Source organism: Hypanus sabinus, chromosome 6 (genome assembly GCF_030144855.1).
Source record: "Hypanus sabinus isolate sHypSab1 chromosome 6, sHypSab1.hap1, whole genome shotgun sequence".
Taxonomy (NCBI): Eukaryota; Metazoa; Chordata; class Chondrichthyes; order Myliobatiformes; family Dasyatidae; genus Hypanus; species Hypanus sabinus.
This window is the reverse complement of record NC_082711.1, coordinates 21,009,920-21,154,098: the sequence shown is the minus strand read 5'-3', so window position 1 is coordinate 21,154,098 and position 144,179 is coordinate 21,009,920. Positions and strand designations below refer to the sequence as shown.

Here is a 144,179-nt window from a genome sequence, read left to right as displayed (position 1 = left end):
AGTTTCACTCTCCATGACAGAGCGATCTCACCCACAATAATCAGGAAGTTTCCCTCTCCATGACAGAGCGATCTCACCAGTGATAAACAGGCAGTTTCCCTCTCCATGACAGAGCGATCTCACCAGTGATAAACAGGCAGTTTCCCTCTCCATGACAGAGCAATCACACCAGTGATAAACAGGCAGTTTCACTCTCCATGACAGAGCGATCTCACCCACAATAATCAGGCAGTTTCCCTCTCCATGACAGAGCGATCTCACCATTGATAAACAGGCAGTTTCACTCTCCATGACAGAGCGATCTCACCAGTGATAAACAGGCAGTTTCACTCTCCATGACAGAGCGATCTCACCCACAATAATCAGGCAGTTTCCCTCTCCATGACAGAGCGATCTCACCATTGATAAACAGGCAGTTTCACTCTCCATGACAGAGCGATCTCACCAGTGATAAACAGGCAGTTTCCCTCTTCATAACAGAGTGATCTCACCAGGAATAAACAGGCAGTTTCCCTCTCCATGACAGAGCGATCTCACCAGCGATAAACAGGCAGTTTCCCTCTCCATGACAGAGCGATCTCACCAGCGATAAACAGGCAGTTTCCCTCTTCATAACAGAGCGATCTCACCCACAATAATCAGGCAGTTTCCCTCTCCATGACAGAGCGATCTCACCAGTGATAAACAGGCAGTTTCCCTCTCCATGACAGAGCAATCTCACCAGTGATAAACAGGCAGTTTCCCTCTCCATGACAGAGCGATCTCACCAGCGATAAACAGGCAGTTTCCCTCTTCATAACAGAGCGATCTCACCAGTGATAAACAGGCAGTTTCCCTCTCCATGACAGAGCGATCTCACCAGTGACAAACAGGCAGTTTCCCTCTCCATGACAGAGCGATCTCACCAGTGATAAACAGGCAGTTTCCCTCTCCATGACAGAGCGATCTCACCAGTGACAAACAGGCAGTTTCCCTCTCCATGACAGAGCGATCTCACCAGCGATAAACAGGCAGTTTCCCTCTTCATAACAGAGCGATCTCACCCACAATAATCAGGCAGTTTCCCTCTCCATGACAGAGCGACCTCACCAGTGATAAACAGGCAGTTTCCCTCTCCATGACAGAGCAATCTCACCAGTGATAAACAGGCAGTTTCCCTCTCCATGACAGAGCGATCTCACCAGCGATAAACAGGCAGTTTCCCTCTTCATAACAGAGCGATCTCACCAGTGATAAACAGGCAGTTTCCCTCTCCATGACAGAGCGATCTCACCAGTGACAAACAGGCAGTTTCCCTCTCCATGACAGAGCGATCTCACCAGTGATAAACAGGCAGTTTCCCTCTCCATGACAGAGCGATCTCACCAGTGACAAACAGGCAGTTTCCCTCTCCATGACAGAGCGATCTCACCAGGGATAAACAGGCAGTTTCCCTCTCCATAGCAGATCGATCTCACCAGTGATAAACAGGCAGTTTCCCTCTCCATAGCAGAGCGGTCTCACCAGTGATAAACAGGCAGTTTCCCTCTTCATAACAGAGCGATCTCACCAGTGATAAACAGGCAGTTTCCCTCTCCATGACAGAGCGATCTCACCAGCGATAAACAGGTAGTTTCCCTCTTCATAATAGTGCAATCTCACCAGCGAGAAACAGGCAGTTTCCCTCTCCGTAGCAGAGCGGTCTTACCAGCGATAAACAGGCAGTTTCCCTCTCCATGACAGAGCGGTCTCACCAGTGATAAACAGGCAGTTTCCCTCTCCATAGCAGATCGATCTCACCAGTGATAAACAGGCAGTTTCCCTCTCCATAGCAGATCGATCTCACCAGTGATAAACAGGCAGTTTCCCTCTCCATGACAGAGCGGTCTCACCAGTGATAAACAGGCAGTTTCCCTCTCCATAGCAGAGCGATCTCTCCAGTGATAAACAGGCAGTTTCCCTCTCCATAGCAGAGCAATCTCACCAGGGATAAACAGGCAGTTTCCCTCTCCATGACAGAGCGATCTCACCAGTGTTAAACAGGCAGTTTCCCTCTCCATAGCAGAGCGATCTCACCAGTGATAAACAGGCAGTTTCCCTCTCCATGACTGAGCGATCTCACCAGTGATAAACAGGCAGTTTCCCTCTCCATGACAGAGCGATCTCACCAGTGATAAACAGGCAGTTTCCCTCTCCATGACAGAGCGATCTCACCAGTGATAAACAGGCAGTTTCCCTTTCCATGACAGAGCGATCTCACCAGCGATAAACAGGCAGTTTCCCTCTCCATGACAGAGCAGTCTCACCAGGGATAAACAGGCAGTTTCCCTCTCCATGACAGAGCGATCTCACCAGTGATAAACAGGCAGTTTCCCTCTCCGTTGCAGAGCGATCTCACCAGGGATAAACAGGCAGTTTCCCTCTCCATGACAGAGCGATCTCACCAGTGATAAACAGGCAGTTTCCCTCTCCATAGCAGAGCGATCTCACCAGCGATAAACAGGCAGTTTCCCTCTCCATGACAGAGCGATGTCACCAGCGATAAACAGGCAGTTTCCTTCTCCATAGCCGAGCGATCTCACCAGCACTAAAGAGGCCGTTTCCCCTCTCCTGCAACAGAGCATTCTCTCAACAATATAAAAGCAGGCTTCCAGCATTTCAATCTCCCTCATCACTTTCTTCAGCAAACAATGGAATCTTTAATCTGCAAAATGGAGTTGAAAATCAGCTCTCAGCCTTCTTGCCATGAGGCTCCCAAACACTGCCTCTTCCTCCCAGAATCCCCTCAGAGACTACAGCGCACTGAAACACCCAATCTCCAAACCGCTAATGCCAGCTCCAGCATTCCAGAATCACATTCAAGATGAAGAACAACTGTAAAGGATAAAAAAGAAGTGAAATGTATGGTTTCATGATCTAAACAGAGGATGTTGACCAAAGGAGCATTATACGCAGCTGCCATATTGACCAGATTCATGGGTTCAATGACCACTCAGAATCAGAATCGGGTTTGTTATCACTGGCAGGTGTCATGAAATTTGTTAACTTTGCAGCAGCAGTTCAATGCGATACATAATATAGAAGAAAAATATAATAAGTAAATAAATCAATAACTGTGTACATATACTGAATAGATTAAAAATCATGCAATGAAACAGTATATATATTATATAAGTGAGGTAGTGTTCACGGGTTCAATGTCCATTTAGGGATCAGATGGCAGAGGGGAAAAAGCTGTTCCTGAATCACTGAGTGTGTGCCTTCAGGCTTCTGTACCTCCTACCTGATAGTAACAGTGAGAAAAGGGCATGCCCTGGGTGCCGGAGGTCCTTAATAATGAACGCTGTCTTTCTGAAACACCGCTCCTTGAAGATGTCCTGGGTACTTTGTAGACTAGTACCCAAAATGGAGTGACGGAATTTTCAACCCTCTGCGGCTTCTTCTGGTCCTGTGCAGTAGCCTGCACCCCCCCCCCCAGCCCCCCATACCAGACAGTGATGCAGCCTGTCAGAATGCTCTTCATGGTACAACTATAGAAGCTTTTGAGCATATTGCCAAACATCTTCAAACTCCTAATGAAGTATAGTCACTGTCTTGCCTTCTTTATAACTACATTGATAATGTTGGGGCCAGGTTAGGTCCTCAGAGATCTTGACACCCAGGAACTAGAAACTGCTCACTCTCTCCACTTCTGATCCCTCTATGAGGATTGGTATGTGTTCCTTTGTCTTACCCTTCCTTAAATCCATAATCAGCTCTTTCATCTCACTGAAGTTGGGTGCACTCCACTAGTTGGCCTATCTCACTCCTGTATGCCCTCTCATCTCCATCTGAGATTCTACCAACAATGGTTGTATCATCAGCAAATTTATAGATGGTGTGTGAGCTATGCTCACACCTCTGAGGTGCATTAGTGTTGACCGTCAGCAAGGAGGAGATGTTTTTTTTTACTTTTTTTATTGCATTTTCAAATGATTACAGAAAGAAAAAAATATATATATATACCCTTCCCCCCTCCCCTAAACCCGCCCCCCTAACATCCCTATAGAAAAAAAGAAAAAGAAAAAGAAGAAAAAAGAAAGAAAGAGAGAGAGCCTGGATATCGGAAGATCCCCACATGCTCCACGGAGTTTGTAATAACTTTAGTAGATATATTTATTTCTTTCCCCAAATAACCAATTATTTTATCTTCAGAGCACCTATATATTTAATCCTGTCTTTTGTAAATAAGGGTGCCAAATTTTCAAAAATGTTTCATATTTATCTCTTAAAATATAAGTAATTTTTTCAAGTGGAATACAGCTGGAAATTTCATTCTTTATGAACGATCTATACTTAAGTATGAATCCAATTTCCAGGTAACTGCAATAGCCTTTTCGGCTACTGCCAGTGCAATTTTTATGAATTCTTTCTGATGTTTATTCAATTTGGGTTTTGATTTTATCCCTTCAATATCACTTAATAAAAATAATATTGGATTATGTGGAAGTTGTGTTCCAATAATTTGTTCCAATAAAACTCTTAAATTTGTCCAAAAAGGTTGAATTTTAGAACAAGACCAAGTAGAATGTAAAAAAGTACCGATTTCTTGGTTACATCAGAAACACTGATCAGATAAATTTGGATTAAATTTAATCCAAAAATTAAGAAGGAGGAGATGTTATCACCAATCTGAACAGATTGTGGTCTTCTGATTTGGAAGTCGAGGATCCAATTGCAAAAGGTGGTACAGAGGCCCAGGTTCTGTAACTGATCAATCAGGATTGTGGGAATGATGGTGCTAAATGCTGAGCTAAAGTCGATGAACAGAATACAAGCCATTCAGCCCAAGATTATGTACTATCCTCTTAATCTACTCTAAGATTAACCAAACCCTGCCCCCTTACATAACCCTCCATTTTCTACCATCCATTGGATTATCTAAGAGTTTCATAAATGTCCCTAATGTATCAGCCTCTACCACCACCCCTGGCAGTGCATCACACCCACCCACCACTTCCTGTGTAAAAAAATTACGTCTGACATTCTGCCCTGATACTTTCCTCCAATCACCTTAAATTTATGCCCTCTTATATTTCTACCCTGGGAAAAAGTATGCCTCTTATCATCTTGTACATTTTTATCAAGACAACAATCTTACATTTGTAACAGTGCAGTAAAATGGTTAAGGAAACCTAATCTTTGCCAGCTGGGTGCATTTTACTGACAACATATAACCAGGCAGAAGCAAATTTCATGTTAGAAGAGAGTTCCCTCTTCTCCCCAGCACTGACTCCAGAGACCAATATTAGACAGGTTTTCTCAAATTTGCCTGGAAAATCAAGACTCACATTGGATTTGTGAATGTGAATCATTGAACGTTTAAAGAACTCAATAAAAATGTAATGCAAAAACAAAGCAACAAGCAATCTGCTGGAAGAACTCCATTAGGCCCCAAGATATAGAAGTCAGGGAATTCAGCCAATTGAGTCTGCTCTGCCATTCCATCATGGCTGATTTATTACCCCCTTCAACACCATTCTCCTGCCTTCTTCCCGTAACCTTTGACACCCTTACTAATCAAGAACCTATCAACCTCTGCTTTAAATATACCCAATGAATTGGCTTCCATAGCTGTCTGTAGCAATGAATTCCACAGATTCACTACCCTTTGGCTAAAGAAATTTCTCCTCAATTCTGTTCTAAAAGGATGTCCTTGTGTTCTGAGGCTGTGCCCTCTGGTCTTAGACTCCCCCACTAGAGGAAACATCCTCACCAAATCCACTCCATCTAGGCCTTTCAATTTCAATAGGTTTCAGTGAGAGCTCCCCTCTTTAGAAGGAGATAGAACTTGGATACCCCCTTCTGAAAAGCACGACAGAACTATCAAAGCAAAAACTTCACACCACCTTAAAATTTCTTCCCCCATATAGTTAATCTGATCAATCATTTTAGTTAGCCGTCCTCACCCCCTCTCCATTTATTACCTCAGTTGCAGCATTGAACTGTAAACAATTAAACCACTTTTTATAATAAATCCTTAAGACCCATTCCCCTGCCTTCTCCTAGCAACCCTTTGACACCCTCACTAATCAGCCGTGGGAGCACAGCACTGGGAAGAGGTTTCTCACAGGTCTGCGACGCTTATTTAAAAAGAGAGCTTCCTGGGCATTTGGCCATCGCAGAGGCCCTATCAGTGATGGGAGCAGAGCACTGCAAACTAAATAGAAGTACAGGAGGGTCAAGCAAAGCGGCCATTGTCGGGAGTAGGCCAGTGGCGAGAGTGGAAGCGTCAGGCTTTGGCTCAAGGGAGGTTCCGGCTCTGAGGGCACATTGGATCTGGGTAGGCTTCAGTTAAGGTTTTCTTTTTGTTTTTCTCTTGCTGTACCTGGTAGAGTAAATGGCGGTTGTGTGTTTTTCATGCTGGATATTGCAATCCTGGGAGACCCAGAGACTCCCAGGGAACTACATCTGTGAGAAGTGCATCCGGCTGCAGCTCCTTGAAGACCTTGTTAGGGATCTGGAACAGCAGCTGGATGACCTTCGGCTTGTACGGGAGAGTGAGGAGATCATCGATCAGAGTTACAGGGAAGTAGTCACCCCAAAGTTGCAGGAGGCGAGTAGCTGGGTGACTGTTAGGAGGAATGGAAATAGGCAGTTAGAGCAGAGCACCCCTGTGGCCATTCCCATCAAAAACAAGTACTGTATACCGCTTTGGACACTTTTGTTGGGGGATAACCTCTGGGGAGAATGCCACGACGACCGGGTTACAGGCACTGAGCGAGGGTCCATGGTGCAGAAGGGAAATTGAGAGTAGAAGGGAGTGGTAGTGATAGAGGACTCGATAGTGAGGGGAACAGGCAGGAGATTCTGTGGATGTGAAATGGACATCTGAATGGTATGTTGTCTCCCAGGTGCCAGGGTCAGGGATGTCTCAGAATGTGTCCACAACATTCTGGAGAGGGAAGGAGAGCCCCCAGATGTCTTGGTGCTTCTTGGTACCAATGACAAAGGAAGGAAAAGCAAAGAGATACAAAGATTGGTGGAGGGGCAGGTAGTGTTGAGGAAACAGGTAGAATACAGAAGGACTTACACAAATTAGGAGAATAGGCAAGGAAGTGGCAAACGAAATACAATGTTGGAAAATGCATGGTCATGTACTTTGGTAGTAGAAATAAATGCATGGGCTATTTTCTAAAAGGGGAGAAAATCCAAAAACTGAGATGCAAAGGAATTTGGAAGTCCTAGTGCAGAACACCCTAAAGTTTAACTTGCAGGTTGAGTTGATGGTGAAGAAGGCAAATGCCATGTTAGCATTAATTTCAAGAGTCTAGAATACAAGAGCAAGGATGTGATGCTGAAGCTTTATAAGGCACTGGTGAGGCCTCAGCTTGAGTATTGTGAACAGTTTTGGGCTCCTCATTTTAGAAGAGATGTTCTGGCATTGAAGAGGGCTCAGAGGAGGTTCACAAGGATGATTCCAGGAATAAAAGGGTTATCATAGAAGGAACATTCGATGTCTCTAGGTCTGGGCTCACTGGAATTTAGAAGGATGAGGGGGTGATCCTATTGAAACCTTTCAAATGTTGAAAGGTCTTATCAAAGTAGATGTGGAAAGGATGTTTCCCATGATGGGGAGTCTAGGACAAGGGGGCACAGCCTCAGGATAGAGGAGTGTCCATTCAAAACAGAGATTCTTTAGCTAGAGGGCAGTGAATTTTTTGGAATTTGTTGCTACACACAGATGTGGAGGCCAGGTTGTTGGATGTACTTAAGGCAGAAATTGACAGGTTCTTAATTGGACATGGCATCAAAGGTTATGGGGAGAAGGCAGGGAAAATAGGATTGAGAAGAAGAAAAAAAAAAGGATCAGCCATGATTGAATGGTGGGCCAGATTGGATGGGCCAGATGACCTAATTCTGCTCCTCTGTCTTATGGTCTAATCTAAAATCTATCAGCCTCAGCTCCAAATATATCAATGATTTGGCCTTCACAGCCATCTGTGATAATGAATCCCACAGATTCACCACACCCTGGCTAAAGAGATTCCTCATCGTCTCTGCTCTAGATGGACGTCTGTCAATTCTGAGGCTGTGCACTCTGGTCCTAGGGCTCCCCCCCCACCCCCAACTACTGAAAATATCCTTTCTATGTCCACTCCATCTAGGCCTCTCAATATTTGATAGGTTTTAATAAGATAACACCCCCCCCCCACCTTATCCTTTGAAACTCCAGTGAGTATAGGCCCAGAACCATCAATCGCTCTTTACACTGTAAATACATGCTGGTATTTATGGACTTAAGCACATTTTATTTCATATCCATACTTTAACCTCTAACTTTTATATAGTTCTTTAGTCTATACAACTGTTGAACATTGCTTTTTGTTGGGAGTGTGTAGGACAAGGGGGCACGGCCTCAGGATAGAGGGGTATCCATTCAAAACAGAGATGCAGAGCAATTTCTTTCGCCAGAGGGTGGCAAAGACCACGGTATAATCTTAACACACGTCAATGGAAATGGCAAATAAAACTGATCTTTGATCCTTTCTTTCAATATTGCAGAAATGCGTCAAATAAATGGCCGAGTGAAACTCATCAACTTTATATGGACATGATCACAAGGCGATCAAGTCTCTGATAGTTTAGCAGAAGTCCGGAGAGCGCAGAGGTGATTTAAAAGAGATTAGCTTTAGTTGTCACAGTTCCTGACCAACTGTCTGAATGTTCACTGAGATCTTCAACCTCTCTCTCCAGCAGCGTGTGGTACCCACCTGCTTCAACCATACCAGTGCCCAGGAAGAGCATGATGACCAGCCTTAATGACTATCACCCAGTGGCACTTATATCTACAATGATGAAATGCATTGAGAGGCTGATGCTGAAGGATATCAGCTCCTGCCTATGAGACAACTTAGATCCACTCCAATTGGCCTGTCAGAGCAGCAGGTCTGCAGCAGATGCCATCTCATTGGCTCTTAACTCAGTCCTGGGAACATCCGAACAGCAAAAATGCATACATCAGCACACTCTTTATCAATCAGAGTTCAGCATTTAATACCATCATCCCCTCAAAACTAATCAATAAGCTCCAAGACCAGGGCCTCAGTACTTCCTTGTGCAACTGGATCCTGGATTTCCTCACTTGTAGACCCCAGTCAGATCAGATTGGCAACAACATCTCCTCCACAATCTCCATCAGCACAAGTTCACCACAGGGCTGCATGCTTAGCACCCTGTTCTACTTGCTTTATACCTATGACTGTGTGGATAAGCTCAGCTCAAATACCATACTCAAGTTTACTGATGACACCAAGGATTAATCAAAGGAGCTGATGTATCAGCATACAGAAGGGAGATTGAAATTTGGCTGAGTGTTATCATAGCAGCAACCTCTCATTCAATGTCAGCAAGACTAAGGAACTGATTGTAGACTTCAAGAGAGGGAAACCAGAGGTCCATGAGCCAGTACTCATTGGAGGATCAGAGTGGAGAAGGTCAGCAACTTTAAATTCCTGGGTGTTACTATTTCAGAGGACCTGTCCTGGACCCAGCACTAGTTGTCTATGAAGAAAGCATGGCAACGCCTCTACGTCCTTAAGTGTTCGCAAAGATACGACATGACATCTAAAACTTTGGCAAACTTCTATAGATATGACTTGGAGAGTGCATTGACCGGATACACAATGGCCTGGAATGGAAACGCCAATGCAGTTGAATGGAAAAATCCTACAAAAGGTAATGGGTTTGGCCCAGTACATCACAGGTAAAACCCTCCCAACCATTGAGCAGATCTACATGAAACACCATCGTAGAAAAGCAGCATCCATCATCAGAGATCCTCAGTACCCAGGCTCTTTTCTCGCTGCTGCCATCAGGTAAACAGTACGGGAGCCTATGGACTCACAACACCAGGTTCAAGAACAGTTATCTTCCCACAACCATCAGGCTCCTGAACAAAGGAGGTAACTACGCTCACTTGCCCATCCATTGAGATGTTCCCACAACCAATGATTTCACTTTAGGGACTTAATCTTGCTACTTCATGTTCTTGTTCTTGTTATTGATTGCTATTTATTTGTATTTCCATTTGCACAGCTTGTTGTCTTCTGCACTCTGGTTGATTTATCTTTGATCCTGGTATGGTCACTATTCTTCAGATTGGCTGAGTATGCCAGCAGGAAAGTGAATCTCTGGGTTGCATGTACTCTGATAATGAATGTACTTTGAGATCTGATTAGCATCGAGAAACAGGTAAATGCATTGTTTTTCATCAATGAGGAGTGTCTGAGGAGTCTGAGGAGTGTCCTGGGGTTGTCCATAATATAGAATACCTACATCTTACTAGCCCTAACCCAGATATTTTTGGAATGTGAGAGGAAACAGGAGCACTCGGAGGAAACATATGTGGTCATGGGGAGTCAGAGGCTCAAGGTGTAGAATCATTATGGTGGAGATGGGAAATAATAAACTAAAAATCCAATGTAGAGATTAAAGTGCAGGCTCTCTAACTGTAGTTCTAGGGCAGAGAATAAATCAAGAATCTCACTCAAGGGATGCATAAGTGATATTGCAATAATGTTAGACAATTTTAAATTATCATCTATATTAGAGAAATCAAATTGGCAATTAGGGTAAGTTCATGGGATGTACTCAAGATGATTTATTACAGGAATATTTTGAGGAACCAAGTAGGAAGCAGACTCTTGGGTAAAACGGTAGATTAGTATTCTCCGAGATTAAAGGAAACGCTTCATAAATTGATATTCTGGTCAGAAGGAGAGACTCTACAAGAAGAATGCAGCATCTGTGGTTAACTGCCAGGTTTGGAGATGATATCACATTGAAAAAGGCAAACAATAATGTGAAGGTTTCTGGGGAGTTGGAAAAAGCTTAGAAACCAATGAAGGATAGCTGAAAAGATAAATAGAGGAAAAAGATTTGAGTATAAATATCTCATAAACATAAAAGCAGACTATAAGGTTTTCCACAAGTAAATAAAAAGATAATAACCTCAGTACATATTAGGGTAAGACTGGAAAATTAATATGGGGACATAGAGAAATGGCAGAGATACTAAATCATTAATTAAGTCTTTTGTTATGGTGGAAACAACCCAATGATAATAAATAATCAAAAAACATATACAGAAAACTGAAAATGATCCCTACCACTATGAAAGGTGTCTGGCAAAGTAATCATGCTGAAATCTCAAACGTTTCTTTCAGATAAGAGATTATATACAGAAAAAAAACATCATTGCTAACTGATTTCTACAGTTCTGACATAGAAAAGAGGGCGTTTCGTTCTAAGGGTGAAGTCTCCATTAGTACTTTTTACAGCATCCTGAGGGAATGTTCTTGTGGAGAGGCTGAGCCCCTGGGAAGGGTCTGGGAGGGTGAGCTGGGAGTAGAAATTACAGCTGAATCATGGGAAGACATCTGTGATAATGCAAAGAAGATTTCAGTTTGTAATAGAGCTGAAGCATTGCAACTCAAAATTCTGCACAGAGCCCATCTGACTCCAGATCATGTCTTGAAATTTAAGACGGGGGTTTCTCCAATGTGTTCTAAACGTAAAGTAAATACTGGAATTTTCACCCACTGTTTTTGGACTCATCCAAAACTTCAGACATACTGAGTGATATTTTGGGTGAAATGGAAAAGATTCTGAAGATGGAGCTTGAACTGGCCCCAGTGTCTTTTCTTTGAGGCTTACCCAGCAGTCGTTTTATTAATGCACATCAGAAAAAACTTCTTAAAATCCTGACTTTTTGTGCGAGGAAGAACATTGTACTTTGTTGGATTATCTGATAAGGCCCCTGGACTTAAATTAATCATGGAATACATTCCTTTGGACATTTTGACGTGTGTGGTACACTCAGAAACTAATAGTTTTCATAAAACATGGCAACCTTTTCTGCAGTATGTAGATGTAAACCTGTCTGCTATACTAATAAGGGCTTTTGTATAGGATGTTGTGGTGCTGTCTATATTTTGATGGAAGTGTTCTGATAGCTGATATCAGTGAGGGGAAGAAATGTAAACATATCTAGATATTGGAAGTTTTGTTATGCTAAGCAAAAAAAAATAAAATTTAAAAAAAAATTAGGGGATGCCCATTTCACAGGTTTAGATTTTCTTCTCTCAGAGGATTATGGAGTTTGAGAATCTCTACATCAGGTTCCGGTGACGTCATCGTCGAGAATGACAGCTTAAGCCACTAGCTCCTCCAGAAAAATGCGTATTAAGCAGTTAACCCATCAAATATAGTATTTTTCGAAAGTATTTGAACTGATAAGAGGGCCAAGAATGGGGAAAAAGAATGGAAATAAAAAAAGCAACACTGTGGAGCCTGCGGCTGAGAGGAGTGCAGCGAGTGGCTCTCCTACCGAACCATGTGCTAGCGAGGCGGACGCTGGGCCTCGTAAAGGCGAAGCGGCAAATATGATCGCAATTTTGAAAGAGATCAAGGAGTTCCAGAAAGATATAAAACAGCAGCTCCGTGACATTAAGTCAGAGCTTGCCAACGTCAATCAAAAAGTAGCGGTGGTAGAGACTCGAATTGAGAAGGTGGAAGATCGTGTTCAAAACGTGGAACGGATACTAAGTAAGACAATAAAAGTATTAAATCAACAAGAAGGTAAACTGCTAGACCTGGAGGGAAGATCACGGCGGAAAAATATCAGAATATACAACATTCCCGAAGGAGCGGAGGGCTTGTCTGTGATGGAGTTTGTCGGAAAGTTGCTGCGGAACGCGCTGGAGCTTCCCTTGAATACGGAGCTGGAAATTGAGAGAACGCATCATGCACTCATCCCGAAGCCTACCCAAGGTAGAGCAGATAAGACACGCTCAATAATAATTAAATTCCTTCGATATAGTACCAAGGCAGAGATTCTACAAAGGGCCTGGGGTAAGAAGAGGGTGTTTTTAGATGATAAATTAATATATTTTGACCAAGATTACCCCCCACCCCTAGCAGTCCTGCAGAAACGTAAAGAATACACTGAAGTAAAGCAAATACTAAAACAAGAAGGGATTAGATTTCAAACTCTGTACCCTGCTAAACTACAAGTGTTTTATGACAACGGGACGCGGTTGTACCAGACAGTGAAAGAGGCAACTACAGATATGAAGGCCAGTAGGTTGCCCGTCAGCGTGATCAAACCGAGGGAAAGCCTGGCTGAGGAATTATCCTTGGGAAATAGTGCGAGAATCGAGAAGGCAGGAGACGGGAGGAGGCCGAGAGAAATATATCAGGAAGAGACAGGGAGTTTTCCAAAGACAGTCCTCACCCCCTCCAGAAGAGCCATAAGGTTTGGCTAACTTTAAAAATGTTTAGAAACTAAATAGAAGCAAAAGTAGACGGTGATATACCTATCTCGAGAAATACTTATTATAATGTGGATTTTATATTCTTTATTCGCTCACTTACTCCTTTTTCCCCACCAAAATGAGAATATATATATATATGTGTGTGTGTGTGTGTGTGTATATATATATATATATATATATATATATAGGAGGAGTACACAGGGAGATCTTTTCTGTGTAATGGATTTGTTCTCTGACTTTTATCAATGGGGGCCCTCAACTCACAGGTAGGAGAGGTTATCCCCCACAGATAGACATTTCCTCTAGCTCAACGCAGGGTCATCTACTAGAGACCTCAGCCTTGGAATCACACATTCGTTATCTTTGTTATTATTTGCATTTCTTGGTTCTTATTTGTTCAGGCAGTAGATCGATTAAGTTTTATTCTGCTAATTTCAATGATACATTGACAGATCAATACAGATAGCTAAGGACAAAGTAAAATTAATTTCTTTTAATGTCAATGGGCAATTAAATCCAATCAAACTTAAGAGAATTTTATCCAAAATGAAAAAAGAACAAGCCCATGTAGTATATTTACAGGAAACTCAGTTAAGTGATAATGAGCATAGAAAAATAAAGAGAATGGGCTTCACTAATTTGTTTTTCTCCTCATATAAATCAGGACATAGGAGAGGAATTGCTATTCTTATCTCAAGTAAGCTAAATTTTGAAAAAGTATTTGAAATGGGAGATAAAGAGGGCAGATATATTATGGTAAGGGGGAATATAGATGGAAATTCAGATACTCTATTGAATATATACGCACCCCCGGGAAGTGATATTGGTTTCTTTCAGAAAATTACTGATATTATGGTAGCGGAAACAGAAGGTCTCCTGATATGTGGAGGTGACTTAAATTTACAATTACAACTAAACTTAGACTCTTCCAATAGACAAACCTATGAAACAAAATCCTTACATAAGAAAGTTAATACACTTTTTGAGGATGTTGGTTTAATTGATATATGGAGGGACCTTTTCCCTGACAGAAGAGATTACACTCATTATTTTGCTCCCTATTCTGTATGTACAAGAAAAGACTATTTCATAACATTTGGAAAAGACAAAGACAAAATAAACACCTGTGGAATTGGGACAATAGATGTAAGTGACCATGCACCTATATATTTATCTGTTGATTTTGACCTACAACCAAAGAATACTATGTGGAAACTAAATTCAATTCTACTCAATGATCTGTACTTTAAGGAACAAATTAAAAAAGAAATTGGTCTCTACTTAGAATTTAATGATAATGGAGAGGTTTCACCTCCCATTTTATGGGATACTCTGAAGGCGGTCTTAAGAGGGAAATTTATAGCGATATCTTTATATAAGAAAAAAATAAGGAATAAAACATTAGAGGAATTACAAAATAGGCTGAAGGAACTAGAGAAAAAATACAAATTGAATTTGGCACAGGATACATTAGGGGAAATTAAAAGAATTAGGAATGAAATTAATACTTTGGCTACACAAGAAATCAGGAAAAATTTAATGCTGCTGAAACAGAGACATTATGAAAGTGAATCAAAATCTATGCAAATACTGACATGGAAACTGAAAAAAAAGATAGCAGGAAATACAATTCATAGAATTAGGGACCCAAGAATGAAAATGATAAAAAAAAATAAGATAAGTGAAATTCAAGAAGCTTTTGAAGTGTTTTACAAAACTTTATATCCAAAGTTCCAGGGGGAAGCAAAACCCAAATTGACACTTTCTTGAATTCCCTCGAGTTACTCATTTTAAGTGAAGAACAAAATAGAACGATGACTGCTAACATCACTGAGGTTGAATTAGCAGCTGTAATTAGTAGGCTTAAATTAAGCAAGTCACCAGGATCAGATGGGTATACAGCAGAGTGGTAGAAAAAATTTTAAAATGAGTTAATTCCTGTTTTACTCCCCACACTGAACTGGGCTCTAAAACAGGCACAAATGCCACCCAGTTGGAAGGAAGCGATAATCTCAGCTATACCGAAAGAAGGCAAGGATAAAATGGAATGTGGGTCATTTAGACCAATATCTGTTCTTAATGTAGATTTAGACAAACAATTAGAGGAGTTTCTACCCATACTGATACGTAACAATCAGACGGGTTTTATACAACAACGCCAAACACAAGACAATATACGAAGGACACTTCACATTATGGATCACATACAAAAAAATAAAATCAAAGCAATAGTGATAAGCGTGGATGCTGAAAAAGCATTTGATTTGGTTAATTGGAATTTTCTTTACAGAGTTTTACATAGATTTGGTTTCCAAGACACAATTATTAAAATTATACAGGCACTATATGACAACCCCACTGCTAGGATTAAAATCAATGGATATTTATCAAATAGTCTTACCCTAGAAAGGGGCATGAGACAGGGTTGTGCATGGTCACCACTACTCTTCGCGCTATATCTGGAACCATTAGCTCAATACATCAGGCAAAATGAAGATATCAGGGGAATTACTATTAAAGGGACAGAGCATAAATTGGCTTGTTATGCTGATGATATTTTGATCTATCTAGGGCAACCAGCACACTCTTTACCCAAATTGATGCGATCCTCTGAACAGTATGGTCAATTATTAGGATACAAGATCATCATAGATGAAACCCAATTACTTTCATATTACTGTAACCCACCAAGAGAAATTGAAAGTCAATACCCCTGGGCATGGCAAACAGAATCTTTCAAATATTTGGGCATTATTATGCCAAAAGATTTGGCAAAATTATCAGCCTTTATATAAAAAAATTAAGGAAGATATGTCAAGATAGAACCTGATTCCTTTTTTCAGTCGTAATTCAAGGATTGAGTCTATTAAACTGAATATATTGCCCAGACTGTTATATCTCTTCCAGACCCTACCAATAGAGATTAATCTAAATCAATTCAATGAATGGAACAAGATGCTATCAAGGTATATTTGGCAGGGTAAAAGGCCTAGAGTTTGTCTCAAAACTTTGCAATTAGCAAAGGAAAAGGGGAGATGGGACTTACCTTCTCTTAGAGATTATTATTTTGCAGCACAGTTGAGAGCTGTGATATGTTGGTGCAACCCATCATATGACGCTCAATGGAAAAACATTGAGGAGCGGGTACTTCCCATCCCCATACAAGCAATGTTGGCTGATAACAACCTGCAAAGGTACATAAATACTATTGATAACTCATGGGTGAAATTGACTCTTAAAATATGGAAAACTACTATAAAAGAATATAATCTAGAGGGAGATATTGCAATTCTTAAATGGTGTGCATATGACTCAGATTTTACACCAAATAAATTGGATGCTGGATTTCAGGACTGGACAACTAAAGGAATAATAGTTCTTTGCAACATAATGAAAGAAGGAACACTGTTCAGTTTAGAAATGTTTAAAGAGAACCACTTATTAGAAAAACAAGATTTTTATCGGTATTTACAGATGTGACAATATGTTAATAAGACACTTAAAAATGCAAATAAGGCAGGTACATGTTTGATAGAGCTCTTTAGAAAAGCATATAATTCAGATAACGGTAGTAGAATCATTTCAAGCATGTATAAGGGGTTGTCAAATCTTAAAACACATTTGACTTCATACAATAAAACAAAATGGGAGAAGGAAGGAGGGATAATTATATCCGAGGAAGAATGGACAACAATATGGAGGTATCAATGGAAGTGTACCAGTTCACAGAAATGGAGGGAGTTTGGATGGAAAAACTTGATAAGATATTTTATTACACCCTCTCAGTAATCCCATTATGATAGTAACCTCCCTGTTTGCTGGAGAAATTGTGGAAATCAAAATGCAAATCATTATCATATTTTTTGGGACTGCCCTGTTGTCAAAGACTATTGGAGGGGGATACACAATGCCCTACAAGACATCTTTAAATGTGAAATACCCTTAGAGAGTAAGACATTTATTTTGGATATATACCTCAAGAATGGTTGAAAAGAGATAAATATTTAATGAATATACTGTTGGTGGCTGGTAAAAACACTCTTACTAGGAAATGTTTATCACAGGAGAGCCCAACTTTAAATGCATGGATGGAAATTACAATGGGCATTTACAAAATGGAGAAGATAACAGCATCTGTTAATCATAAGCTGAAACAATTTGATTCATACTGGGAAACATGGTTTAACTACATAGTGTCTCATAGGCCTGGTTTTATTCTCACAAATCAATGAATCTGTTGTAAAAAAAAAAGATCACTCCCTACTTGTACATAGTTCTTTCCTTTTGCTTGTTTTTTCTCTCCACTCCTTTCTATGTGTATACCTCAGATAAATACTATATGGATATTTGTGACATATATGATTATATGATATATATGTACAATGTCTGAAATACATCTTATGGAAATGTTTGTTTGATGATGAACTTCAATAAAAAAAATAAATTATGAAAAAAAAGAAAATCTCTACATCAGAGAGTTGAGGAACCGGTGATTGAATCAAGGTCCATTGGCAAACTGGATCCAAAATTGGCTAGGAGGCAGGAAGTAATGGTGGAGAGATGTTTTTCTGAATGAAAACCTGTAACAAGTGGTGTACCGCAGGGACCGGTGACAAGACCTTTATTATTTGTAAACATTTGGGATGTCTTGCAGCTCTTTTGGTAGAGACGTATCTCTACCCCACCACTCCAAATTTATACATACTGGTATACATGCATATATAAAAATTTGGTGTGTTGGGATGGACATAGGAGCACCCTTGGGCAAAGTGTAGCACCTCTTAGTTCCCACAATCAGGGTCACGTGAAGCCATGGGAGCAGGTAGTGGATGGTCACGTGAACAGCTGCTGCAAATCACAAGTCCTGGTTATGCGACCACTGACACCAGGCAGAAAATTTTTGAAAAGTATTGATAATGGCTGAGGCCACATGACTTGCAAAGATGCTGCCCAGTAGAAGGCAATGTAGAATAATTTGCTCAGAACAATCATGGTCATAGGCCATGATCACCCGTGTCATACGACATGGCACATAATAATGATGACACATAAATGTATCACTTGGATGGTAATGTAGATGGCAATGTAGCAAGTTTGGAGACAACACTAAAATTAGCAAAGTCATAGTGGAAAACAAGGTTGCGCAAGGATAAAGTGGTACATAGAAACAATGTGAAAGTTGTGCGGAGCAGAGGAAGAGGTAACTTCATCTAGGCATCCAGACAATAATAGTTCATCATGGACTAGATGGGCTGAAAGGCCTGTTTCTGTGCTGGAATCCTCTCTGACTATGACATGCGAAGTAATGTACTGTGGGAGGTCCGATTCTGGAAGAATATATAGAGTAAATGGCAGGGACCTTGGGATCCTGATATGCAAGTTTCTTGCTCTCTGAAAGTGGAAATAGAAGTGGCCAGGGTGCTGAAAAGGGCATTTGGTATGCTTGGCTTCATCGGGTGAAGCACTGAGTACAAGTTGGGACATCACATTGCACTTATACAAAACAGTATTAAGACAGCACTGAGAGTATTGTAAACACAAGAAATTTTGCAGTCCTTGGAGCATAGAAGAATGAGGGGGGGATTTGATAGAGGCTTACAAAATTATGAGGGGTTTAGACAAGGTTAATGCAAGTAGGCTTTTTCCACTTAGATTAGGAGAGTAAATACAAGAAGACATGGCTTTAGGGTGAAAGGGGAAAGGTTTAGGGGGAACATTAGGGGGAACTTCTTCACTCAGAGTGGTGGGAGTGTGGAACGAGCTGCCATCTGATGGGGTAAATGCTGGCTCACTCTTAAGTTTTAAGAATAAGTTGGATAGATACATGGATGGGAGAGGTCTGGAGGTTTATGGACTGGGGACAGGTCAATGGGACTAGCAGAATAAAGTTTTGGCACAGACTAGAAGGGCAGAATGGCCTTTTTTCTGTGCTGTAGTGTTCTATGGTTCTATGGTCTCAAATGGCCAGAAGGGGCCATTTCTCTGCTGTGCATTGCTACAATTCTACACTCAAGGCAGGGATTGACTACATTTAAACTACAAGATAATCAAATGTCATGGGAAAGGACAAGAAAGTGAAGCAAAGGCCAAGAATGGATTCACCACAAATTTATTGTAGGGCAGGGAATGCTCAATGGTCAGCCAGCCCACTCCTGGTCCTGTTTCTTCATTGCAGCTCGATCACAGAAATTAAACTCCATCTGTGGAAAGTAAACAAATAAAACTGTAATACTGAATATTCACTGGAGGGTGATGTTGCTGATATGAATTCTATCAATAGACTTCAAACACAAACGCTAATCTAGATTGTATTATAAATATTCCGTGAACCTATTGTGCATTTTCAGAAACTTTAATTACTGAAGATTAAAAGAGAGGTTTGAAAGTAATTTTGCTTACAACCATTTAGAAAGTATTAATTGCTGGTTCCGGTGATGTCATTGTCGAGAATGACAGCTTAAATCACTAACTCCTCCAGAAAAACGTGTATTAAGCCCCGTTAACCCATCAAATATAATATTTTTCAAAAAATATTTGAACTGAAAAGAGGGGCAAGAATGGGGAAAGGGAATGGAAATAAAAAAAGCGACACTGCGGAGCCTGCGGCCGAGAGGAGTGCAGCGAGCGGCTCTCCTACCCGACCGCGTGCTAGCGAGGCGGACGCCGGGCCTCATTCAGAGGAAGCGGCGAATGTGATCAAAATCCTGAAAGAAATAATGGAGGTCCAGAAAGATATAAAACAGCAGCTCCGTGATATTAAGGCAGAGCTCGCCAGCATCAATCAAAAAATTGTGGTGGCAGAGACTCGAATTGAGAAGGTGGAAGATCGTGTTCAAAACGTGGAACGGATGCTGAGCAAGACAATAAAAATATTACATCACCAAGAAGGTAAACTGCTTGACCTGGAGGGAAGATCACAGCGGAAAAATATCAGAATCTACAATGCTCCCGAAGGAGTGGAGGGCTCGTCTATGACGGAGCTTGTCGAAAAGTTACTGCGGGACGCGCTGGATCTTCCCTCGGCTATGAAGCTGGAAGTCGAAAGAGCCCATTGCACGCTCGTCCCAAAACCTACCCAGGATAGAAAGCCACGCTCAATAATAATTAAATTCCTTCGGTACAGCACCAAGGCGGAGATTCTACGAAGGGCCTGGGGTAAGAAAAGAGTGTTTTTTGATGATAAATTAATATATTTCAACCAAGATTACCCCCCCCCCCGGTGGTCCCGCAGAAACGCAAAGAATACTCTGAAGTAAAGCGAATACTAAAGCAAAAAAAGATTAGATTTCAAACTCTGTACTTCGAGTGTTTTATGACAACGGGACACGGTTGTACCAGACGGTGGAAGAGGTGACTACAGACATGAAGGCCAGAGGGTTGCCCGTTAGTGTCATCAAAACAAGGGAAAGCCTGACTGAGGAATTATCCCACTCCACTTGGGAAATAGTGCGAGAATCAAGAAGGCAGGAGACTGGAGGAGGCTGAGAGAAATATATCAGGAAGAGACCAGGAGTTTCCCAAAGACAGTCCTCACCCCCTTCAGAAGAGCCATAAGGCTTGGCTAACTTTAACAATGTTGAGAAGTTAAACAGAAGCAAAAGTAGACAGTGATATACTTATCTCGAGAAATACTTATTATAATGTGGATATTATATTAATTAGTTGTTATTCTTTATTCGCTCACTTACTCCTTTTTCCCCACCAAAATGAGAATATATATATGTGTGTGTGTGTGTGTGTGTGTGTGTGTGTATGTATATATATATATATATATAAGAGGAGTACACAGGGAAATCTTTTCTGTGTAATGGATTTGTTCACTGACTTTTATGAATACTGCAATGGGGGCCCTCAACTCACAAATAGGAGGGGTTACCCCCACAGCTAGACATTTCCTCTATCTCAACACAGGGTCATCTACTGGAGACCTCAGCCTTGGAATCACACTTTCGTTGCCATTTTTGTCATTTGGGTTTCTTGGTTCTTATTTGTTCAGGGCAAAGATCGATTAAGTTTTATTCTAATTTCAATGATACATTGACAGATAAATACAGATGGCTAAGGACAAGGTAAAATTCATTTCTTTTAATGTCAGTGGGCTACTAAATCCAATCAAATGTAAGAGAACTTTGTCCAATTTAGAACAATTTGATTCATACTGGGAAAATGGTTTAACTACATGATGCCTCATAGGCCTGATTTTATTCTCACAAATCAATGAATCTGTTGTAAAAAAAAGATCACTCCCTACTTATACATAGTTCTTTCCTTTTGCTTGTTTTTTCTTTCCACTCTTTTCTATAAGTGTATACCTCAGATAAATACTCTGTGGAGATTTGTGATATATATGATTATATGATATACATGTACAATGTCTGAAATACATCTTATGGAAATGTTTGTTTGATGATGAACTTCAATAAAAAAAATTACAAAACAAAAGAAAGTATTAATTTCTATGAAACACAAGTGAGATGACACAAGGTTCAAAAGAAAAACAATTATTTGTAAAATAACTTATCCTGGTGCAGATGTTTGTGCATTTTTAAATTATACTGGACAACATAGATTTGTTTCCTGAATACTTTTGGGTGTCTCCTATGGACCTTGAGATGATGATCATGAAAATTGCCATGAAATTTCTGTATTACACACCATTTTTTTTAAATCACCTATAATTGTTATTTCAATTCATAATACAAGTCAATTAAAATGTTGCCCACAATGTGAGCTGAGAAGTTTTCTATCTTGTCCAGGTATGCCTGGGTATGCTTAGGCAGGGAGGATGCTGCATGGCAGGACAGGGTTCAGAGAAACTGGACATGGAGTCTCAGAGGAGGCAGATTAAAATATCACGATGCAGGAGCCAGAAATGGTAAACAACACTGATACCAAGACAGGTTTTGAACCCTTTATGTCAAGTGAGCCTATCCAATAACTCAATCTGAGTTAAATGACTTAGTCAGAGATTTGGGTTTGTCAGAGACAAAAGCAGAACTGCTGGCTTCAAGATTGCAAGGATAGGGTTTGTTACCACTAGGCACGAAGATTTCCATGAAGGATTTCGATATTTGACACAAATGTTTCCCAGAATAACTGCTGTCAATATTAAGGAGGGCATTCTTTGTTGGTCCACAAATCGAAGAACTTCTAGTGGAACCGGAGAAAATCACAGCAGAAGGCATTCAAGGTTGTTGTCGAAAATTTTCTTGGTCACTACAGAACACCAAACGACTTCAAGCATGAAGTGCAACGTGACCCTAGTCATTCTCTGCATTCCCATTTCGATTTCTTCCCTGCAGATCTTGGCGCTGTCAGTATTGAGCTTTGTGAAAGGTTTCACCAGAACATCGTGGTCATGGAGAAATGGGATCAGGGCAACAGGATTCCTGCTCACTTAACTGAAAAGCCTCGGACACTGCGTACAAATGAAAGTCATCAACAAAGCACTTTTAGCTTAGTTGAACTTTTGCAAAGCGTCAACACCATTAAGCAATGAAACACAGTTATACAATAAAAAATAGTTTCTTGTTTCTCCAAGTTCCTATGTGATACAAGTAGACAAAAATTATAATTGTGCTCAGTTTCAAGCAGTATATCACAAATAAATAAATAAAGTGACACTTTCAAAAAAAATTGTCGTCCAGTATAATACAGGAACAAGTTGTAAAGTATGGATTTATTTGTTTTAGAGCAATGACTCCCCTTAGCACTGCATATGACAGACAGACAGACATACTTTATTGATCCCGAGGGAAATTGGGTTTCGTTACAGTCACACCAACCAAGAATAGTGAAGAAATATAGCAATATAAAACCATAAATAATTAAATAATAATAAGTTCGTCATACCAAGTGGGAATAAGTCCAGGACCAGCCTATTGGCTCAGGCTGTCTGACTCTCCGAGGGAGGAGTTGTAAAGTTTGATGACCACAGGCAGGAATGACTTCCTATGATGCTCAGTGTTACATCTCAGTGGAATAAGTCTCTGGCTGAATGTAATCCTGTGCCAAACCAGTACATTATGGAGTAGATGGAAATCATTGTCCAAGATGGCATGCAACTTGGACAGCATCCTCGTTTCAGACACCACCGTCAGAGAGTCCTGTTCCACCCCCACAATATCACTGGCCTTACGAATGAGTTTGTTGATTCTGTTGGTGTCTGCTACCCTCAGCCTGCTGCCCCAGCACACAACAGCAAACATGATAGCACTGGCCACCACAGACTCGTAGAACATCCTCAGCAACATCTGGCAGATGTTAAAGGACCTCAGTCTCCTCAGGAAATAGAGACAGCTCTGACCCTTCTTGTAGACAGCCTCAGTGTTCTTTGACCAGTCCAGTTTATTGTCCATTCGCATCCCCAGGTATTTGTAATCCTCCACCATGTCCACACTGACCTCTTGGATGGAAACAGGGGTCACTGGTGCCTTAGCCCTCCTCAGGTCCACCACCAGCTCCTTAGTCTTTTTCACATTAAGCTGCAGATGATTCTGTTCACACCATGTGACAAAGTTTCCCACCGTAGGAACAAGATGGAACGATAGGATATGGTACCTTAGGATCTGGAACGATATCTTACCTGAGCACATTGATCTGTTGTCTACACATGCACATTGGACTGCTCTCTCTCTCTCTCTCTCTCTCTCTCTCTCTCTCTCTCTCTCTCTCTCTCTCTCTTTCTCTTGCTACAATGTGAATACACCAGTTAAAATTGCCTCTCTGCATAGTGCATTTATTTCAATTGATATGTCGTTGCAGTCTCAGATTGGCGATGAGTACGAGCCAACTGCGCCGACAGTTACGGTATGACAGACTTCAGAGGGAGATAGCAAGAGGAAAGAGTTAAACAGTATGTCATGGACATGAACAAAGGGACGCATGAATAACAGTCACAGTACGCAGTGAAAGACGCTCAACTAGCAAAGTTAAAGAGAAATTAATGAGACAATGGTCTTAGTCAGGAAAGTTGATGAATTTGATCATGCTAGTGAGGACTGGGAATCATTTACAGAGAGGGTTGAACTGTAGTGTAACATGAACAACATGGATTAGGAAAGGAAAGCTGCCACGTTTCTTAGCTAACGGTCACTAAAAAGTACAGGCTTTTACACAACAGTAACTCCTCAAAAGCCAGCAAGTAAGACATTCAATGAAATTGTTGCAATTTTACAAATTCACTTGAGCCTTAAACCGCTGGTAATAGTTGAAAGATTTAGATTTCACAAGAGGAACCCATCAAAGGATGAAAGCATTTCTGAATACATTGCAGAACTGTGCAACTTTCCCAAGACTGTGACTTTGGAGATGGACTTTATGATGCATTAAGGGACGGGTTTGTATGTGACATGCTTAGTCAAAGCACTCCAAAGAGTCTGTCAGAAAGAGACCTAACCTTAGAACAGGCATCAATCATTGCACTATCGTTAGAGACTGCAGCACTACCAAGAAAGAGTTTAGAGTGTGAAATGCACAAAATGTCCCTGAATAGTGCAAAAAGCCTAAAATGTTATTGGTGTGGTAAATCCTCACATGATGCAAATGACTGTTGCTTTGAAGAAAAAGTTTGAAGGAAGTGTCACAGACAAGGTCACACAGAGAGTGTGCAAGTCAGACAAAAAGCACAAGCAAAAAAAGAACAGACTGAGAAGTGTCAAACACAAAACCAAACAACTGCATAAAGCTACTCAATGTGCAACTGAATCAGACAACACAGAATCTGACAAAGGTGAGCTGTCATGCCTACAACTGCATAGTATAACTGAAGCAGATCACAAAATTATACGGATCACAATAGATGTGTCTGGTGTAAAACTGAAAATGAACCTGATACAGGGTCAGCTTTGTCTATAATTTCAGAGGCTGGTGACAACACTGTTTTCTAAGCTACCGTTAGAAAAGACCTCAGTTAGAAAAGACCTGCTAAAGACCTACACAGGCAAAAAAGTGTCTCCCAAAGGCAAACTGAAAGTAAATTTGACATACTGAGGCAAAACACAGCAGTTAGAGCTTATGTGCTGAAAAATGGAGGGCCAGAACTTTCTGGACATAAATGGTTGACAAAAATCCAACCAGACTGCTGCACATTCAAAGCTCTCAATGTGTCATCAACAGACACTAATGGTAGCACTAACCAGAGACTGTTACAGCTGTGTAAAGCTAATTGATTGCAACATACAAGATTGTTAAGGGATTGGACAAGATAGAGGCAGGAAATATGTTCCACATGCTGGGAGAGTCCAGTACCAGAGGGTATGGTTTGAGAATAAGGGGTAGGTAATTTAGGACAGAGTTAAGGAAAAACTTCTCCAAGAGAGTTGTGGGGGTCTGGAATGCACTGCCTCAGAAGGCAGTGGAGGACAATTCTCTGGATGCTTTCAAGAAGGAGCTAGATAGGTATCTGATGGATAGGGGAATCGAGGGATATGGGGACAAGGCAGGAACCGGGTATTGATAGTAGATGATCAGCCATGATCTCAGAATGGCAGTGCAGGTTCGAAGGGCCGAATGGTCTACTTCTGCACCTATTGTCTAATGAGAAGGTGTTTGAGAAGGGTATTGGTAAACTCAAAGTCATGAAGGCTAGAACTGAACTGGACGAAGCAGCAACACCGAGATCCCATAAAGTACATCCAGTGTCTTGCTTACGCACTGCATCCTCGAATGGATGCTTAACTGCAGAGCTTGGAGATGTCTGGCATTCCCTCCAAGGTTGAGTGGATGCCCACGGTCCCAGTGATCAAGGAAGGGAAGATCGGAACTGTTCGCATACGTGGGGACTTCAATGTGAGCACATTGCATTCTGTGCTGTATTCCCTGCCATGAGTAGAAGACATTTTGCATCGTTGACAGGCAGGGAGAGGTTTTCAGAGATTGACTTCTCACAAGCCCATCTGCAAATGGAGATTGGGGAGTCAAGCAGGAAGTTCTGCACAATCAACATTCACAAGGGGCTGTTCCAGTATAATCATCTTGTCTTTGGGTCACATCAGCTCCAGCAATTTGGCAAACAGCATTGGACTAAGTGCTCTGAGATATCCCAGGGACACAGTGTTACCTTGATGACATCATTGTGATGGGCAAGAATGATGAAGAGCACCTCCAGAACATTGGTTAAGTGCTTACCAGGATGAGTGAGTATGGTCTGCGTGCAAAGAGAGAGATATGTGAGGTTTTCTTCAAGAATGAAATTTCGTATTGCGGACATGTCATTGACAAGCATGGCTTGCGGAAGGAATAAGAGAAGAATGAAGCAGTGCTGCAGCTACAGACACCCAAACTGGGAAACATGCCACAACTCCGGTCATACTTGGGCCTTGTGAATTACTGCCATTGATTTCTCCCAAACATTGCGACAGAGCTGCACCCATTGACTGCTCTGTTACAGGCAGGAGCAAAGTGGGAGGAGAGAGAAAGATGTGAAAGAGCACTCAAGGAAGCAAAGAGACTAAAACATCAGATGAACTGATCACCCGTTATGACCCATCTCTGCCCATCAGATTGGCATGTGATGCATCCCCTTCTGGCATTAGAGCCACATACTATGAAAGACGGATCTGAACGTCCAATTGCACTTGCTGCAAAATTACTGGTGAGCGCTGAACACAACTACTCTCAGACTGATCAGAGACCCTTAGTCTAATATGGGAAACAAAGAAGTTCCTCCATTACCTCTACAGACAAAAGTTTACTCTAGTGACAGGCTACCAGCCCCTTGTGTCCATTTTCAATCCCAGGGAGAGAACCTCAGTGATGACTGCTACCCGGTTACAATGTTGGACACTTCTTAAGACACAGAGTTCAAGGGTACCAACCAACATAGCAACACTGACAGCTTGTCACATCTTTCACTCTTGATAACTGAAGAAGAAAGTCTTCGTTCTGTGACCCAGCAGAGGGGTTCCACACCGCAATGGTGGACCAGTTGTTGGTAACAAATTCTGAAACGTAAGGAGAAACAAGTTTTGACCTGACATTGTCAAAAGTCTATGACGTCACCACACAAGGATGGTCAGCTCATGGTAATCCTATGTGTCCAGAGTTCTCAGTGAGGCAAGACCAACTACTGGTATTTCAAAGAACTCTGATGTGTGGATCTTGTGCTGTAGTCCCTCTAAACTGCGCACCAGAGTGTTAGAGAATCTCCAGAAAGGACACCCAGGTACAGTCAAGATGAAGAGTCTCTCCCAGAGCTACGTTTGGTGGCCAGGAACAGATAGACAGATTGAAGATTTGGCCAGAAGTTGTCTGGGATGCCACAAAGTTCAAAATGTACCCCCACAGGCACCGTGGGAGTGGCCGTCATCACCATGGCAAAGTGTACATATTGACTTTGCCGGGCCATTCATGGACTCCAGGTTTCCGATTGCTGTGGATGCTCATTCGAAGTGGCTGGAAATTATACCAATGAAGTCAACTGCCTCAAAAGACTGTTACTGTTCTGAGGACTATCTTCACCAGAAATGGCTACCCGAACAAACTGTGAGTGACAGTGGAGTACAATGTATGTCAGAAGAGTTCAGACTATTCATGAAGAAACGTGGCATCAAACATCAAGTCACCACCTCACCACCTAACCTTCAAGAAGTCCATTAAATCTATGGACAAGTAGGATATTCCTACTGCACAAGGTGGATAATTTCCTTTTTATGTATTGGAACTCTGTTCATGCAATGACAAATCAAACACCTGCAATGCTGTTCATGAGCAGGAATCTGAGATCTCTCATAGACCTCCTGAGACCAGATCTACAGACAGAAGTGCAGAACAAACAGTTCAGACAGTTGCCACGTGAATCAGCAAGGACCTTTGAGGTTGGACAGGACTATCTAGTGCATGATTACCGAGAAGACAAGTAGACAGTCATTAGGATATATTCATGAACTGGACCACTGGTGTACACAGTGCATCTTAGAGATCACTTATGTCACGTGGACCAAATATTGGATGCTCAGCCGAAGAACACAGCTGAGTCGACTGCATCCAACAAGGTGGACACAATACAGCCAACGGACTTACCTCTCAGTGATGATCATGTCATTAATAGCATGTGAAACCTGCAAAGGAGAAAGTTGTCTTTGACAAGATACCTGTCAAACCTGATGCCTCTCCATAGGTCAAAAGATGTTATTCATTCTCATATTCATTCTCTCTCTCTCTCCCCCCCCCCAACATGAATACACCAGTTAAAGCAGCCTCTCCACACATGTGCTTTAATTTTAATTGATATCTAGTCGCACAGACGCAAGACAAGTCATTCATTCCATTAAGCAATCGGTCTTTACACATCTGCACTCTCAAGACTTTAACCATATAATTGTAATTACTGCAAGATTATCTGATTTCACCTCCAAAAACCATTCATTGAAAGTAATGGGACATTAGCCTTTGTCGTTACAGCTTTGATCAGTTTTCCTACCAGGTCCCTGAGGGGGAAGAAATGTTAAGTTCCGAGACAAAATTGGACATCTCAGTCCATGACCTCAAAATCTAACATGTTAGGACCCTCTGTATTGCTCCCACAGCATCCGTCTGTCCATCAGTCTGACAAAACTTTGGCCAGTTTTGGTCTTCATGGAACTAACTACAGGCGACATTCTCTAAAGATGTTAAAAACTCCCCAAAACTAAAAGCGATTTCAGAAAGCATCATGATCAACATCACAGGGCTCTGGTAAGTGGCACGGCACAAGTAACTTCACTGCTGCTACAGCTACACAGGAGTCATCACATTCCACAGGATACTTGATTGTTTGTGTTCCTAATTATCTTTTAGGAGTTACAAACCCATTATTAAGCAGATATTTATCTTCCTCCTTCTAAAAAGGAGTTAACGGAACATAATTGGTTTTGCCCGGTGCCTGTTCCAAACCTTTGTACTACAGAAAGTGGAAATAAAAAATATTATATTCTCCTGTAGTTCAGGCTTGTTAATTTTGGCGTTCCTATTACTTGGCTCTGTAATCAATCCAAATCGTACATTCTAGTTGTATCCACGTCGTCCATACCTCTCTGTACTTTAGATGCTTGAAGTATGTCACCTTACCACCCATTTGGGGTGTATGTGGTGTCCAGGAAGGGGTAATAACTCTGGCGAAGGGGCTGGTCGTGTCCATTCCAGGACAGTTCACTCACCTTTGGTCCCCAGAAGACACTCAGCTCTCACCAGCTGTTTGCATGCGACATCGGCCACAGTCTGGTACAGTGCTTCGACAGGCCGGCTAAACCGGGTGAGGACGGACAGCAGGCCTCATACCCCGGTGGATTAGGGACATGCCTGTCCTAGCAGGCAAAGTCAGCTCCAGTGAACTGGGCAAATGAGATCTACAGTGAGCTCCAACAGCTAGAAATGCTGTATTGCAGCGTCCGTGGAAGCAAAGGGAATGACAAGACGTAGAAGATGTCATAGTTATCCACTGAAACCAAGGAAGACCCTGTTTGTGATGCTTGTTTGTACCACTAGACCCAGACTTCTGAGGTCGAAAGAGTAGAACTACATCAGAGCAACAACTTTTCCATTTCAAAAACTCCCGTACAGGTTTCCTATCACGGTCGTCCATGATGGACAACCATCATCAGCCATTCTAAAAACAAATTTGAAAAGTATCTCAAAGCTTTTCACTGGATCATACTCAAGCAAACACAGATGGGAATCTTTTTCAATTCTTGGAAAGATAGAAATATAGAAAAACCTACATCACAATAATTAATATTATATTGAATAGACTAGATTAGTGCAATGGACTTCTTACTGGCCTTCCAAAGCAATCTATTGACAAACTTTAACTCATTGAGGATGCTACTGCTAGACTTCTAACTAAAGCCGGGATGAGGGTGTATATCACTCCCATTTTCACTACTCTGCATTGGCTTCCATTAGGATTGATTTTAAAGTACTGTTACTTGTTTTTAAAGCTCTCAGTGGTTTGGGAATGGAGTACATCACAGAATCGTGTTTGCTTTATATTCCTGCTGGTGCTCTGAGGCAATGTTCCCTCTTAATTTGTAATGACCAGAGTATGCAAAATTCTTGTGCTGTGCAATTTTTTTGCCCAATGTCAACATTTGCACACTGAATTTTTAAGTGGAAGTAAACCTGAAGCTTTTCCAAGGATAATGAACTACCAAAGTCCAGTGTGTTGTTCATTGTTTAATAGAAATAAAATACCAACTTCAATGAGTCTTACTCCTCATATGCCACATGACAGGCCTGTAGCAGGTAATGAAGGACTTCCTTGCCGGAGCTTTTGCACACCGTCTATATGTGATTCGCTTTCTAAATGACACTTTAAAAAGCCAAGTTTCCAAATATCTCTCCACTTTTTCCCACTTTCAAATTCTCCAGCAACTTTTGCATCACAGCAACACATGCAGGTAGCATCATTTTCTGTATTGTACATAAATTATGTCTCATAGCTGCACATTCCTGACCTCATGAGGTTTGGGTGTAGCAGTTTCTACAGTTACATTAGGCCATTCCACTTTATTTTTTTGTAATTTGTTTTTTATTGAAGTTCATCATCAAACAAACATTTCCACAAGATGTGTTTCAGATACATATACAAAGTATATCATATAGTCATATAGTCATATTTGCCACAAATCTCACATAATATATGAGGTATACACTTATAGTAAAGAGAGGAAAGAAAGAACAAGCAAAAGGAGAAAACTATGTACGAGTAGAGAGTGATCCTTTTTTTAACAAGTTATGCATTGATTTGTGAGAATAAAATCAGGCCTATGAGGTGTTACGTAGTTAAACCATTTTTCCCAGTATGAATCAAATTTTTCCAACTTATGATTAACAGATGCTGTTATCTTCTCCATTTTGTAAATGCCCATTGTAATTTCCATCCATGTATTTAAAGTTGGGCTCTCCTGTGATAACCATTTCCTGATAAGAGTCTTTTTACCAGCCACCAACAGTATATTCATTAAATATTTATCTCTTTTCAACCATTCTTGAGGTATATACCCAAAGTATATGGTCTTAATTTCTAAGGGTATAAGACATTTAAAGATGTCTTATTGAGCATTATGTATCCCACTCCAATAGTCTTTGATAATGAGGCATTCGCAGAAAATATGATAATGGTTTGCATTTTGATTTCCACAATTTCGCCAGCAAATGGGGATGTTACTATCATAATGGGATTTCTGAGAGGGTGTAATAAAATATCTTATCAAGTTTTTCCATCCAAACTCCCTCCACTTCTGTGAACTGGTACACTTCCATTGATATCTCCATATTATTGTCCATTCTTCCTCAGATATAATTATCCCTCCTTCCTTCTCCCATTTTGTTTTAATGTATGAAGTCGAATGTGTTTTAAAATTTGACAAACCCTTATACATGCTTGAAATGATTCTACTACTGTTATCTGAATTACATGCTTTCCTAAATAGCTCTATCAAGCATGTACTTGCCTTGGTTACATTTTTAAGTGTCTTATTAATATATTGTGGCATCTGTAAATACCAATAAAAGTCTTGTTTTTCTAGAAGTGTTTCTCTTTAAGCATTTTAAAACTGAACAGTGTTCCTTCTTTCATTATATTACAAAGAACTGTTATTCCTTTAGCTGTCCAGTCCTTAAATCTAGCATCCAGTTTATTTGGCTTAAAATCTGAGTCATATGCACACCATTTAAGAATTGCAATATCTCCCTCTAGATTATATTCTTTTATAATAGTTTTCCATATTTTAAGAGTCCATTTCACTCATAGGTTATCAATAGTATTTATGTACCTTTGCAGATTGTTATCAGCCAAAATTGTTTGTATGGGGATGGGAAGTACCCGCTCCTCAATGTTTTTCCATTGAGCGTCATATGATGGGTTGCACCAACATATCACAGCTCTTAACTGTGCTGCAAAATAATCTCTAAGAGAAGGCAAGCCCCATCCCCCCTTTTCCTTGGCTAAATGCAAAGGCCATTCCACTTTAAATGAACTAACAGTTCTTTTGCACTTCACACCCTTTGGTTTTTTGGAATTCGACATAGTGAATCAATAATTTCTTCAATAAAAACAGTATAACTAAGCCAGTTTTAAAATCTGTAGTCAAATCATTGCAAACTCCACATTGTCAACATCGTCCGCATCAGAAACAGGAAAAAGGAAGTGTGATTGTGTACAATCATGAAATATGCTTAACATGCCAACAAGGTAGAGAGTGACAACCTTTTGTGCACAGTGTAAATTTCTTTGTGCGCTTGTAGCCAAAGATGTGTACGCGTGCACACCTTACAAGGAACATTGCTCTCAGGTTTTCGTCCACCAGTTTCTTAAATTTAAACCATCTCCCTCAAAAGATTTTTTTAAATTATGCTCCTAAACTGTGGAACTCAATACCTAAAACTTGAAGCAGCTCAGCTGACATTTCTAAATGCAAGCTCAAGCCTATTTATTTAACCTTGCCTTTAGCTAATATCAATTTGACTTTTGTTTCCATGTTCACACTTTATCTCATCGTAAAGCACTTTGAACTCTATTGTTAGTATGAAAAGTGCTCTATAAATAAATTATTACTGTTCACTAATCAAGAACCTATCAATCTTCGCTTTAAATATACTGAATGATTGACCTCCATAGTCATCCGTGGCAATGAATTCCACTGACTCATCACCTTCTGACTGAAAAAATTCCTCCTCATCTCTGTTCTAAATAGATATCTTTCTATTCTGAGGTTGTGTCTTTTGGTCCTAGCCTCTCCTACTATAGGAAGCATCCCCTCCATGTCCACTCTATCTAGGCCTTTCAATATTCAATAGGTTTCATTGAACCCCACCCCACCCCATTCTTCTAAAGCTCAGCAAAACACAATGTAAAAGGGCTATTGGTTCCTGTAAGGGCTGCAAGTTTTCACTTACAGGGTTTGCTCACACAGGAAAGCAGCCATTGCTAGCAAAGATGGCATTTGTTCCCCATCTCTAATTCCCAATGTGGTGTTACTTCATCTTGGTTAACAGTCATCCACCCTAGCAAATTAATGGTGGATGGCTTCAGTAGTCCTGAATGGATCAGGGAGACAGATTTTTAAAGCAACATCTACACCTATATTGGAATGTTTTTAGATATGCACGATCATTATTAATTATCTCAAGGGCTTTAGCTAAATGTGCATTCCGCTACTGTCATGGTGAGATTCAAAATTATTTCTCCAGATTGGAAGACATTAGTCCATGCATGTGGGTTATTAAAACAACAACGTAACTGTTATATATCCACAGGGCAAGAACAACAACAGAGTAGAATAATTAAATGTTTTTAATGAGTTGTGTTAGTAATGATATACTCTGGGCAATTTAGCTCGTGGTGTGACAAACCGGGCCCTCCAAGTCAAAAGACGTGCATTCAAAAGCTCGCGCCCATAGGAAAGTGCCTCTCGCTGATGCTTACTCACCATGTTCTCGCAATCGACCTGATATGTTATGATAATCACCTTTCTACTTCTCCAGTTAACTCTAAATAAGGCAGCTGCTCGACTTTGTCCATCCCCACAATCATCGATACTTCCATCATTTATTGCAGTTCATTGAAGCGGCTAGAATGTTCCTATCATGGCTCCGGCTTGATTTTCCAAGGGATACCTCCTTGCCCTTGGACAATCCCATGATGGAGAATGTAGGAGATAGGTTTGGAGTTTGTCAAACTCCACTCTCAAAGAAAAGGGTGCAGACGTCTTACTCCATTACACTCCCTTCCACCAGCTCCGAACATTGAGGCAATTAACTTCAGCTAATCAAGCATGTGAAAACTGGCAAGGAGATGGTGCTTCTTATCCTTTAGCTTCCAGGAAAGAAAAGGGGAGGCTCGTCATACCTTGGAGTACTCCACCATGTACTGACTGGATTTATCAATGAGGCAGAGGCCAAGCCTTTTAGGATTGCTGGAAACCACAGGAAAACAGCAGAACAGTTCCCTGCCACGGAATGGCCTGGAGAAATAGGACATGGGTATGACAGGCATGGTAGTAGATGAGGTGATCCTGATGTTTTGACTTCCACCAGCAATCTGACCATTGAAGAAATTCTGCTATGACCACCTCTGCAGAGAATCAGAATCAGAATCAGGTTTAACATCACCGGCATGTGTTGTGAAATTTGTTGTCTTTGCGGCAGCAGTACAATGCAATACACAATAATAGAAAAAATGTGAATTACAGTTAAAAAAAAAAAAATATATATATATATATATAAAATTATTAAATTAATCATGCAAGAATAAAAATAAAAAAGTAGTGAGGTAGTGTTCATGGATTCAATGTCTATTCAAAAATTGGATGGCAGAAGGGAAGAAGCTGTTCCTAAATCATTCAGTGTGTGCCTTCAGGCTCCTGTACCTCCTTCCTGATGGTGGCAATAACAGCAAGGCCTGACCTGGGTAACGGAGCTCCCTAATGATGGATGCTGCCTTCCTGAAAGTGTCCTAGGTACTACAGAGGCAGTGTCCATGATGGAGCTAACACAGTTTACAACTCTCTGCAGCTTATTTTGGTCCTGTGCAGTTGCCTCGCACCCCCCCCCCCACCCACCAACCCCAATACCAGGTGGTGATCCAGCCAGTTAGAATGTTCTCCACAGCACATCTGTAGAAATTTGCGTGTCTTTGGTGATGTACCAAATCTCCTCAAGCTCCTAATGAGATATAGGCACTGCCATGCTTTTCTGTGAATCTTTCCTTTCAGACAGACACAATACCACTACAAATCAGTTCTTCTAACTTACCCTATTGAGACCATAAGACATAGGGGAAGAACTTGGCCATTTGGACCATCAAATTGGCTGCGCAATGAGCCTTTAACACCATGAGATCTCCTCTTTAAACCTGTCTTTAACAAACCGTTCTATTTTCCAGGTCCCTCGCATTAACTAAGCTCCTCACCTATGATACAAGTTTCATTTTACGTCTTCAACAACCTTTGGCAACCTCTCTGACACAAGCTGTTTCAACAGCTCACAGCATTCTAATTATTGTCGAATCAAATGACATGCAACAGACTACAACTTGTTCCAAGGATTAATTTTCAGGTGGAATGGATGCTTCAACATTATATTTCATTTATTTTTAGCTGTTGTTTTCTTCAATAAGCTTATTTCCATCAGGTTTTACACAGGAAATGAGGTCACGAGTCAGCTGGGATAATACGGGGAAACTGGAGGGCCTCAGCATACCTCTGGTGGTAATTCCTTTCCCAGTATGTGCAGGATATGAATTTCATGTTTATTACCCTATTTATTTTATAGTTAGAGGACCTTCAACCCACACATCCATGTCATCTCCAGCTCCATCAATCCCATTTACCTGCTTTAGACCCGCTCCCTCTATGCCTTGACTGATTGTGCCTGTATAAATACCTCTTAAACATAGTGTTGTATCTGATTCTACAACATCTGAAAACTCTCCGTGTGACAATTTTTGCAATGGTATTGGGTTTACTGACTGTGAAGTTTTAAACTCAAGTGAAAAGTTTAAGCCCTATTCAACGTAAATGGTCATGATATCCTCACTAAAGGGAGGTTATACTGTAAATACCCAATCTTCAAAGTCTAGTTCACTTCCCTGTTTCTTCTCTACTGCAAGTTTAGCTGCCAATACCCAGTATTTGAGCAATGGATTCCCTCTTCCTACCAAGGAAAAGATACTTCCAGCTAACACCAAACAAGAGAATATCTGCAGATGCTGGAAATCCAAGCAGCACATACACAATGCTGGAGGAATTCAGCGGGCCAGGCAGCATCTATAGAAAAAAGTGCCGTTAACATTTTGGACCGAGACCCTTCGGCAGCACTAGAGAAAAAAGGCTGAGGAGTAGATTTAGGAAGTAGGGGGAGGGGATAGAGAATCACAAGGTGATAGGTGAGACCTGAAGGGGGAGGGGAGGGATGAAGTAAGGAGCTGGTAAATTGATGGGTGAAAGGAGAAGAGGGGAGTCTGATAAAAGAGGACAGAAGGCCATGGAAGAAAGAAAAGTGGGAAGAGCATCAGAGGAGGCAGTGGATGGGCAAGGACATAAGGTGAGAGAGAGAAAAAGGAATAGAGAAATGGTGGGGGGGTGGGTAGAATTACCAGAAATACATAGTTTCCTGACTGGTCAGGGCATCGAAGGTTACGCCGAGGTGGCAGGTGCATGGGGTTGTGAGGGATCCAGGATTAGCCATGATGGAATGGCAGAACAGACTCAATAGACTGAATGGCCTAATTCTGCTTCTATGTCTTATGGTCTCTGTACCAGGAAGCGAATATCCCTCACACTTTACTCTAAACTCTGCTTTAAAAATCCTTCCTCTCACCTTAAACCAATGCCCTCTTGATTTCAATACCCCTACCATGGGAAAAAGATACTATTGTTGGTTAAGTCCATGACCCCTACTGGGTCATAGGCCATCAACAACAGCTCATCAGAATCCTCTGTCCTAGGCCAGTCTTTCAAGTTGTCCCCCAGTGTAGCCCATCTTCAAAGATCCTTTCTCTCCCAGTAATGGTGTAGCATTTCTGTAGTTGTGGGTTTTTTCAGGATAGGGTTGCTAGCCCCATGCCCAAACCTCCTCCTTTCACAGCCAGGCACATCCATAGCTGAGCTTATCGACCTTATCCATGCTTCTTAAAGTGGACTCTTGACCTGCCAATCTACCTCATTATGATCTTGCACTTCATCTCCCTGCACTGCACTTTCTCTGTATCTGTTACGCTTTATTCTGTACTCTTATTGTTTTACCTTGCCCTACCTCAGTGATTTGACTGTATGAACAGTATGCAAGACAAGCTTTTTACAGTATCTCATACATGTGACAACAATAAAAGAACACTAATACCTCAGCCTCCTTCACTCCAGGGAGAACAAGTCCAACCTGAATAATCTCCCCCCACAATCAAAGTTCCCTATGCAAGACAGCCTGGTGATTCTCCTTTACCCTCTCCCTATCATACCATTGATAGTAACTAACTGGGATAGACTGCTTTAAATAGGAATTGGACCACCAGATGATTAATTACATTTTAAATGCTAAACAGTCAGCAACTGGAGTCTTTCAGCAACTTACATTTATTTCTAGAGTCTAATATATGATAAGAGTTCTGGACTAATAAGTGCCATATTAAGACCATGATCTATTACTTCTATGGTGTAGTGCAATGTTCCCATGCATCCCTGAATTATCATTATGAAGATGCAAAATGTTCCACTTACATTGAAATGTATGATTTTCTTTCTGGAGCCTCTATATATCTGGCTTATCATGAGTTAAAGTGAACATGCCCATTCCCCCTCCAAGCTACGGACTCAGGCCCTCCATTAGTAACTTGTATCCCCGGGCCATGACCATCGCTGTGTAAAAGGCCAGAAAACTATACATTAAAAAGAAAATAATATGCTCCTGGAGATTTAACTGGTTTTGCTCTGGGATTGTAGCCTCTCTCAGTACTCTGTGTGAGTAAACGCTTCACATCGGAGGAAACATGAGTGGCATTGATTTGTCGTGAATGCACTGATTTGATGGTAACAACGAACATAAAGAGAAATGTGCACAGATAGCATTTCCTGTGGCTCTTTTCATAAGGTCTATTTCTTCGAAATAATAAAAATAGATTCAAGATACAAGATTGTTGATTATCATTCTTCCATACACAAGAGTAAAGGAGAAAAAAATAATTGTTACTTTAGATCAACTGCTGCATAAAAAGTACACTAAACATAAATAACAGAATAAAAAATACACAATGAATATAGATTCTTAAGATTAGTTTATATACATAGAGTGACGCTAGTACTTGTACATATGGTGAGTGAGAGGAAATGACAAAGTGGTGGTGTGGGTTCGTGGTTGGAGATGTTGATCAGTCTTACTGCTTCAGGAAAGTAACTGTTAATTCAGCCTGGTAGTCCTGATGTGGATGGTACATAGCTCCTCCCTAATGGGAATGGGTCAAACAGTTCATAAGCAGGGTGCGTGGGATCCTTCACGATATTTCTAGCCTTTTCTCTGGCACCTTTCGGTATATATGTCCTTGACAGTGGCTAGGCTGCTGCTGGTGATGCATTGGGCAGTTTTAGCTATCTGCTCTGGAGTCCTCCTCTCCTTCACAGTTCAGAATCGTACCACACAATGATGCAGCATGTTAGGATGCTCTCAACTGTGCATCTATAGAAGGCTGTGAGTATTGATGTGCATGGTCCAGCTCTCCTCAGAAAGTAGAGGCATTGGTGAGCTTCCTTGACTGTAGAGAATGTATTCGCGGACTAAAAGAGGTTGCTCAAGATGTGCACTCCCAGTGGTTTGAAATTGTTCACAGTTTCCACTGCTGGGTCACCAATATGAAGAAGAATGTGAGGGGCACATGTTTTCCTGAAGTTAATTTCCTTTGTCGAAGAGGTTATTTGCCTCGCATCAGGCTGGAGTTCATCAATCTCCTCATTGTAGTCCATCTCATATAAATGGGATACTTACTATGAAACGCCATGATACTGAGTAAAAGATAGTTCAAGGAACTCAGTAGATGGAGCTTGCACTGAATGTCAGCAAGACCAAGGAATTGATTGGAGATTTCAGAAATGGGAAATCAGGAGAAGGCACACCAATCCTCATTGAAGTTCCTGGGCATCAACTTCTCACAAGATTGATCCTGGGGCCACAATATTGTTGCAGCTACAAAGAAGGCACAGCAGTGGCTATACTTCATTAGGAGTTTGAGGAGATTTGGAATATTGCCAAAGGCTTGAGCAAATTTCTGCAGGTACACCATGGAGAATAGTCTGACTGGTTGTGTCACTGTCAGGAATGGAGGCACCAATGCATGGGATCTTAAGAGGCTTCAGAGGATTGTAATTCAGCTAGATCCGTCATGAGTATAAGTCTCCCCACCTCCAAGGATATCATCCAAAGGCAGTGACTCCATCATTAAGGACCCTCACCACCTGGGAAATGGCCTCTTCTCATTACTGCCATCAGGGTGAAGATACAAGAGCCTGAATACCCCACTTAATTTTTTTTATTAAACAGAACAGGCATAACAAATTAATATGAGTTACAATAAATATAAAGAGAAATAGTGAGGTGGTGTTCATCGGTTTATGGTCCATTCAGAAATTTGAAGGCAAAGCTTCTTCCCCTTTGCCATCAGATTTCTGAATGGACCATGAACACCACCTCACTATTCCTCTTTATATTTATTGTAACTCATATTAGTTGGTTATGCCTGTGCTGTACTGCAGCCATAAAACAAGAACTTTCATGACCTATGTTATGTTAGGGGAGCAGAGGGGGCTGGGGGGAGGAATTGTCAATGTTTCAACTTGAGACCCTACATCAGAACTGAGGTCATTTGCCAGCCCCTGTCTCAGCTCCTCCTCCTCCTCTGCTCTTTCTACTGACAGTCTTCCATCTCCACTCTCAGTGGCAAAGTGGAACTAAGGGAAACATGACCATGGTGATTAATTTGTACAATGGTTGTGACAAGTCCAACATCCAGAATAAAGCCTTGGTCGAAGTAGTCCCAAAGTACTGCAGACATGTAGAGTGGCTATTGGAACTGTTCCTGCAAAGCTCGTGCATTGATCCAGATCTTCAGTCCTGGCTGCATGGAGTTTGCATTTTCTGCCTTAGACGATATGGGTTTCCATTGGGTGCCCTGGTTTTCTCTTCAACCCCAAAGATGTGTTGTTAGCTTTAATTGGCTGGTATGAATTATCCCTTACTGTTGAAATTTGAAAGTTCAAAGTAAATTTATTATGAAAATATGTATGTATATCTCACCACACATTACCCTAAGATTCATTTGCTTGCAGGCATCAACCGTAGAACAAGGCAATCCAGTAGAATCAATGAAAAACTAAGCACAAAGAACGGGCAAACAACAAATGTGCAAAAGAAGATTCCCAGTTCAATTACAAAAAATACCAGATAGATGGATAGATAAGACTGACAACATAAGTTGAAAGTGAGTCCATAGGTTGTGGAAGCAGTTCACAATGGAGGTGAGTGAAGTTATCCATGTTGGTTTAGTAGTTTGATGATTGAATAACTAGTCCTGCACATTGTGTCCAACCCAAGGATCCCATACCACCAGGTTCAGTAGTTTTAAATCATCAAAAAGCAGTAGACTTAAACCATTCAGGAATACAACATGTTTATCTTCCATATATTATATTCCTTTAATCTGAAGTTTTCAGTAACTGCAGTGTTTTGAGATATGACTTACATTATCTGATTCACTCCATCCCTCCATCAGATACATGGTCTGGTATGGAGGGGAGAGAGGAGCAGATTTCTCTTTAGCAATGATCTGAAGTACTGCACTCCTATAATGCTCTGCTTGAATTCCTCATTCACTGCTTAAATGAAGCTTGTTACACGACACAATAATAAACTGATTCATCAAGGCATTACAATCTCACAGCGATATAAACCCCACCAATTCCCTCTGCAGCTCCAAGGACTGACATTTATCCTGTATCTGTTCAGTTACTGAAGTGTACATTATTTCTCCAACTATTATTCTTCTCCAAGGATCATCACCTGGTAGCGAAGGAGAGGCTTTGTGAGTTCCTAAAATCCTGAGAGCAATTCCGTCTGGAGTTTAGCCAACAGCACTTAAGGTCACCCATGGTACAAAGGTCAAGGGGGAGATTCCAGACAAAGAGTGATCCAACCAAGACCTCAGCAGTGGAGCTGGCAGAAGATGAAAAATTTCACAATGGCAGTGAAACCGGAGGAAGGCTGCAGCAGTGAAGGGCTCCCAGTCGTCTTGCATTCCAAGCCATTGGACCCTGACCACCAAGCTGTCAAAGACCGTGTGGCTGCTGCCTTTGCATCAGCCTCCCGATGTTAAACAAAGTCACGCACAGGCAATCCCCATTGAGGAAATCCACCCTAACATCCTGGATTATGTCCTGTGGTGATCAGCAAGTGGCAAAGGGTCAGGATTATGTGGATCTTCAACTGGCCTCTACAGCCTCCTGAAGACCCTCCCTTTAGGCAAGCATCATACTGAACTCGAGTGATCGCACTACTACCACATTACTATTCCAACTCACCCGTCTAGCAGTAAGAGAATCATCTACAGTCACAAGAGCACTGAATGTATGTAATTTCACATCCAGAAGGCAGTGAATCTGTGGAATTCATTGCCAGCAACAGCTGTGCCAAGCCATTGGGTATATTTAAAGGGGGGGGGTGATAGATTCTTGATTAGTAAGGGCATCAAAAGTTGCAGGAAGAAGGCAGAATAGGTTAAGATGGGTGATAAACTAGCCATAATGGAATGGCGGAGCAGACTCGATGGACCAAATGGCCTAATTCTGCTTCTATGTCTTATCTGTACCTCATTAATACCATATACACATAAGTTATTTGCCAAAAAAAACTGCTTTTGGTCTTTATTCAATAGATGGAAATTTGCATAATGCAAATCTTGGAAAATTCCTATAATAGTCACTTTTGCTATTGAATATTAAAAATGTATGTATCTTATATATCTTTGCATCTTCTGTGCTCTTGCTCACTGCAGTGCCCTTTATTGCTTTAATACAGTTAGTGGTACTTAGGTAGCTTAATCTTTCCATTGTAGCAGTGGAATTTTATTAAAAACTGGTTGGTAGGGGGTTGACATTTTTTATATAAAAAATTTCTTTTATGATGTATGACCTATCTTTAAATTTTTGATTACAGAGTGGTAAACCTTTATGTGATATGCTATAACATTTTGATCAATTTTATTACAATATATGAATGTACACAAGTTATGTTGAGATGTATCTACGTGTTGCACTGTGTAAATCTTGTTTTTTTTTCTTTTGAATAAAAATATTGCAAAAAGAAAAGAAAAACTGGTCCTGGTAGCTTGGTGAGAGGGTGGAACAAGGTATTAAGGCTATAAAGCCCTTTGTCAATGCGTGTAGACCAGATGAAGTCCACAATACGAGAAAGCCCAAATGGAAGCTATTAAGCGAGGAGACTGCACAGCCACAAGAGGGGTGACAGACATTGTGAGACAGAATTACAGAGTGAGTAGTGCTGTTGCCTTGGAACAATAGAGACCCAAGTTCAGTCCTGGCCTCAGATGCTGGCTGTGTGGAGTTCACACTAGATGGATCTCCTCTGGGTGCTCTGGTTGCAAAGTTCAAAGTAGGTTTAATATCAAAGTACATACATGTCACTATATACAACCCTGAAATTCACTTTCCTACAGGTATACATGTTTCAAATACACGCAAACTGACAGATTAAATAAGCACTGCAAATTGCCCCTTGTGCATAGGTGAGTGATAAATGTGAGGGAAATTGAAGAAGTGTGGTGAAGAAGAGGTGGACTCAGTGTAAGTAGGAGATTGATGCATATTCATTGGATAAAGGCCTGGTCCCATGCTATTTCTCTCTACAAGAGGAGCCAGGTCAGGTAGAGGGAGATGAGGCCAGATGGAGGAAACATAAGGATGACATCATAGAGCAAGACGACCAATAGCTGTAGAAGATCCAAATTTTCTCTGAACACTGGGAAAATAAAGCAAAGTATAGCAGAGCATAGAAAGCCATACAGGCAAAAGAGTCAGTTAAAAGTAAAGAGGATAAAATCATTCAATTCTAAGTGAATGATGTGAAATATTTTGGTAAAGCATGTTTTAAAATAGATCACAATCATAAGACTCTCACAGAAGCACAATCAATAATATCAATTTTCTCAATAAAAGTTCAATTTATCAGCCCAAGTGTGTTAAACAATCCTAATAACATGACACTAGATAAAGTTGGCTGGCTAATATTACTTTTGAATCAAAATCTATCTGATTGCAGTAGACTAAAAGCTCACGGGGATTTCAGTCTTTATTTTCCACTCTGTGCTATTTTCAGACGCGATTTGTATCTTTTCACCCAGCAATGGGTAGGAGCTCTGGTGTACAAAGGGACTGTGGTACAGATGAGTGGGGTAAGATAACAGATGCCACTAGGCAGTGGGGTGGAGATATGTCTCTACCAAAGGAGGTGTAAGGCGCTCCTTCCCTCCGCCAGCCTGCAGGTCCCCCTTGGGGAAGGAGTAGAACCTGCTTAGCACCCCCAATCATGATCATGTGAAGTCATGTTAGAAGGTGGTGGATGGTCATATGAGCAGCTGGTGCATATCACAAGACCTGGATATGTGTGGCACTGGATATGTGCCAGGCAGGCAATTTCTAAAGAGTATTGATAATGGTTGGGATCACCCACTGCCCAGAAGATGACAATGGCAAACCACTTGTGTAGAAAAGTATTGCCTTCGACAATCATGGTCAAAAAACCATGATCACCGATGTCATATGACACGACACATAATGATGATAATAAGCGATCATGCCCAGTTCTTGAAGAGTAACCAGATTGTGAAAGGGGCAAACCTCAGCCAAATGACAGAGCCAAGTGCCGAGGAGTATAGTTGCCCACGGTGGGCAGAAGGATTGATTTTAAGAAGGATGAAAATATACAGATTTTTAAAGAAGAAATAATGTAAAATAAAATAATCAGTCAAAAATAAAACTTACCTGCAGAGAAGGCGGCATGAGACATAAAGAAAAATGACAGCTTGACCTTGGCAAGCTTGTCGAGAGGACTGAGTAGCAGCCATAACTGTGATTCCTATTAGAAATAACAGAGGCAGCTATTACCTCTTGGAGTAAAAAAGAAACAGTCAAAACAGCCTCAAATAGTACAGTTGAATTGATCATTTCTACCAAATAAAAATCAAAATGGTACAGCATGTAAATAAATACCTTTTTTATAGCAGTAACTGTACAAAAATATTAGGCACATATGTATATATGGCTAGGATGCCTAAGAGTTTTGCACAGTACTGCAGAAATTTTATGTATTGCACTGTACTACTGCTGTAGAAAAAACTAAAATTTCATGATGTACGTGAATAATGATAAACCTGATTCTGATACGGGTATTGTGGACTGAGAGTGGGAAGGGGGCAGGGAGAGGGGAGGGAGCAGGAAGCACCAGAGTGACATTCTGTAATGATCAATAAACCATTTGTTTGGAATCAAATGGACGTGCCTGGTGTCTCAAGGCTGGTGTCCCAGCACTCCTTCTCTGCCACTTGTCCCACAGCACTCCACCCTCACCACTCCCAATTACCTTGGCTCCTGCCAGACTTAAAACTTCTTTCTTCGCTCCACGTTAACAAATGCAGTACTGTGCAAAAGTCTTAGGCATCCTAGCTATATAAACTGTGCCTATAAAAAGTATTGCACCCACTTTGGAAGTTTTCATGTTTTTTTTTACAACATTGAATCATAGTGGATATAATTTGGCTTTTTTGACACTGATCAACAGAAACAGACTCTTTCATGTCAAAGTGAAAACAGATCTTAAAAAAAAACCAAGACGTTTGCACCGTAGTGTACAAAATAAATGAAGGGAGCAAAATGGAGTGCAGTGCTGTGCTGCTTACACTGTTCCAGTGCTCAGGGTGTGTGAACCCAAAGTATTCATGCACCCTGTAAGATCTTTATAAAGAACACCTTCCCAACGATGAAGATTACTGAGTTAATACAGAACCCAGAGCAAAGGTAATTGGAAGGCTGTACCAAAACAATCATGTTCTACTTATGGTTTCAGCACCTGAGGTGTCAAAACTGCTGCATGGAAATTGAAGTAATGGTTAAACAACACAAAAACTTCTGGAATTAATATGATTTTCACTTAGTGCGTACTAAGTAACCCAGATAAGTGAGAGGTGGTTCATTATGGTTGGTCAACTATGATGGCAGAATATAGTATTAATGGTAAGACTCTTGGCAGTGTAGAGGATCAGAGGGATCTTGGGGTCCGAGTCCATAGGACACTCAAAGTTCCTGCACAGGTTGACTCTGTGGTTAAGAAGGCATACAGTGCATTGGCCTTCATCAATCAGGGATTGAGTTTAGTATCTGAGAGGTAATGTTGCAGCTACATAGGACCCTGGTCAGACCCCACTTGGAGTACTATGCTCAGTTCTGGTCGCCTCACTACAGGAAGGATGTGGAAACCATAGAAAGGGCGCAGAAGAGAATTACAAGGATGTTGCCTGGATTGGGGAGCATGCCTTATGAGAATAGGTTGAGTGAACTCGGCCTTTTCTCCTTGGAGCGACAAAGGATGAGAGGTGACCTGATAGAGGTGTATAAGATGATGAGAGGCATTGATCGTGTGGATCATCAGAGGCTTTTTCCCAGGGCTGAAATGGCTAGCATAAGAGGGCACAGTTTTAAGGTGCTTGGAAGCAGGTACAGAGGAGATGTCAGAGGTAAGATTTTTCACACAGAGAGTGGTGAGTGTGTGGAATGGGCTGCCGGCGACAGTGGTGGAGGCTGATACAATAGGGTCTTTTAAAATGCTCCTGGATAGGTACATGCAGCTTAGAAAAGTAGAGGGCAATGGGTAACTCTAGGTAATTTCTAAGGTAGGGACATGTTCAGCACAGCTTTCTAGGCCAAAGGGCCTGTATTGTGCTGTAGGGTTTCTATGTTTCTACTAGAGGGGTTAACAAGATGCATTTGATTGCAATAAATTTACCAGGACTAATATTAAAGCTTATATGAATTGTCGGACAGAGCTGTCCGTTAATAGTTTTATGAAGGGGTAGGTTATCTGTCTTTGGAGCCTATAGGGTTCCAGTTCATTAAATACTCCAGTGATGACTGTTGCTTCAACACATTCTTAAAGAAATTGGCACAAGTAGCAAAAGATCCAATTTCTCAATTGTATTTTTGATGAGGTATAATCAATCAACTGAATATTGCAAAGGTTTCATATAAAATTAGAACTGAAAGTGAGGGGGATGAAGAGGGGAAGCCTAAATTATTCATCATCAACAACGGCATGCTTTCTATACTTAATATAAGGGAGGTAACTTGTCAACAGTCCCTGTGGAATGACATGGTGTACCTGCATGGTAAGATAATCCAATACCACAAGATTATTTGCAATTTTACTCCCCAGACGGTACTGATAGTCCTCATTCTGTAACATTATTTTTAAGATACATTTTCAGTGGCTGGTCCAAGGAGCTTTGAAACTTAATTGTTTGCTGCACTAAGAGTCATCCCACTCGAGGATGTATATTTTCACTAAATTGCATTACAATCTCTGAAATGGAAAAGGAATTTGCAATCTGAAAACTGATCAGATTTTTGTGTTTCAAGAGTTTGGTTTTTGAGAGTTGTTTTTTTAAAAGTTACTCACTTGCACTCTCCATTTCTTTTGTAGTTCCTTCATACCTTACTGGGATAAATACACATTTAAATTCCTAAATTGCTTAAGGAAAGAAAGCCAACAATGGGTAGACCAGTCAAACATCAATTGATATCCTTGGTTACACAAGAATAAGTGAAATGATCTGGATATTGATTGTCAAGTTGGCCATGTGTCTACTTTGGGATCAAGATATACAACAAGCTCTTATCTACCCATAAGCAACCTGATTATCAAAGCATGATCCGATAAAATCCAAATGCACGACATTGATCACAGATCCTAAGAGTCAGGCCAGCAAAAAGGTAGGACCAGAAAATCCATTTCCTGCATGTTATGTCCAAACTCCACCCGATGCCTTTGACAGAGCAGCAAGATGCAAGTTTTCAGGATGCTCAAACTAATGAAAAAGTGAAGAATGTTATTTGTAGGCAAAAGTTCAAAGTCAATTTATTTATTATCAATGTACTGTATGTATGTGTCAGCATACACTACCCTAGGCATTTACAGTAAGAATTCCCACTTCTTTCCCCAGGCTGTGAAACTTCTGAACACCCTGCTAGTACCCAGTACACATTACTTCTGACAGGGCCAGTAGCAGTATACAAATATGTTGTATTTGTACTTTATCAACTTGCACATCTACAGAATATTTTTATTATTTTTACGTAGAGTGTGGCGAGTGCATGGAATGGGCTGCCAGCAATGGCAGTGAAGACGGATACGATACGGTCTTTTAAGAAACTTTTGGATAGGTACATGGAGCTTAGAAAAATAGAGGGCCATGGGTAACCCTAGTAATTTTTTCTAAGGTAGGGACATGTTCGGCTCAACTTTGTGGGCCGAAGGGCCTGAATTGTGCTATTGGTTTTCTACATTTCTATGTTTCCACCTGTTAGTATTATGCATGGAGGGAAATGGAAAAAAGACAGAAAGCTGAATGGGAAAATGGATCAGCCATGATGAAATGGCGGCGCAGACACGATGGGCCAAATGGGCTAATTCTGCTCCCATATCTTATGGTTGTGGTCTTATTATTGTGTTAATATTATTTTATGTGCTATATGTGATATATGTACTGTAAGTGATATGTAGGAACATTGTTTCATTTATCTGTACACACATTGAATGTAAATGGCTAAATGTACACTGTACAGTTGAATACCAACAAACTTGAACTAAGCTAGAACAAAGAAAGACAATATAGTCAATGAAAAACCACAAACATTTTCAGTAATCAATGTGCAAAAGAAGGTAAACTGTGCCAATACAAAAAAAATCAAATAAGTAAATAAAAGTTGCTGAGAGCCTGAGTTGTAGAGTCCTTGAAAGTGAGTCCATAGTTTGTGGAGTCAGTTCAGTGTTGAGGTGAGTGAAGTTATCCACGCTAGTTCAGGGACCTGATGGTTGAAGCTAATAACTGCTCCTGGACCTGATTATCAAAGCATGATCCAATAAAATTCATACTTATGACATTGACTACAGGTCAAGTCAGCAAAAAGGAAGAACCAGGAAAACCATTTCTTGCATGGCCCAAACTCCAACTGTTGCTTTTTGAGAGGACAGAGAGATATTTTAAGTTTTCCGGAAGTGCAAACTAATAAAGAGAGAAGTCTGTTATTTTCGAATAAAAAGAAGCTGGGTAAAGAGATAGTTTACAATCTATACTTATTATAAATCAATAATTCAAGTATGAACCGATTCTCATGTGGTTTTATTCAGGCTCCTTAATAAGAACTGTCAATTTTTTTTAAGGTAAAATCACTGTTTTGACAGCAGGGAATGGTAAATAATTACTAAAAGCGTGATCTTATGAATCAATCTGTTTTTCCCAGAGATGAGATCTCTAAAAACAGAGGGCATGCATTTGAGGTGGGAGGGGATTATTTCAAAGGAGATGTGAGGGGTAAGTCTTTTTTTCCACAAAGAGAGTGGTGGGTGGCTGGAATGCCTGCCTGGGTGGTGGTAGAGGCAGCTACATTCGGGACTTTTAAGAGACGTATAGCTAGACACATGGATGCAAGGAAAATGGAAGAATATGGACTTTGTGTAGCCAGATTAGTTTAATAGGCCATTTAATTAGGTCCAGCATAACATCATGGGCCACAGGAGCTGTTCCTGTGAAGTACCATTCTATGTTCTATGAAAGACAAAAGAGCAAACTCCTGGACAATTCGGATATGAATCATCTTTATTAGAGTGGTGCAAAGTAGCATTTCATCCAGCTATCAAAATCTCAAAATAATTAACATTTCTTTCAATATCTTAACTCAAACCAAACAACCCTGAAACACTGGTAAATAAATTATTATACAAGCACTACCAACATATAAGACATGATATACCTAACACTCTCAACTGATAATTTAAGGGCAACTTTATTTCAACAAAGAAAACAAGTCCCAAGAGGGAACTTCTTTTTAAGACAAACTATTGATGCCATCCAAAATGTTCAGTTTGCATATATCAAGACACTCATTAGGATTGTGCTTGGAAACAGTTTCAGTCTTAGAAAACAAACATTATGAAATATAAACATAGCTCTGTCACATGATTTGCAATATATCTTTCTACAAAAGGAAACAAATCCCTTTAATTGAAGCATCTCGTTTCATCAGAAGAAAGGGAGGATTAACACTGCCAGCACTGTTTTACAAAAAAACTAGTATATATACTATATCTCAGATCCAAAAAACACTTTGCATAATAAGCTTAAGTAAAGGGAATAGTTACTGGGACATAAATAGCCAGCACACAGTGAGCTTAATGAAAATGAGTCTAGTCAGTGACCAACTCTACAGCATATGCGTTCCAAGTACAAATGCCCAGATTTCAATTCAGCGGTGCATCAATACGTCAGTTCTTACGCCCATCCTGTTTTGCAGCCGCCCCTTTACTTCCTATGCTGGAAGCTCTCGTTGTTGTTACTATGACATCACACCAAAAACTGGATTGTGCCGACAGATACTAGGACCAAATTCTTCATAGTCTTTTTTTGTGTGGCACACCTGGTAAAACTCAGGCTGTTGAGAAGAAAGATGAAAAATACATCCAAGCATGATAATGTGCATTAAAAATAATGTGGTGTTTTAAATTTCTCATTGGCTATTCCCAATGTTCTCTTAGCCATCCCCTTGTTTTTTTTTGGATCTTCACACTCACTAATCTTACAATCAAGGAATCAAATAATTATTATGGAGGAAGCCATTCAGTTTGTACTGGCCCTTAGGTGAGCAATGCTAGCTGACTACAGTTACAATTTGTTGCTAATGCCCAGAGATGAGTTTGCATCCCTTAATTTCATGCTGGCTTAGCCTACTTTTTTAACGTTAAATTACAGCCTTGCAGCAAGGGTGAGGATATCACAATGAAATCACTACCCACACTGTAAATTAAGTCATCTGTATGTGTTGGGGTTGTTTCGATGTCTGCACCGGTGGTCTCAAGTCAATTGAGCATCAGGGCAGCAGCACAGCATTTAGAACAACAATATCACTGCCCTCCCTATTAAAAATCACATCTTGGAGTTAAATCATTGAGCTTCCCACTCGACAGTGTTATGAAGCTCTCTGCAAGCAGTGGCTTTCTCAAGGGCAGTTATGGATGGGTAACAAATGCTGGCCTTGCCACTCATACCCACATCCTGGAAACCAAACACCGCTGAAGTCAGCTATTGTATCTGATGCTCGCGATGCGGTCTCCTCCACATTGGTGAAACCCATCGTAAATTGGGGTTTGCCTCATTGAGCCCCTCCGCTCCATCCACCTATTCGCATTCCCACTCTGACATGTCTATTCATGGTCTCTTCTTGTGCCACGATGAGGCCACCCTCAAGGTGGAGGAGCAACACCTTACACTCCATCTCGGTAGCCTCCAACATGATGGCATGAATACTGAATTCTCCTTCCGGTAAAATACTTCCTTCCCCACTCTGACCTCGTACCTCTTTTCATCTGCCTAACATCTCCCCCGGTGCCCCTCTTCCTTCTCTTTCTCCGATGGTCCACTCTCCTACCCTGACAGACTCCCTCATCTCCAGCCTTTTCTGCATTCCCACCACCTGGCTTCTCTACTCTTCTTGCCCTCCCTCCACCTTTTTATTCTGGCATCTTCAACCTTCCTTTCCAGTGCAGATGAAGAACCTTAGTCTGAAACACTGACTGTTCGTTCATTTCTATAGATTCTGTCTGACCTGCTGAGTTCTTCCAGCATTCTGTGTGTATTGCTCTGGGTTTCCAGCTTCTGCAGAATTTCTTGTGTTTATTATAGATAGAGTTCAATATAAATCTTATTGGAATTTATGATATGTTTTATGTATTGCACTGTACAGCTATTACAAACCAACAAATTTCACGACAGATTCTGATTCTGAATCAGGGCACCTCCAGCACCCAGGGCATACCCTTTTCTCACTGTTACCATCAGGTAGGAGGTACAGAAGCCTGAAGGTGCACATTCAGCGATTCAGGAATAGCTTCCTCCCCTCTGCCATGCGATTCCTAAGTGAACAATGAATCTTTGGACACTACCTCACATTTTTTAAATATACAGTCTTTTGCACTTTTTTAATGTATTCAATATACGTAATTGATTTACTTGCTATCATTGTTTATTTATTATTTATTATTATTATTTTTATTTTATTTGTTTTTTTTCTCTCTCTCTCTGCTAGATTATGTATTGCATTGAACTGTTGCTGCTAAATTAACAAATTAACAAATTTCACATCACATGCCAGTGATAATAAACCTGATTCTGATTCATAAAAATATGCACTTTCTGAAGGAAACCGAAGGATTTCCCTAGCCGCTTCAATCAGAACTGCACTGTTCACTTACCGTTGATGCCAACATGGAGCCACCAAACCAAACAGCATATCGCTGCATGTGATGTGTTACCGCCTGAACCTCAATTGGCTTCGGCTTATGGGAGAAAACAAAAATGATTAAGCAGTCTTTAAAAGTATATTCTGGATAAGTTGCAAGGTTTTACTGCCATTATTGTGTATAAGCATTTGATTTCACTTCAAGAACATGCTCCTGTTTAATTTTTGGCTTGTGCATTTTATCAGGTTAATTAGTATAATTAAATTTTTGAACATCTTTAAAATGTATTTTTATACGGAAAATAACTTTCTATGTCCCCATTTTTATTAAGGTATGTTTCTGCACAATACAAGTAGTTAATATTATGATTTAGATTAGAAGACCATATCCTGTAGTTAAAGGTATGGCTAAAGCATTTAGTACAGAAAGCAGATAAACTTCTACACATTTAGGAGGCTGTATATATCACTCACAGAGCTAAACATTTAAGCAGAATCCAGATTAACATCTTAGATTAGACTGTCCCCTTATCCATCAGTCATTGATACAAACAGATATTAAAACAGGGTGGATTAATTTAGTCAGATGTTGGGTAAAAGCTGAGGTGGTTGAGTTCAGCTGTAACTTCAATGCAGTATATGTAGTAGAGCTAAGTGAAAATACTGCCAGGTAATACAAATTGGTGATTTTTTTTAAATTACAGCCCAACATATCAAAATGGCTTTTCTCAAAACGGACTGCACACGTTATCATCTTTATGTGCCATGTCATATGACATGGGCGATCATGGTCTTTGACCATGGCTGTCCTTGGCAAATTTTTCTACGCAAGTGGTTTGCCATTGTCTTCTTCTGGGCAGTCCCTTTACAAGACAGATGACCCCAGCCACTCTCAATACTCTTCAGAGATTGTCTGCCTGGCCTCTGTGGTCTCATAACCAGGACTTGTGACATGCATCAGCTCCCATGGCTTACACACACACAATACAATAAAACCATATTGAGGGAAACTCTGAAAGAAAGATGTTCTTTTTAAAACAATTCAAGAATTTTAGGCCAACCCAAATTTACCTTCACTAGGTAACAGTGAGGATTTCCAAACAATCACACAAGTCAAAGTTACTGCTTTAAGTGACATAATTCGACAGTAATTGTATTGTACACTTCTGCTGTGATTCACCATATTCTATCCCCTCTTGAAGCAAAGCATTGAAATACGTCCGGAAGGAGAATTATCTTTATGGTTGTGCTTTCTAAATTAACTAAAAATTAGAGAAAAAGAAAATTGGAAAATATCTCACCTTTATGCGACCAGCACTAAGCTGTTCACTAATTTTTAATCTTGCATCCACTACTCTCTTCAGATCTCTTTGTAGACGACGTCCAAAATCCCTGAACATTGTCGAGCCTCCAGAAAGAACTATATTCTGCAAGAAATAATCAATTAAAAATGACATTCTCATGTACTGTGTGACTAAGTTCAACGTAAGCTGTGCGAAATACCCATGCGTAGAAAGAAAATGCAAATGCTGTACAGCTGGAATGATATCAAGTAAACAAAATTGAAATATAGTGCTCCAGTCAGCCTCTGCTCATCTCACACCCTACTATCAGTCTGATGAAGGGTCTCGGCCTGAAATGTAGACTGCTATTCCCCTCCATAGAAGCTGCCTGATGTGCAGAGTTCCTCCAGCACTTGGAGGAACCCCTCCAAGTGACCAACACAGACTGAAGATGTGCTGGGGACAGCCGGCAAGTGTCGTCACGCTTCTGGCACCAACCAAGCATGTCCACAACCTACTCACCCTAACCCATACATCTTTGTAATTTGGAGAATACCGGAGCACCCGGATGAAACTAACATGGTCATAAGGTAATGTGCCTGAGGGGAAACTTCTTCACCTCAAGAGCAGTCGATATATGGAATGAACTGCCAAAGGAAGGCAGCTACATTAACAAATTTAAAAAGTGGCTTGTACAGATACATGAATAGGAAAGGTTTAGAGGGATATGGGCCAAAAGAGAGCAAATGGGACTAGCTAGGTGAACACCGTGGACAGCATGAACCAGTTTGGCCAAAGGGTCTGTTTTCATAGAAACATAGAAAACCTACAGCATAATACAGGCCCTTCAGCCCACAAGGCTGTGCCGAACATGTCCTGACCTGAGAAACTACCTGGGGTTACCCATAGCCCTCTAACTTTCTGAGCTCCATATGGATGTCCAGGAGTCTCTTTAAGAGACCCTATCATATCTACCTCCACCACCATCGCCAGCAGCCAATTCCACGCACTCACCACTCTCTGAGTAAAAAAAATTACCCCCGACATCTCCTCTGTACCTACTTCCAAGAACCTTAAAACTGTGTCCTCTCGTGCTAGCCATTTCTGCCCTGGGAAAAAGCTTCTGACTATCCACATGATCAAGGAAAAAAGGCCGAGTTCACTCAACACTGGATCGACAGAGGATGAGAGGTGACCTGATAGAGGTATATAAGATGATGAGAGGTATTGATCATGTGGATAGTCAGAGGCATTTTCCCAGGGATGAAATGGCTAGCATGAGAGGGCATAGTTTTAAGGTGCTTGGAAGCAAGTACAGAGGAGATGTCAGGGGTAAGTTTTTTTGCAGAGTGGTGAGTGCGTGGAATGGGCTACAGGCTACGGTGGCGGAGGCAGATATGATAGGGTCTTTTAAGAGACTCCTGGAAATCTATATGGAGCTCACATAAATAGATGGCTATAGGTAACCCTAGGTAATTTCTCAGGTAAGGTCATGTTCGGCTCAGCTTTGTGAGCCGAAGGGCCTGTATTGTGTTGTAGGTTTTCTATGTTTTCTATTCTCATAAGGCATGCTCCCCAATCCAAGCAACATCCTTGTAAATCTCCTCTGCACCCTTTCTATGGCTTCCACATCCTTCCTGTAGTGAGGTGACCAGAACTGAGCACAGTACTCCAAGTGGGGTCTGACCAGGGTCCTATATAACTGCAACATTACTGCACAGCTCTTAAACTCAGTCCCACATTTGATAAAGGCCAATGCACCGCATGCTTTCTTAACCACAGAGTCAGCCTGCGCAGCAGCCTTGAGTGTCCTATGGACTCGGACCCCAAGATCCCTCTGATCCTCCATACTGCCAAGAGTCTTACCATTAATACTATATTCTGTCAACATTTTAATCTCCCAAAATGAACCTCCTCAAACTTATCTGGGTTGAAGTCCATCTGCCACTTCTTAGCCCATTTTTGCACCCTATCAATATTTTCGTGTTGTATGGCTCTATGACCTGCTCTGAATGCCTCACAACACTTTGTCCTCTCTAAGCATATTATCCACTGCACTCCTGATTTATCAGTAGTTATGTCCCTCTGAATCCCATTATACAATTTTTTTACAATATGTTTATAATATAAAGGAAAGACAACCATTTTTAAATGCAATATTCAGTTGAGGAGATCATTACAAGTGCAACAGTGCCACCTAGCCCCTACACCGTCAGCCTGAGAGAGTAAGGAGGGAAAAAACAAACACAGAAGAACATTTTCTGAAAAATAAGCTGTTAGAAGAATCAGAGAAAATGGGATCAATGATAAAAAGAACATAGCAACTGAACACAGTACATGATAGGGGCCTATAATCAAGGGGTTTTGACAATATAAGCAGTCGATATTTTCCTTTAAGATATACCCAAAACTGGGTTCATTAATGCAAGGCAGGCGCCAGGAAATCCTGAACAGAATACAAGACATTGGTTTCATCCCTTGAATGATTACTTTACTCAACTATAGACCATAAGACAACAATACATAAAAGCAGAATTAGACTATTCAGCCCATCAAGTCTGCTGTGCCATTCCATCATGGCTGTTCAATTATCCCTCTTCTTCTTCTTTCTCCCTGTTTTCTATGACACCCTTAGTAACCTGGAACCTATCAACCTTTGCTTTAAATAACTTCTTAACTCAAGGAATGGTTGAGCAAGTAAAATGGATAAAAGTGTAAAAACTGTTTGGATCATAACTAAATTTGGGATGGAGGCTTTTGCATGGCGCATAAATATAGGCTAAGACCAGTTGGGTGAAAACAATTGCATCTGCAGTGCAGGTGCCATCAGTTGCAGAGAGCAGAAGCCTACTATGCCATGGAGTCATACAGCATTGAAACAGGTCCTTTCAACCTACTGTGTCCGCATCAAACGTCAAGGGCAGCACGTAGTATAATGTTAACACAAAATTTTATAGTACAGGTGACTCAGGTTCACTGCCTGTAAGGGATTTGTACATTCTCCCCATAACCACGTGGGCTTCCTCTGGGTGCTCTGGTTTCCACCCACAGTCCAAAGATGTACCAGTTGGTAGGTTAATTGGTCATTGTAAATTGTCCTGCGATTAGGGTAAGATTAAAGCAGAGGATTGCTGGGCAGCATCGCTCAAAGGGCCCACACTATTACACATTGTACCTCAATAAAATAAAACATCAATCCCACTTTCTCTCCTCTCAAACAATTAACTTTCCTCTCCCCTCCCACCGGCAACCCTATTGAATACAAGGGACCATTTACAAGCTGTTGACTTCTGTTGCTTCAAGCTATTTCATCTTGTAGTTTGAGCTATCAACAAAAAGAATGCAGACTTTACTTTGATCTGCAGTATGCCTTTTATTTTAGCAATTTTATTACCTTATACAGTGGCCGCCTTACATCAATTGGACAATTTTGTATTACCTCATCAACCACATCTGAAATCGGCTGCATAAAATCTGGATTTGCAAACTGAAAAAACAATATAAAATTTGAATTTTCACTTTTTTCAATTGCACATACATGGGGAATGTCACCTACATTCACAATAAAGTCCCCAATCAAATAATAGCATCTCGCATTAATACAAGATAAATCTTACTGGGATGCTAAGATTTAAAGGTGAAATAATTAAATAGTTAAAAGGTGATGTTCAACTTTAGCAACTATTTAAATTCACTTCTTTATAATCTACAATATTATAAACCAATGCCCTCAACCTACTATCAGATTACATATGCAGCATATCATGGGATCTAAAATTTGAGCTGGGGGTTACAAAGTTCAAAGTACAAAGAAAATTTATTATCAAAGTATGTATACCTTGAGATTCATTTTACACTCTGCTATGGCAAACCTCATCCACACGGTTATCTTTAATTGTTTCTGATCAGCTTCCTTCACCTTACATTATCTACAATCTCTCCTCTCTAAATCTAAACTATTGTTTCCTAGACCTTGCCTCAATGTTTATTCTGCACCCCAAACAATCACCTCCTTATCCTCCAAAATGTTTCTAACTTTTGTTGCTGCAATGACCCAAATTTCACATGCCACCCCTCTCCTTCCACTAATCCATCCTCTTATTAGGACTTCCATTAAACTATGACCTCACTTTTCACTAACCCTTAACTTACTGCCTATTATGCAACTGGTAGTTCCGGCATCAGCAACGGTCCCCCATCTCTGGCTATGTGCATGGCTTCCTTCATCGTGTCAGTAGTTTCCTCTCGGTTCTCACTACTGTCAGCCATGCAAGTTCCAGGTGGAGTCTCAGGAATACCATCGCACTCAGATGTAGAAGGATTCTTCATTGCTGTTTCTGTAACAATTCCTTTTTACCAATCAGGGTTGTTAGCCTGAGTTGAACTCCCAAACCTAGAGGACTCCAGCCAAAATGGCTCTCCAGATCATTGAGGCACACAAGCCTCCAAACCCAACAATAAGGCCGTTACCCTTTTAGAGGACTAATACTCAAGCCATTCTACAAATCATTAAAATAGAAATGGTCATTGAAAATAATTAACAATATTCATTAAGACTGTCTTTGATCTACTATTTTCCCTCCATTTTTTGGTTGGTTAGACACCATTAAATACTAAACTCCCTGCCACCATTTGATCACATGAGGCTGTCCTCCATGACCGTAGGAATGTGAGATGAAATGCTCTTTGACTAGGTGCAAGGAAGTTATGTCAGCACCAACTTGCAAAAGCACATGTCTTCAGGCTCAAAGACAGCTTATATCCTATGATAAGATGGGCTCTCGACCTCAGAATCTACCTCATTAAGGCCTTGCACTTTATTTTCTACCTGCACTGCATTTTCTCAGTAACTGGAACACTTTATTCTGCATTGTTATTGTTTTCCCTTGCACTATCTCAATGCACCACTATAACGAAATGATCTGTATGGACGGTATGCAAGACAATGTTTTTCACTGACTTCTGACAACAATATACTAATTTACTAGTTTACCAAAGCATTTTCAGACTGGAACAAACTTTTCTTACATCAGTCTCACTTCTCCTTTTGAACCCATTGCATAGACATAACTGCTCCAATTCAAAGTGCATGATAGAGAACAAATAGGGAGGTAATGTAAGAGATTGCAAATTATGAAATTAATTGTTCAATAGTTTTCATTCACAGATAAAATCTTTTGGATTTGGTCTCTATGTTTTTGACCAAGCTGACACAGTATAAGAAACAAGGTACAGAACACACTTTAAAAAAAAGAATCAGAGCATGGTAGATACTTTCACCTCAGGATGGAAGAAAATTTCAGGCCCCAGAAACCTTTCGTAGCCAACATCCACAGCAAATTGCCGCTTGCTAACAGCGTTGATGCCGACATATGGCTTAATCCACTTCCCAGGATCCGAATCATACTTGGTAAATTCTTTAACTATATCTGGGCAGATATAACAGTACCTCTCCTAGAAAAATACAAATTACAAAAGCTGTCATCACAAAAGGTCATAAAAATAAGAAAAATCACAAGGATGTAATGCTGAGTGCTTACAAGACTTTAATCAGACCACGTTTGGAGTACTGTGAGCAGTTCTGGGCCCCTTGACTATGTTGGCATTGGAGAACGTTCAAAAGAAGTTTATGAGAATGATCCAAGAAATGAAAGACTTAATGCTTGAGGAGCATTTGATGGCTCTGGCCCTGTACTTGCTAAAGTTTAAAAGATTAAGCGGTATCTCATTGAAGCTACTGAACATTGAAAGGCCTGGATATATTGCATGGGAAGAGGATGTTTCCAGCAGTGGGGAAGTCTAAGTCTGGAGGCACAGCCTCAGAAAAGAAGTGCATCCCTTTAAAACAGAGGCAATGAGGAATTTCTTTAGCCAAAGGGTGGTGAATCCGTGGAGTTCATTGCCACAAACAGCTGTGCAAGCCAAGTCATTGGGTACATTTAAAGCAAAGGTTTATAGATCATTGACTAGGCAGTACATTAAAGGTTACGGATAGAAAGCAGGAGAATGGGTTTGAGAGGGAAAACAAATCAGCCATGACTGAGTGGTGGAACAGACTCAGTGGGCCAAATGGCCAAATTCAGCTCTGATAATATATGGTCTATGGGTCTGCGGAATGTGTAAGCAAATCGCAGAAAAATACTGACCAAGTTATTTAGATTCTTTGCTGTGAATGATACAATGTAGATGAGATGGCTAATGAAGAGGAAGATTAATCTTGGCCCTAACTAACTGACTGATTACTTGAAGTGTTCAACAAAAGATCATGTTTAAACTCAGAGAGCATTACAGAAAACGAAAAAAGGTCTGAAATTATGAACAAATTAAAACTACTGCCAAAAGAAACTGGAATGGCACAATGGGAAACTGCATGCAATAAACCAGTGAATCTTCAGCAATCAATATCTCCCCTGACTGGTGTAATGTCCCACTAGTGACCCTCCTGAGCACCTGGTTCCAAATCACTTCAATTTCCCTCCCCGTACACTCAGTAACACATCTGTTCTCCACCTTCTCTACATGCAAACTAGAGGAACAGCATCTCATTTCCAGCCTCGGTTACACACCCCATGAACATTGAATTCTCTAATTGCAGGTAACCTGCCGCCATCCCTTCCTCTCTTACTCGCCTCATTCCTTCCAAATCTCTGCACATATCCCTCGGTACCCAGTTCCTTCCCTCTGACCCCTTTGTATTCATCTACCCACCATCCCTAGACTGGTTTCACTCATAACCTTCCTTTCATATCAGATTCTGTAATCCGCAGCTGTTTGTTTCCCCACCAATCACTTCTACAGCTCTGTCACCATCTCCACCAACACCCCCGGTGTCCATTCACCTATCAACCACTCCACACAACTGTCACCATCTCCACCCCCACCCCCCGTGTCTATTCACCCATCAACCACTCCACACCTCTGTCACCATCTCCACCCCCACCCCTGTGTCCATTCACCTATCAACCACTCCACACCTCTGTCACCATCTCCACCCCCACTCCCTGTGTCCATTCACCTATCAACCACTCCACACCTCTGTCACCATCCCCACCCCCACCCGTGTCCATTAACCTATCACCCCACTCCCTGTGTCCATTCACCTATCAACCACTCCACACCTCTGTCACCATCTCCACCCCCACCACCCCGTGTCCATTAACCTATCACCCCACTCCCTGTGTCCATTCACCTATCAACCACTCCACACCTCTGTCACCATCTCCACCCCCACCCCCGTGTCCATTCACCTATCAACCACTCCACACCTCTGTCACCATCCCCACCCCAACCCCCCGTGTCCATTCATCTATCAACCACTCCACACCTCTGTCACCATCCCCACCCCAACCCCCCGTGTCCATTCATCTATCAACCACTCCACACCTCTGTCACCATCCCCACCCCAACCCCCCTGTGTCCATTCACCTATCAACCACTCCACACCTCTGTCACCATCTCCACCCCCACCACCCCGTGTCCATTAACCTATCACCCCACCCCCTGTGTCCATTCACCTATCAACCACTCCACACCTCTGTCACCATCTCCACCCCCACCCCCCGTGTCCACCTATCAACCACTCCATACCTCTGTCACCATCCCCACCCCAACTCCCCGTGTCCACTCACCCATCAACCACTCCACACCTCTGTCACCATCTCCACCCCCACCCCCCGTGTCCATTCACCTATCAACCACTCCACACCTCTGTCACCATCCCCACCCCAACCCCCCGTGTCCACTCACCCATCAACCACTCCACATCTCTGTCACCATCTCCACCCCCACCCCCCCCCCCGTGTCCATTCACCTATCAACCACTCCACACCTCTGTCACCATCTCCACCCCCACCACCCCGTGTCCATTAAGCTATCACCCCACTCCCTGTGTCCATTCACCTATCAACCACTCCACACCTCTGTCACCATCCCCACCCCCACCCCTGTGTCCATTAACCTATCACCCCACTCCCTGTGTCCATTCACCTATCAACCACTCCACACCTCTGTCACCATCTCCACCCCCACCACCCCGTGTCCATTCACCTATCACCCACTCCACACCTCTGTCACCATCCCCACCCCAACCCCCCGTGTCCATTCATCTATCAACCACTCCACACCTCTGTCAGCATCCCCACCCCAACCCCCCTGTGTCCATTCACCCATCAACCACTCCACACCTCTGTCACCATCCCCACCCCAACCCCCCGTGTCCATTCATCTATCAACCACTCCACACCTCTGTCACCATCTCCACCCCCACCCCCCCCCGTGTCCATTCACCTATCAACCACTCCACACCTCTGTCCCCATCTCCACCCCCACCACCCCGTGTCCATTAACCTATCACCCCACTCACTGTGTCCATTCACCTATCAACCACTCCACACCTCTGTCACCATCCCCACCCCCACCCCTGTGTCCATTAACCTATCACCCCACTCCCTGTGTCCATTCACCTATCAACCACTCCACACCTCTGTCACCATCTCCACCCCCACCACCCCGTGTCCATTCACCTATCACCCACTCCACACCTCTGTCACCATCCCCACCCTAACCCCCCGTGTCCATTCATCTATCAACCACTCCACACCTCTGTCAGCATCCCCACCCCAAACCCCCTGTGTCCATTCACCCATCAACCACTCCACACCTCTGTCACCATCCCCACCCCAACCCCCCGTGTCCATTCATCTATCAACCACTCCACACCTCTGTCACCATCTCCACCCCCACCCCCATGTCCATTCACCCATCAACCACTCCACACCTCTGTCACCATCCCCACCCCAACCCCCCGTGTCCATTCATCTATCAACCACTCCACACCTCTGTCACCATCCCCACCCCAACCCCCCGTGTCCATTCATCTATCAACCACTCCACACCTGTCACCATCCCCACCCCCACCCCCGTGTCCATTCACCTATCAACCACTCCACACCTCTGTCACCATCTCCACCCCCACCACCCCGTGTCCATTAACCTATCACCCCACTCCCTGTGTCCATTCACCTATCAACCACTCCACACCTCTGTCACCATCCCCACCCCCACCCCTGTGTCCATTCACCTATCAACCACTCCACACCTCTGTCACCATCTCCACCCCCACCACCCCGTGTCCATTAACCTATCACCCCACTCCCTGTGTCCATTCACCTATCAACCACTCCACACCTCTGTCACCATCCCCACCCCCACCCCTGTGTCTATTCACCTATCAACCACTCCACACCTCTGTCACCATCTCCACCCCCACCACCCCGTGTCCATTAACCTATCACCCCACTCCCTGTGTCCATTCACCTATCAACCACTCCACACCTCTGTCACCATCCCCACCCCCACCCCTGTGTCCATTCACCTATCAACCACTCCACACCTCTGTCACCATCTCCACCCCCACCACCCCGTGTCCATTAACCTATCACCCCACTCCCTGTGTCCATTCACCTATCAACCACTCCACACCTCTGTCACCATCCCCACCCCCACCCCTGTGTCTATTCACCTATCAACCACTCCACACCTCTGTCACCATCTCCACCCCCACCCCCTGAGTCCATTCACCTATCAACCACTCCACACCTCTGTCTCCATCTCCACCCCCACCACCCCGTGTCCATTTACCTATCAACCACTCCACACCTCTGTCACCATCTCCACCCCCACCACCCCGTGTCCATTCACCTATCACCCCACCCCCCATGTCCATTCACCTATCAACCACTCCACATCTGTCACCATCTCCACCCCCACCCCCATGTCCATTCACCCATCAACCACTCCACACCTCTGTCACCATCCCCACCCCAACCCCCCCGTGTCCATTAACCTGTCAACCACTCCACACCTCTGTCACCATCTCCACCCCCACCCCCCATGTCCATTCACCTATCACCCACTCCACACCTCTGTCACCATCTCCACCCCCACCCCCCGTGTCCATTCACCTATCACCCACTCCACACCTCTGTCACCATCTCCACCCCCACCACCCCGTGTCCATTCACCTATCACCCCACCCCCCGTGTCCATTCACCTATCACCCACTCCACACCTCTGTCACCATCTCCATCCCCACCCCACCTGTGTCCACTTGTCTACCGACCACTCCACAGCTCTTTACACTGCCAGCTCCAGCCTCACCCCTCTTTCATATCTCCTTAAAATGTCAGCCTGCCCTTCGCACTCTCAGTCCTGATGCAGGCTCTCAACCCAAAACGTCTTTTATTTCAATTACTTAAAGACACAGTGTGGAACAGGCCGTTCTGGCACTGCTCAGCAACCCACTGATTTAACCCTAGACTAATCACAGGACAATTTACAAAGAGCAATTATCCTATTAGCCAGTACCTGTTGGACTATAGAAGGAAAGCAGAGCAGACAGAGGAAACCCATTTGCACACTGGAAGGAACATAAGAACTTGTTTACAGAAGACACCGGCATTGAACTCCAAACTCCAGTGCCCCGAGCTTTAATAGTGTCGTCCTTAACTGCTACACTACCATGTCGCCCCTTTGATCATCCCTTTGCCTCTACAGATGCTCCATGCCCAGAGAGATCCTCAAACAATTTGCTTTCTCTCTCCATTTCCTTTTATGCTTTACCTATCTACAGTAAGTGTCAATGAAATGACTTTTGAATGTGGTGATGATATGCAACTCCACCACCTCCCTCTGGCAGCAAGTTCCTGATGTCAACCACAATCTGTATATGAAACATCCACTTGAATTTCCCTTCCTCCATCTCCAAAATTTACCCACTCATTTATGATTACCCCTACCAAAAGAATGAGGTTATGATCATCTACCCTATCCACAACTCTTATAATTTTATATCCACCCATTAGGTCACCCTTAACCTGCTTTGTTCCAGTGAAGAGAAGCCTCATCTATCCAGTTCCTCCCCGAAGTGAAGTTCTCCAATCCAGGGAACATCCTGATGAATCTCTGCACTCTCTCCAAACAACCACATCTAATCTATAAGGTGGCAATCAGAGATACACACAATACTCCATGAGGTCTAACCAATGCTTTGCAAAGTTGTAACATAACATCTCAACTTTTACATTCTATGCTATGCTATAAAGGCAAGTCACCACAATGGCTATTTACGTTTCCAGTGCGTATAGCCAGAGAAAAACAGTGTTGTAGAAAAGGAGCAATATGCAAAATCTAAAGATGAGTGTATGGAGATGAAATGACCCAAGGCATGGGTATGGCAATTGAGAATAAGCAAAAATAGTGGCACACTTGATCGCAGCGGTAAACCAAAGGTGTTAGTGTCCTTTTCAAACAGATTTTTTATGATCACAATACCCTACTGGACATTAGGAACTCAAGGTATTTGCAGGTACCCATCAGCCAGTTGCTTGTTCGTGGAGAAACTGAACGAGATGGACTTGATGTAGATCATGCTGCAGCCTGGGTCAGAGAGGCTTTGGAGGAGTCGGTGTGCAAAGGCAGTGTGCAGTGAGTGATCATTGTAGTTGCTTTTCTCGTGACTGCAAGATCCTGTTGGACATTGTTAATGTGGAGTTCTGCAAGTCCAATTCACTAATTTATTGGTGGAGGGTGGGGGAGCTGTGTGGTCTCGGTCGTAGCAAGGACTAGACCTCTAGCAGCGGTGTTACCTGTTTACAGCTCGGAGTCACAGTGCTTCACCGGAATCAGCGTGGCGCAGTTTCCAAGCGGGAGTCGGTGCTGCCCCTTTGAGTTCACTCAGCAGAAGACAAGCTATATTGTGCTCAAATTCAGGCTCTTGCTACATTCATGGACTCCGCATCTTGAACTTTTTTTTTGTCTGACTGCATTTTACTGATATTTTATAAGTACTGTATGTGCAGTGTGCTGTGTATGACTGTTGGTACTGTGTTTTCCACCTTGGCCCCAGAGTAACCTTTCCTTTGGCTGTATTCATGGGTATTCATGTATGGTTGAATGATAATTAAATTTGAATTTGGATTTGAAGAGTGTGTGATCAAGGGAGCAGTGTCTATAATCCAATGCTGTTGAAATCAGTGTTGAGGTTAGAAAGCTATATGCTTCCAGGATTAAAATTAAGGTTAATTACATCGAGACATGCAGTGAAATGCTTTGTTTGCATCAACAACCAACGCAGTCCAAAGATGTGTAACCCGCATATGTTGGTGTGCTTCTGGCCCAGCACAGCATCCACACAACGTACTAACCCTAAGCTTTGGAATGTGAGAGGAAACTGGAGCATCTGGAGGAAACTCACGTGGTCGTGGGGAGAACATGAAGTCCACACAGACTGCAGCAAGAATTGAACCCCGATCACTGATTACTGCTGCTGTAAAGTGGTGCACTAACTGCTCCACTACCGTGCTTCCCTTTTCAGTGGATGAGGGGCTGCTGAACACTGAGCAGTGTGGCTCAAAGAGTTGAAAAATTCAGCACAGGAGTGAACCAGAAAACAAACTCGGCATGCCTGTCAGTTCAGAGCAGCATAGTGGTATAGAAGTTCGCACAATGCTTTACAGTACCAGGTTCAATTCCCGCCACTGTCTGAAAGTAGCTCATAGGTAAGTAGTTCCACCTGGTTGGTGGGTTAATTGGTCATTGTAAACTGTCCCGTGATTAGGCTCGGGTTAAATCCGGGGATTACTAGACGGCATGGCTCGATGGGCCGGAAGGGCCTGTTCCACATGGTATCACAATAAATAAGTAAACATTTGAGTTGAATGTGCTGTGCAAGTAGTCTGCAAGTGTTGCCCGTGAGTGAATACACTTGTTTGCTTGATATTTTGAATTATGTTACTCACTATTTTTGAATGCTTGCTTCCTATTTTGAACATTTTGCATCTTGGCCCCAGAGGAACGCTGTCTCGTTCAGCTGTATCAATATATGTTTCGAATTATAATGAAACTTGATTTGTTTTGACTGAACAGAGGTAATTAGTAGTCAGTTTATCATCTAGTCCCTCTGACTTAGAGAAGACCACATTAACAGCAGCAAATAGTATATTCTGACGAATACAAACTTCTGTTTCACGTGTCTGGCGATTGAATGAGATGTAGTGAAAAGTAAAATTTGAACCTCCAGTGTCCTTGTGGGAAGATAGTAGAGATTTGTATCAGATGTTGGTACACACAGGTAACAACATAAAAATAGGAGGGTTTCTCCTCGATTCCTACCTTGATGGCCTTGGCAGTCTCCAGGGATTGTTCAGGTGGTATTCCTATTTCCCTTTCTCTCAAGAGCTGCTGAATAAAGAAGGTAATATCTCTACCTGCTACAGGGATATGTTTAATACAACTGCCGATGACGTAACCTTCAGCCTGTGGTGATTTGGGAAAAAAACAGAAAGAAGATCAGAGAAATTTGCTTTGAAATGAAAAAGACAATGTTATATCCAAATTTCAATAACACATATCAATGGATCAAACCATAAACACAAGAGATTCTACAGATATATTGTGTGTGCAACCACGCATTTAACCATCTCATATAGCTTAGTCAATGAGTCATAAAACACAGAAACAGGCCCCTCAGCCCACCATTCCAATGCCAACCGTCAAGTACCTTTCCATTTCAACCCCCTTTACCAGAGCTTGTCCAAATGTTTATACATTTTGAGGATCTGCCTCCACCACCATGTTGGAGAGCGTTTTGCAGATCTAATCACACTCTGGGTGAGACAAAACAACCCTCTTAACCTCTTCTCCCTCATTTTATATCTATGCCCTTTGGTCTTATTTACCTGTACCATGAGGAGAAGTTTCTTACCGCCTACTCTATCAATACCTCTCTTAAGTTATGCACGGAATGGTAGCATAGCAGTTAGCATTACACGTCTCAGCACCAGCAATCCAAGTTCAATTCCCACTACCAAATGTAACGAGTTGTAATGTTCACCCCATGACCCTGTGGCTTTCCTCTGGGTCCTCCAACATTCCAAAGATGTACGGATTAGTAGGTTAATGGCCACATGGGTGTAATTGGGAAGCATGGCCGAAAGGGACTGTTAGCATGCTGTATCTCTAAATAAACGATAAAATAAGTTAGAGTACGATTGTCAGGACCCCCTCAATCTCCTCTGTTCCAAGAAGAACAAACCCAGCCTGTGCAGCCTCCCTTCATAACTGAAGCATCTCAAACCCAATCCCTAGTGAATTTCCACTGCACCCTCTCCAGTGCAACTGTGTCCTTCTTGTAAGAAACAAGAACTTCACATACTGTACATTCCAGAAGTCATTAAACCAATGTTTATAAAGCTGTATCAAGACCTTGAAGAGCTAAAGCCTTACTCTCACCACTCTGACTCTGCCCACTCAGCTGATGGCTGCTGCACTTGGCTCCACCATCACCTTCACCTCCACATTTGCTTTTGCTGATTAATTCCAAATGTCGATTGGCTGCTGATCAAAGGTATATTTCACCACCACGAACCACTCCTGCCTTTTACCTTTGGAAGGTGGAACTGATGATGTCCCCTTCTCTCCAAACTATAAAGAGAGACGAGAATGGATATCAGACCACTGGAACATGTTGCTGAAGAGGTAGAAATGGTGGAGAAACTTACTAAGTATTTTGCATCAGTCTTCATTGTGGAAGACACTAACAGTATGACGAAATTGGAGAGTGTCGGAGCAGAAGTGAATGTAGTTGCTATTACTAAGGAGAAGGTTCAAATTTCAAAGTAAATTTATTATCAAACCACATAAATGTCACTATATACAACCCTGAAGAATCCTTGAAAGTGAGTCCAGAGGTTGTGGGAACAATTCAGTGATGGGCCAAGAGGGGTAATGACTGTTTCTGAAGCTGGTGGTGTGGGTTCTGAAGCTCATGTAGCTTCTTCCTGATGGCAGCAGCAAGAAGAGAGCATGACCTCTAGATGGGTAGTGGAGTCCTTGATGACAGATGCTGCTTTCCTATGACAGTGTTCTGTGTAGATGGGCTCAATGGTGGGGAGAGCTTTAGCCATGATGGACTGGACCACATCCACTATTTTTTGTAGGATATTCCTCTCAAGAGCATTGGTGTTACCATGCTGTGATGCAACCAGTCAATATACTCTCCACCACATACCTATCGAAGTTAGTTAAAGTTTCAGAAGTCATGCCAAATCTTTGCAAATTTCTAAGTAAGGAGAAGAAAGTAAGGAAGTAAGTAAGGAAAGCTCTGCTTTCTTTGAAATGGTATTTACTATGTGCTGGAACCACGGCAAATCCTCAGAAATGATAACGCCAAGGAACTTAAAGTTGCTGACCCTCACCATCTCTGATCCCCCAATGAGGGCTGGCTCTTGGACCTCTGGTTTCTCCTCCTGAAGTCAATAATCATCTCTTTGGTCTTGCTGACAGTGAGTCAGAGATTGTCGTCATTGTGGCACCACTCAGCCAGATTTTCAATCTCCCTCCTATATGCTGATTCATCACCACCTTTGATTCGGACATTGACAGTGAATATGGCATTGAAGCTGCGCATAGGTTCACAGTCATAAGTATAATGCGAGTGGAGCAGGGGGATAAGTACACAACCTAGTGGTGTTTGGGTAGCTGAAGGATCTGAAGATGGATAAGTCACCTGGACAGATGGGCACACCCCAGGAATCTGAAGGATGTAGCTGACGAGATTGTGGAGGCATTAGCAATGATCTTTCAAGAATCACCAGATTCTGGAACAGTACTGGAGAACTGAAAAATTGCAAATGATACTCTTTAAGAAGGGAGGAAGGCAGAAAAAAATGGAAATTATGGGCCAGTTAACATGACTTCCAAGGTTGGGAATGTTGGAGTCCATTATTAGGGATGTGGTCCCGGGGTGCTTAGAGGTACATGATAAAATAAGCCAGAGTTTCTTTAAAGGGAAATCTTGCCTAACAAAGCTTGTTGGAATCCGCTGGGAAGAATTTAGAAGGAGAGCATTTTCAATTCAGCAGTTTGATCGAGGCATGACTGGCAGGTGCCTGGACTTCAGTGAGTTAGAACGGCGGGAAGAATTTAAAAGAAAAGCACTTTTTCTTCAGCAGTTTGATCGAGGCAAGACTGCGCAGGCATGTGGATGTCAGCCAGTTAGACCAGTGGGAAGATTTTAAAAGGAAGACAGCTTCACTGAGCGGGTGACAGAGTAGAGGGCTTTGGCTCAATATGGCTTCAGCAGTAACAGGTCAAAGCATGGTAAGTTATTTGTGAGGAACAGTTATACAAAGTATGCCTGCAAGGCTGTTCCATACTGGGTGTTGGATGTGGGATGTCCAGGAGACTCCTAGCCTCCAAGACGGCCACATCTGCGCCAGGTGCATCGAACTGCAACTCCTTAGGGAGCGGGTTAGGGAACTGGAGAGGCAGCTTGATAACCTTCATCTGGTCAAGGAGAGTAATGAGATGATAGATAGGAGTTATAGGCAAGAAGTCATTCCAGGGCCTCGGGAGACAGATAAGTGGGTAACAGTCAGGAGAGGGAAGGGCAGGAGTCAGATACTAGAGAGTAGCCCTGTGGCTGTTCCCCTTAACAATAGGTATTCTTGTTTGAGTACGGTTGGGGGGGGAACAGCCTACCTGGGGGAAGCAACAGAGGCTGTGCCTCTGGTAGAGTCTAGCCCTGTGGCTCAGAAGGGTAGGGAAGGAAATGGGGTGGCAGCAATGAAAGGGAACCCTATAGGGGGTCAGACAGGTGAGTCTGTGGATGCAGGAAAGAAAAGTTTGCCTCCCAGGTGCCAGGTTCCAGGATGTTTCTGATCACGTGGAAAGGTGAACAGCCAGAGGTCATGGTACATATTGGCACCAACAACATAGGTAGGAAAAAGGAACAGGTCCTGAAAACAGACTACGGGGAGTTAGGAAAGCAGGACTGCAAGAGCAGTAATCTCGGGTAAACACAAAGTACACTGCAGATGCTGTGGTCAAATCAAAACATACAAAAATGCTGGATGAACTCAACGTTTCTGGTCGGGGCCCCTCATCTGAACTAAAGAAGGAGGGGGCAGGGGCCCTATAAAGAAGGTGGGGGGAGGGTGAAAAACCAGTCCGAGGAAAGCGAAGAGAGGAGGAGATCACAGAGGGTGAGCAGTGAGAAACGGTCTCGCTGAACTCCCGTCGAAGAGAAGATTTAAACTTCTTCAGGGTAGGCATACCTCGAAGAGACTTCGCAGCAGAGTAACAAATAGTAAACACAAAGTACACTGCAGATGCTGTGGTCAAATCAAGACGTACAAAAAAGCTGGATGAACTCAGCAGGTCGGACAGCAACCGTTGAAAGAATCAGTCAACATTTCGGGTCGGGACCCTTCATCAGGACTAAAGAAGGAGTGGGTAGGGGCCCTATAAAGAAGGTGGGGAGGAATTGCTTCCTGTGCCACGCGACAGTGAGTATAGGAATAGAATAAGGTGGAGGATTAAGGGATTGGAACAGAAGGCAGGGATTCAGATTTCTGGATCATTGGGATCTCTTTTGGGGGAGACGTAACCTGTACAAAAAGGACGGGTTGCACTTGAATCCAAGGGGGACCAATATCTTGGCAGGAGGTTTGCTAAGGCCGTGGGGAGAGTTTAAGCTAGAATCGCTTGGGGGCGGGAATCGAACTGAAGAGACGGAGGAAGGGGCGGTTGGCTCACAGATAAAGAAAGCTTGTAAGCAATGTGAGAGGGAGGATAGACAGGTGGTAGAGAAGGGATGCGTTCAGACTGATGTTTTGAGATGCGTCTATATTAATGCAAGGAGTATCATGAACAAAGTGGATGATCTTAGAGTATGGATCAGTACTTGGAGCTATGATGCTGTGACCATTACAGATACTTGGATGGCTCAGGGGCTGAAATGGCTACATAGAGTGCCAGGCTTAAGATGCAAGGCATTTGATAAGGTACCCCATGCAAGACTTATTAAGAAAGTAAGGAGGCATGGGATCCAAGGAGACATTGTTTTGTGGATCCAAAACTGGCTTTGCCCACAGAAGGCAAGTGGTTGTCGATGGGTCATATTCTGTATGGAGGCTGGTGACTAGTGGTGTGCCTCAGGGATCTGTTCTGGCACCCCTATTCTTTGTATTTTTATAAATGATCTGGATGAATAAGTGCAGGGATGAGTTAGTAAGTTTGCTGATGACACAAAGATTGGGGGTGTTGTGTATAGTGTGGAGGGCTGTCAGAGGTTACAGTGGGACATTGAGAGAATGCAAAACTGGGATGAGAAGTGGCAGATGGACCTCAACCCAAATAAGCGTAAGGTGGTTCATTTTGGTAGGTCAAATATGATGGCAAAATATAGCATTTATATGGGTCTGAGTCCATAGGACACTCAAAGCTGCTATGCAGGTTAACTCTGTGGTTAAGAAGGCATACAGTGCATTGGCCTTAATCAATCATGGGATTGAGTTTAAGAGCCAAGAATTGCAGCTATATAGGACCCTGGGCAGACCCCACTTGGGAGTACTGTGCTCATTTCTGGTTGCCTCACTACAGGAATGACATGGAAACCATAGAAAGGGTGCAGAGGAGATTTACAAGGATGTTGCCTGGATTGGGGAGCATGCCTTATGAGAATAGGTTGAGTGAACTCAGCCTTTTCTCCTTGGAGTGACGGAGGATGAGAGGTGACCTGATAGAGGTGTATAAGATGATGAGAGGCATTGATCATGTGGGTAGTCAGAGGCTTTTTCCCAGGGCTGAAATGACTAGCACGAGAGCTTATAAATAGGTACAGAGGAGATGTCAGGGGTAAGTTTTTTACTCAGGGAGTGGTGTGTGGAATGGGCTGCTGGCGGCGGTGGTGGAGGTGGAAACGATAGGAATGCATGGGTATGCACTTTGGTAGAAGGAATAAAGGCATAGTCTAGTTTCTAAATGGGAAGAAAATTCAAAACTCAGAGGTACAAAGGGACTTGGGAGTCCTTGTATGGGATTCCCTAAACTTGCTGGTTAAGTCAGTGATAAGGAAGGTAAATGCAATGCTGGAATTCATTTTGAGAAGACAAGGGTGTGAGAGCAAGGATGTTGTGCTAAGGCTTTATAAGGCATTGGTCAGACTTCATCACACTCGGAGTATTGTGAGCAGTTTTGGTCCCCTTATCTAAGAAAATATATGCTGGCATTGGAGAGAATCCAAAGGAGGTTCATGAGAATTATTCTGGGAATGAAAGGGTTAACATATGAGGAGTATTTGATGGCTCAGGGCCTGTACTCTCTGGAGTTTAGAAGATGGCAGGGGGATCTCATTGAAACATACCGAATACTGAAAGGTCTAGACAGTGTGGATGTGGAGAGGATGTTTCCTATGGTGAGTGAGTCTAGGACCAGAGGGCACACACTCAGAATAGAGGGATGTCCATTTAGAACAGAGGAGTGGAGGAATTTCTTCCACCAGAGGACGGTGAATCTGTAGAATTCATTGCACAGACGGCTATGGAGACCAAGTGTCATTGGGTATATTTAAAGCAAAGGTTATTAGGTTCTTGATTAGTCAGGGTGTCAAAGGTTACAGGGAGAAGGCAGGAGAATGGGGTTGAAAGGGATATTAAATCAGCCATGATGTAATGGCAGAGCAGGCTTAATAGGCTGAATGGCCTAATTCTGCTCCTATTTCTTATGGTCTTATGATCTAGATCATTGCCAGTTGCTGGCTTAATTAAAGTTACCTGCCTTAGTTTGCTAGCTTCAAAAAAAACACTGAACCAGTTTTAAGCGTCCCTGGGGACCTGATATTTAAAACGGCTCTGTAAATATTTGGGCTTCTCTCCACATCCCAGATCCTGCAGACATACTAGTAGGTGAATCACAGTGAATTACCGTCACAGAGTGATAGTCACACACATCTCCACTGTGCTGAGTTTGTGCGTTCTCTCTGTGAATGCAACACTTGGCACTGATCTAATTAAACTCTATTTTTCATTCCTCAGCTCACTAATCAGCTGATCAGGAATAGGCCTCAAGCTTGCCTTGCCATCAACTGTGCCCCAGGCATCATCTTCCCTTCCCCAGAGCTTTCAATTCCCTCATCTTTAAAGACTCCATCTAATTCCTCTTTAAATACCCCACTGATCCAGCCACCATTACTCTCCTCAGAAAATATAATTCCAGGGATTCACTACTCGCTGCAAGTTGTTCACGGCCACCTAAGTCTTATATGTAATTCTGTCAGACAAAAGATACAAAAGCTTGGAAGTGTCTTCCACCAGCCTTAAGGACAACTTCTATTCTCTATTAAAAGACTATTAAACTTGCTCCAAATATGATAAAATGAAATCTTGACCTCACAATCTATCTTGTTATGGATTTTCACTTTATTACACAGCACTTTCTTTGTAACTAATACTTTGTTATGATTTTCCCTTTTCCCTCATTTATTCCATTAAGGGAGTAATGTACAAATTACTCCTTTGTTAATACACCCTCAATTTACCAATGTGATGAAATGATCTGTATGGATAGCAGTTTCTCACTGTATCTCAGTACAAATGACAATAATAAATCAATTTACCAATTTACAGCCATACCCACCCAGGGAAAGACTTTGGGAGTAAACCCTGAGGAAGAAATCTGGAGCCGGGGTTCCTAAGGCAGTTTGATGTTGTTTATAAGTTAATATAAGTCTGCGATGACACTGGTGCCAAGCCGTATCGGCGCTTGCCCTTCCCTTCTCTCTACATCAGTGACATGGAGAGGGGGAACCCGCTGCATGGGCAACAGCTGGTTCTTCAAATCTCCACGTCCGGGCTTGCGCCCCGGAAAGAACACAGTTTACCAGAGGTGCAAACCCGTGATCCCCTGGGATCAATTGCTGCCTACTACCAACTTAGCCTTGTTTGAGATTTTTCTACTAATGGAAACATTGCAACCTCTCTACTAAAAACTTCTTTATAGGGCGAGTCAACTTTGAACGATCTGGGTGAAGCACACTTGATACAAAATCTAAGTAACCTAAAACAAAATGTCTTAAGATGCAAAAAAAAACACAGGACTTTTTTTAAAATACAGTTGCATTAGAAAATACATATCTCAGTTAGACAAGTTTTATTAGAATTTCCGGTGGCTAATAAACCAGAGGGCAAAAGGTTACACACTATAATCAATAAAAAGCATAATTAGTTTTAAACAAATCAATTACAGTATTGCGAGTCAGTATTGCCACAAAATAATGACAATTAAAGAAGAGCAGCGCCCCCTGGTGCAAAATCAGTCAATGTCAGGTTTGAGATACTTTTTAAGAAGTTTGAAAATAGATTTCCCAAAACATTCTGCATGTGCACCTGCGGTTCTGCCTTATTCTTCTGCAGATTATACCAGACAATTTGTTGATTATTTACATAATGCTTCTGAGTGTCAGAACTTGAGAGAAATGCAGATGCAGTCCCTTGAGCTTGCTCAGACATTTAATTAGCTCATTGACGAAAGCTGGCTTAATTAAGATTACCTGTCTTAGTTTGCTGTCATCAAAATACCTTTGAACCACTTTTAAATGTCTCTGAGGATTAGACATTTAAAAACAGCTCAAAAGGATTCAAACGGCAGAGGTTATGTTTTCTGACTGTGAATTTACCCTTTCTAAACCCCTCAGAATTTTGTATTCTTCTGTCATATCCCCCCTCTTAAACACAGTGCTCTGAATTCAATTTTGAATGTTCCCCAAAACACATTTTGTTTTACTAAGCTCTAATGATACAATTTAAAGCTCCCAGAGTTGAAGTCCACTTGAACACTGACAGCTTTAAGTTGCATCACCTCAAATTACACGAGGAAAATATTGATGGCATAGATTGCAAGTGTAGTAGTCACAGAACTCTAGATCACAGAAACAAGCCCTTCAGCTTTTCTTGTTCATGTTGTTCCATGCTAATCCCATTTGCCTCAGTAATGTCCAGGTCCCTCTGCACCTTTCCTCTAGCTGTTCAAATAGTTTTAAACCTCATAACTGTATCTGCCTCCCCACCTCCACCAACAGATCAATCCACATAATTAACACCCCATGTGGAAATCCTTACCGCACAGACCCCTTTTAAATTTCTCTCAAAACAGGGGGATACCAACATTGTGTATTCAGAAGGGATTAGTTTAACTGTCCATTTGATTACTAATTGAATTAGTATGGCTCAACGTTATGAGCTGAGGGTCCTTTTCCTGTGCTGTCTTGTTCGATGTCCTACGTTCTATTCTGAAAGTGGCACCAACTCTGATCTTAAAAATATTTTCCATATATACTTTTCACTATCAGAATAGTGATAACAGACTTTGTCAGGAGCTGTAAAACCCGTTTTTCCTACTTCTTTTATATCCTCAGATAGGAGCAATTTTCTCTGAATATATGAGTATATTTTTATCTACTAAGATATTGAATCAAGCCTTCAAAAATGCAAAGCCTCCCACTCATTGTGCTTGTCAGTGCTAGCAAACTCCGCATAAAAGATAAATTTGTGTTTCACAGCTACCCACAGAAAGAGCTTATATCAGACATACTTTATTGATCCCGAGGGAAATTGGGTTTCATTACAGCCGCACCAAGAACAGTGAAGAAATATAGCAATATAAAACCATAGATAATTAAATAATAATAAGTTAATCATGCCAAGTGGAAATAAGTCCAGGACCAGCCTATTGGCTCAGGGTTTCTGAGGGAGGAGTTGTAAAGTTTGATGGCCACAAGTAGGAATGACTTCCTATGACGCTCAGTGTTGCATCTCAGTGGAATGAGTCTCTGTCCGAATGTGCTCCAGTGCCTAACCAGTACATTATGGAGTGGATGGGAGTCATTGTCCAAGATGGCTTGCAACTTGGACAGCATCCTCTTTTCAGACACCACCGTCAGAGAGTCCAGTTCCACCCCCACAACATCACTGGCCTTACGAATGAGTTTGATTCTATTGGTGTCCGCTACCCTCAGCCTGCTGCCCCAGCACACAACAGCAAACATGATAGCACTGGCCACCACAGACTCGTAGAACATCCGCAGCATCGTCCGGCAGATGTTAAAGGACCTCAGTCTCCTCAGGAAGTAGAGACGGTTCTGCCCCTTCTTGTAGACAGCCTCAGTGTTCTTTGACCAGTCCAGTTTATTGTCAATTCGTATCCCCAGGTACTTGTAATCCTCCACCATGTCCACACTGACCCCATGGATGGAAACAGGGGTCACTGGTGCCTTAGCCCTCCTCAGGTCCACCACCAGCTCCTTAGTCTTTTTCACATTAAGCTGCAGATGATTCTGCTCACACCATGTGACAAAGTTTCCCACCATAGCCCTGTACTCAGCCTCATCTCCTTTGTTGATGCCTCCAACTATAGCAGAGTCATCAGAAAACTTCTGAAGATGGCAAGACTCTGTATTGTAGTTGAGGTCCGAGGTGTAGATGGTGAAGAGAAAGGGAGACAGGACAGTCCCCTGTGGAGCCCCAGGCTGCTTACCACTCTGTCTGACACACAGTGTTGCAAGCGCACGTACTCAGGTCTGCCAGTCAGGTAATCAATAATCCATGACACCAGGGAAGCATCCACCAGCATCACTGGTAAAACAATTGTTTGACGACACAAATTGTCTCATACTCCAGTTGCAAGGTTCCTTAACTAATACATAATGAAGGGTCTCGGCCTGAAACATTGATGGATTATTCCTCTTTGTCTGTCCTGTTGAGTTCCTCCAGCATTTTGTGTGTTTTGCTCTGGATTTCTAGCATCTGTAGGATCTCTGAGTTTACAGAGGCTTTATAAGGCATTGGTCGGGCTGCATTTGGAGTATTGTGAGCATTTTTGAGCTTCGTACCTAAGAAAGGATATGCTGGCATTTGAGAGGGTTCAAAGGAGGTTCACAAGAATAATCCCTGGAATGAATACACTCTCTGAAGAGGAAAGACTGTAAAAGACTGTAAAACATTAATTGACTGGTTCCTGGGATGGCAAGTCTACAATGGGGAAAGACTGAGTAGACTAGACCTCTCATCTCTACAGGACCTTAGGTTGAATGATGACATTACTAACACATACAATTTTTTAGTCACCTCAACTGGCCAATATGGTGAGGATCCCCTGGCTATGGAGACTACCACAAAGGGTTATTGCATCAAATTAAGAGATAGAGCCAAGATGAAGAGAATTCTCTTTCTTCAATACATGTGAATATGTGGAAATCTCCAATCCAGAGAGCTGTGGTGGTTTGGTCACTAATTGGATTCAAAACAAGCACTGCTTAGATTCCAGGATGTGCGAGGAACCTAGGGGTTTGACAACTGGGCATACTTTGCACTTTGAAATTAATTCCAGAAGTATATCAACCATGAAATTGTTCAATAGCAGAGTAGAGCAACCTCGGTGGACCAAATGATCTACTTCAGTCTGTGGTTCAATGATTCAGTCAGGACACTGAGTACAGGAGTTGGAACATCAAATTACAATTATAACAGACATTGATGAGACCACACTGCATGCAGTTCTGGTCACCGAGCTATCAGGAGGATGTTGTTAAACTGGGAAGGGTGCAGGGAAGATTGACAAGGATGTTACTGGGAATAGATAGATCTATTATTTTAATTATTAATGGCCTGGCAATATGAAGCCTATGATTGTAAGTTAATACCGATCATAAAAATAATGCTTGCTCAGCAGTCTTCTTCATAAGAAACGGAATTTGTGAAGTGAAACACTTTGTAGTTATAGCAGAGACTGAGACACATGAGAACAGGCTGAAAAAACGGAGGCAATGAAAGCTGCGTTCACACGCGCCCGACTGATCCGGCCCGCACGAAGCTGCATTTTGCCCAATCCGGCCCGTGACCTAAAATGAGTTTAACACCCCTGTTCTACAGTAACTCAAGGTTGTGAATGTTAATCACTGCCAGTTAAGGTCATCCTTTTTCATCGTCCCTGGAGATAAGTCAGCTTTTGACATCAGCCTGTGTAGTTCTAATGTAGTTCTAACCTTGGAGGCAGAAGAGTAATAACCAGATATTACAACATCAACTTGAACAAAGACAGCGGGCAGAGTAAGCAATTGTTCATTGTTCTTCTTCCTAGGATAAAGTTGAGAGCAGTGGACCTCATAAACTGTCACTTTCCTGCTCACGATGTATCTTCTGCAGTAGGGTAACTTCCCCTTTCACACCTCCTTGTCCTTCTAAACCTTTCTTCAGTAGATCAGCTGTGTTTTTATCCTATGTCTCCCTAAGAAGAAGATCAGTGAGGCTGAGTAAAGAACTTTAGGCCCTTCAGCTTTTCATTGGGGCATCACAGCATTTCTTTCCACTATGCTAATTGTGTTTGCAATAATACAACTCTCTGACATTTATATAGTGACCACTTTATTACATTACCTGCACATTAATGTAAATATCTAATGTCAATCATGAGGCAGCAACTCAAAAGCTTCAGTTCTTCAGACCAAACATCAGAAAGGGGAAGAAAAGTGAACTAAGAGCCTTTGACCATGGAATGATTGTTGGTGCCAGACAGGGTGGTTTGAGCATCTTAGAAAGTGCTGATATCCAAGGGTTTTCACACAGAACAATCTCTAAAGTTTGCAGAGAATGGTGCAAAAAACCCCAAAAAATATCCAGAAAACATCCAGTGAGCAACAGTTCTATGAATGAAAGTGCCTTGTTAATGAGAGAGGCCAATGGCCAGACCTGCTTAAGTCGTCAGGAAGGTGATAGTAACTCAAATAACCACACTTTACAACACTGGTGTGCAGAAGAACATCTCTGAACACACAACATATCAAAAATTGAAGTGGGTGGACTACAGAAGATCATGAACATACCCTCAGTGGCCAACTTATTATGTACAGGAAGTACCTAATAAAATAGCCACTGGGTGTACATCTTCCAAAGCAGAAGATTAGTGAGGCTGAGTAAATAAAAAACCTCTGAAGCCCTAGGCTCTTCCTTAGAGCCTCATAGCATCGTTCCCACTACGTTGACCATGTTTGTAATAACACTGCTGTCTAACATTTCTTTCAGACTCTGTTCTATTCATGCACAGCATTTGGAGAGGCCGGAAGTTCTCATATCAGCCTGCTCCACCTCTTATGGTTCCTTGCCTCTCTCTCAATTGACCAAGTGATTTGTTCCCTTTCTCAGCTGCATTTGATTCAATCAAATCCACTGGTCTCCTTCACTAACAACTAAAAGGGACATCACCTCCCTTTTGCTACTTTATTTCCTTCAATTAAGGTAAGTGCATTCTCAAGTTGGGCTAAATTTAATTACAATGAAGGATTCCACTCACCAGTAAATACTTTGAACATCTTCCCAGCACGCACTATTCTGTGAACGAATGCTTTATCTACACTGACCTTTTGCATTTAGTTTCCATTTATATATCATTAGTTCGCACATAACACCACTTCTTATTTGTTTGATTTTACGGTGTTTGCTGAGCTTGGTAATCAGCTCGTGGATGCTTCATCACCAGTGCACAGTTGTTGGGTGTTTCTCTCTGGGAATGCTTGCATTCATATAATGCTCCCACCCCCCAGTTTGCTTCCCCCGATTCTGATTGGCTACCTCTTCAGCTGGCCTTTCAATTCTATTGGCTTGTGTTCCTTTGGCTCTTAGGAGTTTGTAGATGGCATCTATTTCAATATGTTTGCAGAGTTATCAGAAGAGAACCATGCTTTTAAAAATTCTCGTGCCTGCTTTATGTTTGCCTGCGCCTTTGTTTGGCAAGCTAATTGCCAAGATCGGTGTACACTGCAACATCAATCACCTCAACCCGAGCTACCAATATTCACCACCATCCTAAGCCGCTTCCTACCACCCATGATTACTTAGCAGTTCTATAAACTTAGCAGTTTTTAGCTCACTTAACTCTTATTCTCCAACATCTTACAGTTTGCTCTGTTTTTTTTAAACCTTTGGAAAAAGGTGTCATTGAAACCTGATAACTGAGAAACGAGAACCCAGTTCCGTTCTTCTTGGTTAATTTCTCTTTGGACACTCACTCCGCCTAACACTGCATCCTCCTTTTCTTCAGACTTCTCCCACAGCACCTCCTACATCTAAATGACTGTAGATGAGCATAGCAGACTCTGAAAACACCACCACTTGCAAAATCCCCCTACATTCTGTATTAACTTGGGAAATGCCTATTGATCCTGTATTGCCACCGGGGAAAAAAGAACCATGGAATCTCTGCTTAGCAGTATTGGACAAGTACTTTCACCGCACAGACCACAGCAGTTCAAGAACATGACTTCTGACAGTGAATTAATGCTGGCTTGGCCAGTGACACCCCTGCTCTACAATCTTTTAAATAAATAGAACAATTCTAAGGTGTTTACCCATAGAAACCTGTCTGAAAAACAATTCAAAATGTTCATTGTAATACACACAAAATGCTGAAGGAACTCAGCAGGCCAGGCAGCATCTATGGAAAAGAGTCCTGATGAAGGGTCTCGCCCCGAAACATTCTGTTTTACTCTTCTCTATAGATGCTGTTAAGCTCCTCTAGCATTTTGCTTTGGATTTCCAGCATCTGCAGATTTCCTTGTGTTTGTCAAAATGTTCAGTACTCTCCACCATAAAAGTTCACGAGGGTGCATTCCGGTGGCGCGGGCTCACTGGGCTGGAAGGGCCTGTTACTGTGCTGCATCTCTAAATAAATAAGTAGAAACTTCCATTCGGAGCCCCAAAATTGTCAGCTTTCTTACAAGCACCTTTAAATAAACTTAGCCAGAAAATAGGACACATCAAAAGAGGCTTGGTTAAAACAAGTCCTAACACATCTACAAATTGATTTCTCAAATTGCAAATACCTACTAAAGATCTGCATCTTTCACACTACATTCTCATTTTCCAATGCAATGGAATGTATTACATTGATATTTTAATTTGCACCTCAGAGGGTAAGTTGACTTCAGGAAGAACATTAATAATCCTAAAGTATGAATACAGATTATATTGATCCAATTTGGTTAATTCACTTTCTGGGTTTGAACTTTGTTTGGCATTTCTTGTCCTTCTCCAGTCCACAATTTGCTAGCGAGAAACAGCAGTCCCTGTGAGATTAAGCACTAAATGCCAAAGGGTTGAGAGTACCCAGACTCACACCTAGTGATGCTGAAGAAACTGAATTTTGCAGCATAGTGATATACCTAGTAGAATTGTTGCCATGGAGCTCTGCAACCCACATCCTATCCTGACCTCTGGTGGCATCTCTGTGGCATTTGCACATTCACCCCACAACCATGGGTTACACAGCCTTTGTACATTGCCCCTTATGTGTATATGAGTGGTAGAATATAAAGGTATGATAGCAATATGGAGAGAATAAAATAGGTTATGGTAGGATGAGTGCAAAATTGGCTGTTTGGTGTACTCAGTGAGCCTGCGTCCCTAATATATCTCTGTAGGCGTCAATATTTTCAATTTAAGATGTTACTGTGTGTTATCTGGAGAAGAATGTGCAGGGGATGGTGAACCTTGGTGCTCAATACTCATGGGTTTTATAGGATCTGCACTACCATACAGAAGACCAGTGTATTGGGTGCAAGGGGCCACCACAGGTTCCTCTCCACACTGGAGTAGCCCACGATGGTGACAACAGCTCATTATCCTGATAGCACACTTGGTGCACTGGTATGAGAAGAATGAACGTTGAAGATGATATTGAACTTGGGAGCTGTGGTTCAAACCAAAAATCTAAGCAAGTGGAAAGTTTTCTCTCATGGTCCTGACCTGGGCAAGATAAGACTCTAGTCATTATGGTGTCTTCCCTTTCATCAAAGTTCAGAGTAAATTTATTATCTGAGTACATATATGTCACCATATACTACCTTGAGATTAATTTACTTGTGGGCATTCACGGTAGGATGAAGAAGTACAATAGAATCAATGGGAAGCTACACCCAAAGACTGATAAGCAGCCAATGTGCAAAAGACCAGTTATGCAAATACAAAAAATAAATAAATAACATTGAGAACATGAGTTGTACAGTGCTTGAAAGTGAGTCCATAGATTGACGAATCAGTTCCTCAATGCCCTGGAAAAGGTTTCTCTGCTAAAGTAATGGTTTCTCTGTAGCAGCAGTGTTTGGGTTATGACTAGAGATAACAGGGGCTTTGGAATGTGCGGCGCCCAGTGAAGGGAGTGTTTTTTTCTTGTTGTGTGCCTGAGAGCGAGGTGATCTGGGTCTTTTGTTTGGTGGAAGTTGAAGAGAGAACTATGAAAAACTATACAAAAGACAGACAAACACTCAATGTGCAAAAGAAGACAAATTGTGCAAATGCCAAAAGTAAATAATACTCAGAGCAAAAGCTGTAGAGTCCTTGGAATTAAGTCTGTAAGTTGTGGAGTAAGTTCAGAATTGTGGTGAGTAAAGTCATCCATGCTGGTTCAGGAGCCTGATGGTTGAAGAGTGATAACTGTTCCTGAACCTGGTGGAGTGGGACCTCCTGCCCAATGGTAGTAGTGAGAAGAGAGCATGGCCTGGATGTTGGGGATCCTCGATGATAGATGTTGCTCTCTTGCGGTAGCGCTGCTTGGAGATGTGCTCCATAGTGGGGAGGGCTTTGCTTGTGATGGTCTGTGCTGTATCCACCACTTTTATAGATTTTCCCATTCCTGGGCATTGGTGTTAATACACCAGGCCATGATGCAACCAGTTAGGATACTCTGTACTGTGCATCTATAGAAGTTTTTCAAAGTTTTAAATGACATGCAAAACCTGCGCAAATATCTAAGAAACTTGGTCAACCATCTGAAAGGGACAACAGCACATGGGCATTTGTTGTTCTTATATCACAAACATAAAACATGAACTAAAGAAGATGGGGCCAGCGAACAATGCAACTAAAGACGACATCCTTCAGACAGTTCACAAGCTTCTTTTACTCCTTCTGTCAAATACAATTCTGCTACTAAGCTAAGCATCATTGGAACCTGTGATTTGGGTTTTGATGTTGAGTTTTCAGGCTGATTGAGGGATCAGGCGCATTGCAGTCTCCAAGGGAGTTCAGCGAGGTTTAGAATGGCATGCACGGCCTAGAGGCCAAGAATCTTGGAGATGGGGCATGAGCCCACGTTCGACTCCATCGACTCCGACAGCAGAAATCGAGTGGGTGTTCAGCCACATCTGCCTGCGTGTGCCAGTGTCTCTCTCTCTCTCTCTCTCTCTCTCCCCACCCCCCACCCCCTCACTTGCTGCTACCAGAGGAAGGTGCCAGCATTTGACTGGTCTCTCTCTCCCTCTCACTCCCTGTTGCTGGAGGATGGTGCTGGAGTCTTGGGCCTTGGGCAAAGTTTAACTGACATAGTCTGTGGATTCTGCAGTTCATGTTCAATGTGTTTCTAATTTCTGATTACTCCTCTATTTTATGGTTATTTTGTGTGATTTTGGTTGGGGCAGACTGGCTCTGCAACCTGTTGTCAACGAACGACAGCACTAAATTGAACTGAACTGAACTAAACTGAACATTCATCAGCTGTTTCAAGGACTCTCTGCTTTTGATAGTTAATAATCTATGTTTTTCCCCATTTTTCCCGTTTGCATGATTTGTTCCTATTGTTGTACAATGAGTGTTTAGTAATTTCTTTGAACAGGTTCCATGGTGTTTTTTTTTGTTTTGTGGCTGTCTGTGAGAAGAAGAATTTCAGGGTTGTATATTGCATAGATACTTTGATAATAAAAGTACTTTGAATCTTTGAAATCTTCTGTCATTCAAGACCAAAGGTGTTCCTTGCTGAGAAAAAAATCATTTGTAAATCTGAATGCTACATTAACCTCCAAAGCTCATTTGCCATCTAGTGGTGTAATGTGATGTTCAGCTGTGAACATGAAGGCCCACAGACACATTGGGAACTTCCACTCATATTGCGCCTCTAACGTAACAGAATGATCCACAGTGTTTTACAGGAATATTAACTAAATAAAGTGATTTTCAGGTTAGATGATCCGAAGCTTGGCCATGGGAACAAAATATTAATGTTAAACTTTAATATTAAAAAGCATCAGGACAGGAGCGAAAACAAAACTGCAGATGCTGGAATTCTGAAATAAAAAGAGAACGTAGTGGTTGGGCAGCATCTGTGGAAAGGGAAGGCAGGTTAATGAGTGTCCTGAAGAAGGAGACTGAACTTAAAACAATTACTGAGGCTCTTATAAAATCCTGCTGAAGGGTCTCGACCAAAACAGCAACTGTACTCTTTTTCATAGATGCTGCCTGGACTGCTGAGTTCCTCCAGCATTTTATGTGTGTTACTGTATCTCTTGCTTGTTTTCCTTTCCACAAGTGCTCTTTGAACTGATGGGTGTTTCTTGCGTTGCCTGTTTTATTTCAGAATAGTTCAAATGTTCAACATCCTGTGTCTATTTATCATCTTTATGGCCTGTTAACTATGGGCCATCTGGAGTTTGCTGTAGCAGTTTATCAGTCTGCTAAAAACAACAAGCTTTTTGCGGTGGAGCCTGTAGTAAATGTGCAAATCTGATCTGTAGCTATCATGAGGTGACAGCACACTGAACAGAATGATGAGGCTTCATTGCTATACTAAGCTTTACGAAATCACACTGATTCTAAACACGGAAATTAAAAGTCATGCAGAGAAAACAAAAGGAGAAAGATAGACTGAATTGAAAGAAAAATAAGAAAGGCAGAACAAGAAAGGAAAAAAAGTGTTACAATTCATTTCAATTCTCCAACAAAAATATTAAAATCTGATGGAAAAAATGGCTGAGAAATTACTGGATCCCAGTTAAGACTTGTCATGGTGTTACTTTCCTTGGGAACTACAGTTATATAAAATTAGCTTTATTTGCCACATGTACGTTGAAACACACAGTGAAACGCACCACTTGCGTCAAGTCAAATCAAGATTGTGCTGGTGGCAGCCCACGAGTGTTGCTGCACTTCCGGCGACGACACGGCATGCCCAAATCCATACATCTTTGGGATGTGGAAGGAAACTGCAGCAACCTGAGGAAATCCCACGCAGTCACAATGTACAAACCCCTTACGGGCAGAGGCAGAAATTAAGCCTCGATCGGTGACCACTGGCGCAGAAACAGCATTATGCTAACTGCCGCACTACCCTACCGCCCATTTCTTGTGCAGTTCATCGTACATTTTCTGCATCATTTCACCGGGATGATCATGCTTCAGAAGAATCAAGCTAATTTAAACAGCTACTTGCAAATTTCCACTTTTGGGTCATTGAAAGCTGTTGTCCAATTTACCGTTTAGTAATAATTATGCACCTATAGCCTTGAAGTTACTTTTAGTTGGAGGTCTCAGGCTATAAAGAGCTGCAGCTAGGCAAACTTACCTTGACAATACCTTTCTCGTCTACAGCTTCTACAACCAAAGACAAAAACAAAGACATCTTGGGAATCCAATCACCTCCAGTAATGATTTCTCCATCTATTTCTCCGTCAGTGCTGGGCTAGTATCCTGAAATTTTCTACCCAGCAACTTTATGCAAATATTATCATTGCAAATAGGAAGCATACCACTTTCATCAGGCATCTGAAAATAGACAATTACTACAGCCCTACCCTAGTGCATTAAGCAGTTCAACATAATTTTTTTTAATTGCTTATCTGCAGGTCCACAATTCCCACCAAAATTAAAAGGGTTCTAAGTTTTATCCCAGGGGCCAATTCTTCAGCAAGACCAGACCTTGCTATGAAGTCCCAGAACAACATGCAATAATGGACTTGACTCCAAATATTTGTCTGTTAATCCCCAGTTCACAGTCCATGCATGCAAGTGTAAAATTAACTTCAGTTTGCATCGTTAATTGCCAATAGCTCCATTCAGAACCACCACCAGATAAACTCAGTCCAGTAACTATTAAATCACCTTTTGCAAGCACTGTGTTACCAGAATCTTCCAACCTAACTCCCTCTACCTATACAATGTGCACTCTTGGCATATTGATATGCCTGTCTAAGAGTCTTTTAAACACCTATTTCATATTTGCTTCCACAACCACCCCTGGCACCACATTCCTGGCACACAACTGTCTGTGTGAGAAAGTTTGTCCTGCACTACTTAACTTAGTTTAGCTCTCTAGCTGACCCAAATCCCAATCCTGTTACAGTAGATATGATCATTTGGGTGCATTTAACTAGTATACTCACCACTGGAATACAATGGGTCACTCCATCACCACTGTCTATTACCAAGCCTGTTAATGTGCGTTCTCCCACCTGCCGTGAGGTCCACGATGCGGCTAGAGCTAGCACAGCCTGCAATTTAAAATAAATCCCGAAAGGTTACACACTGTTGTGTATCCGATAGAATTTGTACATGATATTAGTATATATAAAATATCATCCATTTCTCTGAATAGCATTTTAGCAAAATTGTATTTCCTAATTCTAAATATGCTGCACTGAAAAAATCATATCTTCTGCTGAATTCAACAATTCTGGAAAAAAAGGAAGGGATTTGAGATAATTTAATGTTCAGTGAAAACCCAAACCCCAATCCTTGTAAAGGAAAACAGAGAAAATTAATGTGGTGTATAGGCAACTAGGAAGGCAAATGGGAATTAGTCTTTTGTTTCAGTCCAGGAAAGTAAGAAATATCTTGCCTACAGATATTTGATGAGGTGATTCCTACTGCACAGTACCATCTCCTTATTTAAGGGATTGATAACTACCATTGAAGGTAACAGAGCAAAGATTCACCAGAATGATTTCTGGGACAAGGAGTCTGCCTGATGAGGAAAGGGGCTGCCTTAAACACAAGGGATTCTGCAGATGTTGGAAATCCAGAGCAAAGCACAGAAAATGCTAGAGGAGCTCAGCAGGTCAGGCAACATCTATGGAAAGGAATAAACCGTCAACATCTTGGGCTGAGACCATACCACCTCTCATTTGTCTGAATTGCAAAAGTTCCCTAAGGGTTTGACAGGGTGATGCTGTGACAATATTTGCCCAGTGGGAAAGTCTAGAACTGGGGGACACTGCACCATTGAAAGATTTCAGCATTTAAGCAAGATGACTAAGACATTTTTTCTTTCAGATGGCAGAATAAGCTGAGTCATTAAATATATTGGGAGTGAGGCTGATGAATCAAACTGGAAATTAACAGGACAAAAGGAGAGGGAAAAACAAAGCAAAATGAAGGAAATAAAATGAAGGCAAAGAAGAGTTATGGACAAATAGGGCCATAGAGTCATAGAAACCACAGAGCACCACAACATAGAAACAGACCCTTCAGTCCTTCTAGTCTGTGCTAGCCTAGTTTGCAATTGTGCAAATAAAGAAGAGATACAAGAAACTGCAGATAGAGTCATTGAACAAGACAGCACAGAAACTGGCCCTTCAGCCCAACAAGACTGTGCTGGAAATATGCTGCTCGTATTGAAAATAATAATAGCTAAGGGAGTTAATAATGCCAAAAAGATAAGTCCAAAGACATTGAGCTTAATGCATAGAGCATTTGCAATAAATTCAATGATTCAACAGCACAAGTAGGTACAACTGGTTACGATATTGACACACAAGCATGGCTGCCGGGTGAACAAGAATGAAATGAACATCCAAGGGTATTCAACATTTAGGATGGTTAAGCAAAGGAAAAAAATGTTAAGTTGTTCATTAAGGAGGATATCAATGCGGATGGACATTGGCTCAGAAAATCTTAATATGGAATCTGACTGTGAGGAGTGCGCTATATATCATAGATAAATCTCCATTGTCCATTGCGTCCAGTCAGAAATTGAATTAAACTTAAAATTAAAGATGCCTTCATTACAGATTCGACTTCAATCAATGTTGAATTTAATCTACTGTGAGGCAAAACTTTAGAAATATGTCCAAAGGTCAATATAAATTTATCATCAAAGTATATAAATGTCACCATATACAACCCTCAGATTAATTTTACATAATAGTATCATCTTACATAATAATACATACTAGTGTTTGTTTAGACAATATGTTAAGCAGCTGATCAGAAAACAAGCTATCCTAAATGCATTGTGCAATGATTAGCAGTCTTTTTGTATGTTGCCTTTTGGGGAAGAGTGAGCACAGCATGATGGAATTCTTCATTAAGGTAGAGAGTGAAGTTATCGAAACAGAAACTAGGGTCCTGTATTTGAACAAAAGAATCTTTGAAAGAATAAAGTACAAATTACTAAAGACAGATTGGGGATAGTCAATGGGTAATAATTAAAGAAAAGGCACATATAATTTGCAACAATTGTCCGTTCCTCCATGACAATCAAATAAAGTTAGCAAAGGGAAACTCAACTGTGACTTGAGAGATGTTATTAGATTCAAAGAGGAGATGTATACAATTATCATAGAAATGCAGGGCTGAGGACTGAAAACATTTTAGAATTCCAGCAGAGAACAAGATGAATGATTAATAGGGGAAAGATGGATTTTGTGACAAATCTACTCTACATGTGAAGAGAAAGTCTGGATAAACAATCATCAGAAGGGAGGGGAGGTAATTATGACTCAGAACAGAGAAATGGCAAAAAAAAATTAAATACATATCTTGGTTCTGTCATCACAGAGGACCCAAATAACCTCCCAGATATGTTACAGAACCAAGAGTTCACAGAGAGAAAGGAGCAGATTATCAGTAAAGGAATAATGCTGGGGAAATTAATGTAAATTAAAGGCTAACAAATTGCCAGGGCCTGATAATCTATTTGTGCCATTATTAGAGGAAGTGGCCAGGAAAAGATGGTTTGGAGATCATATTCCAAAGTTCTTTTGACTCTGATGATATTTCACAGATTGGAGGGTGGCAAAAAGAAAGAAGAAGAGGAAATGGAGTAAACCATGGAAACAAGCCCAACTGTGGAGCAGAGGGTAAAAGATGTAATTACAGAATATCTGGAAAACATTAATGGAACTGGACAAGGTCAGTTTGAGTTTGTGAAAGGGAAATTGGGATTTACAAATCTACTTTTTAAAGGAAGTAACAAAGAGACTAATAAGGGATAACCTGTGGATATGATATATTTCAACCTTTCTAAACTTTTGCAAATATTCCACATAAGAGAACAGTGTATAAATTTAAAGTGTGTTTGTTTGGAGATAATATACTAGTATGAATTGAGAAGTTGGTAGAAACTTAGGATACTGAGTGTACAAGTTAGCAGATCTTTGTCCAGGTGGTAGGCAGTAACTAGTGGAGGGCTGTAAGGAATCAGTGTTCTGGTACCAACTATTCCCAATATGGATCAATGTAACATCTTAGTGTTGGGATCGGGGATTGAGGATTGGAGTGGAATATGAGTTGCTAAGAGCATGCTAAGAAGCTCCAAAGCAAATTGGACAGGTTGGGTTAGTGCAGAGATAAAGTTATGAAGTTATACAATTGGTTTAAATAGAAAAAGACAGATTATTAACTTAATGTGACAGATTGAGAAAAAGGGACAGTGGACAGTGTAAAGAGTCATGGTACACCAGTCACTGAAAGCAAATGTTCTGTTGCAGCAAGCAGTTTAGAAGTACTGTAAGTGGTATGTTAGTCTTCATTGCAAAAGGATTTGAGTACAAAGTGAGGATTCTTGCTGTGGTTATACAGGGCCTTGGTGAGTCTCCATATGGAGCTGTGTGTGAAGTTTTGATTGCCCTCTACAAGGGATGGCGGGGTGGAGTTACATCTCTGCCAAAGGAGGTGTAAGGCACTCCTTCCCTCCATTAGGCTGCAGGTCACTCTTGGGCAAGGTGTAGCACCTATTTAGCTCCCCCAGTCAAGGTCATGTGAAGCTAAGGGAGCATATGGTGGATGGTCATATGAGCAGCTGGTGCATATCACAAGTCCTGGTTATGTGACCACTGACACCAGGCAGACCAACTCTGAAGAGTATTGATAATGGCTGAAAAGACACTGCCCAGAAAAAGGGAATGGTAAACCACTTCTGTAGAACAATTTGCCAACAACAATCACAGTCATGAGATCATGATCGCTTGTGTCATACAGCACAGCACATGATGATGATGATACAAGGAAGGATGCTTTTACTATGGAGAAAATCCAACAAAGGTAAACTAGATTGATTCCTAGAATGGCAGACCTTACATACAAGGAGAGATTGGGTCACTTAAGCCTATGTACATTGGAGTCTTGAAAAACTGTTATAGAATCTCACAGAAACCTATAAAATTTGAATGGAATTATACAGACCAGATGCAAGGAAGACATCCCTAACAACTGGAGAGTTCACATCCAAGGATCTCGACTTACAGAGTTTACTAATTAGAACTGAAATCAGGAGAAAATTTCTTCAGAGCATAGTAAACCTTGGTTTCCACGACTCCCTGTGAAAGGCAATTCAACAGATTCTCCATGCTCTTAAGAATTCTTTGTCCCTGACCTTGGTTCTAAGTGGCAAACCCTGTTCAAGAAGGGGTAAACCACAGAGTAAACCATATTCAAGAAAGAGGTGCTAAAAGGAAAATGGCAGGCAGTAGGACCAAGTTAGTGAAATAGATGGTCAGATACAGTTAATATCATGTTTAAACATATCATGTTTAATGGTCCAATCAGCCAAACATCCCACTCCTGTTCCTCTTTTCTACATGTCTGTAGGAGTTTTGGACATCAGATAGGAAGGTTGAATTCAGGCAAATTATCAGATCAGCTAAGGTCTTATCAAATGGAGAAGCAGACTCAAGAAAGATGTATAGCATGGTCCCAGTGAATTTTTTTCTACAGGAGCAAGACCATTATCAAAACAAAAACAGAGAGAAAAATGGGTCCTTTCCAAACCCTCTCCTGTACCAATTTCAACTGTATGTTCACCAAGTACAGAATTGCTTTTCTGTTACCCTTGAGCTAAGTCTGATTCACATTTTTTTTTTAAAAATGTGCCTAGTTAATTAACCTGAATAATAGAGCCAGAGCCTTGTTTAATTACCATTGATGTACGTGCTCTACACCTTCAATTTCGGGACAGGTTGTGGTTGAGAAGTTGCGTGCTCCAAAAATCCAATTTGGCCTGCCGAGATTTATTAACCTTTGCTTTTGACCCAGAATAATTACCAGAGAAAGAAGTCTGTCACCCCATCTGCACAAGCCAGATTTAACTACAAAGTGCAAGGGTAAATTCTAATGAAAACACAACTCTCTGTTTGTGACAGTTCTGATTGTGTTCTACCCACTCTCCCAATCAATTGATTGCTTAGGTGAGTAAAATGTTAGATCAAGAAAAAATGCATCTTGGGTTAACCTTTTCAGTTTCTTTAAGAAACTAATGATGGTTCCCCCTCAGTCACCTTAAATTTTTCCAGCCAGGAAAAATGACAAACAAGCAGCTCCCAAGCTTCTGCCAATGAGAGTTTCCAGCCAATGAAATGTCAAAAATTGCAATATGGATTACAATCAGCTCCCTTCTCCCCCAACAATACTGACGTCAAGAATTTCACCCCAGTGTCAAATGCTGCTGCGCAAGTGACCTTTGATAGTTATAATCTTTTTACCTGGACCGCAATGTAAAGACCTGGGACGTTAAAGGATTCAAACATGATTTCGGCAAGGTACTCTCGGTTCTCTGGTGTGTTTAGAGGTGGTTCTGTCTGCAAGGAAAAGGTAACAAATTTACATGCAAGGTTAACGTCTTTGAAGAAATTGGTGCTTTTACCTCAGAAAAGACTTCAACAGCACTCTGATTACTCCACACAGTCCAACATCTTAAAACATTTAAAAAGTGAAGATAACAGAAAGAACAACAACTTTCCCAAATCATTACAGGGCAATTTTTCATGAAAAATGTTGGGTTCAGGATAGCTTCAAGTAAACTGTTGTTACTCTTCAACTATCAGGCTTCTGCACTATTCTGGATAACTTCACTCACCTCAACACTGTACTGATTCCACATCCTATGGACTCACTTTCAAGGACTCTACAACTCCTGTATTATTTACTTATTTATTATCATTATTACTTGCTTTTTTGTATTTGCAGTTTGACTTCTTGTGATCATTGATTGTTTGTCAGCCTTTGTGTGTAGATTTTCACTGACTCTATTATATTTCTTTGTTCTACTGTGAACGTTAGCAAGAAAATGAATCTCACGGTTGTATATCGTGACACCTGGTAATAAATGTACTTTGAATTTTCTTCATAAAATCAATTATTCCAACAGTCAGGCATTTACAACCACGTTATCAACTTATCTTGATTGTTGAATTGATCCAATCTACTACAATCTGGCTGGCTACTGTGTTGCCATGCAATAATGTCTTTTTCTTGTGGGGGGAGGCAGGTTTGCCTCAAACTTATTTATATCCCCTCTGATTTTATATACCTTTGAGGTCACCTCTCAGCTCAAATGTTAAAGGGAAGAAAGTCCCACCCTTATTGGTCACTCCTAATAGCTCAGCCCTCCAGTCCATGTAGGTATCCTTGCAAATGCTTGTGCAGCCTTTTCAGATTATAGCTCGGCAACCTACACTGCACATCCAAACTCTTGTACTCAAGTGCGTTTACCAACATAGGCAGGCACACACCAAACACCCTGTCCACCTTGTCTAATTATTGTCATTGAATCTGAAGTGAAGGGGTGGAACAATACGCAAGCATGCTTTAAGGTCACTACACAAGTAGATTTGCTTTTGGTAAAAAATGTTTCTGTGATATAAATCGAGAAAAGATAATGAAAAGTCAGCCCAAGATGATATCTGGAACAAAGATGAGGAAACATCATAAAAGTGCAAACATCACTACAGGAGTTATTAAATCAGAACCATCCATCATATGGTTTACTACTATAAAGCTATATTCATTTATCACCCAAAATCCTGTGTTGGTTTAGATTTTCCCTGTAAGTTATGTTTTATCTGGACAATCTTCCTTTATTTTCTCTCTCTTTCACTCTCCATGAATCATTTCCCTGACCTATAACCCAGCCACTTCTTCAGCCCATACATTTAATTCCGTCAGGTAAAAGAGAAAGAAAATATTGATCGATCATGTTATCAACTTGCCTCGTATTCATCTGCCATAAATTTGCACCTCAAGCAACTTCAAATGTATCACACAATTTACGTCAATTAAGTTAGTTAACAGAAAAATTACAGTACATGACATACAAATTTTACTGACTGAACTGAACTATGAACTATATAAACTGAACTATGCTTATCAAATAGATGTATGCATTGAAAACTGAGATCAGGGAAATCTATGTATCTAAAGCCTGGACAAATTATTTCTTTCAAACCAAAACAGAAAATGCTGGAGGTGCAAAGGGGTTTGGGAGTCTGAAGGTTAACGCAGAAAAACTTCATTTCAAATGAGTCCTCATTTCAAGAAGACCGATTCTCATCCTACCTAAAGCAATTGACCAGCTATAACTGACTTCCCTTCCCCACCACTCCTCCCCCATCCTCACCCAACTCCCACTCTCTATCTTATACCAGAGCCAACCATAGGTTCCTGTCAAATTCAATTAATAAAACATACACTCAGTGGCCACCTTATCAGAGACCTTCTGTACCTAATAAAGTGGACACTGAGTGTGTATACAATACATGATCTTCTGCTGCTGTAGCCCATCCACTTCAAGGTTTAACGTGTTGTGTGTTCAGAGATGTTCTTCTGCGCACCACTGCTGTTGTACGTTGTAATCTGAGTTACTATCAGCTTGAACCCCTGGTCAGCCATTATCTCTGACCTCTCTTATTAACACAGCATTTTCACCCACAGAACTGTCTCTCACTGGATTGTTTTTTTTGTTTCTTGCACCATTCTCTGTAAACTCTAGAGATTGTTTTGCATGAAAAGTCCAGGGGATCAGCAGTTTCTGAGATACTCAAATCAGCCTGCTTGGCACCAGCAATCCTTTTTTTTTTGATATTTTCATTTTCAAGCAGGTGTACCTAATAAAGTGGCCACTGGGTGTAAACTTGGACGTTCTACTTTCAATAATATGGCTGAAACAGGAAATCTAGTTTTATAATCTACAGCAGACACACATTTAAAAGTACATCAACTTAGAGCTAGCTATTAAACAGAAAAATTTCCAGTCATAAATTAATACATTTACAAATTATCCTCAAGTTTGAAACACATTATCCTGGCAGAAGCAACTAGATTTTAGTCTATCAAGACTTCATAAGGTATTGCCAACTATAAAATTATTTTGCCTTTCTGCTTTTAGGCGCTATTTCATAAACTGAATAAAATAAATCGAGATGAAACTATTGTAAATCCAATTTCAAATTATTCATCATGAAGATATAGCATATTCTGTAATATTCTAAACCACCCAAAGGTAAAGGGTGCTTCAAAAAAGACTCTTCTTTTTGAAACAGTTACTAATCATATAGAATCTCATAATTCCTACAAAACAGGAGGTAATTATTTGGGCCATAAATACTGTGCCATCATGTCACCAGTAGTAGCGGCCTTCTCCCAGGGCTCTTGCACAGCTGTTGCTGATGTGTTCCAAGGTCTAACAGGGAGTGATCTTCTTAATCACTTTTCTTACGATCGCAAGACACTGTTGGACATTGGTGGTGTGGAATACTGGAAGTCCTTTTCATTGGTTTATTGGCAGGGGCAAATGGCGGGTGAGCTGCATGGCTGCAGTCATAGCTAGGACAGGACTAGGCCTTATGCCACGGAGTTACCTGTTTGTAGCACCTGGGGGTGGCGACAGAGCTGACCACTCCACCAGAGTGCCAGAGGCAGTGTGGCGCAGTGTCAGTGCTGGAGCTGGAGCTGCCCCCCCAGCGTTCACTCAGCAGGAGACAAGTTGCATTGTGTTCAACAAGAGACTGCCGCAACACTCATGGACTCAGGGATTTGGACTATATTTTATTTGTGTGACTCTGTTTTGCTGCTATCTTATGCAGGTTTCCCCCACTATCTGAAGGTAGAACGTTCCTATGAAACTGCTTGCAAGCAGAAATAGACAATAGACAGTAGGTGCAGGAGTAGGCCATTTGGCCCTTTTAGCCAGCACCGCCATTCACTGTGATCATGGCTGATCATACACAATCAGTACCCCGTTCCTGCCCTCTCCCCATATCCCTTGACCCCACTATCTATAAGAGCTCTATCTAACTCTCTCTTGAATGCATCCAGAGACTTGGCCTCCACTGCCTTCTGGGGCAGAGCATTCCACATATCCACCACTCTCTGGGTGAAAAAGTTTTTCCGCATCTCTGTTCTAAATGGCCTACCCCTTATTCTTAAACTGTGGCCTCTAGTTCTGGACTCGCCCATCAGCAGGAACATGCTTCCTGCCTCCAGCATGTCCAATCCCTTAATAATCTTATATGTTTCAATCAGATCCCCTCTCATCCTTCTAAATTCCAGTGTATACAAGCCCAGTCGCTCCAATCTTTCAACATATGACAGTCCCGCCATTCCTTGAATTAACCTTGTGAACCTACGCTGCACTCCCTCAATAGCAAGAATGTCCTTCCTCAAATTTGGAGACCAAAACTGCACACAATACTCCAGGTGGGGTCTCACCAGGGCCCTGTACAGCTGCAGAAGGACCTCTTTACTCCTATACTCAATTCCTCTTGTTATAAAGGCCAGCATGCCATTAACTTTCCTCACTGCCTGTTGTACCTGCATGCTTGCTTTCATTGACTGATGTACAAGAACACCTAGATCTCGTTGTACTTCCCCTTTTCCTAACTTGACTCCATTTAGATAGTAATCTGCCTTCCTGTTCTTGCCACCAAAGTGGATAACCTCACATTTATCCACGTTAAACGGTATCTGCCATACATTTGCCCACTCACCCAACCTGTCCAAGTCACCCTGCATTCTCATAACATCTTCCTGACATTTCACACTGCCACCCAGCTTTGTTGTAAATGTTGTAAAGTGAAGAAGCAATTACCATTAATTTATATGGGAAAAATTTTTGAGTGTTCCCTGACCCAAAAAATAACCTACCAAATCATACCAAATAGCACATAAAACCTAAAATAAGACAAACATATAGTAAAAGAAGGAATGACATGATAAATACACAGCCTATATAAAGTAGAAATACAGTATGTACGGTGTAGTTTCACTTATCAAAATTGGGAAGAAGGCAAGCCAAAATCGATTTGGAGAAAAAAAATTGGCACGTACACGCATGCGCACACAACTGCCCGCACAAGGCTTCACGGTCGTGGTAGTCTTTCTCAGGGTAAACACATGTATAAAGCAGGCATCTTTTTTTCGTAAAAGCGAAAATCCTCTTTGGTTAACAAAAACAGATACTAATGTAAGTCTTTTGTAACAGCAAGCTGTCGTAAAGCAAACATTCGAAAAACGGGGGCCACCTGTATGTACTTGCTATCTTATACAGTATATGCTTGCTATCTTATTTGTGTTATATGTGCTTTGCACTGTTGGTACTGTGTTTGGTATCTTGGCCCCAGATTGACGCTGTTTCATTTGGCTGTATTTGTGGGTGTCCATGTCTGGTTGAATGACAATTGAACTTGATGCTGAGGCTCAACCAACGCCTGTAAGCAGGATTAGTGTTTCATGATGGTATTTTATATTGTTATCCAAGAGGCTAGAGATCAGCAACAGATCAAATGGAATTAAGCTGCAGATCAGATGGTATCTAAATGAACTGTGGAGCCGACACAAGGAGTTCAGTAACCTCTACCTGTTCATATCTTATCATAAAACAGCCTTTGTCTGCAGCTGACCCAGCACGGGACAAGCTGATTTACCTTCATCTGCTGCCGACGCAGTGTAAGATGAGGAACTGCTCCGTGCTTGTTCTTGCAGAAACATGGCTCCAGGACAACATCCCTTGCACCAGCAATATTACTTTGTGACTGTATGTGCTCTTGTAGCAATACATGCTGTGTGTGACAGTCTGTACTGCGTCTTGCACCTTGGCCCCAGAGGAACGCTGTTTTGTTTAGCTCTAAACATATGTATGGCTGAATGACAATAATTTTGAACTTGAACCTGAACATGAACAGTTTACCTTCCCCACAGCATGACAAGCTAGAATACGTAAAACTGAGGAGCTGCATTACCACGTCTAGATGGGGGTGAAAGTGTCACTTGATAAGTTTATGCAGACCGTTTGTAACATAAATGTGGACACCAGATATGAGGAAAAATACACAAAATTGTAGTAAAGCATCATAGGAATATAAAAATTACATGGTTAAGTTACTAAATTAGTATTCAATTTTGACCATTGATCTGCAGATGTTCAATTCCAACTGATGCAACTGGGGATTTCAAATCCCATAATTAAATCTGGGATAGAAAAATTGCAACACACACGAAGTGCTAAAAGAACTCGGCAAGCCAGGCAGCAACTGTCTTTTTCCCTTCCATAGACGCTATCTGACTTGCTGAGTACCTCCGGCATTTTGTGAGTGTATCTCTAGATCTTCAGCATTGCAGTATATCTTGTGTGAATGCTATCGGCAATGCAGACCACCATGAAATTACTGGATCTTTATGCATACTGGAATACCGTTTTTCCAGATCCATTGATATGGTTGGTTTTGAAATGACGGAACAAGCCACTCAGATAGGCTGACAATGAGAAATGACAGAAACAATCATAAGATATAGAAGCAGAATTATGTCATTCAGCCCATTCACTCTGCCATTCCATCATGGCTGATTTATTATCCCTCTCAACACCATTCTCTTGCCTTCTCCCCATAACCTTTGATGCCCTTACTAATCAGAAACCTATCAACCTCAGCCTTAAGTCTACACAATGACTTGGTCTCCACAGCTATCTGGGGCAATGAATTCCACAGATACACCACCCTCTGGCTAAAGAAACCCCTCCTCAAGTCAGCTCTAAAACAACATCCATCTATTCTGAGGCTGTGCTCCCTAGTTCTACTCTTCCCAACTACAGGAAACCCTCTCTCCATGTCTACTCTATCTAGAGCTTTCAATATTCAAAAGGTTTCAATAAGAACCTCCCTCATTCTTCTAAACTTCAGCAGGTACAGGCCCTGAGCCATCAAACACTCCTCATCTGTTAACCCTTTCATTCCCAGAATCATTCTTGTGAACCTGCTCTGGACCCTCTCCAATGCCACAGCACGTCCTTTCTCAGATAAGTGGTCCAAAACTGCCCACCATTTTCCAAGTGTGGTCTGACCAATGCCTTAAAATGCCTTAGCATTTTTGTTTTTATATTCTAGTCCTCTCAAAATGAATGTTAACATTGCATTTGCCTTCCTTACCACTTGCAAGATTACCGTTAGGAAACCCTGCACGAGGACTCCCAAACCCCTTTGCAACTCTGAATTCTGAATTTGCTCCCTGATTAGAACTTAGACTGCGCTTTTATTCCTTCTCCCAAAGGGCAAGACCATACACTTCCCTGCACTATAATCCAGTGGTTGCCAACATGTTGATCGCGATCGACTGGTCGATCTTTGAGACTCTCCCAGTAGATCCCGAAAAAAAATGAAAAATAAATACACAAATACTGTTGATAGATTATTTCTGGGTTGCGGGATTTTAGTTCCGTTCTTTCTGCCCAGTGCGCATGCGTGTAGCTCCCCCACACAACAATATGAGTCAGCTGCACCTTTCCTCATTCCCTGTCGAACTGTTGAACTTGAACCCATGCGAGGTCATCAGTCGCCTAAACACAGTGATACCCTCGCACCAGGGATTACTGGTTGGCCTCGGGTAACCAGCGCCTCGCGCGGCCAGCGGGAAGTGCCGTTGCTGCTGGCCTGGAGCGCGGACAGATGGGCACTGCCTCTAGACCTGTTCACCACACCAAGTGTTCATGGGGAACCCGGTGCTAAAATATTCTCAGACGACCTAATTTGGGCTCAGCGTTTCGTAAGTAGCTGAGCAGCTATCTCGCTGCCATCTACTGAAAGTCATCCCTCAGTTGATAGATCCTACAAGGGGGGCGGGCGCGGGCCTGTCGCACTCCTTGCTCGGTCGGTCACTCTCTCCGGACTGCAACCGCCACGGCCCCGGTACGGGGACCTCTGGCCCTTACCTTGTCCTCTCACCCCACCCACGACCAGCCTCACCTGCCCAAGGCGTCAGGCGGCAGGCAGGAGGGAGGCTGGAGTTTGGGCCCAGATGCAATGAAGCCCTCAAAACTGCTTCGGCACCTTGAGTCCAAGCACCCTGCACTTAAAGACAAACCCGTTGAGTTTTGTTAGTGGAAAAAAACATGAGCAAGTGGGACAGAAGCTAAGTGCCGAGAGCTGCAAAAACTAAACTGCGGAATAGACTGGACATAAGGAACCTGCTTCGAGTATCGCTGTATTCAGTCGTGTTTAACACCCCCCTCCCCCTGTCGGCCAGTCCACAAGAATATTGTCAATATTAAACCGGTCTGCGGTGCAAAAAAGGGTGGGTACCCCTGGTGTTTATATATTATTTCTACTTCCGGGTTGCGGGGTTTTACTTCCAGTCTTTTCTGCCCCGGTGCGCATGCGTGTAACTAATTGATCTATAGTCGATCTTGCCTTTCACTAAGGCCGAGGTAGGAGATCTTGGGCTTAAAAAGGTTGGTGACCACTACTATAATCCATCTGCCACCCATCAACTGTATGGTTGGCTCAGAAATGATTGAACAGACCACTCAGTTCAGCCAACAAATATCAATGAGCAATGACAGTGTCATCCACATCCTATGAACAGGTACACTTAAAACAAATTATTTGCATAAATATTAAGAGTAATAAAATTTTTGTGGCTAGCTTGCTTCCAGTCCACTATAGCTTAGATTGTTCCAATATTGATTTGTCCACTTAGGTATTTCCTTGAACACTTGGTGGCTAAACATTATGCACAATATGCACATGACACCAGCAATATGAAAGAAACAGTAAACTATGACAATTGGCTACTAATATAGATTATATCAATTAATAATTTATTTATTATTTTATTTATTGATTATTAATTAATTTATTTATATATTAATAATAACTACCATTAAAAAGTGATGGTCTTCAGGTTCTGCCCGCAGGTATTTGAATATCACATGTTCCATGAACCTCTCCATTAGATCCCAGTCTTCAACTATACCATGTCGAATGGGCCACTAGAAATTTAAAAAGAAAGCTATTGTCAGGTATAGTTTTCCCACCTGTTGTACGTCCGCATTTAATGTGAAGCGCAACTTTTGTGCCACAATTCTATATTAATTCTTTGCAACATACACTGAACAGAAATAAAATTAATTCTCTTTGATATACCATGCCATACAAATCAAATAAAAATCTGAATCAGATTTATCATCGTTGACAATTATAATACAAATTGAACTATTTTGCAAACGAGCCATGTTACTACAGTTAATAGCTTATGTAATGCTGAGGATTTATAAGGCATTGGTCAGATGGGACTTGGACAGTTCTGGGTCCCTTATGTAAGAAAAGATGCTGACATTGGAGAGGATCCAGAGGAGGCTCATGAGAATGAAAGGGTTAATGTACAAGGAGCATTTGAGAGCTCTGGGCCTGTGCTTGGAGGAGTTTAGAAAAATGAGTGGTTCTCACTGAAACCTGTAGAATATTGAAAGACTTGGATAGAGTGGATATTGAGAGGGATGTTTCCCATAGTGGGGGAGTCTAGGACCAGAGGGCACAGCCTCAGAATAGAAGGACGTCTCTTTAGACCAGAGCTGAGGAGGAATTTCTTTAACTAGAGAGTGGTGAATCTGTGGAACCCGTTGCCACAGACAACTGTGGAGGCCAAGTCATTGGGTATACTTAAAGCTGAGGTTGATAATAAGGGTGATTAGTCAAGCTGTCAAAGGTTACAGAGAGAAAGGCAGGAAGGTTGGGAGGAATAATAACTTAAAGGACTAAATGGCCTAATTTGCTCCTTGTCTTATGATCTTAATTGAATATGAATTTTGGGCCACAAAGCTGATAAATGTATACTATTCAGAGTACAGCTACATCACAAAAGAAGGTAGATTGTCCAATTTTATCATTTGTGGGTGTGTAAGGCAATTGGAAATATATTCTTCACCCACCAAGAAGGCAAAATGAAGAATAGGAATAGCAATGGCTCAAATCGTAATATCAATATGGCTTGAAAACTTGGTTCACATATATATAGGAGGAAGAAGGAAGACCCAGCGGACCTGCCCTTCTTCATCCTATTGTACATGAAGTAAGTTTTCAACCCATATTGCTTCCAAAGACATAAGGAAAATCTCAAAATAAAAACTTTAGAATCCTCTGCCTTTGTATAAATATACACTGAGGGAATTGAGTGTATACAGCTACAGGGTGAAAGATAATCTGTTTATATCACTCAACAGGTTGAGTCATCATTTGCCATATAATTTGAGATGGCAGCAAGCAGCAGGTTTGGAAAAGTTTCTAAGCTCCTTTCCCTCATGAGATAGGAAGGCAAGGGTTGAGATTTTTGAAAGAGAGTTAGACTTGCTTCTTCAATATTTCAGCACTTTTACCATCCAACTACAGGGACTTGAAAGTTTTAAATTAGAATCACCTGAATTATTCAGATCCTGATGAAGGGTCTCAGTCTGAAATGTTGGCTCTTTATTCCTCCCCATAGATTCTGGCTGACCTGCTGAGTTTCTCTAGCATTCTGTGTGTGTTATTCTTCGTGTTTAACTGGCTTATGGATTTCAGGATACCAAGTGATGGCATGAGTGAAATCAGAAGAAGAAGAAGGAAATTTAGACTGTTTCTACAGGTTTTATAATGGATTAAGAAGATGTTTTCTGTGGGACCTGGCACACTGTTTACTCAAAGCAGCGGATACTGTCAGCAGAGAGCTCTAAACAGAGATCTATTTTAGGCTAGAGAAATGACCTCAAGAATGTGGAAGTTACTCAAACAGAAGAATGAAGAATATACCCTACATATGCTAATTGGTGAAGGCGGAGGACTGTAGTAAGGTACAATAATAATAGTTTAATAACCTTGCATAATATACATGAGAATACAAGATAAGCCTCTCCCATACTAAGTGAAAGGTGTTGTATTTTGTTGGGTAACAACACATTCCTTGGACGAGATTTTTAATGGGTAGAGATGTAAAAGACTTTGGAGACCTAAAAATGCATACAAGGCCAAGGGTTTCTGTTTGTAAATTTAAAAGGCATCCAAAGGGAAGGAGGCCAGAACAAGAGCAAAAAAAAAGCACTATCAAAGACATCCATGGTTCTGCAAGAGTTAGTCCATTGTGTTCCATTCCTGAGGCAGGACTAGGGCTGTGAGGTTGGTTCAAGAACCTGACGGTTGTAGAGAATTACCTGCTCCTAGACTAGTGGTGTGGAACTTCAAGCCTCTGTACCTCCCACCCAATGACAGCAACAAGAAGAGGACATGCTCTTAGAGGTCGTAATCTTTGACGATAGAAAGCTCCTTGAGGCAGCACTTCATGTAGATGCTTTCAGTGGAGAACTATGCATGTGATGGACTGGACTGCATCCACTACTCTAGACAGCCTCTTGTGATCCTGTGAATTGCAATTGCCATACTAGTCCATGATGCAAACTAATCAGGACACTTTCAATAGAGAATTGGTTGAAGTTTGTTGGAGCATTTGGTGGTATTCCAAATCTTCTTAAACATCTGAGGAAGTAGAGAAACCTTCTTTTATGATTGCTTCTATGTGCTAGTCCAGGGATAGTTCATCCAAGAGGTTAACACCAAAGAATGTGCAGAATGTCTCTCACCTCTGAGCTACCATTGAAAGCTGGCACGTGTCTCCTGACTTCCCCTTTTGGAAGTCAATGGTTTGGTTGATGCTGAACGTGAGGTTGTTCTCATGGCACCACTCAACCAGGTATTTTATCTCACACCTGTAGGGTGGCTCTACACCACCCATGTTTCAGCCTGTTACAGCATATTCTAGATTAACTTCAGCCACCAATCTGTAGACCTGAACATTGACTGTAGATTAAATTTAAAATGCAACTTTGGACAATAGGTTCCTAGAGCTGTTAACTGAAAAACCAGACAATGTGGATGAACATTCATTTTGGTTGTCTGGAATGTGGGTACAAGGATGGAATTGTGAAAGTTATATGTAATTCAAAGGAAGCAATGTAGATACATTGTAAATATAGAATTGACCTTTGATCTTTAGCATATAAAATATCATGTAATATTGGGTCAAGCAGGTCTCTTCCTCCAAAAGGATCTCAATATGATGCCTGCTGTGTCTCAATTTGTCGAATAAAAGACTACTTCATATCTACCAGCTACATCCCTCCAGTGACTTTGTTCAGCCAACAACAGTGGTGTTATCATGTAGATGGTGCTTAGCCACATAGCTGTGGGTTTCAAGAGATCAGACCAGGCATCTAAGCAAACAGCTTTGAGGTGCACCTCTGTTAATAGTCAACGAGGAAGGGATGTTGTCACCGATATGTACTGATTGAGCTGTACTGATGAGTATGTTAAGGATGCAGGTAGAAAGGAAAGTACAGAGACCCAGGTCTTGAAGCTTGACAGGAACTTGGAGGGGATGATTATGTTGAATGCTGAGCTGATGAATGAAGTAATGCCTAACTTGACTCAGCCCAATTTCTGTTCCCTTTCAACCTTTCTACTCCCAAACTTTCCTTCAGTACTAACTTCCTGTGTGATTCCTGGTGAGATTTTACAAATCCCATGCAGCTACAGGGACCAATGGCTCATTGTTGGCTGGTGATGGAGAAAATCCATTCCTGCTATTCTCTTTGAATGCTACGAATAATGTGCTGAGAGCAATATTGTGATGAGATCATCATTATCATGCACAGTTCATTGACAGTGAGGTACTGAAAACAGTTCTGGACTAATGCCCAGTCCCTGCAAAACAGCAATTGGTGCTATGGTTGAGGATGACTTTCTATGTTTAAATGTTCATGCAATCTGGTTCCAGCAAATTCTATTCTCCCCACCAATGTATTGAAAATTGATCCTGCTTTTGGAGAATAGTCTCTTACACAATGAGCATCCATATGAAGCAAACAACAAAATACTCGGCCTCCATTCACCTACAATCACAATGAGCAATTTTAGCCACTTTTTCAAAAGCTTTCCCTACTGGTTCAACTGACCTGCTCTATACATCAGTTGAAATTATTGTAACCATCTACATTGTTAGAATTTTATTTGGCCAGATTATGCATGCTTTTATCCAACAGTTCTGTAGAATCCTACAGAGGAACATGAATGCTGCATTCAACTCCCTCAGCCTTTCATTAAGGTTGGCTAGCATTAGCGAGGTAATCTATTTATTTGAATGGGATTCCTGACCATGAGCGAAAATGTAATTTCATGTATTTTTACTTAATTAAAACATTTAGCAAAATATATAACATTTTAATTGAACTTAACTTATTAATTAATTTGTTTTAATTGTAAGGTATATTTAAACAATTTTTAAATGTCCTGATCATTAAATGTACCAACCATTGAGGACCTCAGCAAGGCAATTGACAGTCTGGCCCCAGGGAAAGTTACTGGCAATGATGGGATTCCTCCAGACCTGATCAAACACTGCAAGAGCTCACTCCTCCAACCTTTACACAAGGTCCTCCATCAGTGCTGGAAGGAAGGAGCTGTACCACAGTATATGCGCAACTCCAAAATCGTCACTTTGTACAAGAACAAGGGTGATAGGACCAACAGCAACAACTGCAGGGGTATCTCCCTCCTGAGTATTGTTGACAAAGTCTATGCTCTTGTAGCTCTGGCACATCTACAAGCTCTGACACATCTACAAACTCTGGCAGAACGAGTCTACCCTGAGTCCCAATGTGGTTTTCGCACAAGGAGGTCAACTGTCGATAAGATTTTCTCACTCCGTCAACTCCAGGAGAAATGCAGGGAACAACAGAAACCCCTCTATGTCACTTTCGACCCTGTCAGCAGGGATGGGTTCTTTCAGATTCTCCTCAAGATCGGCTGTTCCCCGAAACTCCAAAGTATCATCAAGTCATTCCATGATGACATGAGGACTACTGTTCAGTACGATGACAGCTCATCAGAACGCTTTGCTATTTGTAGTGGAGTCAAACAAGGATGCGTGTTGGCCCCAACATTATTCGGCATCTTCTTCTCTATGCTATTGAAGCATGCGCTTGGGACATCGTCAGAAGGCATCTACATGCACACCAGGTCTGACGGGTGGCTGTTCAACCCTGCACGCCTGAGAGCAAGAACAAAGATGCAAAAGATCTTAATACGTGACATGCTCTTTGCCGATGATGCTGCTATAACCTCGCACACCAAACAGCAACTACAAACGCTCATGGACTGCTTCTCAAAGGCATGCAAGGACTTTGGGCTTACCATCAGCCTAAAGAAAACAAATATCCTTGCCCAGAACGTAGTGGGGACACCAGACACTACCATCGACAATTATGATCTAGAAGTGGTCCACAAGTTCACATACTTGGGGTCGAGCATTAGCGACACTCTCTCCCTCGATGCTGAAATCAATAGGATATCGGCAAAGCAACATCGATCCTTGCTCGACTCTCCTCGCGGGTCTGGGAGAATCCAAAGCTCGCTACAAAGACCAAGACTGCCTTGTACAATGCATGCGTTATCAGCACCCTCCTGTATGGTAGCGAGACTTGGACCATTTACTCCAAACAGGAGAGGAAACTCAACAGTTTTCACCTGCATGGCCTTCGCCACATCCTTGGCATCTACTGGAGAGACAAAGTCCCAAACTCTGTGGTCCTCTCCCGTGCTGGACTTGCCACAATGTTCACGCTTTTAAGACAATGCAGACTGCGCTGGCTGGGCCACATCCATCGTAGGAAGGATGGTAGACTGCCAAAGGACATTGTCTATGGAGAACTAGCAACAGGCAAGAGGAACGTTGGTAGACCCCAGCTTCGCTTCATGGACCTCTGCAAGCGCGACATGAAAGCCTTAAAAATCAATACAGAGTGCTGGGAGGATACAGCAGATGACCGCAACAAATGGTGAGGTACTCTTTACCAACACCTAGAGCAAGGTGAAAGAGTGATCCTGGGTCAGTTTGAGGAGCGGAGAGCTAAACGGAGAGCACAGCGGACAGCAATTCCACAATGTCCTACACATGCAGCATCTGTGGCAAAGCCTACTGTTCCAGGATCAGCCTCAATAGCCACAGTCGACGCTGCTCAACAAATCAGTGACTACCAAAGGCACAGAACCCATGGTCAACCAAGACCGACGGAGGCCACACAGATCAGAAGCATTTAGGAACAGTTTATAACAATATAAGCAATATGGAAGAGTCAAAAGGCCACCAGGGCTTTCCAGGGGCAGAGACTCAGAATACATGAGCTGTGGTCCAGTTTTTGCTAGTGTACTCTAGCTTGCTGGATAACTCTTTAGCTCCAAGGTCAGCTCAGCCACCCCTCTGTTTCTTGAGCAGGTAGCCACTGTGGGTGGCAAATTTGGGCAATGGGTTATCCATCCTGAAAGTCTGTGCAGATTATTCATACTTGCTCTCTGTCACTCTAGCCTCCGGCATTATGGTTACCTAGCGCAAGTGGCAAAGGGAAAACATTAAGAGTTCATTGGGCTGAATCTACAGAAAAGAAGTACATACTAAGACAGAAGTGAACTTTTGTTTCATTAGAGCATTTGCACTAAAATCCCTGTTTTAGGAATTGTTTATAACCTTCCTGCCTCAATTATATTGTTCATATGGCAACAGCAGTGATAGGGGCATAGGTAACCTCTTTCTTTTCCATTTGAAAGAAAACAGACCGCTATTTGTCATAGTTCCCTCACATTTTTTTAACACAGCATTAGCGTAATGCTATTGTAGTACCAGCAACCTGGGTTCAATTCCACAGCTGTCTGTAAGAAATTTGTACATTCTCCTTGTGACCACATGGGTTTCTCCTGGGTCCTTCGGATTCCTCCCACATTTCACAGATATATGGGTTAGTAGATTAATTGATCACAATGTGAAGTTGGGCAGTGTGGGCTTGTTGGGCTGGAAGAGACTGTTCTGTGGTGTTTCTCTAAGAAATAAAATCCATGATGGTGAAACTGAATAGCCTAATTCTACTCCAGTGCCTAATGGTTTTATGGTCTAGCCCCAATGGATTACAATAATGACACATGAAATGAAAGAAAATTTGCACACGAAGGATTAGCTGTCACTGTGATTTGTAGAACATGTTGGCTTACAACTTTTAAAAAATTCAGGAGCCTTAATTTGTCTCCTGCAATGTAATGACAGCAAGGAAAACAGAATGTTTTAATTACCTTGGTGGCATATGTAGGTTTGTCTACAGCTTCATCTCCTATATAAAAGTCTAGGTCATCCACTCCCCGCACTAATCGGCGCTGTGCATGGTCGCCTACTTTGGCTGACTCTTTGATAGCTATACCTGGTGAGATACAATATTCAGGAGGTCAATTCAAACCTGCATCCAATCAATTACATCCACTTACACAGTGTTAATGTATCACTGTTATTGCAATTTGACAGCCTCTTAAAAATCTGACGGTTCAAGGTAACTATGGCAACTGATGTACCCGAGTGCTGGAAGCCAACTATAACATGTTATCATGTTTGTTCAGTCCAGCTGAATAAAGTGAAAATCTATTGAAGGAAGTGTTTTCACTAAAAGGAGCTGGGTGTGTTAAAAGCTGCATAACTGGACTTGATCTGTAACAATATACCCTTTGTCAAAACTAGCCGTCTTGTGCTAAAGTGAACTTTGGCAACCAAGTACTTCAAAGACTATGAGAAAAATGAGAATTCTTGATATAATGATTTTAAATTGTAACTAAACTCACATAAACTTAAAAAACCACTAGCAAAGCATGATATCAGCAGCTAAATGACTAAGGAATTGATTGTGGACTTCAGGAAGGGAAAGTCAAGGGAACACACACCAGTCCTCGTTGAGGGGTCAGCAGTGGAGAGGGTGAGCTGCCGCAGGTTCCTGGGTGTCAACGTCTCTGACAATCTATCCTGGCCCCAACATATTGATGCAATTACAAAGAAAGCATGTCACCAACCATATTTCATTAGGAGCTTGGTAAATTTGGAAATACACTTGCAATTTTCTACGGATGTACCATGGAGAGAATTGGTTGCTTCACCACCTGGTATACAGGATAGGGAAAAGCTTATTGTAACTTAATAGTATTTTTTAATGTATTGCACTGTACTGCTGGTGCAAAACAACAAATTTCATACCATATATATCAGAGATAATAAACCTAATTCTGATTCACCCCATTGTGATTGAAATTATCCAATTTGCCTCAAACCTTGACCCTGTCCCAACAACCCTCCAAATCCTCTTTGATAATATTGAATTCGCTTCTAGTATCCCTTGAGGGTGTGCATCCAAGATCATAACTGCTTGCTGTGTGAAATAAAAACCTTAAGGCGCTTCTAATCTTTCCGCTTATTAACTGTACCTTCCAGTCACCCAACCTTTCTGTCAAAGTTCAAAGTTAAAAGTAAATTTATTATCAAAGTTCATATATGTCACCAGATATTAACCTGAGAATAATTTTCTTGCAGACATTCACAGTAGAACGTAGAAAACAATCAAATCAATGAAAAACTACACACAAAGAGTGATGAAAAACCAATGTAAAAAATAATATGGATGTTGTGTCCTAGTTGTCTATGTGATACACAAGCCAGGGCAGTACGATATGAAGAGCAAGCTGACTCCCACGCAGCAGTGTCACAGGAGGTGCCAGTCAGCAATGAATTCAACTTAGGATGCCTTAGGAAGTCCAGCTTTGGAGTATTCCCTCGGGATTTACTCCCAAAGCCTTCCCCATAAGTGGGCAGTGGAGGTTTGAGACCCAAGTTTTCCTTCTCCTAGCTGAGCTGCCAGCCATGGCTGATATACCCCATCTGCCCAAAGCAACTGGTTTTAATAAATAAATAATACTGAGAGCCTGAGTTGTAGAGTCCTTGAAAGTGAGTCCATAGGTTGTGGAGTCAGTTCAGTGTTTAGGTAAGTGACATTATCCACAGCGATTCAGGAGCCTGATGGTTGAAGGGTAATAACTGTTCCTGAACCTGGTGGCATGGAACAAAAGGTGCCTATACCTCCTTCCCAATGGTTGCACTGAGTAGAGAGCATGGCCTGGCTGCTGGGGGTCCTTGATGATGGATGCTGCTTTCTTGTGGCAGTGCTTCTTGTAGTTGTGCTCACTGGTATGGAGGAGTTTTCCTGAGATGGACTGGCTGCATTCGTATTTTTTGTGGCTTTTCCATTCTTGGGCATTGGTGTTTCCCTATCACATAGAGTTGCAACCAGTCTGGGTCACTGCAGATGACTTCTCAATATCGCTCTGTCAAAATTAGCACTGACATCAAATACCTTCATCAAAAATTTTCCAAGGTCAGCTTGGAACTCCTCTTGTCACTGAAAACACCTCTACTATCAGTACAGCACATGTCTGCAGCTTTTCGAAAGCCCTGACAACAGTTTGATAGTGTGGAGACCTGAACTGAAGATATTAGTTGGAGTCTCATCCATGCATTATAAAGATTCAGCATAACTTCCTTGTTTTTGTACTCTTCACATCTATAGAAAGCCATGATGCCTAGACCATACTACATGGGAGCAGAATTAGGTGATTTGGACCAGTGAGTCTCCTCTGCAAGTTGATTATGGCTCATTTAGTTTCCCTCTTAACCCCATTTTCCTGCCTTCTCGCTTTAACCTTTGACACCACTACTAATCAAGAACCTCTCAACCACCACTTAAAACACATGCAGTGGCTTGACCTCACCAGCAGTCTGTGACAATGAATTCCACAGATTCTCCCACCCTCTAGCCAAAGAAATTTCTCCTCATCTCTGTTCTAAGAGGTCATCTGCTATTCTGACGCTATGCCTCTGGTCCAAAAACCTCCCACTATTGGAAACACCCTCTTAACATCCACTCTATTCAGGCCTTTCAATATTCGATAAGCATCAATGAGATTACCCCTCATTCTTCTTTAACTCCAATGAGTTGGCCCAGGGCCAACTAATTCCCCTCATATGTTAACTCCTTAATTCCCTGGATCATTCTCATGAACCTCCTTTGGACCCTCTCCAATACTAGCATCCTTTCTTAGACATTCAGCCCTTGTGCTTTTTAGTAATCAATAGCCTTCTCAATTTATCCTACCACCCTCAAAGATTTTTGTGGACATACCTCCATGGACATGGCAGGCTGCAAAGTTCCAGGATTTTGAATAGAAAATGGAGGTTGGAGATGGGGAGCTTCTTTTTGGCAAGGACTGGGGACTCAGGATGTCACAGCTAATCTCCTCACTAGTTGCAATGGACTTTGTGGTGTTTAGAAGACCATAAGATATAGGAGTAGAGTTAGGCCATTTGGCCCATCTAAGTCTGGTTATCCATTTTTCCTCTCAGCCCCAATCTCCTGCCTTCTCCCTGAATCACTTCATGCCCTGAGCAATCAAGAATCCATCAGCCTCTGCCTTAAATACACATGAAGACGGTTTCCACAGCTGCCTGAGGCCAAGAATTCCACAGATTAAAGCTTATTGGTTTAGTAATGTCACATGACTTTTTTTTAAAACAGAGGGTGGCAGGTGCATGGATCACCTTGCCAGGGGTGGTGGTGAGGCAAATACATTAAGGGCATTGAAGAAACTCATAGATAGGCATATGAATGATAGAAAAACGGTGAGCAATGTAGGAGGGAAAGGTCAGATTGATTTTAGGGTAGGTTAGAAGGACAGTACAACATCATGGGCTGAAGAGTCTGTTCTATATTCTATGTTAAGGGCAACTAGCTAGTCAACTGTTCAGTTAGAGTAGGTTCAAATAATGTGTTAAAGAGATAGCAGGGCCAGAAGCTAGAAAAGTTAAAGAAATATCCAGTTTCAGCTCCAGATCAGTAGGGAGTATTATGGGAAGTTCGTCCAATCTGAAGAATATAAATAGCCATGACATTTGTGACAAATGAAACTATTAGTTCCACACATGAGTTGATCAAGATAAAAGAGGAGGAGGTGGGGAGGGCAATGCACAAAGATCATTTGTTCAGAGAAGCTGGTTCTTAACTTAACGTTCATCATTTCTTGACGAACTTGACCAGCGTAACCACAAGATGCTTAATGTGATCCAGACAAATCTATTGATGGTGTACCAAGCTGTTTATCTACTGAAAGCAATGGCAGGGATATGTACAATGTCCTGTGTATGTTACTCAAAATGGCCTCTTTGGTTTGTTACAAGTAGGAATGCTTCTTTGTCGGATAAGTGTTTCTCTCGCCGTTGTTTCACTTTAGAATGGCTGATATGGTAATTGTATTCATTTGTTAATCAATGGGGAATGTTATTGTGTCTTGTGATGCTGGGAACTTGGGGGAGGGGTTTTCGCGGGTTTTTTTGGTGGGAGGAGAGTGCAGGAGGAAGACGTCGAGGAAGGTGGACGTGCGCTGCACTGCTCGGAAGACCCCCGGGTCCTAGGTGCGAAGACGTGGAGGTCGGAGGCAAGCGACAAGGGGTCGAATGGTTCGTTGATTGAGCTCCAACGAGTGCACTAAACAGACTGAACTTTGATAAGTTGGCGCCTTTTGTTTTTTTCCTTGTGTGTATATATATATTGTATTGCCTACTACTCTTTTAATTTTAGTAAACTCTTTAAAGTGTATGTCATAACGGTATTTGTTGTGGGTTTGATACTGTTGGCGGGCGCGAGGCATAAAACTCGATTCTCACAGCACCTGCGTGTACGGGAGGTGGGTTGGTGAGTGGCTGGATCTCCTTTTTCCCCTAGACATATACCAGCCTGTTGGGTAAGTGTTACAGATATATAAAAAAAATGTTCTAAATCAGCTAAAATCTCTCAAACCATTTCACAAGTTTTAGACAACATTTGAGACTGTGCTAAGCAGAGACTTCAGGGCAAATGATAAGCTTGCTCAAGAGAAAAGGATTTTAAAAGATGCATCTTAAAAGAGGGTACAGAAAGAGAGGGCTGCAAAGAGATTTATAGAGGGAGGTCAAGATATTTGGGCCTTAAAAGATGAAAGTCAATCACAGGTGGAGTAATTTAGACTGGGGATGATTGAGAGGTTGGAACTGGAGGAATCTCAGAGGGTTGGAGGAGTAGAAGTATCTTGAAAATAATTAAGAAATACTTAACCAAAAATCATAACAAGCATTGAACTAATCAGGCAAAACATGAAATTTCTGACTGGTTTGTTTACAGAGGATAAAAGGGGAAGTATTTAAATTGACATTACTTGGACTTAGAAAGCAAAGAAAGAGGTGTACAACACACTCAGAATGATGGAGGAAAGCAGCAGGTCAGGCAGCATCTAAAAAGAGGAATAAATCGTTGATGTTAATGTTTCAGGACAAGACCCTTCATCCAGATCAGAGAGTGTGTGGGGGGGCGGGGGGGGGGGGAAGAGTACAAGCTGGAATGTGATAGGTGGAGCCAAGTGGGTGAGGGAATGTGGACAAAGTAAGAAGCTGGAAGGTGATAGGCAGGAAAGGTAAAGGACTGAAGAAAAAGGAATCTGATTGGAGAAGAGAGTGGACCATGGGAGAAAGGGAAGGAGAGGAACCAGAAGAAGGTGGTAAGGAGAAGAGAAAGGGTAAGAGGTGAGCCAAAAAGAGGAATGGAAAAAGAGAGAAGGGAGAGAGGGAAGAAATAATCGGATGTTCGAGAAATCATTGTTCATGCCATCAGGTTCGAGGCTACCCAGACAGAATATGAGGCGTTGCTCCTCCAGCCTGAGAGTGGCTTCATCAAGACCACAGACGAGGCCACAGACTGACATATCTCGAGCACCTACAGACTTTTTTATGATCAAGAAGGTAGCCAGTTGCAATAAAATTGCCACATGGGTGCCATGATGGCAAAGCATTTGCACAATGCTAACACACCTCAGGGCATTGGAGATCAGAAATCAATCCTTGCATTCTCTGTAAGGAGACCCCTCCCCAAGGAATGCCTGGGTTTTCTCCAGGTCCTCCAATTTCCTTCCACACTTTACAGACGTATCCGGTAGGTTAATGTCCTGAGATTAGATTAGGGTTAAATCGGATTTGCCAGGCATTGCTGGGCAACGCAGCTCGAAGGACTGGAAAAGCCTATTCTGCACTGTATCTCTAAATAAAATAAAATGACAAAACAGAGGACTGGAGGTGAAAAACTAAACTTGAAGGCAATAAACTCGATAGGGTAAACAATGAGGATTGAGATGTATTTTGAAATCACAGAGAAGATGTTAAATGAAAAGGACAACTATCACCCAGTAGCACTCACATCTGCTGCGATGAAGTGCTTTAAGAATCTGGTCATTGGCTAGAATTAACTCCTGTCTGAGCAAGATGTTGGACCTGCTATAATTTGCCTACTGCCACAACAGCTCTACAGTGGACCCAATCTCATTGCCTCTCCACTTGGCCGTGGAGCACCTAGACAAAAGCTAAACTTATGTCAGGCTGCTGTTAATTGATTACAGCTCAGTGTTCAAAACCGTCATCACCTCACTCCTATTCAACGAGCTTCAAAACCTGGGACTCTGTAACTCCGTTTGAATCTAGATCATCGACTTCCTTATCACAGTCAGTGTGGATCACACTGACAATCAATTCAGCAGCATCTCAAGAATGTGTGCTTAGCTCACTGCTCTACGCTCTCTACGCTCATGACTGTCTGGCTCGGCACACCTCAAATGCCATCCACAAATTCACCGATGACACGGTGTTGGAGATTTTAGGTGGTGACGAGAGTGAGATAGATTGGCTATTTGAGTGGTGTTGCAACAACAACGTCACACACTCAACGTCAGCAACCAAGGAACTAATTGTAGCCTCAGCAAGGTGAAGTCAGGAAAACACTCAGCAGCCCTCACCAAGGGGCCAGTGGTGGAAACTGAGAGCAGCTTCAAGTTCTTGGGCATCAGCATCTCAGAGGATATATCCTGGACCCAACACCTTGATGAACTGTCTATGAACTGTGCAACACTACCTCGCTACTCGTCTTTTACACTGTCTATCTTTGTAATGTTTAGTAATTTTCAATATCTTACACTGTACTGTTGCAACAAAACAATGAACTTCATGAAACAAAAACAAGAAGCTATGGCTGCTGGAACTATGAAGCAAAAGATAAAACAGTGGAAGAACTTAGCAAGACAGGCAGCATCTTTGAAAGGAAATAAACAGTCGACATCTCGGGCCAAAACCTGATTCTTATTCTGAAATATTTTCTAAGAAACATGCCATGATTGTTCAGTGGATGGTAAAATAAGAGCTGAGAGGCCAGGACTATAATTCATCTGCATTCACCCACATTTGGGTGATTAGGTAGCTTCAAAATATCCTGAGAGGCAGGATTTATGAGCATTTAGAGAGACATAATCTGATTGGAGATAGTCAGCATGGCTTTGTCAAAGGCAGGTCATGCCTTCTGAGCCTAATTTAATTACTTGAGGAGGTAACAAAACACATTGATGAAAGTACAGCAGTGGATATAATGTATATAGATGAGAGTAAGGCATTTGATAAGCTTCCCTTATTAAATAGAAGGGTGGGTTAGGAAGTTTGCTGATGACACAAAAGTGGGGATGTTGTGGATAGTTTGGAAGTTTGTTAGAGGTTACAGAGGGACATCGATAGGATGTAGAACTGGGCTGACAAGTGGCAAGTGGAGTTCAAACCAAATAAATGTGAAGTGGTAGATGAAATCTGAAGCTAGAATATAATATTAATGGCAAGACTCTTGGCACTGTGGAGGATCTGAGAGATCTTGGAGTCCATGTCGACAGGACAAGCAAAGCTGTTGCCAGGTTGACAGTGTTGTTAAGAAGGTGTATGGTGTGATGGCCTTCATCAACTGTGGGTTTGAGTTCAAGAGTTGTGAGGTAATGTTAAAGCTATACAAGACCTTAGTTAGACCCCACTTAGAGTACTGTGCTCAGTTCTGGTCACCTCACACAGGAAGGATGTGGATACTATAGAAAGGGTGCAGAGGAGATTAACACGGATGTTGCCTGGATTGGAGGGCCTGCCTTATGAGAATAGGTTGAGTGTACTTGACCTTTTCTCCTTGGAGTGACAGAGGATGAAAGGGAACATGATAGAGGTGTATAAGATGATGAGGGCCAATTACCTTGTGGATAGCCAGAGGCTTTTTCCCTGAGCTGAAATGGCTAACACGAGGGGACATAGATTTAAGGTGCTTGGAAGTAGGTACAAGGGGGATGTCAGGGGTAGGTTATTCCCACAGAGAGTGGTGGATGAGTGGAATGCACTGCCAGCAATGGTGGTGGAGGTGGATACAACAGGGTCTATTAAGAAACTCTTAGTCATAACCAAGGGTGGTAGGGTGGTAGGGTGGTAGTGGGGATAAGCTCCCACTACCTATAAAGTGCCCTAATGGTCTGCATCTCTCGCAGCCTCTGACAACCAAGTCCAGCTCTTGGCCTTCACGTGCGGCTTAGCTACTAGGCCTGGAGGAACTGTTTCTACGGACAAGAGAAGGGGCAAAGGCAGACCACTGGAGCCTCAAAACCAGCTGCTTCGGGCAGGTGGGGCTCGTTACCATTGGACAGCAACCCGCCTAGAAGAAGGAGAATTCTGATTTTAAACCTGCGATGACATTGGTGCCCAGCTGTATTAGCCTTGCCTTTCCCTTGGACTACATCAGTGACATGGAGAGAGGGAACCCGCTGCGTGGGCAACAGCCAATTCTTCAAATCTTCCCACCCAGGCTTGCACCCTGGAGGAGACACAGTCCATCAGAGGCACAAACCCATGATCCCCGGGATTGATGGCTGCCCACCGCTAGATAGATACATGGAGCTTAGAAAAGTAGAAGGCGATACGGTAGGGAAATTCGAGGCAGTTTATAGAGTAGGTTACATGGTCAGCACAATATTGTGGGCATGTACATTTGCTGTATATTTCTATGATTCAATGATTCTAAATATACAAAGGCTACAGACTATTGGGCCACCACTCAATTTAAGGCTATAGCAGATTAATAAACAAAATCATCCTTCTGCAATGCTGTGATCTTGAAACTTTCCAAATTTCCATCCTCCAGCATTTCAGAGGACAGATTCTCCTCCACTATTGAATGGACCTCTTGTTTGAGAAGGTGGACCCTTGACCTCACAAATTACCTTGTACATATTGCTTCCCTGCCCTGCACTTCCCCTGTAGCTGGTACACTTTATTCTACATTGTTATGGTTTTACCTTATTCTACTTCAATGCACTGTGTAATGATTGGATCTATATGAACAGTATGCAAATATAAGCTTTTCACAGCATCGTGGTACATATGACCACACACTGTGCCAAACAGCTGCTGAAAAATACTGTTTCTGCCAAGTAATTGATACCATGATCTTGGAAATCAGATTTGAACTATTTTATTTATTGAGAGAGAGCAAAAACTCTTACACTGGTATGTAAAAGGTTTCATCATTTGATAAAGAGTGGTTTCCTGAAAGAGCCCATACACGGTCTTTAAAGAAGATATACAGATGACATTAATTTAACAACAGGTTCACCGCAAGACCATCTAAAATAAATCCTTTTGAGACCCTTACAAAGAAAGAAAACTTCTTGCAAACAATTAAAATTCTGATTATGGTTCTTCTGAAGCTATATAAACTATTGATAAATCACTAATTTGCAGTACACCATGAAGTACCTTTAGAACATAGAACATTACAGGCCCTTCAGCCCACAATGTTGTGCCGACCATCTAACCTACTCTAGAAACTGCCTAGAATTTCCCTGGCACATGGCCCTCTATTTTTCTAAGCTCCATGTACCTATCTAAGAGGTTCTTAAAAGATCCTATTGTATCCGCAAAGACCCTATTGCATCCACAATTTTTATGGTTACTTTAAGTTGTTATTAACAACCAAATGGTGCTTCTTTCCTAGCTTTTAATGGTTTAATAGCATCAGAGAAGACATACCATTCCACTAAAAGAAACCCCTAGGTAGCATGGAGTAAGGATGAAAAAGAAGTTTGACTTGGTCAAACTCCATTGTCCATAGAGAAGATAAGATGGTTACATATTATAGTGGAGTAGAGGATGGAGGGAAGGAAGCAGCAGTGACCTAAATTACATAAGTAATATAAGTAGGGAGGAAGACATTGAAAATAAGGCAAACATCAGAAACTTTGTTAAGTATCTTCAGAGTGAACATATTTTGAATGGTATGCTAAATCGTTTAACATCTCACTGCCTAGTAAAGCAGCCAGTATAATCCAAGAAACCACCCACCCAGATGTAGATACAGCACAGCACATCACAGAAACCAGCCTCCCCTCCATGGATTCTCTCTATTCTTCTCACTGCCTCAGTAAAGCAGCCAGCATAATCAGACATTCTCTCATCTCCCATCTCCCAAAGGGCAGAAGATACAAAAACCTGAAAGCACGTACCACCAGGCTCAAGGACAGCTTCTATCCTGCTGTAAGAAGTCAATTGAACAACCCCTAGTATGATATAATGAACTGTTGTCCTTACAATTTACTTCAATATGACCTTGCACCTTACTGTCTCCCTGCACTGCACTTTCTCTGTAAAGGTAACACTCTATTCTGCAATAGTACCTTCCCTGATGCACTGTTGCAATGAAATGATCTGTATGGGTGTCATCCAAAATACGTTTTTTAATGTATCTTGCGTACATATTGGAATTTGTTTATTATCTTCACGTAGTGAGATACAGTGAAACGTTTACCTTGTAAAACTCATTTCAGAGGCTGTGTCTTGGGGCCCTCCACATAAGTACAATTACAAAAAAAAGGCACAGCACTGTGAAGCTTGTGAAGATTTGGCATGACGTCTAAACTTTGACGATCTTCTATAGATGTGTGGCCAACTGTTTATTGACTGGTTGCATAATGGTCTAGTATGGATGCCTTTGAACATAAAATCTTACAAAAAGTAGTGGATATTGCCCAGTCCATCTTGGTAAAGCCCTCCCCACCAATGGGCACATCTACACAGAGCGCTGTCACAGGAAAGCAGCATCCATCATCATGGACCCCGCACCACCCAGGCCATGCTCTCTCTCGTTGCTGTCATCAAGTACAGGAGCCTCAGGACTTACACCACCAGGTTCAAGAACAATTATTACCCCTCATCCATCAAATTCTTGAACCGGGGTGGGGGTGATAGCTTCACACAATTTCACTTGTCCCATCACTGAACTGTTCCCACCACCTATGGACTCACTTTCAAGGACCCTTCATCTCATGTTCTTGATATTTATCGCTTATTTATGTATTTATTTTCTTTCATATTTGTACAGTTTGTTGACCTCTGCACATCGGTTGTTGTCCGTAACTGTTGGGTGCGATCTTTCACTGATTCTATTGTATTACTTCAGTTTACTGCGTATGCCCCCAAAAACGAATTACAGGGTTATATAAGGTGACATAAATTTGATAATAAATTTACTTTGAAATTTAAATACTATTCACAAAAGCAGATCATTACACAGTATTAAGGGAGAATAAGGTAAAACAATAACAGAATGCAGAATAAGGTGTAACAGCTACAGAGAACGTGCAGTGCAGGTAAACAATAAGGTGCAAGGTCACAACAAGGTTGATTGAACATAGAACAGTACAGCTCAGTACAGGCCCTTCAGCCCACAATGCTGTGCCGACCCTTAAAACCTGCCTCCCATATACCTCCCCCCACCTTAAATTCCTCCATATACCTGTCTAGAAGTCTCTTAAATTTCACTAGTGTGTCTGCCTCCACCACTGACTCAGGCAGTGCATGCCATGCACCAACCACTCTCTGAGTATAACCATATAACCATATAACAATTACAGCACAGAAACAGGCCATCTCGGCCCTTCTAGTCCATACCAACGCTTACTTTCACCTAGTCCCACTGACCCACACTCAGCCCATAACCCTCCATTCCTTTCCTGTCCATATACCTATCCAATTTTACTTTAAATGACAATACGGAACCTGCCTCTACCACTTCCACTGGAAGCTCATTCCACACAGCTACCACTCTCTCAGTAAAGTAATTCCCACTCATGTTACCCTTAAACTTTTGCCTCCTAACTCTCAAATCATGTCCTCTTGTTTGAATCTCCCCTACTCTCAATGGAAAAAACCTTCCTCTAATATCCCTCTTGAACTTCCCTCCCCTTACCTTAAAGCCATGTCCTCTTGTACTGAGCAGTGGTGCCCTGGGGAAGAGGCGCTGGCTGTCCACTCTATCTATTCCTCTTAATATCTTGTACACCTCTATCATGTCTCCTCTCATCCCCCTTCTCTCCAAAGAGTGAAGCCCTAGCTCCCTTAATCTCTGATCATAATGCATACTCTCTAAACCGGGCAGCATTCTGGTAAATCCCCTCTGTACCCTTTCCAATGCTTCCACATCCTTCCTATAGTGAGGCGATCAGAACTGCACACAGTACTCCAAGTGTGGCCTAAACAAAGTTTTATAGAGCTGCATCATTACCTCGTGACTTGTAAAGTCTATCCCTCGACTTATGAAAGCTAACACCCCATAAGCTTTCTTATCTACCCTATCTACCTGTGAGGCAACTTTCAGGGATATGTGAACATGTACCCCCAGATCCCTCTGCTCCTCCACACTACCAAGTATCCTGCCATTTACTTTGTACCCTGCCTTGGAGTTTGTCCTTCCAAAGTGTACCACCTCACACTTCTCTGGGTTGAACTCCATCTGCCACTTCTCAGCCCACTTCTGCATCCTATCAATGTCTCTCCGCAATATGCGACAATCCTCTACACTATCCACAACACCACCAACCTTTGCGCCATCTGCAAATTTGTCAACCCACCCTTCTACCCCCACATCCAGGTCATTAATAAAAATCACGAAAAGTAGAGGTCCTAGAACCAATCCTTGTGGGACACCACTAGTCACAACCCTCCAATCTGAATGTACTCCCTCCACCACGACCCTCTGCTTTCTGCAGGCAAGCCAATGCTGAATCCACCTGGCCAAACTTCCCTAGTTCCCATGCCTTCTGACATTCTGAATAAGCCTACCGTGTGAGTCAAGAGTCCAATTTATTGTTGACCTCACGATCTAAGGAACTATTTAAAAGTCTTACACAGTGGAGCAGATACAAATGAAAACATTTAGGTTGTATTTATCCTCTACATTAAAAAATCATTATGTCATTAGACTAAAACTATTCTAGGGGGCATAATTAGAATAAAACTGTGAAAGAGCTCTGAAAATATTTGTTTAAAAGTCTTTCATAGTACTTACATGAAGGAATGATGAACTGTGGTTCTGTGTTACCTGCATAGCCAAGCTTTGTATAGCTGAGGAAAAGACAGGGAGGCAGAAAGAAAGAAAGAAAGAAAAAGAAACATAGACTTAGTCTTTATCTTTCATATAACCAGATTAGTAAGGACGGAATGTCTATTTTACTGCGTTTTCCATAAAATATATGTGCCAATAGAAGCAGCTTTGAAGCTGTCCCTCTTGTCCTAGACTCCCAAAATAAGAAACATCCTCTCCACAAACAAGAGAAAATCTGTAGGTGCTGGAGGAACTCAGCAAGTCAGGCAGCATCTATGGAAAAAAAGAACAGAAAGTACAGTCGACGAATGTTTTCGGCCTGAAACATTCATTGTACTTTTTTCCCGTAGATGCTGCCTGGCCTGCTGAGTTTCTTCCAGCATTTTGCGTGTGTTGCTTGAGCATCTTCTCCACATCCACTCTAACTAGGCCTTTCAATATTCAATGGGATTATCCCCCTCATTCTTCTAAATTCCAGCCCCAAAAGCCCCAAAGCCATCAAACGCGCTTCATACGTTAAACCTGCCACTCCCAGGATTATTGTCGTGAACCTCCACTGGATCTTCTCCAATATCAGCACAATCCTTCTCTGATTCTTCTTCTTCTTAAGGCAGCACTCCTACTGGCGCATAGGCCGCTGACAGCAGCTCACTCGAGTCCCCTGTCCTGAGCCAGTCTTCCAAGCTGTCGCCAGGTATAGCCCATCTTGCAAGATCCTTCCTCTCCCAGGGATGATATCTTTGTGCTTCTGTTGGTGTTTCTGTAGCTCTGGGTTTTTGTGGGATGGGGTGGCTAGCCCCAAGTCCAAACCTCTTTCTTTCACATCCAGGTTTGGGACCATCCATGCCAGAGTTCCTTTCTTAGATAAGAAGCCCAGTGCTGCCCACATTCCTGCCATGTGTGGTCTGACTAATGCCTTATAAAACCACAGCATTACTTCTTTGTGTTTATATTCTATATAAATATAAATCCTTTGTTATATCTCAGAAGAGGTATTTGAATGAAGCAACACACACAAAATGCTCGAGGAACTCAGCAGGTTAGGCAGCTTCTACAGAAATAGTCCATGGCCTCCTCTTGTGCGAAGGTGAGGCCATCCTCAGGATGGAGGAACAACACGTTATATTACATCTGGGTAGCCTCCAACCTCATAGCATCAATATTGATTCTCCTTCTGGTAAAAAAAATCTCTCCTCCCCTCTTCTTCTCATCTCCACTCTGGCCTCTTACCTCTTCTCACTTCTCTATCACCTCCTCCTGATGCCCCTCCTCCTTTCCTTTTATCCCATGGTCCACTCTCCTCTCCTATCAGATACCTTCCACCCCACTATATATTTCCTACCCACCAGGCTTCACCTATCACCTTCTAGCTATCTGTCTTCCTCTCGTTTACCCCCCCCCCCCCCGCTCACCTTTTAATTCTGGCAACTTCCCCCTTCCTTTCCAGTCCTGAAAAAGGGTCTCAGCCCAAAACATCGACTGTTTATTCATTTCCATAGAAGTTGTCTGACCTGCGACTTCCTCCAGCATTTTGTATGTGTTGCTTTGGAATTCCAGCATCTGCAGACTTTGTTTTGTTTTGGAATGTAGCATGTAATTGTGTGTATTTACTATGCAGGACTTTTGCATGGGAGGTTGATGACAGTGGTAAAAATGTACCTATAATCACCACCTCATTCTTTTAATCTTTCCTCCTGCTGCAAAATAATCTAAGATATCATTTCAAAATAATCCAGCGAAAGAACATTGAACATAGAGAAGTTTCTACCTGCAGGGTCAGGAATATGAAAGAATTAATGATTTAGAACTAACTTGAGGTAAAAGCATATTACCCCACAAGTAGAACTTTCTGTGTATTTAATATCATGGGTGCATTTAAGGTAAAGACAGATGAGCAAAAAGGAGCAAAATTGGAACAGTAAGGTTAAATGGTGTATTATCACCAGGATAGACACGGTAGTGTGGACAATGTTCATGCGGTAACCAAATCCTAATGAAAATCTCACATGATTACGGGATTACAACAGGGGAAGGGCAAAAGGACAACTGCATTAAATAGCTCTCACAAAATTCTAATGGTTCAAATTTGGGATCAAAATTATTTTAATCTAACACAGTGGATTTTGCTTCTCGTTATTCAAAATTTTATTCAATCCACATCAGTGTAATTTTATCACCGCTAATTATTACCGCACTGACCCTGAAGGGTCATAACTAATTTGATTTTCAAATAAATCATTATTAAAATCATAATTACACCAATACATAGTTTAAAAAAACAGAGTATTAAATTATTCAGAGATTGAACAATCTACTATTATTATTCATTTCATATGAGGCAAGAAAAATATATTAATTGCAACATTACAATGTCACACTTAACTAACTTTAAACTTCATTTTTGACTTGCCCAATTTTTGGATCAGAGATCACTGACGAGGCCAAAATTATTTCCCACCCCTGATTGGCCATGAGGAGGAGAAGGAGGCCCCCAAACTGAACAACCGATGTTCAGATGAAGGTATTTCTACATAGTAGTTGACAGGGAGCTCCAGGTCTTCAACTCAGCTACATGTTCCCCAATCAGGGTTATGTGCAACTGGGAGGGCAGATGGCAAGTAGTGATTTTCAGATCTGCTTAATGCCTACGTAATTTTTTTTGTGATCTAGGACTTGGCTTTTAAAGGAATTGTCACAGCCATCCATTTGAGTAACATCAGTGCATTTTGTAGATGGCACACACTGCTGGCAGTGGTGGGAAATATACATTTATGGCAGTGGATGGATTGCCAATCAGGCAACAGCTTTGCCCTGGATGAGTCTGAGCTGAGATATACTCATCCAGGCAACTGGAGACTATTCCCTGATCGCGCCTTGCAAATTGTGAGAGGACCATATGCTGTCAGGATAAAAAAAAGTCTGTTGCCGCAGAACATCTTACCTTTCACCTGCTCTTTTAGCTCTACATTTACAGTGCAGTCAGGGTGCCTAAGACTTTTGCACAGTACTGTAGTAAATTTATGTACAGTACTGTTACCACAAAAAAAATCATGAAATAAGTTAGTGATGATAAACCTGATTCTGATATGGGTCTCTATTGTGGACTGAGAGATGGAAGGGGGCAGGGAGAGGGGAATCATGATTGGGAAAAGGGGAAGAGAGAGGGGAGGGAGCAGGAAGCACCAGAGAGATATTTTGTAATGATCAATAAACCAATTGTTTGGTATCAAATTACCTTGTCCAGTGCCTCAGGGCTAGGTGTGTCTACGCCCATGCCACCCTGATAAATACAGTACTGTGCAAAAGTCTTAGGCACCCTAGTTATATCTATGTGCCTCAGACTTTTGCACAGTACTGTAAGTGACTTGTACAGTTGAGTTTCTGGTCAATGGGGACACCAAGGTGTTGAAGATGGTGGATTTGCCGATGGTATTACAATTGAATGCCAGAGTGGATAGATAATCTCACTGTCCACACCCTCCCATCCACGTACTATCCAAATTTCTCTTAAACATTGAAATCGACCCCATACTTCTGCTGATTCTCTGACCACCCTCTGAGTGAAGAAGTTCCACGTCATGTTCCCCTTAAACACTTCATCTTTCACATTTCACCCATGACTTCTAGTTCTAGTCCAACCCAACCTCAGTGGAAAACAAGAAAAAATCTGCAATTCCGAGCAAGACACACAAAATGCTGGAGGAATACCAACTATACTCTTTTCCATAGATGTTGCCTGGCCTGCTGAGTTCCTCCAGCATTTTGTGTGAGTTGCTCAGTGGAAAATGCCTGTTTGCATTTATCTATACCCCTCATAATTTTGTAGACCTCCATCAAATCTCCTCTTATTCTCCTACATTCCAGGGAATAAAGTTCTAGTCTATTCAAATTTCCCCCATAAAACAGATCCTCAGGCCGAAGCAACATCCTTGTAAATTTTTTCAGTACTCTTTTAATCTAATTGATATCTTTCCTTTGGGTACATGACGAGAACTGCAAACAATATTCCAAATTTGCCCCCACCAGTGCCTTTATGAGGAAAAGAAGGTAATTGGTGAAGAAGTGGAAGGGTTTAGAACTCTTCTGGAGTGTTGTCACTAGGAAGGGGTGACTGACCTCCAACAACTACAATCTCCATTCAGAGCCCCAAGCAGACCTTCCAGGTGAGGCAACACTTCACCTGCAAAGCTGCTGGGGCCGTCTATTGTGTCCAGCACTCTAGATGCGGCATCCTCTACATTGGTGAGAAACATCATAAACTGGGAGACCTCTTCATCAAGCACCTCCGCTCCATCTGCCAAAAGCAGAACTTCCCAGTGACAAAGCATTTTAATTCCCATTCCCGTTTCCATTCAGACATGTCGGTGCCACAAAGAATCCACGCTCAGGATGAGCAACACTATATTCCGTCTGCGTAGTCTCCAACCTGATGACATGAATGTCAATTTCTCCTTCCGGTAAAAAAAAATTCCCCTCCCCTTCCCATCTTCTTCTATTCCCCACTCTGGCAACTTACCTCTTCTCACCTGCCCACCACCTCCACTTGGTGCCCCTCCTCCTTCCCTTTATCCCAAAGACCACTTTTCTCCTCTATCATCTCCAGCCCTTTACCTTTCCTACCCACCTGGCTTCACCGATCACTTTCCAGCTAGCCTCCCTCTCCTTCCCCACCTTTTTATTCTGGCCTCTTTCCCCTTTCTTTCCAGTCCTAAAGAAGGGCTTTGGCCCAAAACATCAACTGTCTATTCATTTCCATGGACTGGCTGAGTTCCTCCAGCATTTTGCGTGTGTTGCTCTGGATTTCCAACATCTGCAGAATTTCTTGTGTTTACTATTTTTCTTTTTTCTAAACTACAAGCCCAACCACTGATGTGTTTTCCCCATGTTTACTCCCTAGTATACCACCCATTAAAATCTGTTTGGGGTCATTACAACATCTTATTCTTTTAAATACTTTTCTTTTTAAACAGTAATTCTCATATGATAGCCTCAGTGGCAAACCTGACATTTAACCCTCATCACTAGTTTCAAAAAAGTGGAAATGAATGACCTTCTTGAACCACTGTCATCTCTGTGGTGAAGGTTCACCAAAAATGTCATTAAGAATTTCCATCTGGAATTCCAACATAAAGGAATGACAAGTCAAAATAGTACGCAACTTGAAGTAATGATATTCTTAAATCATAAAGGAATAATATTCTAAATCCAGATGGCCTAATTCTGCTCCTTTCTGTGCTTCACACCCAGGATCGGAGAAACTTTGTCTCATTTCCATCAAGGGGAATAGAATATATAAAAGCAAGGAGATAATGCTGAGCCTTTATAAGACACTGGTCAGGCCACACTTGGAGTATTCACAAGGATGAGCTAGGGAATGAAAGGGTTAGCATATGAGGAGCGTTTGGCAGCTTTGGGTCTGTACTCACTGGAACTTAGAAGAATGCGAGGGGATCGCATTGAAACCTACCAAATGTTGAAAGGACTAGATAGGGCCGAGACCCCTCATCAGGACTTTCTTTCCTCATCAATTTGCCATGTGGACTTAGTCACTTTGCTAAAATCCAGATAGACTACATGAAATTCATTACCTGTATTTGTCAACTTTGTTTCTTCTGTTACTGCATACCTTTGTTACTGCATGAAATGAAAATCATACACAATTTACTTTAATAAATCCAAGCTTACTTACCTTGATTAATCTGCCCTTTCCTATATGTTGATTTTTTTTTTGCCCACCAAAAATTTTTCCAATAACTTATATACCACATATGCTGGATGACTGCTCCATAATTACTAGATTGAGCTCTTGCTGTTTTTTTATGAAAAAGTATCAGTACCATATTATTCATCTTCCATGCAAACAGATAAATTAGGAACAGAAGTGGGACTCTTCTCAAGCCTGTTGTGACAATCAATAAGATCACAGAATGTCTGATTGTAGCCTCAACTCTGCAATCCTGCCCTGGTAAACATCCATCCCCTTATCAAGAATCTATCTAACTCTGCTTTAAAAATACGCCAAAACACTGCTTCCTCCGTTCCCTGAGAAAGAGAATCCAAAAACTCACAAGGAAAAAACAATGCACATCACTTCTGTCTTAGATGGCTAAACATTTATCTTTAAGCAATATCTCAAACAGCAGTCTCCAGGGCCACTGCTCAGCCAAAAGGGAACCGGAAAATGACAGACCCTATGTTATTTCCTCTTTTTCTCCCCCATTTTAAAAGTCCAAACTGCAATTAATTCAGGCTTGGTGACTTACCGCCATCACCTTCCAGCTTGTTCTCCATCTCCCTCCATCTTTTTATCCTGACACCTTCACCTTTCCTTTTCAGTCCTGATGAAGGGTCTCAGCTCAAAGTATCAATAGTTTATTCACTTCTATAGATGCTGCTGACCTGCTGAGTTCCTCTAGCATTTTGTGTGAGTTGCTCTGGATTTCCAGCGTCCACAGCGTCTCTTGTGTTACGAATTTATCCACTTTTTCATATTTTAATCCCATTTTTCCCTTTCTCTCCAGATTTCTGATATTTGCATTCTTCTCTGACTTCCAGGCTCATTGGATAAATCATGACTGTTTGCATCCATATTTGCCACTCTCCCTACAAAATCTACTGTTAACTTCTCAAACCCACCCCACAACATCAGCAATCCTCCCTGCAAGACTATGTTCCCTGGCCCTCCCGAGATCTCACTTATCCAGCTTATATAGGTTTTGCCTTGTCTAAGAATTGTTCCCATTGTGACAGAAATTTAAAACCTTTCTCTTGAGCCAGCCATTCATTTGCATCTTCCTCTTAAATACTCTATCCACTAGTACCAGAGCTCTCCATGTCCTTTCTATTCCAATGTCATGTAGTTACCACAGGATTGGCTCCGGCTGAAACATTACTCATCCAGGAGCTTAAGGTCCATGGGATCCTGGCAGTTCGGATTCAGAATTGACTCTCCCATAGAATCAGACTCAAAATCAAAATAAGGTGAAATTTGTTGTTTTGTGGCCGCAGTACAGTGCAATACATTAAAAATTACTAAAAAATACATAGAACATAGAAATCTACAGCACCTTATAGGCCCTTTAGCCCACAATGTTGTGTCAACCATGTAGCCAACTCTAGAAACTGCCTAGAATTACCCTACCGCACAGACCTCTATTTTTCTGAGTTCTGTGTACCTATCTAACAGTCTCTTAAAAGACCCTATTGTATCCACCTCCACGACTGTTGCTGGCAGTACATTCCATTCACTCACCATTCTCTGTATGAAAAACTTATCCCTGACAGCCCTTCTGTACCTAAGCACCTTAAAACTATACTTCCTCATGTTAGCCATTTCAGTCCTGGGAAAAAGTCTCTGCTATCCACGCGATCAATGCATCTCATTATCTTATACATCTTTATCATGTCCCCTCTCATCCTCCATTGCTCCAAGGAGAAAAGGCCAAGTTCACTCAGCCTATTCTCATAAGGTACGCCCTCCAATCCAGGCAACACCCTTGTAAATCTCCTCTGCACTTTTCCTATAGTATCCACATCCTTCCTGCAGTGAGGTGACCAGAACTGAGCACAGTTCTCCAAGTGGGGTCTGACCAAGGTCTTATATAACTGTAACATACAATAAAAAATATAAAAATAAATAATAAGTACAGAAAGAGAGAAGTGAGGTAGTGTTCATAGTCTGTCATAGAAGACTGTGGCCAACAGGGCTTATTCTGGCTGGAAATCCCTGTGTTTTGCAGGGATTTGCACTAGAAGCTCTGCTATTCGTGATATAGACTTAGTGGCCACTTTATTAGGTACACCTGCACACCTGCTCATTAATGTAAATATCTAATCAGCCAATCATGTGACAGGAACTCAATGCATAAATGTATGCAGACATGGTCAAGGGGTTCAGTTCGAACATCAGAAAGAGGAAGAAATGTGATCTAGGTGATTCTGACCATGGAATGGTTGTTGGTGCCAGACAGGATGGTTTGAGTAGCTCAAAAACTGCTGATCTCCTGGATTTTCACACACAACAGTCTCTAGAGTTTACAAAGAATGGTGCAAAAAACAAAAAAAAAATCCAGTAAGCAGCAGTTAATGAGAGAGGTCAGAAGATAACGGCCAGACCGGTTCAAGCTGACAGGAAGTCAAGTAACCACACAACAGTGGTGTGCAGAAGAGCATCTCTGAACATACAACACATTGAACCTTGAAGTAGATGGGCTACAGCAGCAAAAGACCACAAACATACAGTCTGTGGCCACTTTAGAGGTACCTTATAAAGTGGCCACTGATTGCAGATCAGTTACAGTGGAGGAATGGCAGGCAGAGTTTAATCCAGCCAAATGTAAGGTGTTGCACTTTTGGAAATCAAATGTAATGGTAAGTATGCCTTTAATGGCAATTCCTTTACAGTGTTGATGTTGAGGGATCTTGAAAAGGTTGGAAAAATAGGCAAATGGCATGCTTGCTGTTATTAGTTGAGGTACTGACTTCGACTCAAGAAGTTATATGGCAGCTCTATAAAACTCTTAAGTAAGGAGCACATGAAGTCTTGCGTTCCGTTCAGATTACACCACTACAGGAAGGATGTGGGGGTTTGGAGAGGGTGTAGATGGGATTTACCAAGATGCTGCCTGGATTAGAGGACATGAGCTACCATGAGAGGTTGAACAAACTTGAAAACACAACAGATTCTGCAAGTGCTGGAAATCACAGAAAATGCAGGAGGAACTCAGAAGAAAGGCACTCACTATTATGAATAAATAGTTGACATTTCAGGCCAAGACCCTTCAACAGGACTGAAAAAGAAGGGGGTAGAAGCCAGAATAAGAAGATAGTGGGAGGGGAAGGAGTACAACCCAGAAGGTGATAAGTGAAGCCAGATGACTGGGGGAGGGTGGATGAAGTAAGAAGCTGAGAGATGATAGATGGAACAGATAAAAGGTTGGAGAAGAAAGATTCTGATAGCAAAGAAGAGTAGACCATGGAAAAAAGAGAAAGAGGTCAGGCACCAAGAGAGGTAAGGAGGAGAAGCAGTAAGAATGGGGTCAGAGTGGAAAATTGAAGAATATGGAAAGGGAAAGATTTATCAGAAGTTTTAGAAATTGATGTTCATGCCATCAGTTTGGAGACTACCCAAATAGGAATATGAGGTGATGCCCCTCCAAACTGAGTGTGCAAGAATGGGAATGGGAAGTTTAATTAAAGTGGTTGGCCACCAGGAAATCCTGCTTTGTGCGAATGGAGTGAAGGTGCTCAACAAAGCGGTGCTCCAGTCTGTGTCAAGTTTCACCAGTAAAGACGAAGCTGCACTGGGAGCGCTGAATAGAGTTGACCACCCCAACAGATTCACAGGTGCTGTGTTTAGGGCCCTGAATGGAGGTGAGGGGGCAGTTGTAGCATTTCTTCCACTTGCAGGAATCACTGCTGTTAATAAATATGTGCTGTTTTCTCTGAAGCATTTAATAAACTCTTAGATAAGCACAAGAACGTACAGAGAATGAACAGACACGTACAAAGGATTAGTTTCATTAGGCACCAAGTTTAATTAGTTCAGCACAACAGTATGATAGCGTAGCAGTTAATATGATGCTATTACAGCTCAGGGCACTCTGGAGTTTGGAGTTCAATTCCAGCACCCTCTGTAAAGTGTTTGTATGTTCTCCTCATGAACCATGTAGGTTTTCTCTCACTGTCCAAAAACGTACCAATTAGTAGGTTAATTGGTCAATGTAAATTGTCCTGTGATTAGGCTAGGGTTAAACAGGCAGGTGGCACAACTCATTCAGCAGAAGGGCTGTTCTAAATAAGAACAAGCAAACATCAGAGGACAAATGGCCTGTTCACGTGCTGTACTGCTGTATGTTCTACGTAACGTGACACACTCAAGGCATTGCTGCACTCTGTCCTCTATGTCCTTTGTCTTTGCATTCCTGACATTCATCCATTCATTCTCCCTCTACATGATTACGCTGTGGGGATGTAAGAGGCATCCCAAATTCCCAAACAATACAGGATATACATTCAGGGATTGAGCAGTCTCTCCAATTCATGAAAAAATATGCCACCGTCAGGTCAACATTTCACACTTGGATGCCTTACTAATTTACTTAATTTAACCATTATTTATCTTTAATACCAGCAACATCTCAACAAAACTCATAATTCTAATGATTTCCTTATTTTTCTATATTAATCTCCTCCCATTAAAGGAATACTGTATTCAGTTCTGGTCACCGCATTACAGGAAGGATGTGGAAGATTTAGAGAGGATGCAGAGGAGGTTTATTTATTGAAATACAGTACAGAATAAGCCCTTTGAGCTCAGCAACAACCCATTTAATCCAAAGCTAATCAAGGGACAACTTATAATGACCAATTAACTTACTAAGCAGTTTGTCTTTGGACTGAGAGAGAAAATAGGACACCCAGAGAAAACCTGCGCATTCCGTGGGGACGACATACAGTCTTCTTACAGATGACATGGGAATTCATCACTGAACTCCATCGCCCCTATCTGTGATAACCGCTATGCTACCATGGATGCTGCTTGAATTAGAGACCAAGTCTGATGAGGAATGGCTGACTGAGCTAAGGCCTTTCTCTTTGGAGTGAGGAAGGATGAGAGCTGACATGATAGAAGTGTATAAGATGATAAGAGGCACAGACAGAGTGGACTGCCTGTGCCTTTTCTCAGGGTAGCAAGGGCTAAAACTAGAGGACCCAATTTTAAGGTGATTGGAGGAAGGTATAGGAGAGAATGTTGGAGGTTTCCCCAAGACTGCAGTAGCTAATCCCAGAAGCCATCCTTTTAAGATGAGCGGCGTAAAGTTTAGGGGAGATGTCAGAAATAGAGTAGTAAGAACATGGAATGCACTGCCAGGGGAGGTGAGAGATACATTAGGGACATTTAAGGGACTCTTAGATAGACACAGGAAAATGGAGGGCTATGTGGGAGGGAGAAGTTAAATGGATTTTAGAGTAGGTTAAAAGGTCAGCACAATTCTGTGGGCTGAAGAGCATGTAATATGCTGTTATGTTCCATGATCTCTGTAAAGGCAAACGCAGCATTTTTGTTTTTAGTTGTTGGTTGTACCCCAAGGATATTATTGAAAAAGCACTCGTTGGCATCTCTGTCAACTGTTCATTCTAAGGCCTTACAGCTGATAAATCAGGACTGGATTTGTCCTCATTTTCGAGGTCAGGGCTATGTGCCACTTTAATTTAGAAGATGCCAAAGTCGCCACACTTGAATAGCTCAGCAGATGATGCAGCTGATATTCAGCACAATAGCCTTTACTGTCGCCAGCTCAGCTGATTCTTCATGTAAGTGCATCTACCTCTCTCTAGAGCAGGGCTTCCCAACTGTTTTTATGCCATGGACCCCTGCCATTAACCAAGGGGTCCATGGACCTCAGGTTGGGAGCCTCTGCTTCAGAGAGTCAGAGTCACAAAACACTACAGGACAGAGACAGGCCCTTTGGCCCATTTAGTCTGTGACAAACTATTAATCAACCTGCACCCAGACCCTCGATACCCCTCCCATCCATGTACCTGTCCAAACTTCTCTTAAATGTTTAAATTGAACCCCTAGCCACCAATTCTGCTGGCAGAATACAACCTTAACTTGGCAAAACGTCTCAAGATACTTCACATCAACCGCACGAAAGATCTTAAGCAGATAATCAAAAGCACTGTCAAAAGATGGGAGATTTAAAGGGGAGAGCTAGGAGGTGAGATATCAAATTTAGGGATGCTATCCTGATTCTGCAACATGTGGTGACACTTGCATGCTTGCATGTGTTGGTTGTTAATGCAAATGGTACATTTCACTCTCTATTCGGTGTACACATGATAAATAAATCTGGATCCTGAATAGCAACTGAAGATTTCACAACAACAGTGAAACCTAAGAAGATCGAGATTCAATTCTCACCACTGTGTGAGGAGTTTGTATGTTCCCTCCGGGACCTCTGCTTACCTCTCACTGTCCAAAGACATATGGTTAAGGTTAGTGAGTTGTGCACAACATGTAGGCAACAGCAACCACGGCAACACTTACAGGCTGCCCTGTTCAATCCTCGCTTATTTGCTTTTTAACACAAATGATGCACCTCGGCGTATGTTTAAGACCATAAGAGCATAAGATATAGGAGCAAATAAGGCCATTTGGCCCATCAAGTCTGTTCCACCATTTCACCATGTCCCTCTCAGCCCCAATATCCTACCTTCTCCTCTTATCCCTTCATGCTCCGACTTATCAAGCATCTATCAACTTCTGCCTTAAAGATACCCAATGTTTTGGCCTCCACAGCTGCTTGCAGCAATGAATTCCATAGATTCAGCACTCTCTGGCTAAAGAAATTCCTCATCTCTTTTCTAAGTGGATGTCCCTCTATTCTTAAGCACTGTCCTCTGGTCTTAGACTCTCCCACATCCACTCCACATCCTCTCCACATTCACTCTATCAAGGCCTTTCAGCATTCAATAGATTTCAAAGAGGTCATTTCTCATTCTTCTGAATTCCAGTGAGTACAGGCCCACAGCCATCAAAAGCTCTTCATACTGATAAAGCCTTTCAATCCCGGAACCATTTTAATTTATTTGTGACAAATAGAGCTATTGTCCTGTTTCAAATATATCAACCTTGACTTTTAGATTTGTGTATACTTGGTGCTTCTCTGCTTACGGGAATGTTTGTGAGGACACTCAAAGATGTAACTCAAAATACAATCAGGAACCTTCATTAAAACAATGAACAGATAAGATATGACAGATGCTAGAAATCCAATTTTTTTTTGTAATTCTATTTACATGATCTGAAAACGGAAACTTGGATTCTGGTTACCCAGCATCCCAAAAAACTCTACAACTAATGAAAGGTTCTGAAGTTCAGCCCTTGTTTTAATACAAGGAACTCAAGAATAAATTTACATAGATTGTGATCACAAACAATTGATATATTTTAAGTATTGCTGATTGGGGATAAATATATTTATCCATGGAAATGATTGGGGCCTGGGTTTAACATTTCAACCAACAGGTAGCTCCAAAAACGCTGATATACTCACTCAGTAGGACTGGAGCAAAAACCAAGCTTGTCAGATCAAGTCAGCAGAACCCAAAAAGACTGTTGCCAACTAGTATTGTTATTGGTTTATTATTGTCACATGTACTGAGATACACTAATAACCTTGTCCCACATACTGCTCAAACAAGCTTTTCACAGCATGCAAGACAAATGAACCGCAATTGACAAAAGCATATAGTACGAGGCAATTAACTTTATCAAATCACTGTCAAATGCAAGATTATGCACATGAAGTGTGAAATTTGATTCTGCCTGTACATTTGCTGCTTACAGTTCTAGGAATTAACAGATTTAAAGAAAACACAATATTACATTCCACACAAAATGCTGGAGAAACTCAGTAGGTCAGGCAGCATCAATGGTGGGAAATAAACAGGCGACGTTTTAGGCTGAGCCCCTTCATCAGGATGGGAAAGAAAGCGGGCAAAGGGTGAGGGAGGGGAAGCTGGCAATTGAGAGGCGAGACTGCCCCTTTCCTTTACAGTCCTGATGAAGGGTCTCGGCCCGAAACGTCAACTGTTTATTACCCTTCATAGCTGCTGCCTGGCCAGCTGAGTTCCTCCAGTGCGTGTCGCTCAAGGTTCACAGCATCTGCAGAATCTCTTGTGCATTATTACATCATCCTCCATCCACTTTTTCCCCTGCAAGGACCAAACTCTCACAAATGCACACGTGCTGTTTAACCCATGTCTAAAGAGTCAACTCCCCCAGTCTGGGCCGCGACGGGCGAGCGGCCGCCACGCCAGCACTCGGCCGGCCGTTGCCAAGGCAGCCGCTGTGATTGACAGCTGGGCAGCCGACCGGGCGGGGCCTCCGTGCAGCGCGCTCACACCAGCATGACAGCGACTCACCCGGTTCCACAGTCAATGACACACGGAGGTAAGTAGCCGGCCATGCCGATCCAGTCCGTTAGGTTCCAGGTGGAACTGCGCTCCTACCCTGTGAGATGAGCAGCCGGAGAAACCCCTCGACAGACCATGGAGCCGCCGGCCGCCGCGTCTCTGCAGTAACCAGGTGCCGAGCACTTCCGGGGTCACCGCCGCTGGGGGGCGATGTCGACCCGGATTCTGCAGCACTGCGGGGCAGCGAGACCCAGAGTGGTCCCGTCCTGTTGGTACCCCAGTTCACTCCCTGTCCCAGCACATGCTGGTGTATACCCGTCCCTTTCTGTCTCCCACCACCACTCCCTGCCTCAGAATATAGTGTTGTCCACCTGCCCCTTCAGCCTCCCATCCATTCCTTATCCTAGATCATAGTGGTGTCCACCTATCCCCGACAGCCTCCTAATCACTCCCTGTCCCAGAGTTTTGCAGTGACCACCAGTCACCTTCAGATTCCCTATCCACTACCTGTCAAAGAATGTGCCTGCCCTTGCCCACTACCTGTCAAAGAATGGGCCCTGCCACCCACTCCCTGCCCCAGAACATGGTGGTGTCTACATTGCAACACACTCAGAAAATACTGGAGGAAATTGCAGCTATATAGGACCGTGGTCAGACCCCACTTGGAGTACTGTGCTCAGTTCTGGTCGACTCACTATAGGAAGGAAATGGAAGCCATAGCAAGGGTGCAGAGGAGATTTACAAGGATGTTACCTGGATTGGGGAGCATGCCTTATGAGAATAGGTCGAGTGAACTTGGTCTTTTCTCCTTGGAGTGAGAGATGTTGAGCGGTGACCTGATAGAGGTGTATAAGATGATGAGAGGCATTAATCATGTGAATAGTCAGAGGCTTTTTCCCGGGGCTGAAATGGTTGCCACAAGAGGACATAGGTTTAAGATGCTGGGGAGTAGGTGCAGAGGAGATGTCAGGGGTAAGTTTTTTACTCAGAGAGTGGTGAGTGCGTGGAATGGGCTGCTGGCAACAGTGGTGGAGGCTGATACGATAGGGTCTTTTAAGAGGCTTTTGGATAGGTACATGGAGCAAAGAAAAATAGAGGGCTACAGGTAAGCCTAGTAATTTCTAAGGTAGGGATATGTTCGGCACAAATTTGTGGGCCAAATTTGCTGTATTGTGCTGTAGGCTTTCCATGTTTATAAATCAGCAGGTCAGGCAAATGCCTATGGAGAGCAATAAACATTCGATGTTTCAGGCCGACACAAGAATCAGAATCAGGTTTAATATCATTGGGATATGTCGTGAAATTTGTTGTTCTGCAGCAGTACATTGCAACACATAATAATAAAAACTATAAATTACAATAAGCATATGTTAAAAAAAATTAAATATGCAGTGTAAAAAGAGAAGAGAGAAAAAGTGTGAGGTAGTGTTCGTTGGATTCATTGGCCGTTCAAAAATCTGATAGCAGAGGGGAAGAAGCTCTTCCTGAAATGATGAGCGTGTGCCTTCAAGCTCCTCTACCTCCTCCCTGATGGTAGTAATGAGAAGAGGGCTTGTCCTGGGTGATGAGGGTCATTGATGGATGTTGCTTTTCTGAAGCTTCACCAATTGAAGATGTCCTCGATGCTGGAGATACTAGGAATTGAACCTGGGCTGCCTGTACTGTAAAGTCTTGTCCTAGCCACCAACACTACCATGTAGAGTTCTATGACTCCTATGACCTGAGGAACTGAGTTACAGAGAGAGATTAAGCAGATTGAGACTTTTTTCACTGGTGGGCAGGTGAATAAAGGTGATGAAGAAGGGCATAAAATTATGGGGAGCATCAATAGGGTGAATGTGCATAGGCTGTTTCCCCAGGGTTGAGGAATCAAGAACTAGAGGGCTCATGTTTAAGATGAGAGGTGTGAGATTTAATAAGAAGGTGATGGGCAACATTGTCACACAGAGGATGGTCAGTATATGGAACAAGCTGCCAGAGGAAGATGAGGCAGGCACATTAACAATATTTAAGAGGTACTCCAACAGCTGTGTGGATGTAGAGGTTTAGAGAAATTGGGGTCAATCGCAGGCAAATAGAATTGATGAATAATATCTTAACATGGATTGGGCCATATTTAAATTTGAAGATGACATCACTGTTGTTGACAGAATCAAAGGTGATGATGCATCAGTGTGTAGGAGATTGAAAATCTGGCTGAGTGGTGCCGCAATAATGACCTGTCAATGTCCGCAAGACCAAGAAACTAATTATTGACTTCAGGAGAAAAAATCCATAGGTCCACCCATGAGCCAGTTCTCATCAGAGGTGAAGAGGGTCAGCAAATTCAAATTCCTCAGATTTCAGAGAATCTGTCCTGGGTCCAGCATTGTAGTGCCTTTACGAAGAAAGCATGGTAGCACCTCTACTTCCTTAGAAGTTTGCAAAGATTTGGGATGACATCTAAAACTACGACAAACTTCTATAAATGTATGGTGGGGAGTATATTGACTGGATGCATCACTGCCTGGTATGGAAAATCCTACAAAAGATATTGGATTTGACCCAGTCCATCACAAGTAAAGCTTTCCCCACCTTTGAGCACATCAACACAGAGTGCTGTCGCAGGAAAGCAGCAGCCATCATCAAGGACCTCTACCATCCAGGTCATGCTCTCTTCTCACTGCTGCCATCAGGAAGAAGGTACAGAAGCCTTAAGACTCACACCACCAGGTTCAGGAATAGTTACTACCCCTCAGCTATCAGAATCTTGAACCAGAGGGGATAACTTCACTCAACTTCACTCTCCCCATCGATGAACTATTTTCGCAACCTATGGACTCACTTTCAAGGACTCTTCATCTCATGTTCTCAGTATTTATTGCTTTGTTATTTATTATATTTCCTCTTTTGTATTTGCACAGTTTGTTGTCTTTTGCACATTGGTTGTTTGTCCATCCTGTTGGGTGCAGTTGTTCATCGATTCTGTTATGGTTCTTGGGTTTACTGTGTATGTCCACAAGAAAATGAACGTCTGAGCTCGTCGACTTCATTAACTTCGCCTCCAACTTTCACCCCATATATGGGAAACTGATACAGGACTTTGTGATATGGTGCAACTCAAACTATCTGCGTCTCAATATCACCAAGACCAAGGAGATGGTGGTGGACTTTAGGAGATCTAGGCCTCATATGGAGCCAGTGATCATTAATGGAGAATGTGTGAAGCAGGTTAAGACCTACAAGTATCTGGGAGTGCAGTTAGACGAGAAGCTAGACTGGACTGCCAACACAGATGCCCTGTGCAGGAAAGCACAGAGTCGACTGTACTTCCTCAGAAGGCTGGCGTCATTCAATGTTTGTGGTGAGATGCTGAAGATGTTCTATTGGTCAGTTGTGGAGAGCGCCCTCTTCTTTGTGGTGCCATGCTGGGGAGGCAGCATTAAGAAGAGGGATGCCTCACGTCTTAATAAGCTGGTAAGGAAGGCGGGCTCTGTCGTGGGCAAAGAACTGGAGAGTATGACATCGGGGGCAGAGCGGAGGGCGCTGAGTAGGCTATGGTCAATCATGGAAAACCCTGAACATCCTCTGCACAGCACCATTCAGAGACAGAGAAGCAGCTTCAGCGGCAGGTTGCTGTCAATGCAATGCTCCTCAGACAGGATGAAGAGATCATTACTCCCCAACGCCATTCGGCTCTACAATTCAACCACCAGGGGCAAGACATTTTAAAGTGCCGGGGTTAGGACTGAGCTTAAGTTACCACTCAATGCACTTTAGTAAACTATTTAAGAACTTTTTAAAAGCTATTTATTAATGCTTTTTGGGAGGGTGATTTTAGATGCATATCATATTTATACTGAGTTAAATACTGTATGTAATTAGTTTTGTTACAATAAGTGTATGGTTCACTGGAAAAATGTTGAATTTCCCCTTGGGGATGAATAAAGTATCTATCTATCTATCTGGTTCTCTTTCTCCCTTTCTTTCCCCCCTCACTATAACCTCCCAGTCCTACCTTTCTTTCTCTTTTATTTCCCATAATTCTCCACCTTCCCCAGCCCATTTCCCTTCAGCCTATCATTTCCCAGCTCTCTACTTCATCCCTCCCCCCACTTCTTATCCCCCCTCGACCATCCCATGTTACTTCACTCCTGATGAAGGGTTTCGGCCCGAAACGTCGTCACTACCTCCTCCCATAGATGCTGTCTGGCCTGCTGAGTTCTGCCAGCATTTTGTGTTTTTATTTATTTCCAGCATCTGAAGATTCACTCGCGTAACCTCAGAGTTGTATATGGTGACATAAATGCACTCTGATAATAAATTTACTTTAAACTTTGAACTTTGAATTGGTTATAGAATTCTTTATTAAGATAGAAAATATAGTAATTCAATCTTAAGCTAGTGCTCTAAATTACAGAACAGTGAGGAATTGGATTTGGAATTGATTTATTATTGTCATGTGTACCGAAATACAGTGAAAGTCTTTTCTTACATACTGTTCATAAGGATCAATTCATTACACTGTGCATTGAGGTAGAATGAGATAAAACAATAGCAATGTAGAATAAAGTCTAACAGCTGCAGAGAAAGTGCAGTGCGGGTAAACAATAAGGTGCAAGACAATAATGAGGAAGATTGTGAGGTCAAGAATCTATCTTATTTAGAGATACAGCGACTCTTCGAGCTGCACTGCCCAGCAACCCCCGACAACTCTAACCCTAATCTAATCACAGGACAATTTACAATGCCCAATAACTTACCTGGTATGTCTTTGGACTTTGGGAGGAAACTGGAGGACCCAGGGAAAACCCACACATTCCATGGAGAGATTCCTTGCAGAGAAAACAGGGACTGAACTCGGAACTGCAGTAGTGTTTCACTGTGACAGTTCCGTGATGCCCAATCTCATGAGGGAGGCATTTAGACGTCTAACGGTGAAATAGAAACTGTCCCTGAGCCTGGTGGTATGTGCTTTCTGGCTTTTGTAAAGAGAATGCCCGTTGAGAGTTGGTTGCAATAGAGTTACAGATTCATAGAGTTAGGCAGCACAAACTAGGATGCAGATACAGAAAATAATTTTAAAAGGTTAGAGAATATTTCTATTTATTGTGAGGTGAATTGAATACAAAAATAGAGAAGTTATAATTCAGTTATAGGTCAAGTTTTGGTGAGACTTCATCGCAAATGCTGTGTAGAGTGTAGACCTCTATATTAATCAATTTATTATTTTATTAGAGATACAGTATGGTTACATGCCTTTCCAGCCCAATGAGCCAAATTACACACATGTAACTAATTAACCAACTAGCCCATATGTCTTTGGACTACGGGAGAAAACCAAGCACCCAGAGGAAACCCACACTGTCACAAGGAGTATGTACAAATTCCTTACAGACAGCAGCAGGAATTGAACCGGGTCGCTGACACTGTAATAGCATTATGATAGCCACAAAGTAACTGCACTGTCCCTCCACTTAAGGAAGAATTTAATGTCATCAGAACTAGAATGTGTAGATTATGAGGAAAGGTTGGATTGGTGGGGTTTATATTTACCAGAGGAGGGGCTTGATTGAGGGCTGCTTGGATGTGTAGAGGAAGAATCTGAAACTAAGGTTGCTACTTCAAACCAGCAACTGCCTTAAGACTGAGAGGCAAACGTTTCATTTGCCAGAGAGTTATGAATCTCCGGAACTTCCTTCCTTTAAAGCGTGGTGGCAGCAGAGTGCATGAATATATCTAGGGCCGAGGTAGAGATAGATTCTTGATAAACAAGTAAGTGGAAGGTTTCATAACTTCTTAACATTAAGCTAATTCAAAGGAAGGCACGGGAATCCGAAATGTGAGTCTAACTTAGTGTTTACTTTAAGTGAGGCACGTGGATTTCATGTGATAGTGTGATGACGTATGCAATTCACACAAAATATACACAAGATCACTTAAGTATTATTGACATGTAAAATACACAACACCAGGGGTAGCCTGGTATGTGGAAATAAGGTAGCAATCAGCTTTGCCATGATCTGATTAAGTGGTGCAGCCCGTTTGAGGCAACGAGTAGCCGACTCCGTTTCCTGATTCTCACGTTCATGTATATCAATGCAATCATGAGGAAGGTACATCAGCAGCCATACCTCATTCAGAGTTTGAGGAGATTTATGTCACCAAAGCCTCTTGCAAATGTCTACCCGTGTACGATGAAGGGTATTCTGGCTGCGGAGGCCCCATATGCATCAGATGAAAAGAGACTGCAGAGGGTTGTAGACTTAGCTCCATCATGGGTACAACCCTTCCCACCATCGAGGCCATCTTCAAAAGGGGGGGCATTCATCCTCATCATCTGGGACATGCCCTCTTCTCATTACTACAATCAGTGAGGAGATACAGGTGTCTGAAGGCACATACTCATTTTTGGAACAGCTCCTTCCCTCCCACCATATTTATATTTTCTTATATATATTTCCAAACAGTCCAAGGACTCATGAACACCATCTCACTATTCCTCTTCTGCACTAATTTTTAGCATAACCTATTGCAATTTTACACTTACACTGTACTGTGCCACAAAGCAACAAATTTCATGACATGTCAGTGATAATAAATCTGATTCTGACATGAGGCCTGAAGTGCCTGCTGTCTGGTGGCGGACATTATTGTCCTGACGAAGGATCTCGGCCAAAAAACGTAAGCCATTTATTCCTCTCCATAAATGCTGCCTGAGCTGCTGAGTTTTGTGTGTGTTGTCACACAAGCTCTTCCAAGCTGGTAATATTAGGAATATCAAATTAGAAGATGGGTACTTGACATCAGTTTATAGGTATAATGTAAATGGAAGTTATGACAAAGGTTAGAAATGTGTAATAAAAATAAAACATAAGAAATAAAAGAGACAATGTGGCCCTTCAAACATGTTCCAGAATTTGATGATACTGGCTGACGTAAAGCCCGAATTCTTATATTCTTTTTCCCAAACTATAACATCTTTGGCAACCTAGCTTATGTGTTAGCACCCTCAGGGAACTATGAACTAGTACCCCAAGGTCTCGCTTAATCAACATTCCTTAGGGCCCTACCATTTACTGTATGTGTCTTCCCCGATTTGACTTCTCAAAGTGTGTCACCTCAAACAAATAAGTACAACATAAACAGCCCTTTCACAGAGAGAGTTCCAAATTCCCATTATCCATCACTCAAAGAAATTGTTCCTAATTTCATCCATGACTGGCCCAACTCTAATTATTCTTTGTTCCTTTATTCTGGACTCAGCCACCAGAAGAAATAGTTTCTCACCCTACCAATCACTTGAATGTCTCAACCACTTCAATTAGATCAGCATTTAATCCTTCCCTGTTTGAGATTTATGAATACTGATATAATCAGAATAAATGCGAAGGGAACTGATCCCAGAAAAAACAAATGCACTGCCATCATCCCTCTTGTAAATAAGTTAACATTTAAAGTGTTGTTACAGGGTGTTGATTGTGAGATGCTATGTCATTTCAGCAGCAATTTCTATCAATCGACGAACACTCTGTTCACCTAAAATCAATGAGATTGGCACAGCTGAAAGCCTGTGTTTTCCTTGTTAAGTACTTGCTAAGATGATTAATAATGAACTTGAGAACTGTTCTGTGGCTGGTCAGAAAGTATGTCCTGCCAAGTCAAGTCCTGAAATTCTGATCTGGAGCCATAACTTGTACATAAATAACAAATACGAAGAGGGATTTCTTTAGCCAGAGGATGGAGAAGCATTGTGGCAGATGGCTGTGGAGGCCATGGCACTGGGTATTTTTGAAACAGAGGTCTGTAGGTTCTTGATTGGTAAAGATGTATAAGCTATGCTCTTTTCAGACTTTTGTATCTTCTGCCTGACCGGGCGAGAAGAAGAGAGAATGTCCGGCTGCTGGACTTCACTCCCTCTAAAGGTTTCCTGGAGATTCCCCTATATCTCCATGAATTTGCCTGAGGAATTAGTGGATGAAGTCAACTGCTCTGTGTCTGGGCTCCTCATGCAGAGGGGTAATCAAGCCCCGATGGGTCATGCAGAAGGGAGGTTTCTGTCCGTAGACCGAGAGATGGCATCAGCAAGGCAGACAAGGGGATAGAAAGTCTGGGCTGAAGTATGGTGAGGCTCCCTTACCCACCATTTCCGGGGCTATTCCACTGGATATCACGTCCAGATTCAGTCTCAGTGGACAGCAGTTCTGAGCAGAGAGAAATTGACCATCTTAGACCATAAATAGAAGCAGGAGTATTCAACTTACCATCTCTCACCTTTACAATGCAAATGGATGATCTGCCACAGGTCATTGGTTCATGGTCAACACTGACTAAGTGGGCTAACAGGCCCGTTCTCATGTTGTATCTCTCGATAACTCAGCATCACATTCATATACTGCTTCCAATTCCCTTACTATCCAAAACCTTATCGTTCTCTGTCTTGATTATACTCAGGAAGTGAGCCTCCGCAGAATCAGAATCAGGTTTATTATCACTGACATTTGTCACAAAATTTATTGTCTTGTGACAGGAGTACAGTGCAAGTCATAAAAATAATTACTATAACTTACCAAAAGTTATGAATAGTGCAAAAGAGGAATAGAGAGGTAGTCTACATGGGCTGATTGGCCATTCAAAAATCTGATGGCAGAGGAGGAAGCTGTTCGTAAAACAGTGAGTGTTAACATCACTTCAGGACTCCTGTACCTCCTCCCTGATGGTAGTAATGAGAAGAGGACATGTTCTGGGTAGTGAAGCTCCTTCATGATGGATGTTGACACCTTGAGCCTTTTGAAAATGTCCTTGACAGTGGGGAAGTTCATGACCATGATGGACCTGGCTGAGTTTACAACCCTGAGCAGCCTCTGTCAATCCTGTCCCTTGGAAACTCCATACAAGTCAAATGTTCTCCATTGTACATCAGGAATCTTTGTGACATACCAAATCTCCATAAATTCTAATGAATTATAGCCGCTGTTCTGCCATCTTCATGATTAAAGACCTTTTGTACAATAAAATGGACTCTTGACTTCACAATCCGTGGCATGGTAGAATAGTGGTTAGCATAAGCCTTCACAGTGCCAGTATTCAGGGTTCAATTCCTATTGCTGTCAGTAATGAATTTCTACATTTGCTCCGCCACCACGTAGGCTTTCTCTGGGTTATCTGGTTTTGCCCCATATTCCAGAGTCATACACGTTAGGGTTAGTATGTTGTGGGCATGCTATGTTGGCATCTGAAGCATAGCAACAGTTGTGGGCTGTCCCAACCTAGCATGTATTCAGACTGTGTTGGTTGTTAATGCAAATGATACATTTCAATGTTTCGATGGACATGTGACAAATAAGGATAATCTTTCTTCTTTAATCACAATCTACCTTGTCAAGACCTGCTACCTTATAGTCTGCCTGCACTGTACTTTCTCTGTAACCTAACTCAATATTCTGCATTCTCTTATTGCTTTTCCATTGTTCGACCTCTACGTAATGATAAAGGGAAATGAACTATATGACTGGCATGCCAAAAGTTTTTCACTGTACCTCTGTACATGTGATAATGATAAACTGATTTACCAATTAAACCTAAACTAAGGTAAAGTGATAGATCCTAAAGGATTCCAAAATGTCGACTATTTATTCCTCTCCATAGATGCTGCCTGTTGTGTATTTAATATTACAGTAATATTTGAATAATATTGTAAATATATTGTTTGACTGAACATTCTTTGCTTAAATAATTATGGGTTATATGTAATAGTACGTGAATTGCATACCATAAGACCATAAGATATATGAGCAGAATTAGGCCATTTTGGCCTATCAAATCTGCTCTGCCATTTCATCATGGTTGACCCATTTTCCCTCTCAGCCCCGATCTTCTGCCTTCTCCCCATATCCCTTCATGCCCTGACCAATCAAGGATATATCAACCTCTGCCTTAAATATACTCAATAACTTAGCCTCCACAGCCACCATATGTGCGCACCACACCTCACTTAAAAGTAAGAACAAAGTTAGCCTCACTCTACAGACTTTCTTGTTTTTATGTATTGGAGTTACAAAATATAACACTGCCTGACCTGCTGAGTTCCTCCAGCATTTTGTTCATGTTACTCTGAGTTTCCAGCATCTGCAGAATCTCTTGTGTTTGTGTGTGTTACTCTAGATCCCACAGGAGATTGATTGATTTTCACAAAGCTGAAGAGTGAGAACATAAATACTTTCATCCAGCTCTGCCAGAATTTCCTGTTCATTGTTTGAGCATCGTGGCACCAAATCCACCTCCTGTCTCTGTCTGGCCTACTGTCTGTACCTACATATTACCAATATTAATAACTTATTTATAGAGCACTGATTCACCATCAATAACTCTCTCTGAGACGTAAAGACGAGATATCGGCTTTTATTGACTGGAAGAAGGAACAAGCAGTGGTTGACCACCATACTACATCCTGGAGACAGAGAGGCCGGGCTCAGACCTCCATCACCTTCATACAGGGGTCTGTGGGAGGAGCCACAGGAGCAGTCAGCAGGGGGCGTAACCAGACAGGTATATGTAGTTCACCACAA

At 42.0% G+C, this 144,179-nt stretch overlaps 1 protein-coding gene across 6 annotated transcripts; it reads right to left on the bottom strand.

The window, feature by feature from the left end:
* Nucleotides 1-48,684: 48,684 nt before the first annotated feature.
* Nucleotides 48,685-133,951, bottom strand: actr3b (actin related protein 3B). Of its 6 annotated transcripts, none has more exons than XM_059971841.1 (12): nt 133,642-133,850; nt 119,674-119,729; nt 106,673-106,797; nt 99,409-99,519; nt 90,965-91,060; nt 85,649-85,756; nt 65,785-65,928; nt 57,895-58,068; nt 56,009-56,101; nt 52,633-52,758; nt 51,345-51,428; nt 48,685-49,528 (listed from the first exon to the last, which is right to left on the bottom strand). In XM_059971841.1, the coding sequence occupies exons 1-12, from the start codon at nt 133,683-133,685 to the stop codon at nt 49,433-49,435; spliced, it is 1,257 nt and encodes a 418-aa protein (XP_059827824.1). In that variant the 5' UTR covers nt 133,686-133,850; the 3' UTR covers nt 48,685-49,432. The 6 variants fall into 6 exon arrangements, with proteins under 6 accessions (XP_059827824.1, XP_059827825.1, XP_059827828.1 ...); XM_059971842.1 differs by lacking the exon at nt 133,642-133,850 and adding an exon at nt 107,435-107,521 and having other exon boundaries at nt 119,674-119,694; XM_059971845.1 differs by lacking the exon at nt 119,674-119,729 and having other exon boundaries at nt 133,729-133,951.
* Nucleotides 133,952-144,179: the final 10,228 nt, after the last annotated feature.

Excerpts from the sequence above, each read along its gene's own strand:
- actr3b (XM_059971841.1), bottom strand. The coding sequence starts at position 133,685 with ATGGCCGGCTACTTACCTCCGTGTGTCATTGACTGTGGAACCGG. Across the intron at positions 52,759-56,008 it reads TAAGGCGGCCACTGTATAAG|AATATAGTTCTTTCTGGAGG; the intron begins GTAATAAAATTG and ends TATTTCTTGCAG. Across the intron at positions 49,529-51,344 it reads GCTCCATGTTGGCATCAACG|CCTGAGTTTTACCAGGTGTG; the intron begins GTAAGTGAACAG and ends TCTTCTCAACAG.